Consider the following 114,798-nt stretch of genomic DNA (forward strand, 5'->3'; position numbering starts at 1 on the left):
CCTGTGGTGACTGGACTGTACTCTACTGCTTTCTTTGTCACTGGTGCTTGTTGGCAACATGAAGCCCCAGCAGAAACAAGGTGTATGGTTATAGACATGGGGCCGCTTTGGCTGCGGTTAGCTCTGAGAAAAGAGTATTGAAGCTTTAGGGGGGGAAGCAGCAGACACCTGTAAAGTAACCGTTGTTGAAATGATATTTTGTGGTAGCGGAGCTGTAGCTCACCATAAGATAAATGGTTTTGTCTTGTAGAAAAGTAATAATTTATAGAAAAAATATTGCTGCAGTTGGATACAGCTAAATAGGACTTGAATATGCTAATTGAGTTAAGCTAAATAACTAATTACACGTAAGGTTGATTTATGTTTGCCTGTGGAAAGGAAGGTAGCAATGTGAAACCAGGTTGGAGGCGATCATTTGCCTCCCTCTCTGGCGCTGTACTGTTGACTGATTGCTGAGTAGTTTGTCTAATACAGACATGACATTTCTAAAACATCCAGTTTTGTGCCATCTCCTGAAAGAATCAAACAGACTGGCAACTTGAGGGATTGTTTTCAGGACATTACATCCACTTGTACAGACCAAAACAAACAAGGATGATTAAAACCAGAGGAGCTTTGGAGACAAGGTATGAAAGTATCAGAGAGAAGTATCATCTAGGTGTTGTGGTCATTTGGGTACTGGGGCTTCAGTGGAAACGGTGAAAGTCAAATACATCTACTGTCTTTGTAGCATTTATGGCTAATGTTCTTTAACTCTTTGAGTGTCACAGTAGCTTAATCATTGCACCCAGCTGGTTGGTTAGTTGTCAGCAACACAGAGTTTATGAGAAAAATACCAGAAGGTAAAGAATCTGAAGTTAAAAACCCTGATAATTAAAGAAAACAGTTGGAGTAAAACAGCAGCCTTCCTGAACGTCAGAAGGCAGTAGTTACGTCCTTTTTGCAATGGTTATTGTTGGGTGTTAAAAGGGGCACGGGGGACGGCAATACTGCAGCTCCTCAAATTCTAATGGTACACGGCACTGGGAACAGTGTGACCTTTCCCACCTTCCTGCCACGGGTAGACTGCATCCTATGATATATTTAGAAAGTGTACACAAATTATGAGATGTTCTAATTTACATGATCAATCGTTATTTTTGTACTTGTTTTCAGAAATGACAGCTAACAGCTTGATTACAAATGTAAATGTGAATGCAGTAGCACAAAGAGAGTCTTAGGATATGAACTTGTGTTATTGACTGTTCTGCACAGTCCCTCTGGCTCCCTGGAAGGAGCAAAATGGTAGGGGCTGTGGATGCTGATGACTTTCCTGATTGCTTTAAGTCCTGAATAAATCAAGGTATGGCTAGAGCGTTGCTCAATAGCTCCAAGCGTATAACTACTAAAAATGTTATGGAGTAGGCTTTAAACTATGGGCCTCTTCAGGTCAAATGAGACTGAACTGAAAAATTCCCGATTTTCTTTAACATGATCTGGTGTTTGTGTTATGATGCAATGTGGTTTATGAATTCCAGCCATAGGTATGCAGCTTAAAAACAAGCTGAATGTGGGGGATCTAGCTAAAATAAGAGCCTTCATTGATCTGGAATATTTTATGAAATAAGATTTAAAAATCTCAGGAAGAAAACCATAGAAAATCTCCAAATTTGTGCCTATGGCCTCTAGCCTTGTGATGGGGATAATGAGTGATCTTATACAATCGAGTATTACTGGTGTTTGAATGTTTACACAACATCTGTTAACTATCTATGATTATATAGATAATAGGTGAATTTATACTTATCTTAAGAACACAACTATCACAAATAAAGGAATGGACACAAAAGACTATCATATTGTTGTCTTGTGATTCTGAAAATAGTTGACCCTCTTCAGCTCAAATGCTTCTAAAATCTAAATAGAAAATCTGCTTCATACATAAATATTTATCGTGAAAACTTATAGCATTTTTTTAACCAGTTTCTAACTGTTTCTTTCCCTCTTTCTTAAATGTCCTTAAATTCTGGATTATAAACTAACATGCTGGAACTCAAGAATGCTGGGAAAAATGGAGCTTACAGTCTCTTGATAAGACAACTCATCTTACTTGGTGCTCTAAGTTAGGTCTTAATTATAGAAAAATAAATTACTTATTTACTAATCCACACGGGCTACCCTAATTTGTTACTTTATCTCACTAAGAATAATTAAGTTCCATCCAAATATCCTATCAGTTAATCCTCCCTAGAAAATGAGCTCATTAAATATGTGTGAGAAGGGTATTTTGTGTCAAAAATCCTTCTCCTGGTTGAATAAACAGAGCTTTATTTGTGTTGCTGAGTAGGGACATTTTTAATTTCTTGGTGACATTTTAATTATGACTACTGATGCTACAATTAGGAGCACAGTGAAATCGGCACAGTAAGACAAAGCCATTCTCAAACCGTGTCTAGTTGTCACCTTCAGAATACTTAGCTTTTTCTTTCTCTCCACATGGGAACGCTTGTAAGAGGGGAGCTAACACAGAGGTAATTTTTAAGCAAAGAAAGTGATAGTTAGGGCCATTGCTCTCAGCCCAGAATTAGATGATCTTAACTGTAATTGTTACTTCATGACAGCTTTTCTGTTTCCTGTGGGGACTGAGCTGGTTCTTGTAGACTTGTCATTGGTGGCCAGATTCAAAGCTCAGGATTCCTAAACTGTAGCAATTTAAACATCACTCTGTGCTCTAGTGAACCGGTTGTTGCAGGCAGGGAATTAGAGAAGGTGTGAAAATGCAGTTGGTGATGCTTAAGCATATAATGGTTTTTTGTGCCAAAACAGCTGGCACTAGTTTTGAACGTTGGCTTGCAAACACAGTGAGACCACGCTCATTTCTTCAGCCTGTTTGCGTGGTACCTGGCACAATGTAGGATAGGCTCTGGTTGTGATATGAACAACAATAAAGGGAGGAAGAATGAATGATCTCAGGGGTGAATTATGAGGTGTTCAGAAAGAACAGGTGGCAGTTCCCTCTAACTTTCCTTTGTTGGAATAAACAGATAAAATCTTACATTGTCAAAAGTGTGGCAGAGCAAGGCGCTCTTAATTTTAGAAGTGTTGATTCCCAGTATTAAGTTCCCTTTCTATTGTTTGTGAAATTATGCTACATGTCTTTTACCTATTTGAGTATATATGCTGTGTTCAGTATTTGAAGCTATTTCACAGATTACTTCTGAAGTATGCAACCTCTGTTAGGTGAACTCATCCAATTTTTCATTCCTGGATGATTTCATTTATCTATAAACTTCACTAGATGTCTCTGGTATGGAAAACCCAACTACTTCTTTGCATGCCTGTCTTAGAAATCAATAAAGAAGCACATGCAGCAGACTGAAAAGTCTCAATGAACTAACAGTAGCCTGATTACTTAACAAAATTCAGTTTTCTATGGCTTTTTTCTCCATTAGTCTCTTTAAATATCTGTTATACAGAATCCTGATTATGAACTAGTCTGACAGCTGTCAATCACAAGCTAATAATAATGGATTCTGTTATATGTTGAAGAAAATGCCTTAGAACTTCTGCTTGACCTCTGGTATCTTAAAGTCAAAATTAGGAAAGAAGTTTTTAAAGTTGGGGGGTTTTTGAACTTTTTTAGAGAACATCTATTGTTTTCTTAGAAATGTCCCTGTTCTGTAAAATAAATAAGATGTGGAGGGGGGAAAAAAAGGACAAAAAAGAACTCCCCAAGTACAGATTTTGTGTCTTATAAATGAGTGTTAAAAATAGAAATAACTACTTTAAGGTGTCTTGCTTTATAACAACGCTGCAGCCATTGTGGGTTAACATAATTTTCCAGGCCATTTATGATAATCCCTTTGTGATAGCAAGCTTATCTGGTAGAGTGGTGCAACAAGTGAGCTGAGATCACTTAAATCTATTTGTAACAAGGGCTATAGCACTTTCATTATTATGGGGATTCAGGAGAGACTTATTTTGTATATCAGAGTGGCAAGGGTCTGTTGGGGGAAGGGAAAATTAATTTTATAGAGAGGTTATATGCAATCCCTTTCGAATATTTGGATGATTGTTCCAGCAAAGCTGGAGAGTGAGCCTTCAGTCTGTTGTCTAGCCACCTTCCAGTGCCTGAAAAAACAAGGAAAAAGCAACAACTGGGACAGTGAGGGAAGGGAGGAAAAAAGGGGGAGAAGAAAAATAAGAAAAAAGAGAGAACCTAAGATATAAATCTTGTATTCTGAGTACGATGGAGATACAGCATTGTATAGAGGAGACACTGGGCAAGACTCAGATCATCTACTTCTCTTTCTGGTATTGATTTGCTCTCCTCTTACCTGTGTGTCTGATTCTCTTTTTAACCTTTCTTTCTCTTGCTTTGCTCATGCTGGTTTCCTGAAGACCTCTCGTTTGTACAGTGCCCATTTAAACTGAGCCACAGTATTGTCTGGGGTTCTGGACATCTATTTTGCCAGTTGAACCTCATGTTTCACCCAAGGCAGACCAAATAAACATATATAGCTAAATAAATATTTACAAATATCTTTAACTGGAATTAACTGGTCATCAATCAAGATGACGTACAACAAGGACTCCCAGACCAGTTTGCTTCTTAGCAGTCTGTAAAATGAACAAGAATCAGCCCTTTGAGGTTTACACTTTGCATGTCAGCAGGCTTTGGTGGTGAAGTAGATAAATAGCCTTCACTTTGGATTAGGAATGTGGCTTTTCTGATAATAATTCTACCTTTTACAGAAAATATCCCAGTAGGCCAATTAATTTGAGTTTTCTGCATAATATTAATTGGTTGACTTTAGTTAATAGTTAACTTGCTTGATTACACCCTCATAATGAAACAGGTAACTTGTCATTTTATGTTTTGTTATCTGAACTGCTGCACATATTTCCTTGTTCTTGTCACATTTTAATCTTTTCTACCAGTGACACTTTCTCAATTTTTAACTTTTTTTTTTTTAAAAGTAATTTTCATTAGCTTGGAGGTGTATGTTTAGTTATGCTACTCAGCCACTGCTGAGTAACCTCTTCTTATTCCTTGTCTCAAGTTTCTCTTTGAGAGATTAACAGAATTTCTGTATTTACGTCCTAGTGCTATAGGTGACAATAAAACTAACACCACCACCAATTCTTTTTCTGATTTATATTCCAATTCTGTCTCTTTGGAGCTTTGATTCTGATTTTCATTTTTCTCCTTCATGACAGCAGTGCATTGGAGTGAACTTCGTAAATTTTCAGTAGTAGCTCCCAAATCCCTACCCTGGTCAGTATGCAGCAGCACAAGCCTAGACCTCATGTCAGTAATTTTCTTGCTTGCTTTTCTGTTTTACCTTCCCAGTTTTGGCTTGTAGGTTTTCTTTTTATTGCTGAATAAAAGGATCCTACTTGTATCTGCATTTATCTGCCACTTCCATCATCCAAGCCCAGGAAGTAAAATGATACTATAATCCACTTCAAATCATATTATAACAATCCTCATTAATTGAGGCTTTGTCTTTAATCACCTCATAAGATTATGAAGATAGATTTTTGCCTAAAAATTGCCACCCAAGTTATGAAAAGAGTCACAGAGTCTCCCTGAAATTCTCCAATTCTCTACAGCTGAAAATGTTACTTCACTTGAAAACCTCTCACTTGTATCTCAGCTTGATTCCAGCACACACTTTTTTTCACACATGACTCAGCATCATGCTTTCAATCTGCAAACTGTATCAAATTATTCAAATCTCTGCTCAATGCTGAGGTGCAAAAAGCCCACAGCTATAACCCATATAATTTCCAACTCTGAATGCAGGTCTAATGTTGGATGGTTCAAACTGATTTTCCTAATTCGGACTGCAGTTTCTTATCAGATCTTTTGGCCACGTAGGAGGTGATAGTGGCTATTGCCTTGAATAAGGTGTAGGGACTATTTTCCTTTTTCCAGTTGTCTTTCCTCCAAATAAATTGGGAACTAAATACAATTTGAATTAGTTTGGCTCAATTGCTACAGTGACAAAAGTTTTGTGATGTAGCTGGAGAGGGGCCTGACTTCTTAGAGGAAATCACTACTTAGATCTTGGTTTCTCAACATGACTCAAAAATGAAGGCATGTGAATACAGCTAAATAGTGAACTCCTGGAATGTACATGGACATCCTCAAATCTCTTTATTGGGGAAGGGGAGTTTGTACCCTCTTTCTGCTGCAGCCTCTTGGAGTCTTCCTTTTCTTGCACGTATGGCTTTTTTCACGTCTTAGTACTTTCCTTTCCAGCCAGATCCCTGAAATCCAATACTGTGCTGCTTCCTCCCCGGCCCTGGCATGCCTCACTGTTCAGCTTTTTGTCTTTTCTGCATAATATGCTTTTTATACTATTCAGTATAAAGCAAGACAGACTGCAGGTGTGAGAATTTGTTTATATATAGCAGAATATACCTAATATTTACAATAAATTTTATTAATTCATAGAAGTTGAGCAGGAACTTTTCAGTCAGCTATTTATTTCCTGTGAGTCACTTGATACCGCTTTAATAACTATTACATTAACAACCTTGCCTTTTAGTCCTCAAACTTAGACTTCCACACTTCTTTTCATAGCATCTTATATTCTGTATTCACTTTGAAATAAAATTCCTACAGTTCCTCATCATAACTCTTTTAGAGCAAGAATGTTAGTTCAAAATGAAGTACATCTGTTTCTTAAAATCTGCAGAAACCCCCTTATGAGTGCAACTAGTGAGATTTTATATTTTGGTATCTAACAGGCTGGTTTTTATAGTGATAGCTCAGAACATATATCATACGGTGCAACTGTGCTTGGTTGAGACTAGAGCAATAGTACATGGATATTCCTAATTCAAGTTTCTCAAGCTGTAAATTATTGACTCATAAAGACTTGGACTCCAAGAAGCTTGGTATTCAAAGTACCTATTCATTAAGTATGATCTAATAAAAGTAAATTCCAGTATTTGTTCAACACTCATTAGGGGCAAACTCATTTCATGCACTAGGAAAAAAGCAGTCTAAATGACCTAGACAGAAAAATCTGTTAGCTTATCCTTGTTATAATACTAAATGGCTCACCATTTCAAGACCTTAAACAGCACCAACAATTGTAAATCACGATTAAGAGAACTATACAATTACTGTTTTCTGTAGTGTGGGGTGTTAGCATTGCTAGATCTCAAATGACACATGAGTAAGCATTGTTTTTCTTAGATATTTCATTTAGTGAAACTGAAAGTACCCTTTTCTCCCTCCCTACTCATCTTTGCAAATTACTGCTTCCCTTGCTGGATGCTTGTGGAAGGAATGATACTTACAGGGTGACTATCAACTGTAAACCCTGGGGTAATTTCCTAGTATAATTAAAGCAAAAGCCATGATCTTCCCCTCCTTTCCTTCACATTTCTTGTGTCCAAGTGGAATTTACCATATGGAGAAAAAGTATATTAAAAAGAGGGTGGGGTGGGGAGGGCAGGGGTGAGCATTCATGTTACTCCTGCCAAAGATCTAGTCTGGTGATGTGTACCAACATCTTACAGAGAATAACAAACCACTTTTGCTCTAAATGCTAATTGTTTTTTTTTGTCAAATCCTAAGGCAGTGTTAGGATAAGGTGCTCAAAGTTGCTCAGAATGGGCAGGAGGGCACCAGCTACTTGGTTATTTCTTTCTATATTTTGCTGTCTCCTTTGACTAGATCAGAGATGACTAAATGGGGGTTTTTTTGGAATTTAGGCCATATACAGTTGTTACAAGTCGCAGCTCTGGGGCACTGCTGTCTAGGACTCTTGCTCTCCAATCCTGACATAGGTTGCCTGCAGCCACTAAATCTCACCACAAACTCCTTGTGTTTTTTAATCCCACAGCCCCTTGTGGCACAACACAATCTGTCAGCTCACTTTTGTCCTGAGTCTATTCCCTATGACTAACCATAGTAATTCTTGGCAAAAGTAAGAGTGAAAGAAAAACAGGTAATTGAAGGCTTAGCAAAATAGAGGGGATCTGCAAGAAATTCTAGCTGAAATGTTCTGTTAATATCACACAAACATATTTCCATGACTTATTTTTTCACTTTCAACATAGCTTGTTAAAATAATAAGTACATCTCAGCCTACATGGTCCAAGACCTGAACTCGTTTAGGCACCCACATTTCAGTGGTTAACCACAGTTAAGGAAGAGAGATCTGGCAATCACGTGCCCAGTCATCATATCTGGCCACCTTAATTTTCCCAGTTCAAGTGATGACTCTGTCTACCTAAGACACAGCTTGAAAAACAGGTTTGTCAAAAACCTCAAGACCATAAACCCAAGTATGCCCATATAGTAAGACAGTTACTTTGTGGACAAAGGAGGAAGGAAAGATAGTAAATGAGTGTAGCGAAGCAGCATGAAGAGCTCTGCACCTGTAAGAAGTTTAAATATCCATTTAGAATCAGACTTCAGGTAGGTATATAATTGCTATGCACATGTTTGAATAGCTCGCTATTTATTTCCGTGGGAAATTAGAAAGAAGTTTTGGGGGTTACTGAGATGTGCATCGCTCATAGGATGTTCAGTCTGGCTCCTTTAAAATTGTGGTTACAGTTCAGGCCGCAAATACAGAGATGGATTCCCCCCAGCTGTGATGAAACGTGCAGCTTACTTAGCCCAATGCATTGACAGCGGATCGGAGGTGTGCTCCAGGCGGGCGGGTGAAACGGGACTGCAAGATACAGCGGTGACAGTGGTTGCATGCCTGTGTCTCAGTGGCACTGAGCAGTCACACTCAAGCACGCTGGTTTTGGGTACTAAAGATATTTATAGTACTACACATGAATAAACACTGTATCAGAAAAATCACTTTTAGAGGATCTTGTACTTTGTTATCAAAATGTTAATAATTTGAATGAGGCAAAAAAGGTAAACTTTCAGATTATGTGATCTGGTTCACCACTGAAGTCTATGAGAAGAACTTAATAAAGAGACTTAAATCAAATCTCACCATCTTAGCAGATGGTGCAGCCATAGAGTAGTGTGATGTTGTACCTGAGCTTCTAATGCACTCAACTGCTTTGAGAAAAAAGGAAAGTAAGTTTGAAGTGGGTGCCAAACCCAAAACTTTCCATTGATTTCCACAAAGTTTAGGAGGAATTGTGGCACTATTCACACTTCTCAGGAAATCATGTAATATGGCATCCTCTACATGATCCCTGTTGGGTTAGTAGGTGACTAGACAACAAAGTTTAAGTGTGAATTAACACTGGAGCTACAGCAGAAAGAAGAACCACTTGAAGCTGGGGAGAGAATTCATACATATGTGTGTATATAAATATGCCCACATTAAAGAAAGTCTATTAATAGCATTCTAATAATTTGATTAGAGGTTTAGGACTGTTTCATTAGGGTTGAGAGATCCCCCTCATTATCCCAGAATTTTAACTTTAAATATATGTATTTAAGACGTAGTTATTTTCCCCAAGGACATCCTGCCCTTGGCAGAATCCCAGAGCTGATAAAAATTTGTCTAAGGGTCAGCAGCTTTTTCACTGTTTTTGTAATGTTAGCCATAGAAGTATTTTTAATGTATTTTATACAGATACACACTCTACCATTTTCCCCCCGAGCAAATAATAATTAGAAGTAATGAAAAAAAAAATCTTATTATTTCTGACTTGCTCTAAGACCTTATTTCATATTTACTGAATAGTATCCTCACAGTGTCCTCATTGAAAGAGTCAAGTGCCATAAGGCAACTGGTTGTATTTAGTAATCTTCTGCATCAGTTAATTTTGCCTTTTGGGCTCCAAATTTGATTTTCCTCATCTTGGCATATCTTTACAACTACGTCCCTTGACCTATTGCACTGCACTGGCCAGCAGTGGCACAAGTGGCGGAAGAAATGTAAGTCAGACTGGTGATTTCTGGGACATGAGAAGTGACAGCTTCATGAACAGAGTGAGCAGAGACAGTTCTTTGGAAATATATTACAGCTGTAAATTAGTCACCGCAGAGGCTACTCAAACTTAGGAAAATTTCTTCTTTATGAAGAAATCTCCTGCAAGACAAGGGATGTGTCTACCCTGTAAGCATGCAACCCAAAGTTGTTTTGAACATATTCTTATTCTACTAAGAATTTCATGAACTGTGTGAGAACCATTTATCTCAAAAGTCTTATTTTTTTTATTAGAAATGCGCTGGGATGAAAAAGTTCTCCATAAAATGTATTCTTATTTTATTTAAAATTCTCTTTTAAAATTGTTAGCCACAATATTCTTGTACAGTACTGTCTAGTGCGGCTAGACTTTTGCCTATCAATTACATATTCCACTGCTGAGACTTCCAGCATACACAAACATAACCATTACTGTGGTGAGATTTCCATTTTCCCCCTTTTTTTTCTAATTATCTGTCTCTTACCTCTTTGTACAACAGTTGCTGCTGAGAAGTCCCAATCAATCACTGTAAACTCTAGTTGCTTTATAGCTAATAGCAATAATACCTAGCTGATATGTGACATTTTTTCTCAGCAGAATCTAAAGGTCATACAAGAAGTCTGGGAGAGCAGAGTGCATGGATCCTTGCCTGATTTCTTAAAAACCCATGAAATGCAAGCTAATTCTTCCCCTTAAACTTTATTTGTTTAAAGAAGGAAATAGGAATTCAGAGAATTTTTAAGCAGATAATCATCATTATCGCCGTTTCACCAATGAAGCAATGCAATTATAGAAAAAGTGACATCCATGTTCACCCAGAAAAAGACTCAGTAGTTTAGGTCCTTGGAGAGTTAAACTATAGCTTAGCCATTGGGTTAGATCACCGAGTTCTGGTGGTGTGACCATGGTGAATATTTTTCTTTTGATTGTGCAGAAGCGGACGGGAAGTTATGTTTAGATGAGCAGATTCCTAAATCCCAGACATTATGAATTAGCAGTTACTGTTATCAACAGTGCCTTTTTCATTTGTGGAAGTCTGTAGAGTTTCTTGGACAGAGGAGTGATCTCAGCATACATCCAGTGTTAATGGTTTCTTGGCCTATCTGAAACACAGTAGTTTAACTGTGGAAATTATCAGATTAATACAGTGCACATTTAATAAGACTTTTTCAGTCATAAGGAATGATGGTTTCTGCGAGGACCATTGGTCCCCCTTTGGAGAAAGGAGCGGACAAGGACAATCTTCTTGCTGCCCTTTTTAGCCTTACTGTTTGATGGTGCAACAGTGTCCCTTCTGAGGGCCCACAGAGACAGCCCTACACTAAGGCTTAGGATTTTCCCCAAAAACCTGTGGCAGGCAAAATTCTACTCTGTTTCAGGTCACTCCTGAAGGCAGACCCCTCTTCGGGCCACCGTGGGGACTGGACTAGGGAAGCTGGGCAATGCAGCAGGCAGGGGAACGTTTCCCAGGCTGCTCAGGCACAGAGGCACTGGCTCCTGCCAAAGCCCTGGGCTGACCAGGAGTCGTGGAGTGGCATCTGTGGTATCACCTTCTCTTCCACCGTGCAATTGCACGTCACTGCTTTCCAACTTTCCCTAGCCTTAAGCTACTTCACCTCTGACTTTACAGCCTTCTTGCCTTCAGTTCCTTCTGGTGTAGTATAGGCAAAGTTTCAGGGTGTCCTTATTTTTCTCCCTGTATGGTGATGAGAAGTGTGCCCGGCTTACTATGCAGAGCGCTGCCACACTGCCTAATACCTCAAGTAGCAGAGCTGAAATCTTAGGCAAGTTCTTTTCTGTTGCTATACAGAAACTCCTGATAGTAGAAATGAGATACATTCTTTTTATCTGGGACTGTGGACGTGATGCATTACAATTCAGTTTCTGCTGTGTCAGTTTCTGTTCAAGATCCTTCACTGCGCTGACCTTGAAGCAAGCTTTCTTCATTTTAGTGATGCACACTATCCAGCCACAGTTATGATGTGAAGAGATACGGGTGATTATTTGCCATTTGCACCGGCCGTACCTTCCAATATCATCAGTCTTTTTATCTTTTAAACATGCATTCCCAGCTATTAAATACTAGATATAATAAAACAAAATAACAGCTAATAATCTGTATAGCCTGCTTGCAATACAGAGGTATAATAGCTTGTCTGACATTTTTTAGAGCCAATATTTACCTTTATCACTGGTAAGTGCCTCCTGAGACTCATTATTCATGTAATTCCCATTAAGAGGCAGTAGTAAAACAGCCTGTTGTCTTACAGTTCTTGTTGTTAAGTACACTATGTTTAGTAATAAATACGTCAGCTTGTGCTACACAGAGAATTATTATTATTTCTTATCTCTAGACATTTATAAATAATGAATCATGTTTATTTATAGACTTCTTTCCATTTGCTTCTTGTAGTAGTCAGATAAAACTGCTTTTCTTTAGGTATGTGGTTATATTTCTTGAAGCTTGTTTGTTCCTTTTGAACCTAAGGGTGTAAAAAAATGAGTATTCTTGGTTTTTACATCTTTTACTCTGCAATTAACTAAGGACTGTGTTTAGGGGAAAAAAAGTTGTATTGAAAAATAAATGTCAGCTCTACAATACTGTGATAGAAATACTTGACAGAAGCACGTTACTTGAACTTCCAACTGTTATTCCTACTGCCATTACTGAGGCCTGATACAGGAAGATAATTATTAACTTGTGTCTCTAATGTCTCTGATCGATGCTCCATGCAAATCTGTGGCAACCCTCAATATAGATACATCCTTCCTCCCTTGACAACACATTCAGGGAAGCAGTGCCCTTTGTTGGTTGATTTGTAGGGTTTGGAGGGGAAATGTCTCTAGTCTGGGAGTGAAATGCACGTAACAGCTGTGCTGCAAGTGCAAAATCTACTCAGAGCATCTTCAAATGCCCTAAAGCAGTTTAATCAAATAAGTTATCGGCAGCTGCGAAGCCATCCTGCCTGTTTGGATGGGCCTGTAGCCAGAGTGAGCGAGCCGATAGAAACTTATTGTTTCAAGGCTTTTACCTCTCTTGTTGTATTTGACGTAGTTTGTAATCAGATGTAACATGACAGCAACAGCTTGACAAGCTGATAATACACTTCACTGGCAAAATTCATGTGCTAAGACTGCAAACACATTTTTATTTAAGCTATGTCATGTTTATGCATAGCAGGAGGATTTATTTTTTTTTTTCCTTCGGTGGATCTGCTGTAGAAAGTCTGAGGACATCTTGAGTTTTCATCTTTTTAAGTATGACTGATATTTTTACAGCCTCTAAGAAAAAGTTTTACTTTCCCCAGTCACACTAATTTATTTGGACAGTTATTCATACACAAAGCACAGGCTGAAAGAGGTTCTGTTATGACTTGCTCCCTGAAGCATGTGTGCCACATTTTCTGGCCATTAGGGTGTTTCATAAGCTTTTGTTGTTTACCATAGTGGTGAAAAACACAAGGAGATAGAGCAAAGGAAATCCACATTCTCAAGTCTCTCATAGGCAGTCCAAGAGAAAGAATATAATTAAGAAAGTCTTTGGTGGTGTAAAAAAAGTTCTCGGTCATTAAGAAAGTCCTGCAGTAGCTTCTAGGGATGATCCAAGAAAAACTGGAGGAGTTCCCCATACTGACATAATACCAGAACAAACACAGCAATGCCATGCCAGGGTGTCATGCTGGACTGTCTGGTGACTGTGAATCTGCCATCTGACAAGGCTGTTCTGCCACTCTGAAGCTGAATAGTGCTACATATTTTTCTTTGAGTAAATCCTGTTGCATCTAGATATTTTCAGTCATTTTGCTTGAGTAAAATTCTGCCTAAAAATGTCTGAGCGGTGACAAAGGAGAAGTGAGAATCCCTCTATGTATGCTCTGCATCTGGCATGCGAACACAGGAGGGGGATGTTCGAGCAGTGTCACTCACCACTTTCTTTACCACACTCCTCCAGAAAATCCTGTGTAGGTTTCCATAGGGATTCATCTCTGTGGAGTTAGTAGTAGGAGGCAAGGAACAGGGATTCAGACTGCGTTATTCTCACTCAAAATACAGGGAAGCATAATAAGTTAATAGAATCTCAGTCTGTATTAACACAATCTTTCCTTCCATTTTGAAGACTCCTGTAGGACTCATGCGTAAGAGCACTATGAATATCGTTATGCACACAGATACACTCACATCAGCCTTTCCTTCTTTGGATCCTCTAAAACTGTGTCTGCAATTAGTTGTCTCTCCCTACATAAGAACATGAGCCTTGCTTTCCAGGAACTTTTCCAAGAAAATTTGAGGGCTGAATGCACTGGAATGACTTTTTCTGTCTGTATTTTTCTATGTGGGAAAGAATGAAGAGCTGAGAATTAAAATTTTCATGTTATACACGTGCTTGCTTGAATGCTATCCCCACAACTCATTAAATAAATAAAATAATATTATTTTACCCAGCGTGAGGCTCTTTTCTAATAGTTTATCTTAGATCTGTGCATTTATTTAAGCAGTGAAATCTGTAACAGATATACTCGCATTTTTACTCCCATTCTGTGGTTTATCTGCCTTTTTTTCTGGGAGACAAAGCATTTTACTCTGTTCCTACCCTATATCATCTTCATTGTTGTGGTCCTAAACCTTAACAATTGTTCGTCTGATTCAATTAATTGCTTTACTGGATATACATTGTACAGACTGAACTATCTTTTTTGAATGTTGAATCAGATTTTAGAAACCTTCCTGTTGTAATATTTGTCCCTGGAAAACACTGGACAGGAAATTACATCTATTAAAACTGCATTCATTACCAAATCTGCAGAAAATAAGATTTTGAATGAATAGCAGTTTATCAAGCAATGTGTCATACAAGGCAGTAACTTAAGAAAACCAAAGTAAAACATTCACTTTCATTATTGAACATTTTTAGCTTTATTATTATAATAGAATTACAGTCTGACATAAAATAAAGAGCTTTTGCTAAACTCTGTAAAGCAATACATGCTTCTGCCATAAACAACCTCTATTAGATTTAGATTTTATTGCCACATCACTGCACTGAGGTGCAATAAACATTCAATGTCATCTTTTTAAAATTATCCCAGGAGTAAACAGAAACTGTCCTCTATAAGAGTGTATCATTATTTTCAAGGAAGACTTACTATTATTACATGGTTTAGCAAAGCATTGTAAAAAAGCTACATAGAGAATACCTTGTCTTTGATAAACTGTGCAATCGAGTTTATACAGTATAATACTATTGGCATAGACTAACTAAGAGGTGATATAATGCAATCATTGCATAGCAAAAAGCAGACTAGTTAAGTAATAGTCACATCTAATGTGCAAAATGCAGACCAAAAGGTAGCTATGAATTGCTAGAAAGATAAAATGCCCTAAATGAACACACTAGTTTAACGCCAAAAATAACAAGATAAACAAGTACACAGAAGTTAAAGAGCCATAGTTTATTTTTTTCTATACATATATCTACACAGGATACCAGAAGATGAAACATCCCCTTTTAATAAGCTCCAATCAGATAACTAATCAAGTTTAGACAGGACTAAATGTTAGACAATGAAGCATTATTAAAAAAAAAAAAAATCTTCTCTAAATAAAACATTAACTATTTCCTTTTGTAGATAATGTCAAATTTTTGGATTTTTTTTTTTTTTGAGAAAGTTTAGAAAACATTGCCTATGAAATTTGATTCTCAGTAGCTGTTTCTCCAGAGGCTTATGTAGCATTGTTTTAAAATTAATTCAATATCATATATTAAGGTTTTTTAATTGATGCTTGCAAATACCCACCATTCTTCCCATCTTTGAAAAATCTTTATCTGAAATTTTATTTGTAAGAATCAGCAGCAATGATACTGACTAGATTTGTTTTTTTAAAGGGAGCATGATACCTGCAAAATGGACATCTTTTATTTAAAGCCCTTACATATTGTTCCTACAAATATATTGCTACAGTAAAAATGAAATGTAGTAAGTTTACTCAATAAAATCTATTTTCCTGTACATTCTTTTATGTATGACTTTTTTGTATTTAATGCTACATATATTACATCACTTATTGTAACGGTTATGTATCAGCAAATATAGCAGTAATATACAGATGAACTTCTGTCTTAACAAATATTTCACCATTTTTACCTACCAAATATACTCCCATACTTTAGTATTTATGCATGACCTGAGCAGACCAGTCATTAATCTAATAGTATACATTGGATGACATTGTCAAATTGCAAGCTACTGTACACTTAACCACTTTACAAATGGAATTAATTCCAAGCACTTTCTGCATATTTATTTTTTTAGGCTTTCCAGTACCACTGACTTTTTTTTTTTTTTTTATTCAGGCTCTAAATATGTTTTATTGAGCATTTAACAACATATTAAGAGCTAAGAGGTGAATCCTACACAATGTTTTAAGAACGCAACTTTAAAAAAGTAAAAAAATGTACAATCTCATGCTGCATATTTACATATATTATTTAAATACTATATTTTATCTTTCTGCTATCCATAAATCTCAATCTAAAGCTTCTTTTTAATGTATCATTTTATAAAAGAATACATTCAACATATCTAGAGCTTGCAAAAAGTTTGTTGGTTGTTTTTTTTTTTAACTCGTTAAAACATAGTGATGAGTAAAAGCTATCTGTAAAAGCATCCAGGAATTGTTTGGATTACACAGGTGATAGAAGAAACTTGGGATCTGCACTCGATCGTGCAACTGGTTTTAAATCTAGTCTAGTGATAATGCTTAGAACAAGACTGCAGTAAGACAGCAGATTAAAGCATTTGTTACCATTAGAACTTATGTGCTATACAGTGGCAAACTGTACCTACAGTGAGTAGATTTCCTTTTCATTTAAAGACCATTTAATATTGTAAGTTGGGTGGTTTGGTATATAGAAGAGAAAAGGGGTTTAGGAAAATAACGTCTCTTATGGGATTCAGCAAATGGAAAGCTTTACATCCTTGAAAAGATTATAAACAGTGGTTGAATAAATGGTATGGTATAGTATGTGCATTAGGAACATCATAAAGAATACTATCCCACTCCCCACAATTCTTTCAATAAAAATATCTTTTTCATGTACATATACAATACCTTTTTGGGGACATTCAGTATTAAGCTGTCTACAAATAGTTTCCTTTTGTTATTCTACAACTCTTTCCCATTTTCAGAACCATTTTTCCAAAGTATATAGCTTATATTGTTCTCTCCCTCACACACAGGTTTTTCAAACATACAGATATATTTTACCTTTTGTTAAATAAAGAAACCTTTATTTTCTTTAAGACAGAGGCAATGAAGCAAAGGGGAATTACTATATATGAAAATGGGAAGCAATTCCCAGAGCAAAAGACAAAACAGAACTACATGAATAAATGAGGTTATTGATGTGGAGTTGGAGCTTTTAACTGGGGTTCGCGGTTTAAATAGGTAGCCCAATAGACTAAGTTAAAGATTCCAAAAAGCAGTGGGAAGGCTATTCTTGATAGTCGATCAATTTTACTGACGCTGTTAAAAGTTTTCTTGGGCTCTGCAGGTTTTGTTTCTGGCTTAACTTCTTTGGGCTCAATCGTTGCGCTTTTAGCAATGGTTGCCAGCCCAGGGTCCCTTGCAATATTAGGGGTGTAGCTCGTAGCTGCAGCTGTGTATGTGTTATTTTTCTTAATGAGAGGATCCTTCACTTTCTTTGGCTGGAGAAAGAAAAAAATGTTTTATTCTCACTGTCTTCTCAACAGATAAGATTATGAAAAAGCACTGTAAAAATTTGCAGTTATTTGAATTTATACAATGAATTGTAACAAACTGTAAGAAAGAAGTTAGTGTCTGGATATATGACTCATGCGAAATATTTAGGTAAAGACAAAATCATCAGTCTGTGATATTTGTATTAGTAAAACCAAATTAGATCATGGATAAACTATAATGATGACTTTTACCAATAGCTAGGCTCACTGATCAATAAAATTACCTTTAATGGTAATAATCAGTGACGAACCACTCATAATTCAATATTCCCTTAATCCGCTGTGCTTCCTGACCAGGACAAAAACTTTGAAAGACAGTGAATTTCTTAATGTAGCTTTCCATTATCAAGACAAACGATGTTATATGAGGCATTCTAACACAGTCCACACATAAAAATATCATGTGACCATGTACTCGAAGAGTGGATTATTTAATAAAATGCAAAGCTGCCAGTATTCTGTTCACTAACAGTTTACACTAAAAGAACATGCATTATGGAACAGAAACTTAATGTTCTTCTTTGAAGGTTACAATTGGATCATAATGGCTGAAACGTCATTCCAGATACAAGGATTTAACTGTATGATTTTTGTATCCATCTACCTATATTGCCAAAGCAAGAATGTATTGAAAATCTTTTAGTGGAGAAGAACTTACTGATTAGAAAGAATATCTAGATTTCCCCCTGAGTCCTTGTGTTTTCTAGTATTCTACTTCTGGGAAGTACTTGTAGGAAAAAAATTAAATTGTCACATCTGGGGATACCAAATGGAATTCAACTGTCCCTGTTGCAGACAGTCCAAACCCTTCCTCCAGCCACTGTGCAAGGATGCACTGTGCATCACTTTGCTCCAGTTTCCTCTGGTTATGAGAAAAAAAACCAGATAACAACACCAAAAATCCTAAGAGCTTAGAAAATCTTTAGGCAGTATTTGCCACAAAAAGAATAAGCAAATGTTACCCATGTTACCCATCTTATTCTCTTAGAAGGAAAAAAATTAAAGATATGGCTAAAGAGAAAACATGAGCAGAATGTGATCTATTATATCATTTCACGAGATAGCAAATATAATTCTCTGTGTTCAAGAAGTAGCTGTCCCACAGAGGCAATACTCTTTAAAGCAATTGCAGTACTTTGTATGACAGATTAACTATAGATTAACAGCTATACAGACCACCCAGTCGGGGAGCTTTGATAAAAAGTTCTTGTTCAAGTGAACAGCGAATATGCTCCTGCAGGATATTTAGGAACGTGGAGGGAAGCTGTAAAACATTCAGGCAAGGGGGGAGAAGCTTGTTGAAACATGGCTTGGAGCCCTACACAGGAAGGAAATAAAAGCCAAAATGTTAAATTTCTACTACTTAGTAAGAGAAGGGATTCACATAACGATGCTGATGTAGATGCTCTTTATTTCATGACAATAACATTCAGCTTAGCTTGAGGCTAAGAAAAAGCTTCAAATTGTCTTAGAATATTTCTGCTGAATAGGAGAAACAAACAGGTTGAAAAAATACTCAGAAAAGAAAAAAGGTAATGTCAGAAAGATTTTTTGTTTTAGTTGTCTGTCCATTCTTTTCCTTCTGAGCAGGAAGGCTGCTAACACAACGCTTGCTGAATATGAAGCCACTCCTGTTTCACTCCCAGCCAGATACCCCAGTGAGCAGCAATAAATCCAGCAGGCAAAGAACTGCTTCACAGAAGTCTCAGGGGAGACTCTTTCTATAGTTTTAAATGTCATAGGGCATCTGAACCATAGAAAGCCCCAAAACCAGTCAGGGTTTTGATATTTCATGTCAAATTCAACTTTATGAAAAACTAATGACAGCTAATTAGAGCTCTAAATTTTAGTAAGCTGTGATGCTCTGTTCACTGTTAGTTTGCCTCGCTTGCCTTTCCTTGTGTCTGCAGATAATGTCCTCTAACAGGTACCGGTGTGTCTTTGCTCATTTGGATCAAATGACATGAACACCCATACCTGCTGAGGAATGCAAAGACATAAAACTTCCAGTCTTTTAAATAGTGTTTCATATTGTGTATATATCCGTGTGTTTTTTCTGAAAATTTAGGTTTTTTTGAAATGAAATGTCTGATTATGCTAACTGTATTACAAGGTAAGGTTATATTAACAAGGCACTGTTTAACATTTAAGGATTTTGTTCTATTAGTACAGCCCATTTTCTACAGTAGACATGATGAAGACAGGAGCACAACAAGGAATAAAAAAAAATATTTTCAATGAAAGTTATTATCAGTAACTGAAAACTCAATATTCACCAGCAGTCATGCAGCTCATTCCTGTAAGTTTGGTTTTTTACTTCGCTCATTTGTTCTACACTACTTTTGTATTAGTTGTCATTGTGTACATGTCCTAATTTTATTTCTGTTTTCTCGTTGACTTATGTAACTAAGATAAAAAAAATAGTATATAGGCATACACTTCTGAATTAAACACATGTATTTCTGTAACAATGAGTAACATCTGCTCCTCCAAATATTTATTCTGCTGAATCTCTAGTCCATGCACGTTCATAAAACCAATTAGGCTAGTTAAAAGTCTCTTTCAAGATCTCTCTCTCAAAAAACTCCAAAAACCAGCAACAGAACCACAACCAAATGTGCTTCCTCACAGAAGCAGCTGACATGATAACTCACAGGAATGGGAAACTTTCATCCTCTGAATGTCCTCAAGAATTTCTTGATGCACCTGTGATTTACAGACCAGGTCTGATCCCAGACCAAAGGGTGTCAGTGTGACGTCTCTCTGTTGCGTTCAGGGAGGTACGGATCAGGATTGAATACTCCCAGCACAACTGTCAATGCTTCCTCCCCCCAAAAAAATCAATTTCTCCTGTAGACTAAGAATTAAAAGTAATATTTCTATTCTTGAAAAATAGGAGGGGGAAAAAAAGGAATGAAGAAGTCCTGCAGTGATTTATTTGGTCATGATCACAGAGCAGTCTTCCTGAAGTTCATGTTGGGGAGCAATGTACTTTGGAAACCATCAAATATATTAGCCACAAGATTTTTTCCTACTTTTATACTGGGGCATCCACATTTTCTCTTGCTTGAACACTAGAAAATTAATTGCCAACCCTCAAAAGAAATACATATTTATTTTCTTTCTGCTCAGTCACACAAGTAAAAAATCTCAGTAAAAATTTAAAATCTTAATAGCTTAAATATCATCCAGTATGTCAGAAGCATATTTAGGTACTCAATGTCTAATTCAATATTGTTTATGTGTAGAAATGCTGTGTGTGAACAGATAAGGGAAGTCTTTTGGAATAATTACTTGCTATTCTAAATAATAAGAACTTCTAATGGGCTAAAAAAGCCCCAAATAGTGACCAAGCATGACACACTATGACCTGTTGGGATAGATGTTAAGTGGTGTTACCTTTTCAGGAACGACACTTTTGCCATCCCATGCGTAGCCTCTCTTTGTGAAGTAATTCACTGTTGCAAATTCGATGAGTGCAGAGAACACAAAGGCATAACACACTGCTATAAACCAATCCATAGCAGTGGCATAGGCCACCTTGGGGAGTGAATTCCTTGCGCTGATGCTCAGAGTAGTCATTGTCAGGACAGTCGTCACTCCTGCAAAACAAACAGTTTTAGTGTCTTTAGATCAGTGGCTATATGTTGTGCTTCATTTCTCAACCGTTAAGATAGATGGGAAGCCTCGAGTTCACCCCTAATTCTTATAAACCTCCCCACTTCAATTCAGTTCCTAACTGAGGATATCAGATTTCAAGATCTGTGGAAGTTGCAGGATCTTCAAAACATCTTTTATACCTTTACTCTTTCAACACTGTCATAGTGGAATCATATTTTTTAATTTGGAATGGAAATAACGTTTTGACCTGTGGACTGGGTACTTCTTTATGCTTCCTGGTATTTGAATAATCATGGTTGTTGTTCTGTACCCTGTGAATTGTCCTGCAGATGTAACCATTTAACATTTTTAGTTCTTTCCTGCAACAGTTCTGAGATACTTAAGTAGAAAATTAAAGCCTTATTGTTCTCATTCAGCTTATTTGGTATATGCTCCTTCAAATGTATACTCAAGTGCACTAAGCTTTATGTGATACCGCATCTATTGGAATTGATGGGCTTACGGATTCCTGCCTTCTCTTTATTCACTGATGCCCTAAAATAGCAAAGAATTTATGTAAGAGCAATGACAGTGTAATTTTCACTTCTGACATCAGAGCTTCTCACTGCTGATGAACCTTTTCCCTTAACTGGCCATCAAGAGCCATCAGGACTGTATTGAACTCGCTCTGCTTGCAGCTGCTTGAAAAAAAAAATCTACAAGGGCAGGCTAGACATTCACATCAAATCACATGTCCACGAGTTACCCTGACAACTGCACTGTCATCTATTGAATGTGTCTCACAAGTTCATCTGCGCTGCACTGAGCATTAGTGAAAACGTACACAGGTCTAAAATAGGCCAAATAACGAACAATGCATTTACGTGCTGGTGTAAAGAGCTTGAATTATTAGTGCCTAATGAGGAAGCAATTTCTCTTCCCTGAGAGACAACCTAATCTTGACTTTGACTCCTTGCTAGTGAGCTTATGTTTCCCCTATGTAGTAGCAAAACAGGATTTAGAATTTTTTTTTTTTTTTCCTGTGGTACTAACTAGACTGAAAGATGTAAATTGTGCTTCTGTATGTATAAACATTCATGCGACTTTTTCTGAAACATTGCTTCACTGCCATTAAGAAATGAAAAAGCTATCTTGATACATAATGATGGAGTAAACACAAGATCATTTACTAAATAACTGTCTTTTAAAAGGAAAACTTTCAGAAATTTGTAGGTTCTTGAGCTCTGAAGACAGCAGCTTGAACATTGCTCAGTATTATATATTGCTCACTGTGAGACTAGGAAATTTTGTTCTCCATGTAGGGACAGTGAAGTACAGCATTTCAAGCTTAGGATCTAGCATTTCTTTTTAAATGGTATGTGTAAAAAGAGGTAAAATAGTTACAACTTCAATAGCTTTGAGTACAGAGGCCCATAAAAGTCCCAGGTTAATTCTTAGTGAAGTTGATGATAAAAATCCGAAATTTTAGATGTTAATCTAAACAATAACGTGTAAATCAAATTTAATTATGCTGTGATCTAAATCATTCTTCTCTAAACACACATCTGCATATCAACAGAAAGCCTCCGCTTGGTTCATGAGGTCTAAGGCTATACAATTTGTGATTGACTTCAAGAGGCACTGGGAAACTACAGCACAGCTGTGAAGGGTGCCAGAAAAGGTCAATAAAAATAGCCCATGTTCAAGAAGAGTTTCAGAGTCTGCATTTCGCCATATCAAGCCTTGGGACTCTCCAGCTTTGCTATGTCCAGTGTAAATGGGTAAATCTTCTTCAGCAAAGCAGGAGGGCCCATGGCATCCTGCCCCAGCAGCACCCTGAGGTAGGGAAACAAGTGTAAAAGTCAACTTGGCTGTGTGTTCTTCCACCTCCTCCTGCCAAAGGTGTTCAGGTGTCCTACCTGAACATCACGAAAAACACTAAGTCATGTAGAAATCTCAGGTTTTATTTTCTTTAACTGAAGATCTGTTGCAACTTCTCTCTCTCTCTTTTTTTTTTTTTTATTATATACTATTAATATCTCCAAAGAACATGTTAGTTGTTTGTTTCTACTTGTAAAGTATTTGCAAGCAGTGGTTAAAACACTAGGGACCAACTGTATAAACTTAGAGTCCTTTATATTGCCTCCTTACAGCATTTGTCGAGTGTATCTATTCACCGCTGTAAGCACAACGGGAAACCTTTAGCAGCAGCCTGCAAAAAGGATTGATGACAAAGATTTTTAGGTTAAGAATTTTCAAAGGGCCCAAGGATGTTAAATGACCAACACCCATTGATTAAAGTCTTTTTGACAATCCCCAACATGAGTGTTATTGCCATTGTCAGGAATGTTTTATTCATATACTTACTGTTTTGGAAAAGTTGAACTGTAATAGATTGCTTAAGGTATCTTCAGGACTCTTTTTACAACCAGCTTAAAAGCTTTAGACCTTAAATCAGTTTCTACTACATCTTTGCAATGAAACGTGTTAATTATTGTGCACTGCGCTATGTCGGGGCTCATATTGCTCTCCAATATTGTGTTACACCTAACTAGTTTTACCATAAAATTTCTTAAACCTCCTTGGCTTACGATTGCCAAGTGGTTTATCAGTCTTGCTTACCAAATACAGTTCTTGCTGGAACAGATTCTCTATTAAGCCAGAAGGACACCTGTGACAGTATCACTGTCATGATGCATGGCAAATAAGTCTGGATGACAAAGTAACCGATCTTTCTCTTCAAATGAAAATGTGTAGTCATAACAACATATTCCCCTAAAAACAAGAAAAACAGGAGTATTAAAGCGTTTCTAAATATACAAATTAGAGGGTTTTATAGAAAATATTTTTTCATTACACTCACCCCTATTATGAAAAAAAGTCTTCAGATCAAATTGGGTCAGCTCTGAAGACAATATTTAATAAAGCAGGTTCTGAAGTTCCACTAATAATACAAAACCAGACAGTTCTGGGAAATGCTAATTAAATTTACATATTTTCATCTCTGCTGAGTATTGAACAAAAGTCTACGTTAACTGGTGCCCGTTAGGGCCTCTTGTGAAAGGTCTTATTCCATTAGAAGATGGTATACACATGTAAACATATCAAGGCTAAATCAAGACTGGCACTCAGAAGTGTTTCACTTGGGCCAGGCTTAAGATATAATTGTTAATGTGACCGTGCCTGCATTACCACTGGCCGTGCTTTACGTACACTGAAGATTAAGTGTTCCTGTTCTGCTAATTCAGTACTTTACTACATGGTTATTCTCTCCTCAAGTAAATGGACAATGCAAGAATAACACAGAATATTTTCATTAGCGCTAACTTTTTGGGTGCTACAAAAACATATGAGCTGGATATTCCAATTGCAATTGAAAGGAATCTGAAGTATTTATGTAACTGTATAAAACTTTCTCGCCAGAGCACAGTGCATAATGGCTCATTTTCAGATCACTGTTTGCATCACTGAAAATGGATTTTGAGAAACGGTATGTTCTCAAAGGATTGGAAAACCTATTTTTGTGACTTTTGGGGGGAGTAGATTGATTCTTTTTATCATGCAGTAAACATTAAGAAAGAAACAAGTGGACATGTAACTGAACGGAAACCTCTGTCTAGATTAGAGATGATGTGAAATTACTGTTATTCTATTTTAAAATGCAGGTAGCTGGAAAGAGAAAGTTTCTTTTGTACAGGAAAAGCTTAAACTGGATTGAAAAACTATGTCTAGACATTGACTGCTTATGCATCGAGCATGTCAAATGCCCTTTTCTTTAATTCAGAGTCTAGAAGAACATTCATCTGAACAATCTTGCTCAATGTATAACCCTGAGGAAAACTTACAAATAAGATGTGACAACACTCCTGGTATGTTTCAATATAAAATACAGTAGCAAAGGGGGGAAAGAGAATTAATTATAAATTGAGAGGTAAAGCAAAGGATATACAAGAAAAATTTTCTCTCAAAAATAGGACTGGCAGAAGTAGTATAGTAGGAATTATCACTCGAATTTTGCCCACCTTTCTTTAACTTTCACTGAAACAATCTCTTTTCTTCTGTACCAGAGATTACAATCTTATGAACAGTGCCAGCCTTAGCTAGAAGAGCCAATAATTTAATTTTATCTACTAAAATATGACGTGGGAAGCTATTTTAATGCCATCAGATATAGAATGCTCACAACGGTATGTCAGAATTAATTCAGTGATTGTAGATGGCAAGCTATGAATACAGAGTGCACACACCACTGTGCTCTGAAGCTTTATTTAGCTGCTTAAATTATCAAAGTATTTTTAACCTCTGGAAAATGAGAACAAGATTCAAAGCATAAAGGCAATTAAAAAGACAGAGATTACTCTCATCTGTTAAGAATTGCAGCAGGTCTGAGATAGAAGTCAGCTAAAGGTAACGCCATGAGGAGTGAATCAGGCTGAGCATAGGCCTAGAATAGCACCTACAGTTCAGTTACAAGGCAAATACATGCTTTTAAATCTCCACAGTACCCACAGACTGCAGTCATTTATTAGAAGATAGTAGATCTTTGACGAGATTTGTTTAAATAACTGCAGGACGTGAAAGTACTCCAGTAATTTACTGAATCTTCAGCTTCCCACGTTTTATGGCTTTATTGAAAAGCATAGTCACATTCATGACGGCTGCTGACCACTGACTACTAGCAATTCCTCTGTAATTCTGTTTTCAAAGGTTTGTAATTCAGCCATAAAATTCCCTACAAGCTAAAATTTCAAATAGCTCTTGAGAAAAATATTTTCTTTCAAAAGTTGTAGCACAAGTTGTAGCTTATGCATCTCACATTCTCTTATCTAAAGAGCTTAGAAAGAAAGTTTTTTCTTTTTAGCTTCCTTGGAATTCTTAAAGTCTTCTACAAATAACTGTGTTGAGCAGATAAAGTTGTTTTTCATTTTATTTATTCCATGAAGTTTGAATTAGTTTATATGTATTACACATATGAAGCATTTAAAAGTGGTCCAACAACTCCTTAATCTATATTAACTTGATGTCTCAAATGATTGTCCACATTTGAGTATTTCCAGTGCTCTGGAAGAGCTTGTGCCTGTGCTCATCTCTTCTGTAGCTGCAGGTTTTAACCAGCCCTTAATTCTACAGTATATTACAATAATTGCGTCAAATGCCCAGGTGGTATAAGCTAACCTGTGTCCTTAGAAGACAATAGTTGATAATTTAGTAAAGTTACATCAAATCTATTACTCTGTGTTCTGTAAACTATTTGTAATAAACCCAGTTTTTCAGGTTAGCACCTAAAATTAAGGTGCATCACATCAGACGTAAGATTTGAGGTGGGGAATGAGTTTTAGCTATAATACTTTCTGTCACTATAGTAGTAAGTAAGGCTTTATTTGTCGTTAATTTAAAACAAAGTATTTCTCATTTTCTACTTATGCCATGTAACCCATCAGAAAACTTAAGAACAGCATCCTCTCCACAGATCTGCAGAACATCAGGAAAAAAATATACCATTGTGAGTATAAATCCTGAGGAGTCTCACTGCAAAGCAATGTTTTCAAGGTGGCAAAATAATTCTATGTAAATAGAAACTTGCACAAGTCCTTTAAGCATCTGTTAAGGTGCTTGCAAAACTGATCATTTAAAACTCTTTCTGAGTCAATATGGCCCATTAGTTGGACTGACAGGAATTTAACATACAAGTAAAAAATGGATGATAAGCAAAACAGCAGCAACAATAGTTGTTATTTCATTTATTTAATACTATTTTTAAGCCTATAGTGCCTGCATATTTCATTGCCATCATAGATGAATAACTATACTATAAAAAAGTTTTAGTCTTTCAAGATTCTCTTGTCATAAAAAAACAGTACTTGTAGTTATCTTGTTCTAGATCTAGAAATAGGGATAGCAGATGGCCTACTAGCAGAAGAAGAAATTAAAAAATAAACAAACAAACCAACTTTATGGATTCACCATATCATTTAATATTTTTGAGGATGTTTAGAGTAACCCAGTTACACCCAAATTCTTGGAAAACACATGTCTGGATTTCCAGACAACTATAAAAATCATCTTAAAATTGCCCAAGATGTTATAAATTCCTCTAATGATCCACAGAATCAGCTGCACAAGAGCTTCATTTTCTTGCCTAATAAAGGTGCTGAGATCTCTTAAGTGAAGACTGTCTGCAGCTCCTTTTGTCTTTTTGTCAGATGAGTCATCATTCACAACTCTTAAAGCAGGGAGGGATTTCATAATTTTCATTACATATGTTGTACCTTAAAAGAGAGGTGACTGGGGACAAAAAAAAAATTGGGGGATTCTGCTGAGACTAGCTGCCCACCTACCTAAATGTAGAGAAAAGTGATTATTAACCACTTCTGACTGATCCATTATTTCTGACCACCATTATTTTGGGGGAAGAAAAGCATTTTCCTTTCCAAAGCAAATTGAGAATTTTTCCATGAGACATTGAACTTGCAAGCAATAAATGTGTTTCTTCCACCACTGTATATTTTTATCAGGTAGTAACTAAAGAGGATTGCAAGTCTAGTACTAAAAAAGATTCTGTAATAGGCATTTGTTGAGTTTAGATAACCATTGCATTTAGTTCTTTGTAATTTTTTTCTGTATGTAGACAATAGCATCTTTATTTCAGCAAATACTAACTATACTGTATTTAGCTTTCTAGTTAGGCATGGTAAAGAGTCTCTTCAGGTAGAAAAAGGAGGCAGAATTCAAACCTATGAAGTATCATGAGCAAAACATTTTTTTGTTGTTGTTTCTTCATGTAAATGCATGAAGAGTTTTTACACTACTTATATTTGTCTTCAGTTCTGTTTAAAAATATCTGCCTTTCTTAACAATTTGTAGGGTGTTTCTCATGTTACTATCTAATTACCCTCAACTGTACCTGGTATTATCTACTTGGTTTCCAAGCTTATGAGTCTCTTCTGCTTATCCTGGTACCCTTATAATGCATCCAACAAGCCAAGAACTGGCAATGAGTGCAAAAGGGCAGGCACAGAGGTCGCCAAGGTCTCTCCAAGTGAGTAGCTTCAGAACAAAAAGAGTGAAGAGCTCAAGATCCTTGCAGTTCCTCCCAAACCCTATTGGCTTTTCAGCAAAGGGCAGCTGCGGTGAATTATTGGCTCCACAGAAGTCAATGGCAACATTTCTAGCTGTGGCCAGGCCAAGAGTTCTTCCCTTTTTACTTCAATGCATGCCTCTGCGCTCGATAATAGAAGCAGTGACTCTATGGGAGCGGTTGTGTTGGTATAATTCTTATGCAAAGTCCTTATTATTGCCATCCCACTTCTTTTATGATTACATTAACTAAACAGAAGCTTCCAAGCAGTAAACTGACGAATGGTTCACTAGAAACTTTTGTCTGTGAGAAATTTTGTTGGCTTAATAGAGTGTGTGAACATATTTTGGCAAGCTAAATAAAAAAATTCAGACACAAGTTAGGATTCAGCTTAAAGTGACTCACTTTTCCTTAAATGTTCATTGACTTTATGAATGACACATTAGAAAGTTTGGTTTATGCAGGTGTAAGTGTACTTCTCTAGTTCAGTCAAACCATTGGGTGTATTCAAAGCAATACAACCACTTCGTGTAGTGCTTCTTTTGGTCCAACCAACAGTCACTCTAGTCAACCCTTTGAGTTCTTGTTCATGCCCAGTGCTCAGTTTCTTACTGTATTTTGATCTTCATGCTCCTTCCAAATTATTTTTTAAAAAAGTAAATTACATCTTCAGACAAACACTGCAAAGTGAAAAATGTTTTAAGCCAGCTTCAAGTTTACAGGTATATTATACTATTAATGTTGGTTATATTTCTGTTTCTTATAAATAGTTTTGGAGTTAAAGCTGATGCTAGCATTAAGACACCTAAACCCTGTTTGGATGTTCCAGATGGTTTTTAATTTGATGATTTTTTTTTTTTTTTTCACTCTCTAAATACCTCACTGAGGAACTATACAATCGCTTTTAGCAACTTACTTCACTGCCTCCAGGAATATGATCCCTGAGGATTCATATTCATATACTATTTTTTTTGAGCTTATATAGTAGGCAGATGATATGATAAGGATATGAGGGCTGCTTCTTTATAATGTAAATTACTGTTTTTTCTAGCTAGAGCTGTCACTACAGGAAGCTTTCAAATTGTTCAAATACTATAAGCACCAGCTTCATGAAGCAGGAAAATAATCCCAGGATATGTTATCTTTTCATAGTCATGTTTTGCTCATATATTGCAATTTACTTCTCTCACTCTTTGGTCTTGGTATTCTTTCTCCTTCTCTAAACTATGTTCTGGCAGTTAAACATGACCCTTCCCAAAAAAACTTTTTCACAGACCTGTGCTGGACTGAACAATTCCAGAGTCCACAGTTTGTCCGAGCAGATCATATTGGTTCAATCGAGAGCCGTCTTCAGCCACAACCACTGACCTTGCTGGTTCCCGTGTCCATTCATACACAACCTCTGCTCTGGTATAAGCATCTAATTTAAAAGAAATACATTGCATTTCAGCTTTGCACTTTCTATTGCCATAGGGCTTTATCCAAAAAACCGTTTTGAGCAGTAGTTTGATTATTAAATTATCTTCAATTATCTGTAGAAACCCACACCTAGCTTCTTTTTTTTCTATGGGAAATACAACTGATTTTATAGGTCTATCCATACACTGATTAGCTAAATATCTGTTGTAGGGTGGGATTAAGGTTGGTCCTCAATGGCATGACAATATTCCTCTCCCTTACATCATTCCTACCTATGTAAATTCTGAGTAACTAGAAGCAAGAGTGAGATGTGGAATTTTATGGGCATTTGTGAGAACTTAAAACTCTTTTTCTAACTTTTAACTCCTATCAAGCAAGATGGGTGCCGGTCCTTTCCGTTTGTCGTAGTGTGGTGTTGTCTGGGCCATTGTAAGGAAGTAAGTTCTTCTCAGAGTGGCTTCAGTGACCTTCTCATCATCAGCCTTGCGAGAGCTCTCCATTTGGTTACCCCCAACCTCACACTGTCCTTGCTGGCTAACAGACATAGCAGACATTTCTGAAGCTGTCTAGACTCAAGTGAGTTTAAATCACAATTAACTTTTTTTTTTCTCCTTTAGTTATTTCTGGGAAATGCTCACACTCAAGTTCACATTTATTTGAGTCTTGAGCAAAGAAAAACAAAAACACTGTGGGCTCTCCAAATCTGAGTACACTATTACGTTACATAGATAATTCAGTAGCATACTACATATGCCATCTGGGTGTTTTGTGCTGTTACTAGTATGTTATTTAAGTTATTTCAGGAATTAAACTATATATAAATATTTTTAATCTTAGTCCCATTGTAAAATTCTTCTGTCATTTTGTGTCATCTAGAGTCTGACAGCTCTAGCTCTGAGCAGTTTGGGTGGGAGTCAGCTGTCTACATAGAGGCATCTAGTGTCATTCTTCACACCTAAGAGTATTCAGACACGTATGGGACCGAATGTGTGATCAGAACCTACATAAAGCTTGCACCCACCAAAGGCAGTTGGAAGCCAGATGGGACATCTTAGGGCACTTAAAATGACACTAGACTCCTACCTACAGGATAAGATTTTCCCATTTTTCAGGACTGGCAAGCAGGAAAGGAAGGAATCTGATTTGCTTCACTTGTGAGATAGTAATTTTATCTTATCAGTGTAAGAGATAACAGTTAATAATTGAAGAGATGCTGGTGGATGGAGTGTGCTGGCAAAATTAATTGCATGGCATTTGGTCCTGCGTGATTGAAGCAGAAGGGTGCTTTTACCCTCAGACTTCATATTCCCTGAGCACTGTAACTTACACAGCTTTTTGGAATCAATGGTAAATGCAAATTACATCTTAAAAATTCTAACCTTAAAAATAATGGCCACGGTAAGTACAAGAATTGGCTTGCTAACCTAGTCACATAAAGAAAGACTGGCAATAATAATATCAATTTTCAAGCATTTCACTTGTTCTGGAGCAGGAGGGTAGTTTGGGAGAGGACTGATTTCCTGAGCTGCTGAGGACCCCTGGACAGGGTTAGAGGGAAAGGGAGCACACTCATCAGGGCTGGAAACAGCTTGCCCTGCCCTGGAACTGCCGGATTCGGTTCCCTGTTCTGCTTTCAGCTCCAGCTTCCCATTCAGGTACTGCACAAGTAGCAACACAGCCTTTTGCTCCTATCACTGCCACTTTCCAGAGTGGCCTTAGTTTTAAACTGACAATTAGATTTTTGTGGTAAGCGTCGAGGAGAACATCTGCCTTTCTGATTTTGTTTTGCCAGATTTTTTTGTTCCAGAATCTCTTTAGCATTTGTCACATTCAATTTACATTGGAATAACCTCTAGCTTAAGCTGCTATTTTGGCAAATCCCTTTAGCCTTGGAGCTGGGTCAAACATTTATTGGCCTCCACAGTACCGGCAGAGTCCACGGGAGACATGCAACTCCTTCAATATGAGGCTTTCCTGAATCCAGCTCCAACAAGTGATGAGTAAGAGGGGAGGACATGGAAAAACTTTTATCCAATTTAATCCAAAACAGAGCTGGACGAACACTAATTTGGGGAGCTATGGAGTGCAATATTGTAGTCTGTACTTAAAGCTTGGCTTTCATGACAACTAAATGTCTTTTTCAGTAGATTTTTCAGTCCATTAAGAGGACTATAATGAATTGGCTTAGGTATTTGACAGAAATGTCCTACACGTATTTAAATATGATTTCCACTGAAAAAATGGCAAGTAAATATAAGAACTGTTCTTTTTCTGTGTACAATGGTGAGTCTCATTTTTGCGTCTTGCTTGGGTCCAACCATTTATCCCATGGGAGAGATTTCTATTTATATCAATAACTAAATATTGAGACAAATGTTCTATAACCTGATAACGATGACAGATAATCTGATGAGGAGGGGAGAGGTCCAGCGTTAACGTCCTCTTCTGGACAGTGAATTCCCCATGCAGTGTCTGCAGTAAAGCCGTGTTACAGACGGAACTGCCCCCCATGAGGACCCAAGATTAGCTAATTGCTTGAATTTAGTAAGGGAATGCACTTTCCCTGAAAACTCCTTGATTTTGTTTCCTGGCCCTTCCCAGCATTTGGAGTTACTTGTTTTGCTAGGTCCTGTTTAGGACAGCTGGCATGATAGCCAGTTAGTGTTCAAAACAAAAAAATAATCAAACTAGCCTGCAAAACATGACAGACACATCTGCACTGAGCTTAGAATGTCAGTTACTGCCTCTGACTTTAGTGTAAGAAATGGTCTTTCAGTCAGAAATATCACTGATTTTTTTTTTTTTCATTTAAGAAAATTATTTGTATTATAGCAATATTTTATTTTCAGGATAAAAGGAAAACAATGTAGATACAAATGATATGCAGCTATATTTGTGAATCTTTTTGCTATCTTGTTTTTACCTTGTGTTATAGTTCTGGAGTTGTATTTAAATCCATATTATCTATCCCTTTTCATTCGTAACTTCTGCATCTCTTAACCATTTAATCAAGGCAAGATCCTTAGTAATCTGGAAAGCCATGCACTTTGTGAACCAAGAGTACACTAATCTGGGGCACAGAGGGCTAGGAAAAACTTAACATCAGAAGAAAATGAGAACTATTGCTCAGACTAGGGAGTGCTGAGTGTTTAGGCTGTGGCTCAGTGATGCACAGATGGGGCTGGTGATAAGTGTCTTATCAAGTCTATGGTAGCTCACATTTGTTCAAAAACTTGATGGTTTAACTTTGCATTAGCAGCTTTCATGCACAAGTAGCCATCTTCCCACCTCCCAGATCCAGCATGCAGTCCACACAAACACTTTAAGGTGCATTTCAAAAGAAATTCAGTGCTGGGACCACTCCTGACCTAACTGGGATCTCAGGTGCACAGGTCTCCAGAACTCGCTGCAGCTACTGGCCCTGCTGTAGCTGGAGCCAGGCTTCCCCCACCCTCCTGCTTCACAGGAGATTGGGAAGATTTATTGGAAGTACTGTAGGAAAATTTAACATTCCAGGAGTAAACTATTCTTGTCAGTTATACTCCAAGTTTGTGTCAGCTTTTTGTTCTCTAAATCTTATCTAGGAGGCTAGTAGCTCTTTAAAGACAAAACATCAGTCCTTTCTCATGTTAAACATAGAGCTGTTCAGCCCAAAGTAAATTATCACCCTGTCTGGTATCACGTGAAGAATGAATTGGGTGTTCAGTGTGTTGACTTCTAAAATTGATCAAGCCACTAAGTACCCATTATCAGTGAAACGACCCATCCCTACTAGAAAAAAATAGCCATTGAGGAAACAATTTATACACTATTACATCTACACATTTTGTCTTCCTGGTTTGTGTTGAGCCAATGGAAGTAAAACAGCTCTTCACTATGTTTTGTTTTGTTTGTTGTTTTTTTTTTACTTAAAGAGTTGAAGGGGGGCTATATTTAATTTTTTTTTTAAATATTATGTTTAGCTAAGTTTGGAGGTATCAGTGTCAGGTGGGTTTTTATTTAAATTAAAGTTTTAGCGGAAATTCTCAATTTACAGAAAGCTTTGTCAGTTACTACGCTGATTTCAATTACATTACGTTTTGTCCAGTATGTTCTCTAACCTAAGGTTACAAATGTTGCAAGCTTAGGACTCTTTTTTGGAGATTTCTGAGATTTTTCACTTCCAGAAATGTTGTATGATTGTAGTATGAATATTTTATAATCTTAGGCAAAATTTTATTCTAAATTGTTTTAACCTAAACCAATTCAGTTTTATTTTTCTCTAACATTGATTTTGGGTCTTAACAAAATAAAGCAACTGTAAGATTAACAACATTTTCTATATGACAAACTACTTTTCTAGTTGTTTAGAGCACCGTCATTCTTCTCCTTCATAAATGTCCAGGCATGACATTGGAGAATATTTAAGACACATAGAAGAGGTTCATTATACTAAATATAAATATATATAAGAATAAAAATACAACCCTGCCAAAAAAAAGTGGAAAATACACAAGATTTAAACCTTGAGGTTTTCTCAGTTGCAAAATACTTTTTTAAAGTGGCCTAAAAAGGGAGAATCCTCAATTTAAAATAAACTTACAGCTTCCAAATTTCAAGGGGCAAGCATGTGCATCCATAGGAAAGTCTTCTAAATGCATTGGACATTCTGCTCTCACAGTCAATCTATAATGGATTAATGAGCAAAAGGACACATTTATTCTAGTTTCATAGAAATAGCAAATAGACTTCTATTAAGACACATAGAATAAGTATAGCATAATATCTGTTATGTGATTAATTAGCAGCTAGAACGGGACCTGAATTCTCTGGCTGAGGGTGCTGACAGGCATATGTAGGCACACCAGTGCCACTGGCTCTGCCCCTCTACCTTGTTTCACTGTGCAGCAGAGTCATGCTCAGACTTCTAACTTGGCGTGAGGGTTAAAATCTATTAGCAACTGAAATTGCTTCCTTGCTGCCACCATTAAATTGGCCCACTCTGGATGCTCAGGCATTTGCTGAAATCATTTCATTGCTATCAGCTTGGGTGCAAACATGTTTCTCAATAAAAGAGATTAAATAAACTTGAAACAGTCACATACCACACATCTGCAAGGAATGAACAACAATACTTGAATACTAGGCAGAAGATTGCATTAAGGCACTTGCAAAGGTGAGCAAATAGAAATGGTTATGGTCAAAAGAGAGACATATGTGAACAATGTGCTGCCAAGATAATGTTCCTGTGGATTAAATCCCTAACAGCCAAGCATTTAGGAAGACAAGAAAAATTGACCTGGACATGTATAACTACCAGCCAAGCAGATTCTACCCTAGTCTAGGCAATCTTGAAAGATGTTGCAGAATAAATTGAACACATTTGACAGGCTCCCAAAAGCCTGGAGACTTTTTCTCCAAATACTTGTACTGTTTTTAAAAACATCTTTAAAATTGTTAAAAGAAAACTCAGCATTCACCTACATACGAAGCTATCCATCTTGCCTTTAAGTCAACAGAATTACTTCATACCTTGTATGATTCTATGGAAGACATACACAGAGGATGTGTAGCTCTTTAGAGACAACATACCATTTTTTTCATTGTTTAATTTGCAGTCCTTTAAGCCAGAATGTTTCTATGACTGTATATCATTTTTATTTCAAAAGGATTTATTTAACTCCTCGTTTGACAACTGGATAGCTAAAGTTCAGTCATTCATTAAGAGAATAATGTATTTTTAGTATGAGTGGTGCCAGCACAAAAATAATTTTTGCTCCTAATTCTCCAAATGCTTCAATGACTTGTTTTTCTGGTTATGAATGGAATAAGAAATGTCTATTTTTAGACTGTCATGTATTCCCAAGAACAAGAAATATGAAGAATGGGTAATGAATTCTGTGTGCACCTGCTAGTTCTTAGACTCTGCATTCTATATGATCCAAAGATTAAAATCCTTTCTACTCGATCTAGTAGTCTAGATTATATTAAACTTCCAGACTTGTTTATACTTTGCTGATGGAATCCTTGAAAGTAATTCCAAACTAAAGTCCTCTGCAAACTGATGGATTCCTCATACAATAGGTACCTTTTAAAAATCAACCATTAAGAAACATCCAGTGACTGCAAAAATAGCACAGCAGGAGGGGAAAAAATAAACACTGCAAATGCCTCACTTTGTCCATCATTCCATGACCTATTGTGAGAATAATTGCTAAGCAGGAATCAAATTATGCTCAAAAAGGAACCTGTTTCCTGTTGGGAAAATATGATGCTTCAACAAGTTAAATTGTCAAACTAAATTAAGGATATAATATTTAGGGCTCACCTCATTGTGTATAGCAATGTCCCATCCTCTGTAATTCGTAATAGTTTATTTGGCATCGTCATGTTATGAGCCACTGACTTCTTTCCATTGTGGAAAAAGGTATCAGGTGTCCAAATTTTGCTGGCCATTAAATTATTTAACCGGAGAACAGTCATAGGTCCTTTGAATTTTAATCTCTCATCTTTCCAGCTTTGGCGGAAAAATACATCTATAGTATATTCCTACATCAATTCAGAAAAAAGGGAAATGCTTATGATACCATATGTTGCAATATAAGAACTCGAAAAATATATTCTTACCATTCCCTAGAAGCAAGATGACTATTAATGAAATTAGCAATTATCAGAACTTTTATTCTCTATATTACTTACAATGTACCTGAAGCTGGTTATTAAACAGTTACAATATCATTACTGTGTTCAACAGAATAAGCGCTAGAGAGAATGGTATATCAAAAGTTAGATAAGAATTTGAGATATAATGTAGTGGAAACAAAATAATTCACCCTCTTCTTAGTTTTCTTCACCTTCCATAAAACTATAATTTGAAGCTGTGGATCTGTAGCCAGTATGCATAGCACAGGAGGATATATCTCTTAAAATGAAATAAGCCTGGTGAGACAGGGTCTTGCTAGAGCCTTTTGTTCCCAGTGTCTCATTAGCATAAGCATGTAGTCAACCTGCAAAAAGTTCACAATTCACTAAAATTATGTGGTCTAATTTATGAGATGGGGAATGGCTCATTGGGCCAAATCATTGGACTACAGAGAGCACAAGCTGAGGACAGCTTGGGATGAAGAAACGTAGGTCGGTTATGCAAGGACTGGGCCAATGGAGAAGAGATGCAGTGGCTGACTTGGTGTACACAAGAAGAATCAAAATACCCAACGCTCCATATGAAATGAATAAATTATTTATTACAAAGTAACAGGAACAAGGTTAAGAGGGAGAGGGCGAAATTAGGAAAAATATGTTGGAGTATTAAATATAAAATATAGATGTATGTGGGGTGAAAATGTGAAACACTTCTGTGAATGCTGTAGAGTACAATATTTTCCCAGGGAAAAATTCCACTCCGGAATGAAAGTTCAGTATGGCATTATCCTGCCCCTTCCGTCATTCATGGCTATGATATTGTGATAAATGTCAAAAGCAGCTATTGAAACACTCTACAAAGTCACCATGAATAATAATATTTTGGCTGAGAAACTGAGCCTTTGCTGAGACCTCCTGCTAATGGAGATGGCAAATCCTGAAATAAAGGAAATTGCTATGTGGGAAGGCACACGTAGGTATAGGGAAATTAGCTGCTCCAAGGAATATGTTAGTAAAGACAAACATTCTGGAATGGGTATGCAAAACCTCTCTGTGGCAGACTCCCTTAGACTCGTGATTTTTCTTTTAACAAACAGCAACGCTCCATACAATGTAAGCAATTGTGAGTTGTTGGTTCCTTGTTGCAACTAGCAGTAATTAGGAATGGTGATTCTTACAGGTGGTGTATTTTTCCTGGGTTTAGGGCATGAAATGCCTAAAGAATTTTCTTGTGGACATGGAAATGTTGTAGTTCTGTGGAGTGTTCTTACTTTGGGTTTGTTTGGATTTTATTTTGTTTTGTTTACATCCCAGACCTGGGAATCATTTTGGTGCACACTTAATTGTATTTCCATTTTTTTAAATTGTATGTTCTGAATGTACAATAATGCAGGTTGACTACAATCTTCAGCAGCTGCTGAAGCCTGGATTTGTTCAGCTCCAGTGACAGCAGTTGTGTACTTATAGCCAACTACTTGCTTCAGAATTTTGCTGAGTTGGGGCCTTAGGTCGACCTGTGTGCAAAATCTTGCCCCAGGTGTGCAGCAGGGTAGGAGAGAAGGCGATTTAAAAGGCAATAGATGGCATTAAAATATTGGATTTCCTCCATGTTTTACTAGCACCAAAGAAAATTTCCTACTACATACATGGGAAAGGCAAAAGACATGCCCAGAAGGTGACATCATTTCAGCGTGCCTGTAAGCCATTCCCTTTTTATCTCTTTCAACTGCGAAGGAGGAGGTGAGTGGGAGGTGGTACAGGTTGAGAGAAGGGAGTCTGGTTCTTCACTTTATATGAACATAAGGTTCTTATGCTGGAAAAGAACAAGGAGTCTGAGAGATTTGATAAGGGACCTGACAGCATAAGATAAAACCCAATTAAAAAGTAGCTGACAGGTCATACCTGGCACAGACTGAACCCTTCTCTATCCCAGTCCATTGCACCATATAGGATGAATTCATTTTGGCTGAGATTCTCAACTCTTTAGCTTTCACTGCCCAGTGTAATAAGTACAGTAAGTCTCCTCAAATGAATCCTGACAGACAGCTGATCTTTAAGGTCAAGTCATCATATATTCTGATTAGGGCTTTCTTCTACAGGAGGGTGCCATACAGAACAAGGGAATGAAAGGATTTTCTCCAAACCATGTACTATAGCAGTGGTCTATGTGCAAACACATGACTGAGATGACATTTGGAATAAATTCTCTGCAGCAGAGACTCTTCATTCCTTAGTGTGCAAGTAAAGAAAGAAGATTCCTATCTGCATTTTGGCAATAAGTTGTATGGTATTGAATATTTATAACACTTTGACTTAAACATTCTCTGATTTACTCATCTAATAGCTCTTCATGGAGACTGTTTATTCATAGGATAGACCACCCTGTGGTCTGCATCAGACAAGGTGCTGTCCAGGTAGCAAGATAAGACATTCATTCCTCAAGAACTTCAAATACAGAAGGAGTGGGAACGAAGGTCTACTAGAAAAACAACGTTCTGTCTTTATGAAAAAAGTGAATTTTAAAACGTTTCTTATTCGGGATAGTATACATCAGAAATTTCACAAAAATGACAGTCACATGAGAACAGCCAGTTATCTGTTGATTAGTTCAATCCACCATCTGAGAAAGCATGCCTGAAAACCTGCAAAGTTCTTCCAAAAAGAGATGGTTTTCTTTTAAGAAGTGGTTTTCTCCTATTTAACTTTATTAAGTTTTAGAACAAGCCAAGACATTCTCTTTATAGAATAACAGGTTATGTATATGCTGCTCTTAAAAGAGTGTATTGAGAGTGGGTAGGAACACCATGTACTCCCTGATATATCAGCCTACTATCTATATAACTGCCTCATTGGATTTCTGCAAACAGATGGTCTAGGTATGCTGATGCCTCACTGTGGCTGTAGTTTCATAACATATGGCATCAGCTGGAACAGCTCATTGCCAGTTCCCGGCCATCAGGCGCGGGTGCAGACAGCAGCGCATCCTTCCCAATACAGCTGCTCGGGAGGCCTCCCTGTGACGAAATCCCACAATTCGCTTGACACTTACTGTAAATCTGCTCACCAGAGCAAATGTGGGGTAGCCCTCAAACGATGGAACCAACCTGTGGTATGCACAGAGGACTTTGCACTAGACATACATTGAAATTACCATAAAATTTGTTTTCTGGTAAGCTCTTCATTTTATCTTTCTGTCTCTGATTTCACACTTATTTCCTTCAGCAAAAGATTTAGCATGAGTAGGCTGCACACACATTACTTTTTAGGGGAGGCAAGTAGGAGGTTTACAGTCTCTGCTTTTCTGTGGTTCTTTAGTTTTCAAAACACACCTGCCTGTGTGTTTCTTGGTCACACACTTCATTAAGAGACTGATTAATTCTCTCTCCTGTTCAACTAAGTAAAAATCAGCAGCCAATGAATATGGTATGTTTTTTTAACTGGTTTTGAGATTATTTTTTTTAATGTAGTGATTGCTTATGCTATAGTAATTCAGCTGTACTGAATTGTTGCTGAAATCAGTATTTTTCTTCCAAATATACTTAATTCTGAAAGGAGATTATTTTTGGCTTCGCTATATTATTCCTCCTTAAAACCCAAACCCCATACAAACATCACTTTGTCCTAGGAAAGCCAAATTAGCTTTACCTTTTACTTAATAATTAAATCACCTGAAACCACAAGGCATAAGTAGATGCTAAAGTCCAGACATTACATAGTCTCAAGTAATTCAGCAGGCCTACCAGTTACTCTAAATTTATGTCTACATGTAGGAAAGCATCCATGTCCATTAGTTTATTAGATTGCCATTCATTATTGGAATTTTCTAGTAGATCTGATTCAACAGCGCAAACAGTAGCTTAGCTAGCTGACTTATAGAAAACAATTCTAATAAATATTAATACAAAGCATACATTCACCTGCATATATCTGTCACTCTTTTTTGTTCATCTCCCACAAGCACCTACGTCCAGCTCAATACATAATTTATGTTAATTTTCAGGAAATTAACAAGAGATCTGTCCCAGGAAGTCAGGTCTCTTAGGAAAGGGAGCAATCTCAGATCACTTACAAGCTGCAGTTCTACAGTTTTAATTCAAAGACTATTAAATTAAAAAAATACATATTTCAGTCACATGACTGTGTTCAAAATTTTCAGTTTGTCCAGTGGTGACGTGATTGGTTTTACCTGATTTGAGACAGAAACGGGAAAGCAAGATGAAGTGTTTTACTGAATCGATTACCAGAATACAAATCGTGGCTGTCAGTGGTTTCTACCAATCTTTAATCTAAGGAATTTCTCCTCGTTCAGTGTGTAATTGAGGGTAATAAGTAGGCATCATAATTCCACAAAATTATCACAGAATAAAAGAGCAGAAGTCATTGAATGACTTTGGTTTTTAATTCTTCTTCATGGTATATATAGCACTTAGACAGTACTGTATGCACGTGCTGAGGAGGCAAGTCCCCAGTCTAGCTGTTTCCCTAGATTACCTTTCCATTGCAGGTCTTCTCAGCAGCACGACTGATCACAAAGTCTGTGCTGCCCAGATCATTCTTATTTAAATACCATGGCATCAGTTGATAAATCTGACTGTAGTTTTATAAATGCTATTTTCCAAGCAATCAGGAAAACCATGTCTTTTATAAAGTTAATTTGGGAAAATAAGCTATCTCCTAAAAGTTACTTTCTCTGTTATTCCATCCCTTGACATTGTTTTGACTAGTCAGGAATTTGTAATAACCTGTTGTTTAAGTCCTGTCTACAGTTTCAGTTCAAATTAAACTGCTAATTTTGTGGTAAGAAATGGAACTTAATTTCTTTCCTGTGATAATTTTTTCATCTTTCTTTTGGTGAGTGTATTTAGCTAAATGTAGCCAGCTACAAGGTTGAACTGTTTTCTTTTTTTTTGTGTAAATCAATGAGGATGTTTCCAGCATTCATCCTAAAATAGGACCCAGCAGACAGTAGTAGCTGCAGACCAAGCTTTCCCTGTCAATACCAACCTACTTGTTAAAACCCCATTTATATGCAGAATCTAAAGTACCTTATCTGTATTTTTTACACAATTTTTAATATCTCTTAAGACCACAGCTCACAACATCTTCATTCAGTTTTTTGAACTTCTCCACCCCCTGCTGCTATCTAGAAATTTGATTTCAATATTCATTCCATAAAGAAGTGACACTAATTCAGTCATTAAGCTTCTCTTCTCTTTCAGCAGTCAAGATATAGGAAAGTCACTTCCCATTGATCAGTAGCTTTTAGTGTAAAAATACAGGTTAGACTGTATGGATGTCACACTGTAGGCATAAGTGTTAATTGCATTTTAAGATGATGACCTTTCTTGGCAAATTGGATCAGTGATGTGCCAGCAAGGACCTGAGCGACCACTCTCAGAAGCATATGGATCCAAACCCTAATGCATTTCATAATATATTATGTAGCAAATATAAGGTCTGTTAAAACACATTATTAAAGTCACTGAGGCTGCTAATTTCAGGGCATTTAAATGGAGTCACAGCTAGCAGGAATGGTAGCACATCAAAGCCGACAGTGTTTTGGAATCAACGTTTAAAAAAAACCCTTGCCTTAAAAGGAGTAAATAAGTCACTGCATCGATCTTTCATCCTCTAAATTAAAAAGACAAGAGAAAATAAATGTTGTAGAAATATAGGCCATCACTTACCATATCATGGTCTGAAACAGGCCCAAAACTGGTGACGAAGATGTCAGTCTTCACTTCAGTTACACGCTCTGATGAAGCAGGAAATTAGGACAGTGAGTGTCTATCAACAGCCTTCATTAGATCTAACTGCTACCAATTCTCACAATAAATAGAAAAATTATTGGCTTTGATTAGCCATTCTAAAATTGGTCTACAATACGGTCCTGATAATTTACTGCTTCTAGACATAATTTCACAGTCAATATTGTCAGCAAGAGTCTTTTTATTACAGTGTTTCCAAAGAGCTTTTTGAGACGTGGCTTGTGACGCCCCAGTACAGCAGCCATAGTTCCACTGTTGTGTACAGCTTTTCACTCTGTGACTAATAAATCTTCTTGTTTGACAATATAAACAGTGCTGAAAGTTTTCCACCGTACTCAGGTCTCATTGAGTACTCAATGTTTCTGGGCAAGCTGAATGAAGGTCTCTAATAATTAACCCTGGGCTTATGAATTATGTATTTTGCATTGAGACATGGGAACATAGAAGAAAAAGAGACGGAGAGAGAGAGTACATTATGGTGTATAAAAGCATCAAGAGATTTTATTGGTGTGAGTTAGAAATGGCTGTGTTACCCTTAACTGCAATAAACAAAAAGGACTTCAAACTTTTCCAAATAAGCATCAGCTGAACTTTGCCTCCTAAAATTTTTGAATTTTGCGTAAAAGCTATAGTTTGCAAATGATGTAGGTTTCTTTTTAAATTGATATGGCCACTAACATTAGATTTCCCTTAAACTACCGTATCTGTTTTATAGGCCTCAATGATAGATTAGTATAAATAATAATCCAGAAATCTATAACATGTACATAACCCAGATTATATCTATATGCTATACCGTAAAGCTATACATCTTTGTGATTTCAAAGACATAAATTTGCTCCATGGCACAATGTCCTTGGACACTTCAGAAGAATGTAATGATTTTAGTGGTCAGAAATGCTGAGCCTGAGACACCTAAAATGGTGCTGATCTCCAGAAAGAGCCAGACATCTGGCTTCTGCGGATCCACTGTTAAAAGTCATTTTGAGAAACATGTAAACTTAACCTCCCACTTCCTCTCCTTCCCCCCTACACACACGCACACGGTACCAGTCACTTCTGAACATATCAGTATTTTCTGGGCCACACATCACAAAATATTCACCCAAGATGGCATATAGCAAAACTACTCTGTTGATTTAAATATAGCTGCAGGGAGTAACACCACCTGGAGGCATAAATCCAAACAGTGCTGAGTGGAGCTAACCCCATCAGCTTTCAGAATTTACAGTGATGTAAGTGAATACATTTAGTATAGTGCTATACGAGCCAGCATGGGGGTTTTAGTAGAAATTTCAAATGTGGAAGGAGTGATAAGTTTCTTAAATAACTTTCAAAAAAGAAATAAATTGATAAATTTGAAATATTGAACGTAGTCCTAAAGAAAAGCGGCTAAAATATAAGCACATGTTTAGTAAGCAAAAGTCATGCAGTAGGCAAAAATTTTCATTAGACTAAGAAACATACATGTAGCTATCTATATAATGTTATTTAAATATCATAAAATACTGAAATTAAAAGACTAATTGAATACAACCCTCTGATTTCAAAAGACTTTGGGCTGTTTAAATATGATTTGCTCTATCTGACAAGCGAATTCTGACAGAAGTGAAATAAGGAATCAATCTTAAGTAACATACATTTCTGTATCTGATGCAAAACTTCTAATAAGAATCAGTGCTCTACAACACACATACAGGTTTTTCACTTTCACTCAAAAAAGTCTACAACTTCTAAATATATATAAATGTTTAATAGATATACAATAAAATGTCTCCTTTTGTGAGACAGCAATAATCAGGATGTAATATTAGATCTGCCTCTACTGTCATTCTAGTAATGCACTGAATGACACGTACTCTGTCAGCAAGTTAATGCAAAAATTAGGTGGTAGAAAAAGTAATCTCCAGGACTCATTAAGAAAGTTGAAGGATGAAATTTCCAATGTATTATTCATAATCACAGGAAGTAAAATACTGTGCTATGGCTGAATTGTCTAATAATATTCTTTTCATTCTTTGTATCTGCAACTGAGACGTGTGGGAACTGCAGTGACTATTGACAAAAGCACTGGATAGGTGAAATTTCCTCCTTGGCTGTCCAGTGAAATTAATGTTTGACCTTATCATAGTTTACAAGCTTTTCAACTGACTTAAAGAAATGTAATATTCTCTTGACATCTAATTGGCTCTGGACTTAAAAATGTTCAGAGTGAAAATTTTATCTTCTATTACTGGAAGAAGCATATGGTTGTCCAGAAATTACTTGGCTTGGAAGTATTCTCTCCTTCTGCCCGTCACTTTCACAAAAGTCCAGGAGGCTGTGGTCTTGTATGAAACAGCTGGCAGAAAAAGCAGATGGAGATTTCACAAGGTCTGGTAAAACTTTGCTGAATAGATTCTTTAAGTCCCAGCTGCTGAATCACCTTTTCTCAAGTCTGAGAAACTAATATCATCATGAAACCTATTAGCCTTTTACATATTGAAAAGTGAAACTTAAATGACTCTTAAAGATCTTTCATCCTGACTTCCCATCTCTCCATCTCCTTTCAACTGAGGCAATTCCACTGGTGTGGTTAGGAGATAGAAGATGCTAGAAGCTCTTCAGGCACAAGGTGTTCATACCTTAATGGTATCAACTCAGAGCCCCAGCTCTGAGTGAGCCTGTCTTTCGTAAAATACAGCTGATTTACCTTGCACAGGCACAGAATATGCTCTTTGAAGCAGCAGCGCATCACGTGGTGGTATCCTGAATTCTAGTTTTGGGAGACAGGGTCATAGTAGAGAGGTTTGAGGCTTAAGGAAATCTCTTTGAGGACATAAAATGGAAACTAAAGGCTTTGGCAGTAAGATGGAAGATTTCCAAGGGAGTGGAAAAATGAGTGATGCCTTTCATTTCTATATAACATTGAACATAATTTAAGTGGCATGTAAATCGTAAGTAACAATAGAAAATTCAGATTGTGCACTCACAAAAGATTGTGTTATCTTTATACTGATTACACTTTTGCAGAGCATCTAATCCCAGGTTTCTTCAAATCCACATAAACCCACCGTGTACACCTTCAAATGATTTCTTTTTTCTTTGATATGTACTGAATTTTCAAGAGCAATGAAAAAGTGTGCATGAACACAGAAAAAGATTAGCCCCTCCAAAGCCATATGGAAGTTTTGAAATTTTTATTTACTGTTTTACTAATTAGATGATTCAGCTGTGCTTTGTTAAGAGCTTCAGAAGTTGTGAGTCACTCCTGCACAGGACATGTGTTTACTCATACAGTTGGGATATATATTTAGAATCAAGGTTAACCACGTTCAGTCTGCAGCTTGATTACCATGGGAAGGCTTAAACTGTGCTTCAAACGCTCAGAATGCATTTTCCAGTAACCTCAGATCCTAGGCTATATTCAAAACCTTCACAATATCCTTAAGAACTAGAGAAAATTCTAAGTCGTCGAACAAAACAAGCTCAGGTCTGGAGCTGACTGGCCTGCTGAGGATAAATTCAGCAGTTGTAGAGATGTTGACCATGTCTCTTGACTACAACATCTATCTCATGAACCAGGACTAAAGAATATAGGGATACCTGTAGAACGTGTAACAATTCCAGTTACCCAAGGAAATTATTAATGATTTACTAGTTTCACTATAAGGCAACCACAGGGTTTGAGTAGTTACTGATCAGCTAAATAGCAACTGAGTAACACACCTAGGTGCTCTGAAACAGCCTCAGGCAGCTGCTCCACATACAGCTATGAAAGCACCAGTCAACGTCAACTACTGTAATTTTACTGTTTACAACCACTGCGTTTTGCTAATGATGCTAGACTAACATAAACTCTCAAAATTAATAACAATAAATATTTTGATTTAAACTCCCAGGGAGCTCATTATTGCTAGAATTGTGATTGGATTACAAATTGAGAACAAAATAAGAAATACAGATTTATTTAAACAGCAGGAAATAAGCCTATTTATCATAGGGAACTACACATTAACTATTTCCCTTTCTGACCTGCTGGTATTTGAGCACAAGGCTTATTTGAATTGCATATTTTGGTAGTTCAAGTTCTCTCTCTTTTTTTTTTTTTTTTTTTTTTTTTTTTGTTAGTAATGCACTTGTTCCTCCTCCATCTCTCGTGTGTGCTGTAATTATTAAAGTGGAGAAGACTTTTCCTATGGTTATGAATGAAAGGAATTTAGATGCATGTATAAGGTACACTATTATTACTGAAAAAAGTAATGTAGACTAATCACCCTGGTTGCATCCTATGAAGTATTTTGATTGAATAACCACAACAAATAACACTCAGAAGAACTTTGCACTGCTGCTTTTGTAGAAGTGCTAACCAAAAGGGAGAACAGCGAGCTGTCCTGTGATTACCCAGCTGTGGGCTGTGCTGCTATGAAGGGTTTACCGAGAGCTGTGCAGTGTCACGGCGGTGCTCCACCCGCCAATTAACAGCTCAAAGCTGCTCATATCCTCCCTACCTCCCTACTGTTCTATGAAATCAAATTTCCTAGGGTCTGCTATGGCTTTTTACAGTTGTCTTTACATCAGTGTGGTGCCTACAGAGTGGAAAAAAGACCAAAATCAGCCCTTTCAGTTTTTATAAAGTATAGTATAGTGTATAGTTAAGAATAAGTATATAAGTTAAAAATAGTATATATGCTTTATTTACAGAATTATGTGTAGGACTCTCTTCATTTATAGTAGAAACACTTAACTAATTCTTTATTATACATACAGACCAAGCCCATGTTTTCCCTAAACTTTGTTAGCTCAGATATGAGTTCACATCCAACAATTTCCATTGGGACGTCAATCACCAAGAGGTTAGTTTATCATATATTTATAGATAATGTTCTCATAAACCTGAATTTTAAAAGCTAATTAACATAATACTGTCAGGTTTATTTTCCGTCACTTTTAAGATAAGCACTCTGTGGAAGTAATGAATCGCCTGAGATGGACCGACATTCCACTTAAGGACAGTCATACTCAATTTTCATAAACATCACACAGAGGAGATCAACAAATAGCTTTTACTGATAGCATAAAACAAGTATAATTCTGTTCAATACTGAAAATGTTGATAATCTGCTTGGGATGATCTAATGGGCATTCAACCCAACTATAAAAGCAAATGTCATTTAGGAAGATAATCAATAATCTAACCTACTCTTATTCTTCTTAGTTCTGTATAAACAACCTTTCTACTACAAAATCACTTTTAAAGGGATAAACCACATGTACAATTATTCTGAGTTAAAAAGCCACAGACCACATGGTATCATTTAGTTATAAAGAGGGGATGTGTGCACTGCAAAGGTGACAGTCTTAAAAAATTGGTAGCTGTACCTGATTTCATGTTAATGAATCTCAGCATCAAGTACAACCAACCTGCCCTGTGCACACCCACCCTCCCTCCACTGTGGTATTCCACATCTGCATTGCTGGCATCCCAGGGTTCATCTCTATTCCCTCCATGAAGCCAACCCAGAACAAAAGGCAATGGCATATCCATTTATCTGAGGAACTTATTTTTTCCATCATTTCATCATTTTTTGTTGTTTTTCAATTCTTTTAAACTCCCGCTCTATATATAGTTGCTTATGAGGAGAGGTCACCAAACACTGAGGTGAATTTTCCTCCTTATTTGACTCCTTCCTAGCTCTGTCCGAGTCTTTATTTTGTTTGGGATTGTATGTTTAAAAAGGGAAGAGCATCTTTATTATTTAGCCTGGTTTTGATCACCTCAGGTTTTAGGATCCAGATAGTTCCCATAGAAAATCATGCTATGTCCTAAATAACTTCACTGTTTATTTTTTCCCTTAATGTCTAACATGATTTCCTCTTTTTTCAGCTTCAATATGTTACTCTCTGCAATTCCTCCTCCCTGCTTTTTGTAAATTATTATCCTCTTATACAGTTAATAGGTGTCCTCTAGTGTGATTCAGAATGTTTTTACATTCATTTTGAAAGTTCTGTTTTCCAGGCATAAATAATGTAATGTAAATGTAGTTATTTGTCCATCTTTATGGATGGGTACAACAGATGCTCTTTCCTAGCAATGTCTGACTAAGTCACTATGCCCCCATATGAAGGAGGCAAACATCCAAATAACATAATTTATATCAACAATTATTGATAAGAGGTGTAAATGTGCCAATGCATAACATAGCGCTGCGTGTTTCTTTCAAAGAAAAATCAGATTCATTTTAGCCACAATGCCATTTTAAAAATAATGAACATATTCAATCACTATAATTTTTCCCTGTGGGTCACCTTCTCTCGTTTTTTATATTCCTGTTAATGAGAAATAATTCCTTCTTTGTTTAACGGCAAAATGCTTGGAGCTGCTCAGTTAATTTCAGATATGGCCTTACTGGGTTATCTGACAAATAATGGTTTTCATTCCCATACTCTTTTATGGAGCATGTGTGTTTTTTAGTTTTCCTTTTGAAGTGATACCTCAAAAGAACATCTGAAAAAAGGAAAGGGAACACTTAGTATTAATCTAGCACTGATTGCATGCATGCTGAAAGAGTAATTCAAAATTCAGCACCTTGAAATTTTTCATTATCTTAATGCTCCACCTTTTAACCTGGCTTTCCAATAAATTTATAGTATAGGACCAACAGTGTTTCTTTGTAATGAGATCTCGCCAGGAGCTAGTTCCTGGCTTCATGGTGCCTTGTCTGCCTCACGAGGGTATTTCTACACCAAACAGTGAAACTGTTCACCACACTAATAGGAAGTTTGCAAATTTGGGATAGAGAAATATCATCACTTCTACTTCGCAAAGGAGGAGAATACTCCTGTGAGTAGAGCAAGATCAAGATCAAACCCCTTTCAAAATTGATTACAAATTTTCACTAAACATACCACTTTGTCACTGAATTCTTCACGCATACAAACAAACATGAGGGAGGAGAAACAAATAAACTGACTGAAGAAAATCTACCATCTACCTTTTCTTCCATAGGTGAGAAAGAGAGAAACTAGTTCTCTTTTCTATTTCTGTTCAAGCATAGAATTCTGTTTTCTGTAGGTGTATATATTTGAAAAACTGCATTACAGAAGGAGAGGTCGTACAGGGATAAGCCGAGACTTTTCCACAACATGCCCCTTTATGTAGAGGAAAGTAACTGTACATGCAATGTTTTACTTCATCTGCAGTTTCTCAGAAGGCGTAGAAAGAACAGGATAGAAAATTGTGGATAATTGGAAGAGTGCTATAACATACTTGGTGGTACACAGATTTCTATTGTGCCTAACATCATAAAATTTTTCAACATATATATGTATGAGGGTCTGGTCTCTTAAATTCTGTGATAGCTACATAACTGCTAATATGGAATGAATCAGTTTTAGACCTAATTCTTTATTTCTAAAAATGCTGTTACATTAGTAGCTTTCTCAACTTTCTCTTTACAGTAGATGAAAATGATGTTCTGATTGAAATATTTAATAAGAAGTCATCACTGATATTGGGAAGAAAAATGAAACCATATACATTTTTAAATTTCCAGCAAAAGATTGTGCTATAATTGAAGGCTATTGACGTTCCAACTCCAAAACCCATGCTATATTTGATATATTGGTTTAGATTTCTCACTGTATCTGTTTACATGTGGAACATTTCAGAATACATTTCTCCATTATACCAAGTGTCTAAACCAAATGTGTCAGAACTGAGTCACCCTGAGTTTCTCAGCTCATATTTAGATACCTCAGCAAGAAGATTTTGTAAGGTGAATATCAAAATTCCTGAGCAAACCCTTTATTATATATTGGTATCAGAATTGAAAACATTGGCCTAGATGTTTGTCCCTAGTTTTTGAAATCTATAATTTATGTCTTCTGAATAAAGCATTATTCAACAGTCAAAGGATTAAAGCTAGTTCTTACTAGATTTGATTTTAAACATTAGTTTACTGACCACAATTTTATCAAATGGAGGATTTTTTTAAAAAGTCCTGGTACTCTTCATTCTAGTATTCAAAGCTGACAAATAGATAAATTATATTTACTCTGCTGAATTGACACTGTGAAACTGTAATGTACTAAGCAGCAGGGAAATTGTGATATTCAAGGTTCTCGGCTACAGGCAGAAACACGCAACACAGTTCAAAAAAAGGAGGGATGTAAAGATTATTTAAATTTCTCTCTAACCATTGGTTAGAGAAAATACTCCAACAGTGCTTTCCCTCCACCCCATGTTTCCTACCCTCCATTCATCCTTGCTTTTAACTGATAGTGATGTAAATGGCTATTAAGGTTTGTGAAGAGACTCCTTTCCTCCTCTAGAGGCAGTTCCATTAAACAGTCTTTCTGTCAGAAATAAATTTTAACTGGACTGGATGCTCCTTTCACGAGGTACACAGACCCGGTTTCCCAGCACACCCTTGCAGTCTGGCTTCAGAACATATATATATATACACATACGTAAGACTCTACATTGATGTGCTTAGTTCTCTAAATTGCAATCTGGAGAATGAGAGAAAGTCCTTTTGCATCTCTGTTTGCTCTTCTAGTAGCTGTTAAACAAATAATAATAGCTACAAAACTCATATAAGAAATCATAATATGCTCAGATTTTTCTTGTAGACATGTACCAGACTCTACACAGTTTACAGAGTTTCATTTATTTATTTCCCTCTCTGCTATGTTTATTTACTGTGATATAGTAGCTGACTGAACTGTACAGTTGCATTAATCAAAGAATAAGGAGCATTTATTTCTACACTAGTCCAAGGGTTTACAAGTAAGCAGGCAAAAGTACGGGTAGATAAAAGTAAAAAGTGATTCTTATTTTGTTCTGTATTATCTGAAATTGCACACAAAAATTTACAGACCAACCCATTTTTAAATGTGTTAATACTTTATAAACAGAATTTTATCTTTAACCGGTCCTTGAAGTTAGTGAAGTCAAACCATTGAAGAAGCTGGCTCAAAATTCAAGAACTGTTGTAAGATGGTAGCCTCAAACCGCAGAATAAGCTTACTTTTAATTACCTTCCATTTCATCCACAGGAGATGGCGTCAGAATTCTTAATGCAGTACCCTGTTCTTCCTATAATGCAGCTCCTCTGAGAGCTATTATATGAAAACAGGTTGAACTATACTTTGTGGGATGGGTTCCTTTGTTTCATTTTACCTGAACTGTCCAAAAGTAAAACCCAAACAAACAAAAAGTCATCTGAAAGAAGTAAACCCAACCTTCCCATGCACTGGAAAGAACAAATTTTGCTTGTAAGTTTAGAACTTTCATGTTTGGGAACAACGAGCTTTTAAGACCCAGATTTGGGATCATGTCACCGTAGAACAAATCAATGCATGGACACAGAGATGCTACTAAAGTCTAGGTTCTGTAACAATGTTTTCAGAAAGCTGTAATTGCTGTGTGATTTTGTACCCTTCTATGGATTCAGCACCAAAAACAGATGACAGACATTTTTACTAAGCTGTGAAGACAAAATGTCACAGAAACAAATCCTGACATACATAAGCAGAAAAAAAATATCTTATAAACTTCTCTAAGACTTTTATGACTAGGGTTGATTGATGCTTTTACTTTTAAAGCCAAATCCTCTTACGAAGAAAGTCATAGATAGATGTACTGCTTAGGCCTGATTCATAAACTCGTCATTTGTCAGGTCACAGGTCATATTTTATTGTCTTTTGTTCTTCATATATTCAAAGTTTTAATATTTATCCAGATATCTTCTTGAATTGTGAACTATTTTCTTCTTCTTTTGGATATAAGCGTGAGAAAACTGAGTATGTGAATGACAGAGAACACATGGCATTTTTTGAAAAAATGGTATTACATATCAGCATTATTTTACGTGTATATATAAATAGAATTAAAACAAGTATATAATGAAAAAAATAACTTTGTTTTAACTGCGTGCAACCTTGAAAATTATAATACAACACACCTCCCAGTCCTGGTCTCAAGCGGTTATCATAACCATCCAGCAGACGATCCAATATTCTGGTAAATACTGTGGTGTTGTCTTTAAGTTCATCTTGTGACGAGGTTTGTCCGTAGCTGAAATACAGAACAGTTAAACTGAAAAAACAGTAATTCACCAATAACCTTACAAAATAGTAATTCCCAAGCCTGTTTAATCTTGCTTATACTGGTTTATGGTCACAAAATTTCCTCCATAAAACAAAACTGTAGTGCTTTATAGAGTTCTTTCACTTAAATATTTTCTTCTTAATTTGTATATTTTTTTGTAAAACTGTAGAAAATCAGTGCCTTTCTATAAATGGTGAGCAAATAGAAAATCAGTTCCTTAATGTTTATCTCATTATTCATTAATGGTTATAATGCTCTAACACATGTGTTCCTCAGGAAAAGGCTCATTTGTCAGCAAAAGATAATGTCTTTAATTCATAATAGTTATAAAGGGGTTGCATACAAAGAAAGATACAACAATTTAGAACACTGACACTTAAGTACTGAAAAGAAACGCTAAAATAAAGATAAAACAAAAAACGCAGAGTTGTCATCTTTATGAATATAGAAGTAAATCAAGTGAGTGAGAATTTTGTTTTATTTCCTCTTTTCCTTTAGCGATTAGATTTGGAGGAATACCTCCAACTTTTCCTTACAAATGTGTAACAAAACCATCTGTTGATGTAGAAATCTCTCATGTCTATAAAGCTTCACTTACAAATCCCTAATGTTTATCTCTAACTCAGCCAAAGGTTCTGAAATTTTGCTTGAACAAGGATAAAATTAAGCTCTTTGAACTCACCTACCAAAATCTTACTTCCATCAACACAAATCATAATGAAATCCTTAGGCTGTGCTTTCCGTCTGCTGTAGATGACATCAGAATCAATCTTTCTCTTAAATCTGAAACCTTTACCAAATACGCTGTCATAGATGATTCCCTTAATCACAGATTACAGTTGTCTTAAAGCCAAACCCAGTATCACTTTTTCCCTCTTTGCTGGGAAGACTTCCATTATAAACATGTGTAGTCATCATGACTAAAAGCAAAACCACTGCTTTCCAAAACATAATTTTGTCACCCAAATTGCTACTGAACTGGGTAAACAGTGAAGTGCCAAAAGCCTTTGTTAGGATCAAGTCTAGCCCCAAATGTGATTCTTCCATTGGGCAGCTCGTTCTCCACGCTGCTCCAGCGACACGTGGGTCTCTGCTCCGCCAGTTGCTCCTGCTCTAACCAGCAAAGAGCGTCTTGGGAGGAATATACTGTTACATGAAATGAGCTGGTTCTATTAAAATACCTACAAGATGATTTTCTGGAAGCTGCATCAGTCAAACATCCTTTGTGTATCCCACACATACATCCCACTTGTCTCAAACACAGAGAGGAGGAGGAAAGGTACCCTGAATATAGGTGCTCTGCAAATGCTGCCCGGTGAATTTGCAGTACAGGTTTGAATACGGAACACTACAAATTTCAGTGAGTTTCAGAACTGAGGCGCACAGTTTTACTCACTTTTGTTTTATTTCAATAGGATGTGACTTTGCAGAGAATGATTTTCAGGGGTTTCAGGGCATATAGATCACTGATTCTAATAAAGAAGACAAAATCTCTAACAGTTTTAAAAAATACTATGAATTTCCTGTAGCCATATCATATAACTTCACTGAATAAAAAAAATAGGTTGATTTATATTTATTTTTCATACCTAATGTTGAATTTTAAGTCACAGACGTTAGTATTTTTTTTCTTTTATGTTTCCTATATGTTACCAGCTAACAAGTTCTCCTGCTGTCTCCAGCAAGCATTATCTTTCAAAGGATCATTCCACTTACGCTTTGCGTGGAATTGCAACACAAGACTTTTCACTGGATTAAATGTTACGTTAACACTCATTGTCAGTAAACAAGTTGCTGTACATACATATCTCAAGGATAGCAGAAGGTCATCAGGATTAAGGTGGCAAAAGGATATAAAAACACTTCAGAAATTTTTGTGCTCAATAAACGAGTATGTTTGCAGAAGAGGCGTCAGAAAGATGGACTAGTGGCAGTGCAGTCAGAAAGGATGCAATATAACACACCGCTTCCATTCTGGGTGTCGCATTTGTCAGCACCCTTACCTGTTCTTCCCACCATTTTATGGGAGGTAAAAAGCACCGTTAGGGCTGGGTTTAACCGACATGGTCACAACAGGAAGAATCTGCATGTTTGTGTATGTATGAAGCATACTGTAAGTCCAGAGGGATTGTGATTTTTCACTCAAAACACACCTATTAAAATAGTCCGAAAGCTGTTTTTTTATGACAAGAATAATGATATGGAAAGACTATGTCTTCCTGTACCACAGACATTTTCTCTAATTCATCAATTGTTTTTCATTATAAAGGATTAACAGCACTCCAGAAGAAAAGGCAAGGGAAATTACTATGACAAAATGGCTTTAGAAACAGATCTATTTCATGTAAGGTGTGTACATTTTGAGGAAAAAGGGACTATGCGATTGTGTTTTCATATTAAACCACAGTATAATAAAAAACTGTGCACTAACTCCATCTACAGGTCATTATAATAGTGACACACCATATAATTTTTAAACACTAGTCCAATGCATTTTAATTGTCACTTTAAGAATGCACATGCATACGTTATAGATATAATGAAGATATATGTGTGTATATATATACACACATATATCTCTATAATAAACACATTTTCATAAAATTCTCTAGCTAGGCCAGATGAAGTATTTCATGAATACTTCAAATCTCACTTTTCTTAATATATTATCAAAATAAAGGTATTTCTTCTAAAATGTCATGTTTATTCAATACAGCAATTGTTACATGAATCATCCACTTTTATTCTTTTTTGGTTTGTTTTTTTTTTGTGGAAATGCTTGTGCAGTTGAACCTTTGCACTTTGTCCACTCCACTCTATTTAAACTCTTCAGGGTAGCCAGAAAATAAGTTTATCTAGAGCTGCGAATGCATAAGGAGACACTGTGGAGATTAAGGCACAAACACATCTTTTAGGACCCGCTATTGACAATACAAAATTCCTACTGCTTTTTGGTCATTAGGTAACATTATTGACAGGACATTAGTATGTTTAAAATGCAGAAATATATCTATGAACCTTCTTAAACACCTTAACTGATTTTTGAATTGCAGTATACTGCAAACTGCTTTAGAGTCTTTAGTTAACCTACTCGTTGTTAAGTGAAGTGTTGTATGATCAGAAATTATTCTTAATACTAATGCAATTTTTAGATTGATTTTAACATGCGTTCCATAAAAATGCAGCGCAGCATGGCCTTTCAAACACAAGCTGTTATGGGGTTTGAGCTTACAAATCCTTCTTCATCCAAGCAGTCTCCCTTCACCAGGAAGATCTACTTCGGATTTGCAAAAACAGCTACTAAGTTAGGACACGTTCCTGACCAAAAGAAGTGAAAGTTTTGCTTCTGCTTGCAGGGATAATAAAGTTACTAAACAGCACTTAAATGAGACTAAAAAAACACTTCATTACACTTTTTTTTCCTCTGAAGAAACTTGTGTGTCTGAGTAGTCATTATATAAGAGCAGACAGGATTGCACAGGTGTTTAAGAGGTAGTTTAGTTTCAATTTGTTTCAGAAAGCTTTTGCTTTCTTTTTTTTCTTCACACTACTGAAAAAAAAAAAGACGTTATGCAAACAAATTGTAGATTTCTTTCAGACTTGCCTTGGTTACATTTAGCTGGGATTTGAACTGGGATTTGAACTGGGATTAACTTCCCCCAATACACTTAGTACTAGTACAGCCCATGCAGTATTTGTCTTATGCTGCTATATTAAATTAAAGGTTCTTAAAATACGTCGGTGCATTAAAAAATAACTCCCCACCTTCTTTCAGTCAAAGCATTCAGAAGGAGGCTCCAGGCCCAGAGGCAGTCACAAAGCACCAGGAGTCTCTTCATGGTGGGCTCTGAAACTAGAAGGAAAATAATCATCAACGTCCCCTCCATTAAAACAGGTACCGTGGAAGAACATATCTGATTTTGGAAACTTTTGCAGAATAATTTGATGTCAGGCAATGACCTCACAATACTGTAGCTCATGTCATTCAGAATAAGGGAGCACGGCCTTGGCTGTTCTCCTATTTACCTTCTGCTTTCAGACACAGAGGCTTAGGGCAGAAATTTTTTGGCAGTAAGGGTGTATTCTTGTTTACATTATTCTTGAATTTTAAGAAAAGCAATTAAGAGTTAAAGCTGCTGTCCCCAAACTCTTTGGCAATTCTTACTCACTTTCCTCCTGTGTTGAAAATGTGACAGAGCACCTCCATAACATTTCCAGGTAACCCAGTGTAATTGCTTTTTGCTTGACTTGAACCAGCCCGAGCCCTTCCAAACCTCCTGGCAGGTGTCGGTGTGTGGTAGTGCGACTGAGGAGAGCGGTGCTTCCCTCGCAGCCACTGCTTTGCTTTGATGTGATGGAAGCAACTTTTATCTTCTACAGATATTACTATTCCCCTCTTCCCTGAAATATTAGCATCAGAGGAGCAAAATGATCCAATTCTGACTCTGTGATCTGCTGCTACACATGCACACTAGTATTTTTGTTGAGCTAAAGGGCACGATTCATAATCAAACCATGTGCTGACAACCTACACACCATCTCCTAAATCTCTACCAGTCTCTGATTGCTGCTAGGAAATGTTTTTGCATTAGCAGCCTTCTCTTCCTCTCCAAATGACTCCTGTCCTCTGCCCAGACTTCACTGAGTTACTCTCAGTTTACCTTTGAGTAAAAAGTAACACAACTCTGAAGGTTTCTTTGGCTTTCCAATAAGCCATAAAATACAAAGTTAGCTGGTATTTGTGGAATCGGTGTTCCAGATATAACTGATTGCCCAGGAGATGCTGCAGGTCCCTTTACGAATCTATATACTGTGCTGAAATCCAGTCGATTTTTAGTAGTCATTACATGAAATAAGGGCAACAAAATAGGAAGCCCATGTTTTCCCCCGATAGTGAATGGAAGTTTCTTAAAAATGCCTGAAAAAATGAAGCCCTGTACATGGAAATGTTGTTGTACCTTTAAATAAAGCTAGCCCCATTCACTGCACACTCCCAGGGACAATTTAAATCAATACAATATCATTACAAAGCGGTATGTAAGCAATGAGATATAATTAATGCGTTTATAGCCAAATGATCGGCAGATAAGGACTGAGCAGGGCTGAGCTAATCTGGCTGGGAGGAAGGAGCTGGATGTGGCAGGCAAGCGTGGAGAAAGATCTTCAGGGACAAGACTGCATCTGAACTTGCCCTGTGATCAGCCCCCTTCCAAAGGGAAAGGCAGCATCTGTGGCTTCAAAAATCGCCTTCTCCCGGTCCTGCCAACTTCTGCCTTTGCAAAAGGCTCCTCGGGAGAAAGAGCGGAAAGTGAATTATTCTGAACTATCTTGATCTGTTGAGCTCCACGCTCGCCCACCCCCCCCACCCCCCTCCCAACACCACCCCCCCGCTTCAATAAACCCATACAGGCGCTATACATCCTGGAGAAGGAAAGTTTCTTGCAGCTGGAAAAAGCAAATGTTAGCCAAGACTTTCAAGGCGCGTTAAAGAGCAGCAGCCCCCAGCCCCCGGCCTCCCCCCGCCCGCAGCGCCCCGGACCCAGCTCTGCTCTCCCATCCAAAATGGGAGAGCGAGCCACGCTTCTGGGAGAATTTCAGCAGCGCCCACTGGAAAGGAAAGGGAAAAAAAAAAAGGCAACAAAAAAAAACCACCACCAAAAATTCACGGGGGTAAAAAGGGGCATTTTGATGCATTTTTGAGTCCCGCTGAGAGGTTTACCCACCTCTGGGGCGCAAATCGCGACTTGTTTTCCTCCCGGCATTTCAACTTTGTATTTCCCCCTCACCCTGGGAAAGCCACCCCTCCCACCGCCTCCCTCGGAATAAAGAAAAAAAAAAAAGAAAAAAAAAGAAAAAAAAAAGAAAAAAACAATAAAAAAAAAAAAGAAACCCCCCCAAATAAAATAATAAATTGGAAAAAAAACCACCAAAACCACCTTTTCCAAGCGACCGGTGAAAATCAGTCCAGGCTAAAAAATAAATAAATAAGATAAATTGCGATGCCCATCGATCGCTGCGGATTTTCAAGCTGGAGGGATAGGGAAAAAATCACACCGCCCGGCGGTACCTGCGGAGAGGGGCGAGGAGCCGCCTGCGCGCCTGGACGCGGTGCCGCCGCCGGCAGCGCCCAGGGGTGCGGGTGTCGGGGTGCGGTGTCGGGGTGCGGGTTTGCGAGCGAGCGGCCGCCCTTACCGGGAGCCCCTCGGGCACGGTCCGCGGCGCCGCTGCCCGGCTCTGCCCGCCCGCCCGCGCGGCGCGGAGGCTGCGCGGCTCCGGCTCCGCCGCTCACTCCGCCTCGGCCATCGCCGGCGCCGCCGCTGCTTCGCTCCTCTGGGCTCGGCACCCAGATTTCTCTTCCCAATATTCCGACCGCCGCTATACAACAAAAGCTTGCTCTTTACCAAGACAGTAGTAATACGTCCCAGGGTAAACCGGATGTGAAATAGGCTGTGACTTCATGCCAGAGAGATTTTATTTTAGAAAGGAAGGTGGTACCAAGCTCTCATCTAGAGACCAATCCGCCCATTTTTTATATGCAGCACAATTTAACTTCCAGTGCTCTCGCCCTAATCCCTTTCTCTCTGGCTGCAGCCTCAAATCCTTCTACAATCTGCAGCATTATTGTTGTTTGGGGGGAGGCTGCCCGCCCGGGGGGATGCTGCCCTGGGAACCTTTGGGCACCTGCGGTTTACAAACCAGTCTGGTCTAAGGGGTCCTACATTAAAAATATCACCGCCCTGCGTTAGCCTTCAACCTTTGATCAAATATTTAATCGCGGCTTAAATATGAATGAAGGCTAGCTGGAAATGTAGAGGATGCAGCACTACGCGTGTGTGTCTATAGACTGTATGCACCTATAGCGACCGGGCGGTAGCCTATAGACGTGGCCAGACGGGGCCAGGGATGCTGTGCAACCCTAATTCCAGCCAGGTAACGCGCATTTTGGGCGAGACCGGTAGAAAACCGGCTACGGGACCCGGTGGCTCTCCCACACTTTCACACGCCTTTTCTCACGGGTGGGTGCCCGGGGCGGCCCCGGGGCGCTGCCAGGGGCTGCGCTGGGGGGCTCGCAGCCCCCTGCCCGCTCTCCCAAGGCCCGCCGGTGGGGCAGCGGCGGCCCGGCCCCGCCACCGAACAGCCCCGGCCCCGGCACCGGGACAGCCCTGGCCCCGCTCGGGTCCTGCCCGCGACGGGAGCGGCGCGGCCGGCTGCCCCCCGGGACACGCGTGGTGGCCCGGCCCCGGCCCACCTGTGGTCAGCGAGGGGCACGGAGCCGCTGGGAGCCAAGGGCAGCGTCACCCTCAGCCAGCGGCCGTCCCTCCGCAGGTGGGAGCGCAGCGGGCGGGACTCTGCGGACGAGCAGGAGAAAGTTGGAGCTCCAGGTGCGAGGGGCGCCGGGCACGTCCCGCAGCCGCTCACCTGCCCCCAGCCGGTTACCGTGGCTTTAGCTCAGGGCACCTGGCATCAGCTCCAAGCCTCCCGCAGAAATGCCAGGCGCTGCCAGCTGCCACGAGCGCAGCGTGGTCAGCTGCCTTCGCTCTGTTTGGTGTAAAGATAAAATGAACCCCTCTGACCACGTATCTGTTACCTACACAGCACCACCGGCGGCCGTGGGGTGGGGAAAAGCCTTCTGTCCTGTGCACCTACTGGATTTCAAATACTGTCTACTTTTCCCTCTCCCCTTCTCAATGCCATCGCCGATCCAGTTTCTGTTCCCTCCTACGATGCTGCTCCAAGGGAGGTCAAACTCCATATATTTTGTCAGAGAGAACCTGAATCAGTATCCTATGTTACAGTCAAACTATCTGTTGCAAGCTTTATCCAGATTTTTAAATCCAATATTGCCCATTCTACACATCCTCACAAAGGGCATGATCTGTTTGTAACAACACGAGAAGGATTTGATGCGACCCAAGAAACCAATGACATTCATAGCTGAGGCTGGCAGTAACTTCCAAGGTGGCAGTCATTTTGGATAAGTGCCTGACTTACAACAGTCCAAACACTGCAATGATTTCCCTAAGTACAAGGGGAAATAGAAGTTTTGTTTATCCGAGTCCCCTAGTGCACCAAGTTCACCCGGTCATTATGATCAGCATTAAATAGCCACAGGTTATTTTAAAGACTTGCAATGAACTTTTTTCCTGACATTTCCGAGGTAGTTTGTCTCATTTTGATTCAGGGTTGTTAGCAGCGTGCAGAAAAGTAGGGAACAGAAAAACCTACTGACCTCCCAAGGAAATTACAACTAGTGACTTTTCAAATCACTAGTGCATGAATGCACTCTTTGGAGGTAGAGGTATTTCCCAAATATGCAATGTTTTCACCTTCATTTGCCTTTAGCTAACATAATTTCCTCTTTTTTTTTTATTCTTGCATGAAAGCATGAGGGAGTTTTGCTTAAGCAACAAGTAAGTTGCGGTCCTCAGCTGAGTTTACAAAAACAGCACAAGGAATTTTTATTAAAGTGTGTGGACACGGTGTGGCTGTAAACCCACGGAGGTTCCTTGCCCTGTTGCTAGGGAATTAATTATATTATGTGCTATGACCTTATCTACTCTGACCATGTTTTCTAGGTGAATAATATATGTTTGCAAAAAGAAATGTCCAGCTTAGCTCCAGTATTTCATTTCCCCCTTCATTTCTCATGTACAAAGAAACTATAAGCACATTTGCTCTATGTGCGTGTCTGTGGTAGGTAGCTAGACAGACAGATGGGCTGAGAAGTGAATGATTGAATGGCTAGAGGTTCATGTACCTCTGTGCACAAAAGTCTGAGTAAGTGGGCAGCTGTAGCAGTTTCAGAGCCCATGAGAGATAACCTTGCATTGTAGACTTTTCTTCTTGTCATATTTTAATTAATATATAAACAAAACTGTTTTTATTTTAGTGAAGTGTCAAGGGTTACACAGGATGGTCTTTGCCTCCATGGACACAACTCCCGTGTGCCAAAGCATGGTATGTTTTTCTGAGCTCTCCCTGGGTGAAAATATTGACCTAAAATTGGAAGTTGCTCATTCTCTCTCTAATTCTCATCTGCTCAGAAAGTAGGACAAAACTATTTTTCCTCCATGGCAGAGATTCCTGTCCATCAGTGCTCACACGTAACCCAGATTTTCCCTTTTCTTTTCAAAGGCTGTTATCACAGTTATCATGTCATTCCATAGTAAATGCTAAAAATATTTGGATGTAATAAAACAAATAGGCTGTCTTATGATAGATTGTGGTAGCAAAAGACCTGGGTTTTTTAAGGAAAAAAAAATATCTGTAAAAGGAAATAAAATTTGTTGTTACCAACCAAAATGCTCTTTCAAAGAACAAGTGCTGAGGGGGACATAAGTGTCTTGCAATGCTTACTCTTCCTCTTTCCCATACAAATTCCACCCACCTAATCAAAACACCACTAAGAGTAATGCATTTATCAAATAAAGTCCATCTGTAGGTTTCAGGCACCTAACTTAAGAGGATATCTTTGAAAATCTCCAGCTATATATGGGAATGTGTATATTACCAGTGAATCTTAGGGCCATAAGTTTTCATTCTTGAATGAATTGTTCAAATGAGAAAGGAAAGACACATCTGAACTTATGTCTCCAGGTTACTCAATATTAGGTGACAGATATCCCACTGTGTGATTTTACAGTCACTCACACTTGGAAAAGGAAGATGTCAAGAAGACCTGTGTTTTTTCAAGCCAGCTTTATGACTCTGTAAAGTTTTCAGAAAGAGCCTATATCATTCATGTTACAAGGTAGGTAGAGCTAAATCCTTTAAAAACAGTATTATTAAATCTAAAGAGTCAGCCAAAATGAACTTGGCACAGCTACTATGTGCAGCGCTTTAGACCTTGATGTTAGTGCAAGTGATTAGCAGCAATGAAGTTAGACCAATTGAATCCTACTTTGGTAAAATATATTTATTAACTGGTGGATTAAAATTGACATAGAGAAAGATTTTTAAATTAGATAGAACTATTTTTGCCTTTGAATTTCTAGTAAGCACTTTTTGAAATCTGGCCTGTTCCTTAAGTGCCTGCAGCCTCTCCCTGATTATATATGTATAACATATATACAGAATATTTAAATAGGTCATCAGGGAAGTTGGGGTTTTTTTCGGTGTTGGGGTTTTTCATCATGTTGTTCTTTGTGTGTACAAAATATGCATATGTTTTATCTTAGTTTAGGAGCATATATAAAACAACTGAAATTCCACAGCAGAATGCTTTGACACAATGTGTCCTGAATAGCTAAGGGATTTGTATAAAGCAAATGAAACACAGAGATTTACTGGCATACAGCAGATCAGATAAAGAATTAAAACAGAAAGACCATCTGGTCCAAAGCTTTGAACTCTGTTATTTACAACTCCTGCTTGTGTGACTAAATGGAAATATTTTGTCAAATAGATGATTCCGATTTGATTTCTAATTTAATGTCAATCAGAAATATCTTGAAGAACAGCTATTGACCCTTTGGTAGAAACAACAAAAATCAGTTGGTTAACTTTCTGTTTTTCCTTTAAGTTACAGCTACAGTCAAGAAAACAGAACATGCAATTGTCGGCTAGTGTTTTTATAAAAGGCAAGCGATGATGTAAAAAAGAAAGTTCACTCTCATGATGCCTCTTTCATTTTACAGTAAGGTCCTATTCATTGCCTCTTTACTCTTCAAAAAAATTAGTAGAATGGGAAAAACTTTCAGGGAAATACAAATGAGAATCTTCATGAAAACAAGTTGCACTGTTTTCAAAGAGTCGATCTGAGATACAATGCCCATTAAAGACAGATGAATCTTTGTAGATCTGTGTTGAGAACTGAAAGTGACACTTCTTTGAACCCATTATCTATTAAAAATGGAATAAAGATGTAAAATAGCTGATGCTCAGAAACTTAGAGATGATGATCATCTCTTGAATTTTAAAGTCTCCAAATACACTATTTCAAACAGAAAACCCAATTACTTACAAGTTTCTCAGGCTTTCTAATCCACAGAGGCAACAATTTATTATGCCTTGCCACGCTGTTGCCAAACATCACCGCAAAATTCAATCTGTAAAGTCAGAAATGGAGGATTCTCTCCTAGATAATAATAGCCTTTCTTGTCTGATGCAAGAAAGGAAGAATGGGATAATGACCTCATTTCTAAAAAAACCTGTGGAATTAATGAAAACCACCAAAAAAGAACAAAGGTCACAACTGGAAGCTTGTGGGGATTACAAAAGCCTGGTAAATCCAGTGGTGATCATTGACGAGATCCTTTTCAGAAGGCTTTTCCTGCAGCAGCTATCTACAGTGGAATACAGACAGCATATGTGTCATGTGTCTATCTCCTACGCTCTAATTCACCGCTGCTGATGAGGTCAAGTCTTTGCTAGAAATCTACAGCCTCTTGGAACTTTCATGGTACTTTTAGTATAAATTCAGCACACCTTCCACAACCAGGAAGCTTTGCCTACCAAAAGGAAGGAGTGTACTCTTGTCATCCTGGTGTGGGTGTCATTCAGTTACCCTTCGAAAATAAGAAGATACTTTTGTGGCTCACTGTCCTTCCTGCTCTGCATTTGGAAGGAAAGATTTGTTTGGCACTCAGACCTCAGGGTTGCAACTTGCGGTTTGACATACTTAATGACAGTTCGTGTTCCTATGGACCAATAAGCTAACCTGTAATTTCATATTTTCTTAAGCAGCAGTACTAATCCATAATGATGATTTTTCCTAAAATTGGATAGGATAAAAATCTATGTAAGCAGAAGTTCTAGATTACACAATCATGAAGGTTGATACTTTTTTCCTTTTAAAAATTTATATAACAATACAATGTTTAGTGTGTTAATAAGCCCTCATTACTTATTATTTGTGGAGAAAAGAATAAGTGACTATGAAAAGAAAGTCAGCAAAGTAAAATAAATATTTACAGACATAAGAAACAAATACATTTTAAAAAATTAAGAAAAAAAAATCAGTAGGAAAAAATTCATTTCACCATTGTCCCACCATGAATATTTGCCTTTGATTGAAGTAAAAGATGTAGAGTCAGAATGTCTCTGCCTGAATTCAGAGAGATACTTAAAATGTGTTTTTAAGCCAAACACTTAAGAATCCACTTAATGCCATGGGTCATAAATGTTCCTAAACTTCAATGTGTCACACGAGGCTGAATTTTGCTGCTTTGGAAGCCAAATACCCTGCTGACTTCTTTGGTGACCGTAGACACATTTAATTTCTCTCCCTGACTCGGTGCCTTTATCCAGAATGAGAACATTGCAACCTGTGAAGTTCCGTTAGCCAAAATTCCCATAGATTTCCGTGAGTGCCGTGCTAAGCTGCAGCTTTCCTGCAAACACTGTTCAGAAGTCACAGAAAAGTTTGCAAAGCAAAGGTAACGCACAGATTAGCTTGTCAGGTGCTGGTTCCCACTGTCATTTAGAAGCACAGAGTGTTTGATTCACCCATTCTTCCTACTCCACTGCCTTCCTCACTTCTCAGAGATGGTGACAAGGAGGCTCTTCAGATGATTTTATCTTCCAGTTGGACACACGGTACGCTTCCTGACTGCTGATGTTACTGCATGGAGAGGTACGTGCTCAGTTGCAATACACCATCAAAGCACTCTTGTACGCACTGTCCTGTTCTAGAGTTTGAAGTCTGCCACAGAAGCATCAGAGTAAACATTTAAGTGATATTCGGATTTTCAGATTTAATTTTTGTGTAACCTGCTTAGTGCTAAAAATCAAGTGTAATCAGGCATAGCAAATACAAATGAGGAACACATGGGCACAATCATTAACAAAGTGATGTTGTAATGGTATGATTTTACACTTAGCTTTTGCGCTCATCTCTTTTAAGGTTCTTATCCAAAAGATACTAACACAAAATTTCTGCACTTTCCTTCCATTTTAGAATTATTTATGCCTGGTTTTACACCTGCTGAAAATTACACAGACAAAACCTGTGTAATTTTCCCAGAAGTGCTGTGATGATTGAGGGTCCAGGTGCTGGTGGCACACAATAAGAGGCAGTATAAGAGCAGGGCAGGCTGCATATGAGCTTTTCTCTGGTCTGGAGCTCCTAGTTTCTCTGCATATGGCTTCTAAGGTGGGTCCTTCCTGATTTATTCTGTGGTTTGTGTTGCTGTTTTGAATTTCCTTGCAGAGCCCCCAGTGTTAGTCAGGCAGAACTGAAATTTTGATGTAGGCTAGAGAGCTTCTTGATGAACTTTTAATTTTTTCTTGCTCATTGTAACATACTGATTCAACTACGTTTCCTCTTCCATTTCATTCATAGAAACATACTTTAAAATTGTTGTATTTATATGCCAAGCTTTGCAACATGAAATCTGCATTTACAATAGTTTGCTTGTGTGGTTATATTGTATTAGGAAACTATTGCTTTCATTCAAAAGGAGCTGAAATTATCACTGGGCTATAACGGTAAAACCCCAAATAATTAAGAAACCAGTATTTTCTAGGCGTTATCAATGCTTGTAAATATTAGAATTGAAACTCTGTCGTAATTTAAATCCGTGCCTTCTTCTGAAGGAGAGCTATCACAATATTATTTCTGAAGGTCTCTGATAATCCAAGTGATATCTTAGAATGTAACTATTAGTTCTTAATGTTGAATAGCATAAACAGTTTTGTAGGTGTAAGGATTGGCTCCCCAGCACATGTAAACTGGCACAGGTGGGCTCAGTTCAGCTGCATTGTTACAGCTACCATGAATCTGGCCCCTGCTTACTACCCTGTATAAATAAATTAAGCAACTGGTATGAACAGCTAGGCTTGCACAGGTGGTATGTGAACAGGCAGTCAGCTTAACATGAAGCCATGTTTAACATTCACAGGCTTTGCTTGCTGCTTTCATAAACATGTTAATGTTACCTAATCTTTCTCGCATGGACATTGGTGTGCACTTTTTACTTTTTTTTGAGATTTTACATACCAGTATTAATTTGGTTTTGGTCTAGAGCTCAGACTGTTAATTAGGAAAATTATTAAATGTGTCTACACAGGCATAGTGCCTCTTTAGTCAGTAGTGGTTCTGTAAAAAGGAGTATTGAGTCTTTTTTACTGCTGCTAATCGAGAGCAAAGCAACTGACATCAGGACAATACTCAGGCCAGCAGTCATTGGTATGACTGGGAGGAAAAGTACTTTTTCACTTGTGTTAGTTCTGTTAGTATTTTTGAGAGTAACTCAGTGGTGTGGTTGTGGAACCACCTTCTCGATCATCACTGCCTACCCTTCCTGAAGGGAATCGGAGTACACAGTCTTTGGACAAAGAAATGGTGTTATTAGCAATGTTTTGTGAACTGAGGAGAATGTTGTCTTTCTCAATTTGTGATAAGGTAGCAAGTAGTCAGCTGTTCATTTTGAAAGTAAAACTGCTCTGCAGCTCATTAAAAGCAGGGTTCATCTAACCCATCTTCAGCTGTGACTAATTAGATCCCTAAATTCTCATGTAGACACCATTTGTAATCAACAGTGATAAGACGACTTGGTTTACTTTTTTTTTAAGGGATTGTTGATACTGAATGAGTAATTTTTTTTCAGAAGGATATATCCCTTTCTACTAGAAAACACTAATAAAATTTAGCTAAAACTTCGTTACATGAATGCCACAAAGGATTGGGAGGTCAGGTCTACAGAACAGTGCTGCTCTCTTGCACCAGTTCTAGAGGGCTGGTTTTTTTACAGTTTTTATTTGTCTTTGATCAATTGAGAGGTCAAGAAAAATGTGTAACACAGCAGTATTTTGATACTGAGCTCATGTCATGATGATACCTTCCATTTTCGGGACAAAAAGTCCAAGAATGTTGGTATATGAGATCACTTGTCAAGAGTGAAAATGCTTGCCTTATTGCAAACTAAAAGCAATGTTATTCACGAATTTATGTAATTCAAGAAACAATTTGGGAGGCCTAAACATTGAAATGGTTTAAGTTGTATTGTAAAGCAACTGGCATGTGACACTTGTATCAGTTGTCTGCAGCAAAATCTTTAATTGCTTTGTAGTGTTGTTACAAACTTTATTCTGTTAGGGTTGCCAATGGCTCTATGACTGAAAAACTGCTTGTATTTTCTTTTATTACACATAGTGATTTCCTCTAGTAGCTACAATATATCAGAGTATACTTTGCCTTGGGTGACAAAGAGTGAAGCCCCTTTTCTGAAGACAGTGATGCAAACAAAACAAGTGGGACAGCAAACCAGTGTAAACACACCTGGTTAGTCAACAAAATGTAGTTATTGAAACATCTAGTGCTGGGTTCTTGGCAGAGAGCAACTAGAAAAGGCTTAGCCTTGGACTCCCCCTGCCACTCCCCATAAAGGAGCAAAACAGAAGAAAGAAGTAAAGAAAGCCTTCTGAAGGCAAAGAGTTCACTAGCAGAAAATATCTGCTGTACAAAGTAAGGTTTGTCAGAACCGCAATTTTTGTTGTTGTTCAGGAGAATCAGTCCAAGGTGCTTATGGAAATAGTTCTGTATATAACTTATATTTTTTTTACCATTTCTTTCTTTAAAGAACAGAATATGCATTCTTAATCTTTTCCCCGCCCCATTTTCCATGACCTTTTTTTTGTTTTATCTTTTCGTAGTTCTTGAAATTGAGTAATATAGAAAAAAATTATCATTCACTAAAGCCACTCAAGCACTTTTCCCTGGTTCATCAAGCTGAATAATTTCTGCTGTCTAATGCTAAAACTTCTTTTTCATGAATATATTTTTGTAGACATGCACAGCAGCGGGTAATAGGTTGTAGTTAAGACTTTCCCATTAAAGCTCAAAGGTTTTTATTTTCTAGGTAGCATAGCAGAACTCAGTTTTAGAAATTCTTGCAATCTAAATGCTGAAAAATAATCAGAATAAGAATATGCTTCAGAAGCAAACTTAAGACTTGATTCAGTGAGAGATTTACCACCTTTAAGGTAACAAAGGGGGAGCATTCCCAGCTGGGCACAGCCCTGGGTCTTACCCACACCTGCCGACACTGTCCATGCACTGCATTACATCCTGCCAAGGGAAGATGCCAGGAGCCATCTTAATCCTGAATTCAACAGGGCATCTGGGGATATCTTAGGGATTCATAGATGGGATAATTAAAACAGCAGTTGTACTATTGATTGCTTCCTCTGACCTGACTACTACTTGCTCATACTAACAATGTCCACTGTAGAAAAGCATTTGAGTTGTAGACAGCCTTATTTAGCAACTCATTATCTAAAAGATGCATTTATGTTAGTGTTTTATTTGCGTTGTGTAGCCTTTTGAAGCAAATCTGGCTATTCCTATTTGCTTCACTTTGGCTCCCATTAGGGAGGAGTCTTAGGATGTTAAATATCAAATCATTACAAATGGAACAAAATTAGACAGCAGTCTCCAGGTGTGTATTTGATATGGTCCAGTAGCTAACAAATTTTCAGCCCATGGGGCCAGACTGGAAGTAACTCTCTCAAAATGAATAAAGGTTGTGTGCTGATTCAAAATCAGCATCGTCTGTTTTGCTCTAGATACCTCCATCTACTGGTTTATGGTACTTGGTAATGCAAAGCCTATCATAATTGGATATTAATCATAAATTTTATTTTGTATTTACTCATTTTACCTTTTGCTGTGTATTTGGGACTGATATTCTATATGTTAGGCATGCCGATATCTGTGTCCCCAAGCCTAAAAATTTTCAGGGGTGGTTCTCCATATACCTGTGTATGGTTATACCAGCCATGTGTTTCCATGATTTAGAAAGTTGCCTCCCTGCTAACAACATCCTATGGAGCTCTGTGGATTTTTGTGGGTTTTTTAACCTTTTCTTTTCCCCCTGCAAGAATAGGCCTTGGCTGTGTAGAATAGTCAGTGCTGTCAGCATAGTCAGATCTTCTAATTGTCCTAAGCATATTGACTGTATGGGATTTTTCAATAGGGTCCTAGTATCTTTCATTTTTTTCCCTTCCCTGCTGTATGCTGGCATTTTTGTTTGCATTATTATGAAAAATGAGATCAATCATGCAGATTTGTTGAGCAGTTTGGGCAAGACTTCTTTATTTTGTTGGGTTTTGATTTTTAAAATAACAAAAATTTCCTCTTGGAAACCTCTCTAGCAAGTAAAGGGATTTATGGTCATGTAGCCCATCCTGCACCTTACTCCCGCTTCCCTTCTGAAACAGACATTTCAGTTTATTCTATCGGAGTAGGACCAAAGGTCATCTTGTAGAAGTAGGAATATAAAGAATATCATGTGAAATCATGCAGCATGACTATAAAGAGTTAGAACTGATAACTCCAGTTGTTATAGTTGATTCTCAGTACCTACTGACACAAGACATATATTCAACACGAGAATAAAGAGCTTTAAATGTGGCTTGAATACTACAGATCATTATTGGAAATAAAATACAAAGCCCTTTTTTGAAGGCTAAAGGATTACCTAGCTTTTTCTCTACTAAGGTTTGCGTGATTCTGTAAAACCATTTATGTAATGAATTACTGATTTATTTGCATGACTTTGGCTCCCAGGGGGTTGGTATTCTTTCTCCCATGTTCTGATGGGGGTTGTGGGGAGAGGAAGGCTGGATTTCCTTGTCTTCAATTTGTCTCATTAGAAATATGAAGAAAATGTTTTGATTCTTTGAGCAAAACAAACTCCCGAACAGCTTCAGCACCTGCCAATAAACATCCCTTAAGCACTGGTCTACAAATACTATGCAAATATCTGTTCTTAAGCATATTAACAGCGCCGCTGAATTCATCAAGACTGTCTACTGTATGTTCCTGTGCTTTTCTAAATAGAAGTTTAGCACTTGAAAAAGGTTTCCCAAATGTTCTGTGCTGGGTATTGCTGTAAGAGCTCCTCCTCTGCCCCTGGAAATCCACTGGCAGAAATTTTTATCAATGCTGGGAGAATTTCTGGCTCTGACTGTGTAAATAATCACTAAAAAATCAACTGTCAAGAAAAAACAATAAGGCCATTCACTGGTATTTTAACTTATATATTTCAGTTTTTATATAGCAAGCACTAGCCATTTAAATACTGTGACTGAGTTTATTTCAATAATTTAAACTGGGAGAAAGAACATAGCTTACTCCTCAGCAAATTAATTGTCTACATGTACAAGCTATTGTTAGTAAGACCTACTCTTGAAAATAATCTGATAATGACACTGTTTTGAAGTAGAATATTTCATTAAATATTTCTTGACTTCAGTCAGCCTTTATAGAACTAGATGTTGCTCTATATATACAAGGTATATATATCTTCTTCCACTCTTGGATTTGAGCAGGTGAAACTTAGTCAAAGCAAAGGTTTAGTGAAAAATCACCTTGGATTCATACAGAACTCAAGTTGGCATGTCCATGTGTAATATGACAGAAAGGTTTTTCTATATAAAATTCCTTGAACTAGACCTTCTAGAGTATTTATTGTATGTATATATTTAGATATGCATTTATTTACTAGCATAAAGTCAGTGTGAAATAGCATGTGCCAAAATCTCAAGATTAGAGGCTTAGTTTTAAGGCATCTGTAGTGAAGAAAGACAGGTTATACTTTTTCTTTTTTTGTATAATATTTTGAATAACTCAAACATTACAAAAGAAATAAAACAGGCTAACTGTTGTGAAACTGTATGTACACTAATATAATTACTGTTATAATGAGCGATATTGCTTCCAACAATGAACAGGAAAAAATACTAGTTGGAAAAATGTGAATGCTGAAACTAGATTATAACTTAGAGTACCATTCACCCAAACAGATTTTACAGAGTTATAAAGAGAAAAAGTTTTCGTCATTAGGGTGAATGAATGCATTTATTTCAGTACACAAAGTTAACACCTTTAGAACAACTTCTATGACAGAAAAGCTATTTAAAGGACCACTGCAATGGAGAATGGCTGACAATATGGAGCAGTACAGAAGGGACCTTGTTAGTTTTTTACAGGCGGAAGAAATTGAAAAGCTAAAGCTTTCAGAGGACAAGAGCCAGGCAGTGTAACAAGGAAATCCTTCTAAGAACTGTGTCTGTTCATCTATTACATAGCAACCATTGCTGTTAAAATTCAAGTGAGAAGTGTCTTAAGATACTGTGGAGAAATTTGAAATATGTTTGTGAAATGTCCTATCCTCCAAGAAATTCTGTAATAGATTATTAACATAAAAATGCAAAGATGCAGAGAGACAGAGCTGCCCTGATAATGAGTGAAAAGCAAATACCTATTTACTGTAAGATGTTCTTGTTTGTCAACAATGATGCTCTCATGGTAAAAATTAAATATCAACGTCTGATGGATTTACGTCACACAGAGTAGAAATAACTTGGAGGCTTTTTTAATGCAGTAATTCGGGAGCTCTGCTTTACAGGAGGTAGTGAAGCTATTAAGCAATAGCAAGGATCCAGAACTGTACAGGTATTTCAGATAGCTGTACTTAACATCTGGTAAAAGTTAGCAAAACCAAGACCCCAACAAAACACCACCACAGAATTAGATTCGTGTTGATGGTCTTTAAATATGCTGGAAAACATGACGGATTCTTCCATTGCTGAAACAACATGAAAGAGTTTGTGCAGCAGTGACAGGGGACAGCAATTAGTAGGCATGCACAATAGGCAAAACCCCTCCAGCCTGGCTTAACACAGCTTTACTGCCATCAAGGAAGAAATATTAAGCCAATGAAAACTGTAATCTTTACAAGAATTCTGAAGGGTGAATTGTCACCCTTTCTGTACCTGACCTTGAAGTATGGTGTCCATATGTATTCTCCTTGATAATTCTATCACTACTTAGTGCAGCATAACAGTCTATTCTCAGCAGGGGACAGAAGGGGCGTTTATGCCCTGCTCTCTCTGACAGGGTGTTTGTAGTTTTTCTTGCCTTACCAAAGGGAGCACCCACAGGACTTGGTCCCGGCATGGCCTGGGCAGAGGGGTTCAGAGGAGCAGGACTCTACTCTTGAGCTTATAACAATTGTGAAAACAACTTGTGACAGCTGAGACTGTGCATACATTCACATCTATGTTTAAAGCATACAACCATGAGATGTAAACTTGTCAAGTTAAGGGAACTTTTAAAGAAACAGAAAGGCAAGGATTGTGCAGAAGAGAACATGCAGAGGTATGGCACCACAGCATGCTGAAACAGTCTTGATGTAGCTACTGTTCCTTTCAAAATATGGGCACCTGCGAACTACGTTATAGCACACTGGTCCTTACACACAGTTGTTAGACCTTCGAATAACACATGTGCTTCTGAATTGTTGTGGTTTAACCCCAGCTGGTAACTGAGTACCACACAAGATCCTCACTCACTCCTTCCTCACCTGGGGGGTGGGGGGAGAGTCAGGGAGGAGTCTGAAACTTCAGGGTTGAGATAAGAACAATTAAATAATTAAAATAAAATTGAAAGAACAATAATAATAAGTTATAATGAAAAGGAGGGAGAAGAGGAGAGGAATGGAATCCAAAAGGAAGGGAGAAAAGAAAACAGGTGGAGCACAGTGCAATGGCTCAGCACCCAGCCAGGCCCTGGGCAATGACCCGCAGGCCCTGGCCACCCCACCCCAGTTTATATACTCAGTGTGGCATTCTGTGGTATGGAACATCCCTTTGGCTAGTTGGGGTCAGCTGTCCCAGCTGTGTCCCCTCCCAATTCCTTATGTCCCTCCAGCCCTCTGGCTGGCAGGGCCCAAGAAACCAAAAAGTCCTTGACAGTACAAACACCACCCAGCAACAACAAAAAACATGTGCCATGAATGTTGGTTTTACACCAAAACCAAAACACAGCACTGCACTAGCTTCTAGGAAGAAAATTAACTCTGTCCCAGCTAAAACTAGGACAGAATTAAGCTAAGATGAAAACAGATCTAATCAGCAAAACATCTTATGTACCTTGCTGTAACAAAGCATAGGCAATTGAAAGTCAAAGCTATGAAACACTGTCATACTTGAATTAGAAAAAAATTGCAGCACTGTTAACAGGTCTGGTCTTGAACTTTGCACTGATTATTTTTGTAAGCCATAATGTTCGTTAAATTCCTGTACAGAAGTTGCTGTTTAAAGGAGCATTAAGATTATGTAATTTTAATACATGCATTATATTCTCAACTCCTAGTCTTAATCTCCCAGCACCATTCTTCCACTTTTAATATATTTAGTTCAATAGCCTCTTATACACAGCTAGAGAGGTAGTAACTGTATGCCATGGATGAATTACAGAAGCAATTGAATATTCCAAACATTTATTTATATTGTGACACTTTTCATCAACTCAGCACCTGCAATTGTTTGCTTAGAATAGAAACTACTCAAAAATCAGCAAGTAAATCAAGGTTTCTGAAATGCAGTACCATATCAAGAAAATCAATGTTTAGCTATTACAAAGGATCAACATTTTTATCCTTGCTCTGGTTTTGATGGCATAACTATAATTGCATTTATATCTTATGTCCTAGGTTATTAAGGATTTCCCTAAATCAAAGCTCAGGGAGCTCAGTAAGTTTTATCTTGGATGCTCATTAGACAGAAAATGGATATGCTCTTGCTCTTAATGAATGCAGTTATAAGTATCAATCCTATTTCTTGGCCTTTTCATGTGTATTCCCAAAGTCTTGTGTTGGAATTCAGAGGAATTAATATATAGACTTCCTTGGGATATTGGCACTTGTCTTGCTCTCGCTTCAAAGCCCCTTTCAAGAATCTTCAGAAGACTAGCACAAGGCATGAGTAGACAGATAACTAACCTTCCCAGGAAAAATGTTTGTCTTCTAGGAGCAGCTTTGCAGGTTTTATAATTATTTTTTTTGTAACACTATTAAGAAAGCTATAAAAACACATGCACTCAAAATACCCTATTTTTTCTTCAGTATCTCAAGAACTTCAAGTCATACATCCTAACCATAAACAAGACAAGAACCAGCTTTGAGTTAATCCTTACTTTTCCCACCAAAATTGTTATACTGCATCTATGCTTTACTAACATATCTTCTGACCAAATAACAGACACACTAAAAAGAAAATACATACATGAATTCATAAAGCAAATTCTTTGTAATCTATATGTGTCCTTTTTAAAACAAGAAAAAAACTTCTTTTGTTTGTTAAAGAATAAAGCCCTTTTCACCAGGAGACCAGCTGACATTCACATCCTATCTGTAAAATCCAGCCAATAAAGGCAGTAGGCAGGATTAAAGCATAGGAACTGCTAGAAAATATGAAACTTCATTTCTGTTCCTTTCCCTTGCACATTTACATCTAGCAAACCACAAAACATTTTTTTAACCGTAATTTTTCTTGCCATGGATTTTCATGTGACTACTGTATTTCTCCCAAGCCTAAGGAAAAACCCTTCATGTATACTATTTATTTATATTGCCAGTATTGACTGGCAATACCTGTAATTTGTATGTCGAGATCTAAAACTTTAACGGATTGCAAGTCTCTTCATTGAGTTGATGAAATATAACGCCCTGAACAAGAGCTACATTCCGCAGATAACATGGATGCAATTTCAATAGGAAAGGAATAATGTCAACTTTCTACCAAGGAACTGACGTGTGTTTGATCTTACTCCTTGACAAAACCGGCTTGCTGCCTCTAGAAAATCTGGAAAAACCTCTGTAAAGCTGAACAGTGTGGTCTCTGGATCTGGAATTACATGTTCAGGATCATGTGCATCCTGATAGGATGCTCAGAACCAGGTCAATCTAAGAGTGTGTGTGCTCTCAAAGGAAAACTGAGAAATTCTTGCAACAATTTTTTGTAGCTGAAGAACATTATTATGGCAAGGCAATGTCTCTTGCCTGTGGTATTCACTGTCAACATACTGTATGCTCATCTAATATACTCATATTATATATATTTTATATTATGAATATTACTGACAGCCAAATGGCCAAGAAGCTGCCACAAAAGCTGGTGGCAGCTGGCTGCCATTGTGCCATGAAACCTTGGTGGTTCAAAGGTGGCATAGCTCCCTCTTTCATGGGCTGCAAGCATGGTACCATTTTGAAGCACGTAGGACATAACCTACATCAGGCTCCACGATTCCAGCTGTTGGAAACTATTTCACAGTGGTGAAGTCCAAGTACGAGCATATCCTTCGTATTCATACTCTTGGTGGTGCAAAAGCTGTAATAGCAAAGAAGTGTGACATGGCTACAGATGAGTTCTCTGTCCAGGAGCTTCCCAATCCTGTAACCTGAGGGATGGAAAGGGAGCACAAGTTTCTTCCCAAGCAGCTCGCTGGCTTATCTCCCAGGTCAGTGGTTCTTGTTTGAAACTGGCCGTGGTGGGCAGACCTTGTGTTTCTAATTCTTATGTTTATATCTGATTTTGAGCAATGTGTGATGTTTTCTATAGGGTTCTTTTTAGCTGATGTGCTTAGAAATATTCACAGGGAAACTTTTTTCTGGGCATATGGTAAGATTTGGACAAATAAAAAAATTTCAATGATTAAAGATAAGGTCCAAATCTCATAAGTATTCTGGCAGTAGATGCCTCAGCAGTACACTGGGGCATACCAGCCTTATTTCAGAGAGATGCCACTGATGAAACTTAAAATACTGTTGGGACTCTCTAGGTCTTGAAAACTTTCCAACCAATTATGTCACCAACACAACCGAAACCAAGAGGAAAAATGTTTACTGATATTAAAGGCAGACAGATTTGGCTGATTTATTTTTAACATGCTTAAAATATGAAGTCAGTGAAGATCATGTGCGAGGGCACTGTAGTGTAATTGAATCCATTTTAGGGAGCAGGTATTGATAACAGAGGTGATGGGACAAGATGTTCCTATTCAAAGGAGCATCTACTGAAAAATGAACTTTCATTTTTAAGTCTTGTTAGACCTTCTAATGAAGAGTACTTGTATGCCCTGGCTAAATATACTGCGGAAATTGTAGCGGGTCTGGGCATGGTTCTGTAAACCAAGTACCGAAAGTTACTTATGGTCAGGCTTTAAACAGGCTATCGAGATTGTTTCTTTATGTAGACTGTCATGTTAGACATGGCAAACTCAATTAAAGTTTGAATGCATGTTTTTCGATCGAGTAAACCTGTCAATGTCTCTGAGGTTCTCCATTATTGTTAAAGTTACATTAACATAATAAAAAGGCAATCTTGCATGTATCCTTCTAGTGTGAGTCCTGGTCTTTCTTTAAAAGTATATTTGAAGGCTTTTTCTTACATAAGTATTTCTTTACAGCATAAGAACGCAACAATAATAAGTGGAAAAATACCTTCTAAGATAGGCAAACCTACACATTTGCTAACATATTCTCTTTGTAGGAAGAATTGATCAAGTTAGGGTTTGCTTTTGAGAGGTTTTAATACTTGTCACTTTGTTTAAAATATTCCCCATTAACTTTGAATTATCTTAATTAACCTTTTCTCAGAATTAGTAAAATGTCATTTAATTATATGTGAACTACCCAAGTCTATGTAATCCTCATGTTAAAAAGAAGTGGAGTTGTGACTTCAAAGTGATTTCTAGCTTTCTCTAAGTCTTTCAAGGACATGCAGGTTTCTTAGCAGGCCATTTACTCCAAGGATGGTGGCATAATAGATTCACTGGAGTCCCAGCTAAGAGTTCATGGGTTGTAGTAGAAATAATATGCTTTAAGAGTGTTAATCACAATGAGGAACAATCAAGGAAGAACTTTTTTTCTTGTATTTATACTTAAGTTTCAGTACTGAATAACATTCTTAAATCCATTCTGAAAACACTCACACTTTGTTCTAGTACCAGAGTAATATTATTAAAAGTAAAAGAAACAGTTTTGCAGATATTAGTGTCATTGGTCTAATCACACAATTAAAGATGCTGAAATGCATATGTATTTTTCAGGATGAGATGCAAATGACATAATAAACAGATTGAAATTGGGCTGTCTATAATTAAAACAAAACAGAAATCTTTAAGTGCTTCCCAATTTTAGTCAATGGCCAGGTAGAAGTGTTCAATTTGGATATGAAATGCTTATTGCTTGATTCTGTGATTATAGAGTACGATAATTAAAGACTGATGAATGATTTATTAGTTCTCTTAAAATACATACCATCACTGTCATTTTAGCTTCTACTCCTGTTCAGTCACTGAGCTAACTATAGATTTGAAGGCTTGGGGGCTTTGCCAGAGATTGTATTGTCTATATTTATAACACTTTAAAATACCAGCTGATACCTTTTTTGAAAAGTAGTTTTCATTAAGCTTCTATTCTTTTCTCTGCTAGTCTCATTCTTATTCTGTGCTCGGCATAATCAAGTCTAAGCACCTTTGAGTGGTGAAGCAGGAGACACCTACAGCACCTCGATGTTCTCCATCTGCCCCCCTGTAACTCCAGCTGTGCTGGCTGGGATGGCTGGGGAGGTCCTGGAGTGGGGCAAACCTCTGGTCTGCTCCTCTTTCTTGGTGGTTGAGTCGCATTTGTTCATGGGCAGCCAACGTGGAATCACGCATCCTCTGGGGCATATGAAGCCCACTTCTCTTCCTCAGGAGTGAGCTGGGGCCAGGAGTGGGCGTGAAAGTGAAGCTTTTCCAAACTAGTTCTTAATGCAGCGATATGAGTCTGTGGGCTTCAGCCTGAAGTATGTAATTATGGAACTGTAAATAGTTCCGGTGAACTCAGAGGAGCTGACACTTGAGCATTTTACTAAACTGAAGCATCCACCTGGATATTCTCTTTGATTGTCTTCTCTTGTTTATGTAATAAATATTTTTAATTGGTTAGATCCTCTGTGCAGCATGAATGATAAATGGCAAATATAAAATTCATAGGAATTGTGTAAAGGATTTTAAATATTTCAAATTGTAGTTAAGATCTAACAGTATATAATCCATACTGTGTGACAAAGTAAGAAATGGCTATTTCTGCTGGGATGAAATTTTAGTAGCTCTAATGCAATTGTGACCTTAAATGAAATTGTAGATTTTATTGTATCATTGTGCATAAAAGAAATGATATCAAGAATAGTCTTGGTCAGTACGTGTTCTTTGAAGTAGCTGTGGACTTCAAGGATGTGTGTGCACGTGTGTACATATATTTAGCAATATATATGCACATATGTTGGTCTCGGATTATGTCTTTAATTCAAAGCAAGCAGATATAACTATCTAATCTGTAGCGATGAATATTGAATAATATAATTATTATAATTGTGTATTATTTAATATAGTTACATGCCAGAGTGGTTTATTTGTTTTTAACCACAAGAAAAGCCTTGGTTGCAGAGCCTTTGCGACTAAATGTAAACAAAGTGCGAGGAAGGGGAGCCAGTTTAAGAACAGTGACATGTTCAAGTGAGCTGTGGTTTTGTACCCTTCCAGAAACTATAGTTCATATGGAGAAATCTGAAAGGATTTGGCAAGCTGTTCTGGCACTTTGACATTGCTAATTAGCAGGTAAAAGCTAAAGAGCCAGTAGGTTTCCTCCCACTGTTTCTTCCAAGGAAAATATAGCATGCAGTTGGAATACTGAAGCCTAATCTCATGTCATGTGTAACCATCAGATCACTATTATCTTCTGTGCTGATTTAGAAATAATACCATGTATCTGCTTTCCAGGATTTACCTTTGCCGTCACGGCACAGAGCCCACGTGAAGCGGAGGGAGCCAGCTGTGCAGTGACATGCTGCTAGCGCTCAGCGATGTGCGGGCACTGGGTGGTCACCTTAGCCTGGAGTAAGGCCTTCCCTCCGTGGGAAGGTGGAGGGGCTGGATGCTAACTCGGAGGAGTTAACAAAGGGTCTAAAAATGTTCTGGCTCTGAATACATTCCACAGGGAAAGGAATAACAGGGAATCTATTTTGCTGAGAACTGTTTTATTTTAAGCATATCTTAAGGAGAAAGCAAAGCCACTTAGCAGCCAAAGTTGCATGGACTGCCTGTGCTGGAAATGTTTATGCTTTTTCATAAAAGGATGCCGTGCATGCGAATAGGCCAGTGCAGTGCTCAGCTGTTGGAGCTGGGTAAAGCAAAAGAATAAAGACCTTGTAGGGAAGTTACTGTCCTTTGGGAACACCTCATTTGAAAATACCTGCCATTCCGGGCAGCCTGATGCATTCTGAAAGCAAAAGAGTTTTCTCTTGAAGTCTTTCCGTAAGCCCCAGGGAAAAGTTATTTCTAGCAGGGATGATTAAGCAGTATCCAGAAAGGGGTGTGCTCCATTGGAGACAGGGAAATCAATCCTACTTTCAATTTGGTGGTATTTTAACAAAGGGCTTGTCAGAGTCCCCGAGACCTCTGGCAGAGGCAGTGCTCATGTGCAGTGTCTGTAAGAGCCGGAGCAGCGGATACTTGTGTAGTTAATGCCTGCTCACGCCAGTATGGGAAATTCCTGTTTCTCTCTCTGTTCTGAAGGTATTGAGATTCGCTTGGCAGTCTAAGCACGTGAATTCTCTTTGAAAGAGGCTTGCTGCTGAAGGTTATGCTTTACTTCTCTTTAAGTCATAGAGTTTTAAGTGTTAAAGAGTTCTGGATAGTAAAACTACAAGTAATTTCTGCTGGCCGTGGTCCACTAGAAAATTTAAACTGGATTCTTCTCTTTAGACAGGAATAGTTTACAGCAAGTCTGTTAACCTGTTCTGCAGGAAGGGAAATACTGCAACTCCTTGATTTTTTTTTTTTGACTAGTTCCTAGATTTTTTCGCAAATGTTTCTAACCTCATCTATTCTTTCTTTATTTTATGTTAGAATGGGAGGAAAACCTTTAATCTCCAATCTCAAGTCTCAAATATTTTGCATGGAATGAGAAAGAACAGAGAAAACTATTAATGGTATTATGGCAAATGTTACCTATGGGTATTGTTTTAAGATGGAAGTCATTTTGACAGGCAAGAATATATGTTTGTGCAGTGTTTATAATTAATTTCATTCATTTCTGAACTGTATTCATCCCATACAGTAACAGCTTAATCTCCCTTGAAATACATAAAGCAAGGCAAACAACAAGCAATCTCCACGTTAACTTTGGGAAAGCAAGTGTTATCATTAAAATGCATTTGCGTTATTTAAAAGTTATAAGTTTTTGGGAAGAGCTTTTCTCTTTGCTCTAAAAAGATATTAAAGTAAATAAGGAAGATGGAATCTGGAATAGGAAAATTAGTCACCTCTAAGAATAAAACTTCCTTTTGAAAATGGGAATGTTAATTATTAATCACCTCCAGACACTGTCTCCTGGAGTTTCTGTGAATTTTTCTTTATTGGATTATATACATTTTTGACTGATTAACCGTTACTTTTTTTTATTCTTCTCAGTCATAAACAGAGACACCTGCTGATTAAAGTGGAATTTGTCAAGTGTAGGACAGTCTCTTTTAACAAAGCAGTTTAACAAGCAGAGAAATAACAGGAACTGTTGCATTTAAAGATGTTCAAAACATAGTTCAGAAGAATTCTTTTCTTCAGTCTCTCACGTGCATATTTATTGAAGACTGAAGATTTCCAGGCAGACTCAGATTCCCTTTTTTGTTTTCCTGGTTTTGTTTAAACAAACTGAAGATAAAGGGAAGAAATTTTTGCAGTCCATCCCAAGGTGTTTGAGGGTCTCTTATTTTTCTCTTTGATAACGTTGTCCTGCCCAACAAGCAATGCCCTTCCAGCCAGCCAGAAATTACAGCACTGATTTATTATTTTTTTTCCATAGCTACAGTAAGCACCACAACGGGCTATGTACGACCATGCGAGCTGTCTCCAGGTAACTAGAGCTGGTGCTGGAGGAATGCTGACGAAAATGGACTCACTCAGTTCCCTCTTTCTTTTGTATATCAGACTTCTATGGTTTATACTGTAAGTCTGGCTCATAACTTAAGCAGAAGGGTTGTCAAATACTGAAAATATTAAGTGCACTGATCTGTGGGCTGGTGCTTGACTAGTCTTTTTGAGAATTTTTCAGTAGGAGCCAAATAGAGCTCAAATGGCAGAAGACCTACCTGGGTTTGTTTCTATTTATTTTTAAATTTTCACATATAATATGATTTATTCCTGGTATGAGAGGGGAGATTTCCTCAGGCCTGTTGTTAATTCTGTAGCTCGTGGCTGCTAAGGAGGTGTGCTTGTACAAATGGAAAAGGTACGAGATGGCTTTTGGAAGAAATCCCCCTCCATTACCCTGTGCCCTGAGTTTGTGAATTTTGGCGAGAGGGTTAGGCTTCGTGGTTTATTCCACTGCGATTTTCAGGGCTGACTGGCTGGCCCTGTTATGGCCAGGAAGGATTGCTGTTAAGAGATTTGGTGAACAATTTCATTGTTTTTTGGTTTATAACAGCTATCAGGACCATATCAATCAGTGTTGCTTCAAATACACTGTGGAAGCTGGAGTAAGGTCTGACACTGCACTGTCCCAAAGCTGCCTTATGGATTTGGAAATCATAAGGAAAGGATTCTTTCTAGAGACAGGTTCATAGAAAAGAATAGCTTTTAACTGAGAAATGTATTTGCCTTCTCAACTGGACGTAGGTTTTTGGCTTTTTAATGTGCTATGAGAATAAGATCAGATAAATTGATCTGACTTGAACAAAAAAGCTAGGAAACGAGACATTAAAACCACACAACTCTGATAGTTCTATCAGCATAACAAGCAGTAGCGGTCAGTACTAAACATATTAGAGAAACGACCCTGGTTCAGATCACTCTTGCTATAATTCTGTTATGCTGTCTGCTGTGTATTTATTACATGCAGTGGCAGAGTGGCACAGCAAGAAGTTGTCTTTTTACTGCAGCAGACCTTCATTTGCTTTGAATGCTAAATCATTTCAGAATAAACAGCGACTGAAATGACTGAAGTGAATGTAGTCTGCTGAAGAATTTTGTGCTAATGATTTCTACAAAGGGAATTTGGCCTTGTTAAAAAGTATGTAAACAGTAAGAAGCAATTCTAAAGCCCTCTGATGTCAATTGAAGCCTTTCTATCTCAGAAACTCATATATGTTTGCTTTAGAAAAGCAGCTTCTCTGCAGTGGAATGCTCACAGCAATCTCAAAAACAGCAAAGCAATTAGTTTTCTTAGTCTGGGGTTGCTGAGGCTATGTAAAAAGAAAAAATACAAGACATACCTAAGCAGTGGGTTGGGAGGAGGAAGGAATAAGCAGTCTTTCATAGCAGAAGTCAACTTTAGCTTTCAAATCTCTCAATGAATTTTAGTAACCTGTAGTCTAACTGCAAAGTCATAAAAAGAATACTTAATTTGCCATGTCATTGTAATGATCTATATAGTCTTTCATCTAACTTATGATAATAGTTCACTTTAATTTCTACAAGAAATGAAAAATTAACAGATATTTAAATAAATATAGCCTATCATAACGAACCTTTTACGTGAAGATAGGGTTATCTTTCCTCACTCTTGCAAGGGACCATCTTATAACTTTATGCATAGACTTGTAGGATTTTTATATTGTGTTTCTAGGAATGATACTGAAGACAAAATTGGGTATCCATTGCATACAATATGCAATATAAAAGACCTGAGGCCAAACTAATTTATTTTTTTCTAACTGCCCTAGATGAGCACAGTGTTGCCCAGGCAAGGAACAGGGAGTAGTTTTCTTGACTCTTCACTCAAAGAACACTATTAATTCTCAAAGTGGAAGGGGGCTATTTGGTTATAACACTCAATGCAACAGGATGTTTGTCCCTTTTTTGCTTGGTGGCCCATTAGCAGAAGGCCTTATTTCATGACAAACTCTGAAGCATGTCATACCTAAAAGGCATGGAAAGGCTCCAGCGGAATGTGCTTATTCCTGGAAGAAACAAATTATCAGAAATATATTAAAGGCTAAAGATAAAATAGAAGAGACAATTCTTGAGGCAGAAGCCTGCTTCACTAATTAAGCATAAGCAGACGAAAGAATGAAGGAAGCTGTCTGGTAATCCTCAGTGTTCAAAAATGGTGATTAAAATAGTCATTCTCGATCTGTCTGATAACTTCCTTCATAGGCTGTGGCTTCAGATACACATGAGACTAAGACTGCAGATGGAAGGGTTGTGATTTTTTAACTACCTACCAAAGAGATGCCTAAATCTGAGCTGGTAAACTAGCCTCCTTCACAGACTCATTTCTAGGATATGATTTTTTCCCCCTGCTATTTTAGACAGCTGCCCCAGAATGGGACTAGTTGTACCTAGAGCAAACCTGCTTCTCCCTAGGGTCTTTAAAAGGAGTCTAAACCACCTGTTGAGGTGGGTCTGGTTACAGCATATCTAACACAAGGCAAGACGAGCGTTGCACAAAAGAGCAGACATGCCAAGTAGGAGTGTTCAGCCCCAGTGCAGCACTGCAGCTCTTCTGCCATAGGAACAAATGTTCTTGCGAATAAAGTCAGATCAAGATTTTTTGTAATGCTCAGAGATGATGGAAATAAAAATAGAATTTCTTAAATAAAAAAAAAGGTTGTTGCCCAAGGCAAGCTTTTATTAGCATTTTGTCTATTGTTCAGTTCAGTGAGCAAATGCATCGCTAATGGTTCACAATGAAATTACTGCAATGCCTGTTACCCCCGCCCTGCTCCCCAAGCTGCCCATACAAAAGCCTTGCATGGCGCTCGTTGTTCTGTCTTTCAAAGTGCCACAGCTGACACAGAAGAAGGTTAAGTTAGTGCACAGCACATTTGCTGAGCCAGAGTGCCTTACAGCAGTTGAGGGCAGGAGGATCTAAATTGTGAATTCATTTCCATTGTATGCTACTTAACATAATAATTGAAATCATCTAGATTGTTCTCTTCACAACAACAAATGTAGGTTTTTTGCTGATACAACATTTTTAACTGGAGAGTCTAGAAGGTCCCAAATGTTTTGCTTGCCACTTTAATGTAAGATATTACATAATGTATTTGCCTGTCATGCCCTTGGAAGAGGACTTCTTGTTCATTGATTGTTTACACAAAACAGAAATGCACTATTCTCTGACAATGAGAATCTGACTAATCAGTATGACACTTGCAAAAGTAATCACTGATTACAGAAGGGCGTATAGAGTTTGAGCTCAAACTCTACAGTTATGCAATATAAACACACCCAGCAGAAGTATAGAACTATAACTTAAGGGGAAATTTTCCAAACAGTCCAGCATCCTTTCAGGTTTTGAAGATCTCTATAGACTTGTGACTCTTCACCCTATACTTAGGTTTGACAGGGTTAGCTGCTTTTCCCTGGTGTTTCCTCACCTCAGTCATTTTAGTCATACCTTTGGATGTGACTTGGACTTGCCATTGTGTCCAGCTGAAAACTAAAGGTTTCCCCTATGCTGATCAGTGCAATATGCAAAATAGGTAATCACAGACCTGCACTTCTCACATCTGCTTGTGTTGTACAAGTTCAGGAGTTGTCAGCTTGTCACTGGTGTTCATTTCTCCCCCCACACCCCATTTAAGCAAAATGAGCAAAAGCATATATTCACTGGTGTTTGTAATGCAAAACTTATCGGGGAACTGAAAGTCTGACTTCAAAAAAACTGACTTCAAAAAAAAAACTTCTCCTGGGTTAAGGGAAGGTTGGTCAGATTTGTAGCTCTAGAAACATGTTTATGGGTATGATCTCAAACAATTAGTGGCCTATTTTCTTGCTCCAGACTGCATGCAAAATCTCTTCATAGAGCAGTTAATGTTTGTGCACTTATTAACTTCGTGGGATTTTTGTAAACAAAGTTCTGTGTATCAGACTATAGCTCTGACTTACAAGAAGCTCAGATGTTGAAACCTTGCTTAAGCTATACTGAAGTATGATCGGAACTCAGCCTATGTCTAATATCTGCTTCTAAATGACAGAGATAGCACTAGGTTAGCTCCCAACTGCTGCTCTTGGCAGAAGAACATGGGTTATATAAGATGCTTTTGCATAAATGCATAGTAGCAGATAATGGAACTATAACACCTTCAAGAGGTGACCTGGGAAAGATGATCAGGACAATCTATTTCATTATTACAGACTTGTGTTGTGTGTTGGAAATCTGGGAGTTCGGGATGATTTTATTCCCAGTTCTACTGTGCAATTCAAACACAGTTGATTTAACCTAGTTATGACTTGATTTATCTGTATAATGAATGCAAAATTGACCCAAACTTCACAAAGACATTAACAGACTTAATACTAGATGGGAGTTCTGCTTTTTCCCTGTTTTTCCCTCAAGAGTCTGGCACTACCACTAGGCAGGAATAGAGTTTTTACTGTTACAAAGGACTGAGCCCTCTGCAGTAATGAAAAAGTAGAGAAAAGGACAATTTCATCTCTGTTCGGTTGCTCTCTTGTGCAATACCGGGCATATTAGAAACCCTAATTTTAATGTGTGTTATTAAGAAAGCATTAAGATTTCACTGTTGAAGAGCAGTAGGGAAGGGCAAGTGATTCTGTTAATATAGCTGTCAATTTTCAACACATTAAAAGGTTAAGATCTTGAGGTGTTTTACAGCAAAGATTTTAAAGAGTCTGATATTCCAAATCCCTATCCAGCATCAACTGCAGCAGAAACTCTCTGAATAATTTGCATAGCAACTGTTGCTAAGAAAAAAAACTGCAGCCTAAACCAAAATTCTGATAAATTCAAATCCTATCAGCATTTCCAGCAGCTGGAGAAGACTAAATATACATAGTTCAAATGGCTGGCTTCCTCCAGCAATGGTATTTTTAGATGTTTCAAAGAAAAATAACACTTCAGAACAGACAAATATTCTTGCTATATAAAAGCCTGGGGGAGGGGGAAATGGCCATATAAAGGCGACAGAGCATCTAGGTTTCAGATGTGTTATCTGACCATGGGTATCATTCATGTCTGAAGTCGCATGCACCTGCTCAAGCAAAGTCACTGATGCTCAGAGGAAGCTTCTGCCTTGCCCAGGCTCAAGCACCCTTAAAGTGGTGAAACAAGTGTTTTCACAAAGGCCTCTGAATCAAAACATAAACTATCTGAAATTTATGAAGCTTCCCTTGTTAAGAAGTGATCCCAAGTCACAACAGAAGGCAACAGAGAACCTGTTTGCTTCCCCACACACCGCTCCTTGTTGAGTTTTGTTCACAAGTCCTTGAAGTAGTAGTGTATCTCTCTAAAGATTTCCTCTGGTGGAATGCTTTTGGGAAAGTTTACCTGCATACCACCTGGAATAAAATAATGAAAGGTTTAAGAGAAATACAGGGTCTGTTTCCTTTAGGAAAAGGGGGAAAACAGCATAAATGAACATAGTGCACAATGCATTGATAAAATCATGTGTTGACTCAAAGAACTAGAGGGTGTAACCTGCCAACAGTACCACTGAATGAGTCCAAACCAAATGCAATTTAAACTACCATCTATTTTAGCGTAGACCCTGTTAAATGTCTGGCCCTTTGGTGTGACAAACCTACCATAGGCAGGGTCTGGGATTAGCCTGTGGACTTGACTGGGTAAACTGATGACAGATTTACGCAGCAGAAGGAACTAAATCTCTGCAGAGTATAAATAAGGATGTTGGTATTTCATTCTCTAAAACAAACTCCTGTCAAGTAGAGTCCTTCATCTGCTGCTAGGGGAAAGATGCGTTCTTTTTGTTTCTATCAGGCAGGGCTATGCTGTTTGCAGAAAATAGGCAAAATGGAAAGAAATGACTGATAGGTCTGTATTCTAACAGAAAATAGTATTCTTTCCATGCATGAAAAGATATTTTTGCGTAAAGCTGAATTTACAGATGTGCATGTAGGTGTGACAACGCAGAGGGCTTTGCCAGTATATGATAGACTCCTGTGGCTGAAAATTTCTGAAGTATTTTTGTAGTTCTTTGGAAGTTATGGTTTCAGTATTACTTTTTTTTATCATAATAAAAACCCCACCCTTTTTTATTTCTAAAATTCCTGGGCTCTGCCTGGAACATTACTAAAACAAGCATGCTAGTCATAGCTGTTAACCAAACACAAACTGTTTCAGGGTGTGTCTGCTCTTATAGACCATCTAGTCTGTCCTGTTTTCATGTGAAGCGGGTACAACGCTCTCAACAGAACTGAAGGAAGCAGCAGCCGTAACTCCATTTTCAGGTGACTGATAAAAGAGTATAGTATGGAACTCTGCTCAAGGTATCTTTTCAAAATGGATTCAGTCAGAGTATATTTTTCACTGAAAGTAGTTGGGTCAATAGTCTACATGGCCTCAGAGGTTTTATGAAGTATCTAAGTGTTGGAAATTTACTCAGTGAACTTTCTGTAGTTTATCTGCAGATTTTCTAGTTCCTCTTTAAACTGTCATTTGGCTAAATTTTCCCTGGTTGCTTCCTTTCAGGTTGAACTGTCTTCCTCAAAAATGACAAAAAAGGCCTCACTGACTCTTATCCTTCAGATGTTGCTGCAGAAGTCAGATGCAACGTGTGCATTGCCAGTCCCCTTCTCAGCACCACTTCAGATATTGCAGCAGTGAATGACACCTGCGCGTGAGGGTCAGGCGCGCTGTGCCTGACTTGCAGCACACGCTGCTACTTAGTGGGGCAGAGGTGTCCCCAGATCACGGCTAAAGCTGCTGTGCCAATCCCTCCCAGCCAGCCTCCGGTCCCTTGTGCTGCAGGGAAGCGGGGCATACAAGAATAGCGACGAAGGCTGAAGTTCTCCCAAGATGAGGGGGGAAGGCTGGCACTGCTAGGTGTACTGTGAATTGCACCTCCTGCTCTGCTGGGGTGCAGCCAGGAGCCTCCCACGTTCTTGACTCCCGCGATGCACCCAGCAGTGTCCGTATACTCTGTCCCCGTGTTTTTTTGGATTTACCATGCTTTTTACATAAACTCAGACTTGCTGGCACAAGCTGTCAGACAGCGCAGAAAACTTCTCCAAAGAATGTCAGAACTCATCTCTGTGCCCATAAAGGATGGATTTTTTTCCCTTTGAATGAAAGCTTAATGTCCTACATGTAAGTCATGATTCTGTGGCATTGGCAATGTCTTATGAAAATTAAGTCACTCAGGAATATTTTTGTACATTTTGCAGCCAGTTAGCACGTGACGGCCTCTCTAAGGTAAGGATCAGAGGAAGCAGCCGAGGCTGTACTTCCTCAGGGAGGAGGAGGTACCCCAGTGCCAGGGGTATGGCACTCGGCTGTTTGGACAAGGGCTAAACAGTCTAGAAAGCAGCACGTGGAGAGAACAGCATAGCAGGAGTGAAAAGGGGGAATAACTACAGCAGTAAGCGGAGGCACTGGTGCACCTCTGCACTCCCCGCAGGTCTGTCACCGGCACACGACTATGGGTAGGACCCCTGCCCTCCCACTCCGTTATCAGACGTGCGCTGCTTCTGGAGAAGAGCTTTAGGTTTCTCCTCCAGTTTCTGCCCTCTGCATTTCTGAATGAAATGCCCATCCCCTTCCCTGAAGACAACTAATTATTTTTTTTTTTACAGATAAAATAACTGCATAGCTGAAGCATCTTATGGGGTACATGTTGGATACATAACTAAGTTTGATGACAGAGGCTGTAGATGCCTTTAGTGCGCCGCATGTCTGAATGGTGCGTGAATCCCCCCGAGAAGGGGTAGGGCTAAGGCTGCTCCGGGGACTGGGCTCGGCGCCCTGGTGGCCCAGCCAGGCACTCTGTGCTCCCCTCCAATCCAAGGGCTGTGAATGACCCAGCTGACTTTTTGACTACACTTGCCTCTGCTCTCACAGATGTACTTCTGGAAATATTTTCTTTAAGAGCAGCATGGTAACATTGGAGAGAATGCAAGCAAAAGAATAAGTAGAACAATAAGAATGTTATGACCAGCTATTGAAAGATTCTATATCTCTAAGTTCTTGAAAAGATCAGACTGTGATTTAATAAGTACCATTTTCCAGAAAACAAGAGTTGATCTTAGGTGCTTTTTAAAGGAGTAGGCAGCTCAGTATGAAAATGGGAGTCTTTAGCTGTGGATTGCCATTAGATAATCTTTTTCCTGCCTTAAGGGTATTTATGTCCCTTTTTAGAGTAAAGTTTGGAATGCTTAACTGAAGTGCAAAACCATAATTTTTTTTCGTGGTGTGCTGTGGATGAATGCTTTCCAAACAGCCAGCCTAGAAGCTGGGCATTTAGGGAAACTGCGCTGCATCTTGAACCTCACGATGCATTCCCAAATGCGGATACCGGCCATTATATATTCATATGCAATGACTTGATTTATAGGGTTGAAGGATTTATGATACTTTCCCAAAATATGTCTGGAGCTTAGTTTCTGCTAGTAAAAAAGATTTCAGTACACTGAAATATCGTTTACTCTGAACACCAAATGTGAGTGTGCGTTCTGCTGTCCCCGTGCTTTCCCATTGGAGGAGGCAGGTTTGTCAGCATCTCATGCAGGATGGAGCGCAGGCTGAACCGATCCACTTGAGAATGTTGTCAGCTGCTGCCATCGCTAGGAGCTGGGAGCAGCTCAGCCTTTTCTTGGCCACAGGCTTCCCTTTCACTGCTCTCCCTTGAGCACCTCTGGTCCTGATTGCCTTAAGCCAGCAGTGAGGAAGGGGAGGGCAGCAGGACAGCACAGGCACTGGCCTTGACCCTGCAAGCCAAAACAAGTAGTAGCTAAGGACTAGAACTTTGCTTTTAGTTTATTTTTCCTTTTTAGTTGTTTTTGAGGGTAATAAACTATTATTGCTTACTTAAAGCTGTAAGCGCTGAAGATTCTGTGCTGTTAGATGAAAACAAGTGTGTTCCTGCCTTATTTCATTATATACATTCATTCATGAATATAATAACAACAATATTCAGCTTTTTATATAACTGAAAATACATTTGATAATTTTATCCTGAACAATATAAATTCTTAGAGAAAATTATAGCTTGTGTATTACTCTAAAATGTAGTGCAATATTAACAGGGAGGACTGACAGTAGCTTAGTGCTTTCTTAATGCATGTTAACATTGTTCTCCTGGATATTTAAAGAAAAAAATCTACCCTTTCTCCCATAATAAGAATTTATTTTCTTTCATATTATCCCTATCTGGAAAAACTTGGGGAAGCTGAAATATAACTAATAACCCATTAAGATCTCAACACTGCATTTCCTGAGTATTCAAAACGCCAGTGTTTTCTAAAAGGAATATTTTAATATTCTGCAATGCAAACAAGGTCATAATGTCATGCAAATTAACTTCCAGATTGGAGAGGTCTCCCATTCACACATTCGTTATGCTCCATTTTCATGGATGCTGATGACATCAAAGCATTTAGTTAAACCCAGTGTTTTATTGCAATATAAATGCAGTGAAATGATAGATGGGTAATATACCCCCATAATCGCATTGCTTACTGGCACATCAGCAAAATATGTTTCTTAATATGAATTTGACAGCTTATGCTTATTGAAATGAATGGTGGGACTGTTGTTGGCTTGGTAGTCTGCAAGAAGTTTCCAACAGTATACGTTACAGTGAAATGTCTTTCTGAAATCAATGCAGCACTGTTGATGTATTGAGCAATACAGCAGAAAATGTCTTTAATAGTGAAGTTTGTTAATCAAAGCTATCGGGGAAAAAAAAAACTGAATACCAAATAAATTGGGGGTGGGGTAGGGATGGGTGGCTTCCCCTGCGCCCCCTCCCCCCCTCCCCCGGTATATGGGAATCATTTTAAGAATAGGAGAAGAGTAGCTGTTGGTGAGGCTTCTTCAGAGGCTTTGGTAAAGAGTTTTGTGATTTCTCCAATGAAGAGTAAATGAAACTTCATAAATCTGTGAGACGCTAGTGAGTTGTGTGTATCTGTGTAGGTCTCCTATAAATTAAGCAGAAAATCACTTAATGGACAAATACAAAATGGTGATAATCCTATATAAAAATTTCTGCTTGGAAAAGTATGTTTAGAATGTGCTTCTCACTTGTTACTTGAGTGCAATGGATGTGGTGTGTAGGGAGGTACTTTAAAAGAAGAGTATGTTATTTGAATAAGTCTCATAATTGTTGTGTGCTTCTCTGTTCCCTGCTTAAACACATGAATGCAGAAGAGGTGCTGGTAACTGCTGAAAGAAATGTCAAAAGCCCTTCTCAGTCAAAGAGCTTATGATAGGTTAACTCCGGTTTGAGTGTTTAAAGGATGTCTACACAAATGAACAGTTTGAAGTTCTTCATCCAGATTAATTCTGCTCTGTCTACATACATTTCAAGAAAACAAAAGAAAAACTGCTTTGGAAAATACTTATTCTTGTGGGAAAGAATCTCATGGTGTTCCAACATTGAATTAAAAAAAATAAAATCAGATTTATGTACTACAGAGAAGCTGCTGTGTAGTTATACCTTGAAAGGATATTTTTAAACTAAGAAAATGCTTTTAATATCAGGATACAATCCTTAAATTTTAGCAACCAAATGCAAATACTGAACACCTACTTACATGTACAATTCCTGCTTGCTACATTAAGTTTGGAAAATCAAATTATTTTCACTTAGAGGTGTTGGAAGTGTTTGTGTAAAACTGGGCATCGATTCTGCTAATTCCATTAAAGAAAATGTTTCAAAATGGTGGGATTGTTCCCTGTGTTCCAAGCCTTAGCACTTGTTTTGAAATTCTGATAGGACTAGGCAATACCAGCTTTGGGAAAAACAGCAGTATGAAGTCCATACTGTACAGAACAGAGTGATTGCCTAATTTCACCAGAAAGTTTTATTAACTAATAAAATCTTCATAGAAACTGTAATCTAATGTTAAACACTTGTTTTATTCCCTCTGTGCTAGATGCAGGGTGGCGATAAAAGTCTAAAGAAGCTTCCTTTGGAAAAGTTTTAATGAATGTTTCTGACATCAAGAGAATCACTGATGGTACCACTGCTGACCCAGTGGCAGGAGAAAAAATTTTTTCAAGCTCTAATTACAAAAGTCTTGAAAATATTTGGAAGCTGGCAAAATGCCTTCCCACTTGTATAAAATGGAGCTATGCAAGTGGAAGAGTTTGTAACATCAAAATAGGGAAAACACCAAGAATGCATAGAACTTACCAAAAGTTCTAAGTTTGAAAATAAGAAATATAAATGAAAATAAGATTGGATAAGTAGAAGAAAGAAAAAAAGGAATGCCATTGAACCTTTTTGGTCTTAATATGGATTTATTGCAAAATTTCTCTTTGTCAGTCTCTTCCCTGTTGCTTTCCTGACTTTTTAAAGGGACAGTTAGGCTACAAATACATCTATTCTGACTGAAGTAGATGATGTTGGTCATGACAGCCCCAACTGAGTGGTGCAAAGCTTGGTGGAAAAGAGCTTATAAATTGTCTGTTGATGAAGCTTTGGAGTGGATAAAACTATTTTTGAATACAGATTAAATAGATTTAGAACATTGATGAAATAATTTTGAAACAGATGATGCTGTTGATGATATTTTGAACATGGAAGCGCTGCCCATGCCATGGCAGTAGGGTCCTTCCAGTTATGGGCGATGCAGCCGGGGGGGTGTGGGGGGGGTGGCACGTGAGGCCACCAGGGACACCCACAGCATCTGCAAGGCACAAAGCCTTGCAGGTGGCCTTGCGGGAGTACAGGCAAGCACAGTTACACCCCTCTTGTCAGCAGAGAGGCTGACTCCAAGGTAGCACTCTGGGACTTTCTTCAGAGGTGGCAATCTCTTCATTAACTTGCAGGAGAGTGTTTCAGCACCTTCCCTTAGGTGCTTCATCTGGTCTGTGAATTAAATGCTTGATGCTAGACTCTCAAGAGCAGAATCTTGAGAATCTTGTTTTGGTAGATGGCAGAGATGAGAAGCTGCTGAGCAATGCTCCACTCCTTCATTTCAGCTGCAGCAGGTCACCAAAACCACATCAGACTTTTGCAAATTATTAATTTCTAGGCACTCGTCCCAAGGAGGTTGAGTGATGGCTTAGGCTCACCACAGCTGTCAGCCACAGGCTCCGAGAAGAGACGGAAAGTTTCTAAAACTTCTCCAGTGTGACAAATACAGCATGTTGTACTCTTCACAGCAAGTACGATGAGTCTTCGCCTCCCAAAGTTTCCCTACTAGCCTTAGTTTTCACTTTTAGTTTCTAAATCCTGTCCCCTTCTGATATTCTTGTTCTTGCCAAAACTTATTTCAAGAACTAAACAAGGCAGGTGACTCATGTCACACTTACAAGGGAGAAAATTCTTGACATTGAACCTATAACATGTGTGCTGTGAATAGATCCCCTGCACGCATGCGGTTGCATGGGAATAACGTGGAGTCAGCAGTCTTCAGGAGAGGTTTCTACAATAGTGAGCACCAAGGAAACAACCGGCAGACCCTGAAACCTGCTGACAGGGCGTGATTTCAGAACGAGCAGGGCTGGGCGTGAGATGATACAGTTAAACGAAGGTGGAGAGGTCAGGACAGTTGCACTGCAACCCGGTGCTGAAACTGGAGTATTAATGCAAGCCAGCATGGGAGGATGCGTTTAACAGAGGGTTCAGAATATTGTGAATACTGTGCTGTCTTTGGGTCTTACTTTTTGTCCTTCTGGATAATGCAACTCAATTCTCCTTTGCCCAAGTCTTTTTCATTATCTGAATTGAATCCTAAGTGTTACGCTCAGAGGCTTTTTGCCTTTACTTACAGTTCCTGAGAGGGAAGCATCTTTTGCCAGGCAGTTTTCAGCTCCTGCTAGAGTAGGTTGAGTTGTTTGTCTGGTTTTTACTTTTCAAATGGTTAATGATAATGAACTGTAATTGAGAATTGCTTTGGGCTCATTAATATGCATGTTGTCCTCCATTTATCTCCCTATTTCCTCTGAAATCACCTTCTCAAGACTTTGGAATGATGCTTGGTATTAATTTTTTTTTTCTTCCTGCCTTCCTGTTAATATTTACAGGTTCTTATTTCTGTCCTTTTTTAGAACTCCATTCTTCTAATGTTTTTTCTGAGTAAGTTTCTGATTCTCAAAATTTTTCTGTTACTGTAGGCTTCTTGATTTCTAATCACTCTATTCTAGGTTTTTAAGTATATTTCCAGTACATGAATAGGAGTAGAAAAAGCTTCTTAACCTAAAACTTTCAGTTACAGCTTGCTTAGACTCTTGTTATTAATACATCTATTCTCGCTGTCTTAAGACACTACTGAAAAAAAGACATCATATTTCTAACTTTTGTTTTGTCTTGACCAAAAACCTATTATGGGATAATAAAGTATCTGCCTGACCGAGTCTTTCTTGGCCATTGATAGTGTCCCTGCTGCTCAGCCTGTTGGACGTGCCGGGTTTGCAGCAGAATTACTTGGGTGTAGCATGGATCTGTATGGCTTATCACCTCCCCAATACTGTAAAAATTAGTGCTGTACACCTTTGAAAAACTAATCATTAGGTACCGCTGGAATGTTGTTTAGGCGCAGGTAGCTCAGACTCCTTCCTCCATCACCCAGCCCAGCCTCCTTGCTTGACGAGGCAACAGTGCATCCTGAGGACGATCCCTTGGACCTGCCCTGGATTCATTTCTAAAGCTTCTTCCTCTTCTCTGATTCCACGAATAGCAAATCTGCTTTCTGAAGCAATGCTCAAAGGAAGTGGGAAATGGGAGCTCAGCTATGAAAGCCTCATTAGTGTGTTTCAATCTGGGTGATCCCACATGAAAGGGTAAGAGGACTGTATCATTAGTAAGAGAAATTTTGTTCACGATCTTCCACAGTTAAATGGAGAGCTGAAAATAATAACAGATGAAAACTAAAATGAAATTGTGTTTATTCTAGTTCTATTCATTCTAATTTTAGTCAGCCTCGTGAGGACACTTTTCAAACATTGGTTTTGGAAGAGATATTCCCATCTTTAAGAAAGCCAACAAAATAAACATAAAGCAACAACAAAACAATCCTGAATATCTGTAACTATTTTTATCTGTTGCATTGCTTGTTTTTTCCTGAAAGAAAAGTTTAATATTATGGTCCTAATGACAGCACTTCATTGTCAGCTGTCCTCCCTTGGAAATACAGCTCCAAACATCAACAGTGAGAGCCTGAAAATCCAGTTCTGGGAGCTTTTGACAAGCTCAGCTCCAAAGAGAGATTTAGCTGTGGACACCCCCTGGTTTAAAGGGGGAGGGGCGAAGCAGGGCACTGAGAAATATTAAGACCTTTGCTAATGATTTTCACCTTACTTTTTTAAACACGGATCCTTCCATTTTCTGTACATGTGCATATTGTCCAGGCTTTTGACCTACTAGCTATGACTGGCAGATAGGCTGCAATGCTTTCCTTTTGTATTTTTCTGTCTCAAAGGTTTTCTTTTCCTTGAAAAGGATCACTTATTTAGAATGTGTTTTTCTAAACACCGATAAGATGAAAGACGTGATTTCTTACTACATGAGTGTTCTTAATAAGGCATTTCATTTCATATGAAGGCTTTTAGAAATAACCAACAGAATTTTTAGGATGCTGTTCAGTGAGTCTGAACGCAGTGTTACAATTAGGAAGGCTTTCTGAAGTTGCTTAGTCTTTGTTGTCACACCTTTCTGCTTTATATTTCGTATAGAGAAGTATTTCAGCGTCCAAAACTGCAACAGTGTTCTCCATGCCTGTATTTTGGTGAGGAATACTCATGCTGCAAGGACCAAAACTAGCTGTTACATGTTCCGCTTTGAGTACCTATTTGTGTACCTAGCTAGCACCATTACACAGAAGCCAGGGTGTCAAGTATTTAAGAGTAGAGCTGTGTGGAGCACCATGAAACTTTTGTCCAGGTATGTTTGTGGCCAATGAAGGCAGCAAATGGTGTAAATAAAGCTACCGTTGGTTCCCTAACTCATGAACTATCTCTTCTGTGAAGTGTCTCAGAGACAAATCACATCACTTCTGACAGATGCGACTTACAAAATGAAAAATCTTCGCAGATCATGAAGTCTAGCCTTTGGCTTTAAATAATTCCTCATGTCATTTCTTCTCTGTTACTACACTATTAAGTTGCTTTGCATCAAATTACTAGACATCATAACTCTTGTCATTACAGTGAGTAGAGGCTGAGAATTGTTTTGACTGTTGCTTCTGTTCTGTAACGCAGACTCCAGTTTGATCCATGTGTGCATTAGTGAAGCAAAACTTCTAGTTGTGCCAATTTGCTGTGCTCTCCCAAATAGAAAATAAGCAGGGGAGTACAATTGCATAATTAGAAAATATACATTTGTGTCTTTCCCCCACTGCTCTGAAAGCAGCTTACCACCATTACTCTTGCAGGTGGAAGAACAGATGTTTCGCAGTTGACATCCATGCTGCCCCTCAGCCAGCTGGCAGGAGAGGTCCGTCATTGCCTCCCACTCAAGTTCACAGATGTCCCTTATGAGACACGTCTTTACGCAGAGGGTGATCAAACCGTGCCAAAGTTGGCACTGCTGTTCAGTACAATGGGGGAGTTACGCGGCTGTGAGCTTGTGTTGATGTGTGGATAAAAAAGCCCCAGAACTGTCTGGGGAGTCACATTTAACGTGGCAGAGACTCAAACAAGCAGTTATATGGATTGTGATTTATGGTATAACTCCCATGGGGACAGTTTTTCTCTTGCAAAACACAGAGAAGCCAGTGCTTGCACCAACTCTCACGTTGCTGCTCTCTGAATGCTCCCCCTCAGCTTCCAACCACCCTGCCCAGGCCAATGCCCCAAAGTGATCAGCTCCCTGCTGGCACGGCCAGCTCAGTGACACCCTGTCTAGCCCTGGAGCCAGGGCGGAAAGGGAGGGCCAAAGGTTGATGAGAAATTTCAGGGTTAAAAAAGACAATTTGTAAGTACTTGTGATTCAAGGAGGCTGTGTATCCTCCCCCATTTTTCAGAAGGAGCCACCATTCAGTAGAGGATCAGGTGGAAAACAGACGTTCTCGGGCGTTTATTGCATCGCTTTGAGCTGTAGATCAGGTGTTGTAAGCGACAATGGTTTCATTTTTCCAAGCGTGAACACTTGTAATGCCACTTTTCCTAGATGCCCTATATAATGCTCAGTTTTCCACAATTACCTAGTCCATCAGCCTTCTGTGAAATGTAAAATACTTGTAAGCCAAGGAAATTTTTGATAGAAAATATTCTATATGCTTACCTTGCCTATGGACATACAGACTAGAAAATGCTAGACATTTCCCCTCTGCTGTCCTTGACTGCAAAGCAGTGTGAAATCAGGCTAATTTATCAAAAATTATCATGAAGTGTGAGGTCATTGATTGCCAGAAATACTGGAAGTATTTTAAGACTAGAACTTAAGAAAGAGAACTCCTTTTAAGAACAGAAGTTTTCTATATAACCCTGCACTATTCACTCCAACCGAACAAGCAAACAGGATGATGTTTGCCCAAGACACGTTCAGGGCTGATCACGCTGTCACCCCTCCCACGCTGTCACCCCTCCCACGCTGTCACCTCTCCCACACTGTCACCCCTCCCCTCACCCCTCCGCACCTCCCAGGACAGCCCGTACCCAGAGCCCTTGCCCTCATCCTTCTGCTCTGCCTGCCTTTTCCTTCTTGTTGCACAGAGTCCACAAGGAGGAAAACCTTTCTTGTTTACAGCAAACACGTTGATTTTAAATAGCACAAAGGGACTAGTCTAAAACAACTGCAGGTCATTTTGAAATAGCTGGGGGAAGTGTTGGGGTTTTTTATGTACAGAAAGGGGAAGGGTTCATAATACAGCCAGCTATGTTTGATGTAGGAAAAGAAATATTGCAGTGTTCTCTTTCCTTTTTCTGTAAAAAGGTTTCTAAACCAGCAGATTTTTCAATAGTTTGGGAAAATATAATAACAGAGACATTGATTTTAAAACCTTTTGAAGTATCAGGTTAATAAGCTGCTCCTCGTTAGCACTGAGATGCTTCAGGGTGTGTGTTAGTAAGCTATCAATTTATTTTTTTCAGGTTGTCGAAGGCATTGCCACGTTGGCCTCTTGCCTCCCACCTTAGGAGTGCTCCAGCGGTGCAGTGCAGCCGCCAGCCCGCTCGGGGCCAAGGGCAGGCTGGCTCGGCATGGCTCTGCTCTGCAGGGCTGGAAAGGTAACCCTTCCCAGAGCGCTGCGGGAGGAAACCAGCCACCAAATGGTTGGGGGAAATGTGAGTCGATCAAAGATTATACCATCCTATCAAGCAAATCAAGTGGTTCAATAAGCAAGCTTTCCTTTTCAAGGGGAAAGGATGTTCTAGGTTTTTTCCTTGACTTATTTTTTCATACTAAAGTAAAGGCAAAGTATCTGCTGTTCCGTAGAACGACAGTCATTTGTCCAATTGAAACAGGGCCGAGAGGAGGGAGGGCAGGCTTGGAAAGGTTTCTTCCAGTACAGGGCATAAAACTTAACACAGTAATCAAACTATGTCTCTTCTATGTAAATTGAAATCTAAAGCAGCCGGGTCATAGATGCAAAATCTTGCTTTGGATAACTAATTTCTGTTTCCAACACTATTGCTGTAGAGAGGTTCAGCTGTGCTCAGTTGAGGCAGAAAGGTATGCAAGGGTGCGAGTGAGCCTTTGCTTTGGCTGAGGCGCTGTGACATCTCCTGCAGCAGTACCAAGTACTGCACTGTTTCAGCATGGCACTGTTCTGTAGTTTCTCATGCCTCTTCTCAAATGAAATCTGTATTTATGTAGCTAGGAACAGAAAGGATTCTAAAAAAAAACCCCTTCATGAACTGCTACAGGGTGGAGGAATCCCAAAGCAACTCATTCTCTTTTCTTTTATCCACTCCTGAGCTACTAAGCACTGCAATGATGTGTATCTAATAACTCCGTTCTCCTTGAGGCATATTTTCTATTAATAGTAATTATCTATGACTTATAATTTGTCTTGAATTCTCCTTACTAGTGCAGCACTTGAACTGATTATGTACTCCCACTATTAGAATAAAAAATGATGTGACTGCATTCTTAATAACAGCTGCATATAAGTGTGTGCATAAAAATACCATATCTTCTGAAAGTGAGAGGTGTTTCTACCCACAGTGAGGTGTATGAATGTTCACCAATTGGAGCATAAGTGGGATGAAGAGGCTCCTGACATTCTCTTTAATGAGATAGAACGTCTCCTGACATTGACTTGCATGATTTGGAATGCTCACATTATTCTTAGTGTATTTATATATTGTGGAAACTCAGAACAATGATGTTTTTGGTGCTTAATTGAGGTTTTTTGCTGCAATAAGCATGTAATAAGGCAGACCCTGACTTGAAAAGTTTACCGTATATGTAGAAAAGACAGAAGTCAGTGTTGTGTGGAGCCCCCAGATGTAAATTCCAGAGAGATCATGGACTTCTCAAGGTCATATGTGAGGCTTCGGACAGCACCAGGAAACAAATTTAAATACCCTGGATACTGGTTTGGTGCATGTACTATAGTGTCCTATATCCTACTGGTTTCCTTTTGGTAACTGAAAATTGGGTCCAGCTTGTTATACCTGTATCTGGATTGTGGCTGAAAACCTGTATGATAGCTCTCTGCTACTTTGAACGTTTGAGCAAATCCTCCTATTAGGTAGGTGAGTGCTGTTCTCTGCCTCTTTAAAACAGGAATTCAGGTTTTGTTGAATAAACAAAAGTAGGTTGGAAAATTCCAGCTAAAAGAAGAGCAGGTGGACTTTATCCTTCTGCAAAATGTATTATTTTGCAATTGTATAGCACTTAGAGTTCCTTGTGTGATTATTACTATTCTATTTGGTAACTATAAAACATGCCACAGAGCAGGAAACTTATGAATTCTCATTTTTGTTCTGTCTTGACTCATCTGACATTGGAAAGTTGCACTGAAATCTTTAAAAACAGTCTGTAATTTTGAATGTCTTATGTCAGCTGAGTTGTACATATAACCTTAAATGAAATTAATGAGAGTTAGTATTTTCCAGTGCATCTGGTGCCGAATGTCATATTGAGCTGGTGACTACCATCTTAGTTTTCTCATCAGATAAAACAAAACAACAACAAACCTGAACACAACATCCCCCCCAAAAAAATCCCAAACATCTGCATTCATCTCACAGGAATGATATAAAATTAAGTAGTTTATCTAGAAAAGTCTTTTGAAAAATCTATGACTAAAAATAATTATTGCTGTTAAAAAGGACAAAAGACCTCCAGTGTTTTAAAGTGATTGGTCTAATTTTAAGCATCTTTTAAAGGTACATATTAGAAAAAGTGTCAGGCACTTTGGACCTAAATCTTTCAAGTTTTATGTTTGTAAATCCTCTTGTTTCCAAAACGGATGCTAATTTGCAATCTACGTCTGATTTATAGTCATAATCAATGCCATTTTTACAGAGGGCATTGCTTATCATCATTCATTGCAGTTACAGGGGCGGCAGTGGTTGAAGAACACTCTCAGTATTTGGATATGCTGAAAGGGGGTAGGGGTGAACAACACGTCTATTTGAATATCAAGAGGTATAGTATTCCCACGAGGAGAGAATTCAGTGATGTTGAGCCCACCCAGCAAATTAAACAAGAAACATGAATTGGCATAGAACTGTTTTGAACAGATGTTCATCAATAGAATGTAGGCAGAGATTTTTTTTTTTTTTTAATGAAGTAGTATAGTACAAATATTAGTTTATTGGCTTTGGGGGTGGGGGTTGGGCTATGTACCTCCATACCAAGACGACACCCACTAAAAAGGTAGAGACAAAAAAAATCAGAGAACGCTTCCATTTTCTTTTTAAACAAGCAACCAGTACAATCTGGACCACAAAACAAAAAATTACATTTTATTTTGTTAAAGCAAATAGATCATTCATAAGTGAAAATAAGCAAGTAATCCTACCTGTAACTGCACCATCTGGTGCTACCTGTTATTACAATATGTTCAAATTACTATTATATTTCATACATGTGCAATCTGGCATGGAACATTGTATTCGCATTGGCCGTCTCATCTTAAAAAGGGTTTAACAGAAATGCAATTTTTCAGAATTATGTAGCAAAAGCGATGTCAGGTGGAGAAAGAAACAGAAAGACTAGAGCCGACTAAAAGAGAGATTATAATTACTTAAAAGTAATTCAGTATAATGCAGAATTTAGGTTTGAAAACTCACAATTTGCTCTTGTTCCATTGGAAATGAGACGGTGAACTATACGACCAGCTTCCTCTGACTCAACGTGGAGTTCTCGTGCTCTACGGAAATGAGTGAATGAGACCGGGCACCCCTCAAGCCTTTGGAAAATGCCCTATCTTAAGGATACAGTGAAAGTGACCTATGTTATGTTAGAATTTATTGATGAATATGTGAAATAAATTTGCTGCTTCTAACCCTTGAAAAATTTGGCAGTTGAATCTCAGAACTGCTGAATGCAGCTAGCATTTCCATGTTCACCCACCCCCCAGCCTTTGTACCTCTTTACTAGCAATAGTAATACCTAACTTTGTTTTAATAAGGCCACAAAGTGAAAATTTGTCTGAAAGGTATGTTTATATATGAATTTCCATAATTATCTTCTCATGTTAACAAGCACCTCTGACAATGTTTTATATTTAGCAAATTGAATGAAGCCCCTTGAGCTCTGTGAACATTGTTTTCTGTTAATTAAAGTAGGACTTTCATACCAGCTTTTAGCTTCTAGTAGGTCACTGCAAATTTTGCACATCTTGCAAGGATGTAATGAGATGGAAATATAAGACCAACAAACCTAAAGCAGGAACGCTATTCTCTTCACAAAACTCAGTGGGGTAAAGTTTAATAACCTGAATTGCCTAAAATCCTGGGAAGCTGCTTGAGAACTACTTTCCTAAATAGTGTCTGTTTGGCTTGGAAATTTTGAGTACAGGCTGATTTGCTGAGAAATACTGGATTTTGTACCTCTTTCTTTGTTTCATTCCAAATGGGAGAAGAATACTGCACAGTTGAGTGTGTCACATAGCTCATTGCCTGCTCCATCCCCGCGATGGTGGGGAGAGTCACCCTTCGGAAGCATTATGTGAGATGGTAGAATAAGTTATTCTGCAGTGTTACTGACCCACAGATCAAGCTGTTATGAACTTGGCTTGTTTGGTGGGTTTTGTGGTTGGGATTGTTTGGGGGTTTTTTTGGTTGTTTTTTTTTTTTATTTTTTATTTTCTGTGTACAATGATACACTTATCCTGGCCCCCCCACCTGCCTCCATTATACTCAAGTAAGGTTTCAGGAATTAATGTGAAAATACTCTCTTTTCAGTGTCCTTATGTCCCCAAATTGGGAATGAAATGTCCCATGTTTAACTTCTGCCTAAGGATGTAGAAGAGAATGGCTGCAGAAAATTAATTTTCTGCCAGTTTGTTAGCGCTATGGAGACATTTTGGGTGTACCTAAACAGAAGTGGGAAAAATGGAAAAAACGTGTGTCTGGTAAGTTTTGCGATTCAAGTGAATTAACAATAAATATGCTTATGTTTACAAAATATCCCATCACCACAAAGGCTATAGCAATTTAACTTAACTTTAGAAAGGGAAAGAAACACTTGATGATTTTTTAAGTTAGACAGGTTTACTTGCAAAACCCATTTTTGGTTAGTAACGATCTGCAAGGTTAAGCTGTCACTGTATTAATAATATAACTAGGGTAGTAAGTTCAACTTAAAAAGTGCTGATAAACTGTAGATACAAAAGTACTTTCTCTAGAATGACAACTACACCTACAGCATCAAGGAGTTTGGTTAAGTGATGTGCAGAATGGATGCTAAGTAGATCAAAATCAGGTATAAAAGGCATGTTTAAGGAAATGTTTCCTCGGACCTTTCTCAAAGTGACATTTTCAGGCAGTAAGTTACCCAAGGCTCTCTCTGACGTGAGCCACTCTGCTCTTAGCAATGGAAAATTACAATTCCATTTCGAAATTTCTCTAAATATTTAAAGTGAGAAAATACTTGTCATAAAGAGGCCAAGTAAAGTTAATGGGTGTTATTTAGACCCAATTTATCTCAATCTAATTTGATGATGGCTGGGAGCTCAACAAGATTGAAAATCAGATGATATATTAGTGCTGAGCTTTCAACTCACCAGTGCTTCATGACGTACTTGAATACATTTTTATATTCCACATTACATAGCTTACACTCATAGTAGTAAAACTAGATAGCCTTGCTGTATTTAAAATTTACAAATATGTTTCTGACAATCTTGTAACCAGTCAGTTACTTTTTACAGTAAAATACTACGCATTCAATTTTTTGCTCTTTGTTGAAAAGTACCCTGTTCTCTCCCAGCTCTCTTCTCCTCAACCTGTTCACCACAGATTAGTCCACACTTTGGATGTATACAATATTTAGATAAACAGTATTGGAGAGTTTAATTACAATTGTTAATCCAGCTGTAGCACGGTGAGGTGTTTTAGAGGTTTCTCAGCATATTTTCCTGTGCAACTGTTCTGACCAGAAACATCTCCTTTAAATGCTACATTTTCTGCATAATTACTTTGTCATGAGGTTAATTAAACTGTGTATTTGCCTGGCATATACAGTACAGAAAACAACTCTATCTTCATTCTATTACTTAAATTACTGTCATATTGACCTGAAGACTGTCTGGGTTCCAGCAAACATTGGGCATTTTAGCCAGCAAACCATGCATTATGGGGGCTTAAGTGTGTACACTGGAACGACACATGAACACAAGTGTGTCTATAAGGTAAATAAAAGTTCCATTAATTGCAAGGCCATCATAAGCATTTTAAGAAAAACATTTAAAAGTGAAGAGGTAGAAGTCAGGAGAGTGGACTTTGGCCTCTTCAGGGATCTGCTTGGTAGAGTGCCATGGGATAAAGCCCCAGAGGGAAGGGGGGGCCCAGAAAGCTGGTTGATATTCAAGGATCACCTCCTCCAAGCTCACCTGCGATGCGTCACAACAAGGACTAAGTTGGGCAAAAAAGCCAGGAGGCTTGCATGGAGGAACAAGGAGCTCCTGGGCAAAGTAAAACACAAAAAGGAAGCCTACAGGAGGCGGAAGCAAGGACAGGCAGGCCTGGGAAGGATACAGAGAAACTGAGCAGCCAGGGATCAGGTTAGGAATTCTAAAGCCCTGATGGAATTAAATCTGGCCAGGAACATCAAGAACAACAAAAAAGGCTTCTATAGGTACACCAGTGATAAAAGGGAGACTAGGGGAAACATGGGCCCTCTCTGGAAGGAAACAGGAGATCTGGTTACCCAGGACATGGAGAAGGCTGAGGTACTCTGACTTTTTTTGCCTCCGTCTTCACCAGCAAATGCTCCAGTCACACGACCCAAGTCACAGAAGGCAAAGGCAGAGACTGGGACATTAAAGAACCTTCCACTGTAGGAGAAGATCAGGTTTGAGACCTTCCAAGGAACCTGAAGGTGCACAAGTCCATGGGACCTGATGAGATGCATCCATGGGTCCTGAGGGAACTGGCGGATTAATTGGTTAAGCCACTGTCTGTCACATTTGAGAAGTTATGGTAGTCTGGAGAAGTTCCCATGAACTGGAAAAGGGGAAAAATAACCCCCATTTTTTAAAAAGGAAATAAGGAAAATCTGGGAAACTACAGGCTAGTCAGTCTCACCTCAGTCCCTGACAAGATCATGGAGATGATCCTCCTGGAAACTATGCTAAGGTGCATGGAAAATAAAGAGGTGATTGCCAACAGCCAACATGGCTTCACTGAGGGCAAGTCATGCCTGACAAATTTGGTGGCCTTCTATGACAGGGTTACAGCATCGATAGATTGGGGAAGGGCAATATGATGTCATCTACCTGAACTTGTGCAAAGCTTTTGACACTATCCCACACGACATCCTTGTCTCTAAACTGAAGAGACATGGATTTGACACGTGGACCACTTGGCAGATAAGGAATTGACTAGTTAGTTTCACTCAAAGAGTTGCAGTTGATGGCTCAGTGTCCAAGTGGAGACCAGTGACGAGTGGCATTCCACAGGAGTCCGTGCTGGGACAGGTGCTCTTCAACATCTTTGTTGGCAACGTGGATGCTGGGATCGAGCACACCCTCAGCAAGTTTGCCAGTGATCCCAAGCTGTGTGGTGCAGTTGACATGCCAAAGGGAAGGGATGCCATCCAGGGGGACCTTGATAGGCTTGAGAGGTGGGCCCGAGTGAACCTCATGAAGTTCAACAAGGCGAAGTGCAAGGTCCAGCACCCGAGTCAGGGCAACTCCCAGTATCAATACAGGCTGAACGGAGAATGGTTTGAGAGCTGCCCTGAGGAGAAGGACTTGGGGGTGCTGGTGGACGAAAAGCCCAACGTGGTCCAAAAATGTGCATTTGTAGCCCAGAAAACCAACTGTATCCTGGGCTGAATTAAAAGCAGCATGGCCAGCAGGGTGAGGGAGGTGATTCTCCCCCTCTACTCGGCTCTGGTGAGACCCCATCTGCAGTGCTGCGTTCAGCTCTGGGGCCCTCAACACAAGGACATGGACCTGTTGGAGCAAGTCCAGAGGAGGCCAGGAGGATGCTCAGAGGACCGGAGCACCTCTGCTGTGCAGACAGGCTGAGAGAGTTGGGGTTGTTCAGCCTGGAGAAGAGAAGGATCCAGGGAGACCTTACAGCGGCCTGCCAGTGCCTGAAGGGGCTACAAGGAAGCTGGAGCGGGGCTTTGTACAAGGGCCTGTAGGGACAGGACAAGGTGAATGGCTTTAAACTGAAAGAGGGGAGATTTAGGTTAGGTACTAGGAAGAAATTCTTTGCTGTGAGGGCGGTGAGGCCCTGGAGCAGGCTGCCCAGAGCAGCTGTGAGTGCCCCATCCCTGGGATGCTCAAGGCCAGGCTGGATGGGGCTGGCAGCAACCTGCCCTGGTGGAAGGTGTCCCTGCCCGTGGCAGGGGGGTGGAACTGGATGGTCTTTAAGGTCCCTTCCAACCCAACCTATTCTATGGTTCTGTGATTCTATGAAATGAATTTTTGAAGAAACTGTTGTGGAAACATACCTTTGAGCTATTTTGTACTATATTGTAAGACAAAGTGACTACATCCACTAGATCTGAAACATGTACAAGGTTATGTAATAGTGAATTAATATTGATTTACTATAAATGTCTGTATTATGGATCTGATCGCTAAGTGACTTTCACAGACTTCTCCTTTTCTGTGAATAGATGTGCATTAGATTGGCTCACTTTAGAATCTTGGGATTTATTAGTGGCCACTTCCTATTTTATGAAAACTTGACATGCCTTTACTAATTATCCTCTTTCAAGTTGCCTATCTCTGATTTAGAACTTGCTATGAGAAAGCGTAAAGGTAAGGACTGAAATAGTATGAAAACTGAGGACTTATAGTGCTGATGGAGAAAAGTTCATTGGCAGTATCATAGGTACCACATGATACAGTTTCTAGTAGCAGATAAAGCATGTTTTAACAGTTCAAATAGTGATAGAGATTAAATAAACAATGCTATTTTTTTCCCATATGGTATATGCCATAAAAAAATTAAGGACTCATCTCATTCTCCCCAGATAAAATAACACTGTATTTAAATAATACCAAAGAGGTAAATTGTCTTTTCCTAAGCTGTGCGTTTGAAGGTGGACATAAAACACTGTTTATGTGACAAATATGTCCTATTAAAACCACGTTAATAGCCTTGGATGCAAATTGGTATTAAATTAGTAGTCAGATGATAAAAAGCCTGTTTTTTAGATCTCAAAGTGATTGTTAACTTAGCTTATCCCGGTATTATGTGCCATCATGTCTTTGCAAAGACTCGCGGCCATAGTGCTGACAGTAAAATAATGGTTTGTCTGAATTGTGTGCCCGGAAAGGACTGTGGGATTTAGGCACAGGGTGATCACTTGCCTGCCCTTAGCTACACGGATGCCACCCTGTTCTGCAACACTTTCTTTCTTTCTTTAGAATAGCCATCAGGAGGTATGCTAGTCTTCCAGCCTCCTCATGGGGATGCATTTATGAAAGTGCTTTCTAACAAGAGTACGCTGCCCTTAAAATGAACACAGCATACTGGATTAAAAAAGTAATATGCGCCCCATCTATTTTTTTTTTATGAAAATAAAAGGCACAATAAAACTACTTAGTGTACATTCTTTCACTGTTTCTAGAGCTGGTTCAGCAATAATAAATATGTATTCACGAATGATGTATTCAGCAGTTGACAAAAACGTCAAAAAGTAGTAATTTGTATTATGCAGCCACATGAAGAAAGACTTTTTAATGTAAAAAAAAATAGATGAAGTAATAAATAGAGCAAGTTTAGGAGTTTGGCATTATGAAATAAAACACCCTTGATATTTGGAAGGAAATTGTGAGAGTGCTGTTTGAAATAATGGGAATGAGACTGTGAGAACCGCAGTTTATAGAAATGAGAAAGAAATGCTGAGACTGACTGCCACGGGCTTGAGTGGATGATAGCAGGTGATGGCTAAGTCCTGTCATAAAAGCCACAGCAAGATATATCCCATATAAATCAATGTGTTACAAGCAGAGTTTACTGTTCTTTTTATCATTTTTATTTGTATGAACCAGAAAAAACAAACAAAAAAAAATAACCAGCTGCTTTGATCTTCAGCAACCAAAGGATCTGTGAACATGTTAGTTTCACAGGACTGGGATGTTCCTGGACACCTTCTAAGACAAGAAGAAAATTTTAGGCAGTCTCAGCAAGATAATTTGATGACTGAAATAGTCAAGGTGACTTTCTTTCACAGTTGTGTGACAGTCGCAGGTGCGTCCCCCTCTTGTCCCAGCTGGCAGCAGCTCATCACCCATAAGGGAGCATTCACTCCCTTGCAGGGAGCATTCGGAGCAGGGCAGAGCACCTTTGGCTGTGTAAGCCAGGCTATTGCTGCCCCCTGAAATTAGTTTATAATCCCTTACTGGTGTGCATGGGGATCTGCACTGCCTCCTTCTGTCTTTAGATCAACCAGGTTACATTGCTGGCACGTTCACTCAGTTTGTGCCCTTTACGAAAGTCTCTTGACAATCTGGACTGTATTTTGTATCAGTATCTGGGGCAGCGTCGGGGACAGCTGCCGTGGTCCTCTGAGCATGCACTCTGCTTCGGGGGGCCACGGGCATTTTTGCATTGCGGTTGGTGCAGTGGGTCTGGTACACGGGGACTGCAGTGAATGTTGAGTGTGCTGTTAATTTTCTTTATCTTCAAATTTACAGCAGGAACTGTTGCTTACTCACAAGTGAGAGTGAAAACTTTTCCTTTCAGAGTAAAGGAGTTCCTACCCTCTGAAGTTCTTCATAATAAAAGGCCACCCTAGGGACATGTCGTGGTTTAATCCCAGCCAGCAATTTAATACCACACAGCCGCTTGTTCAGTCCCCACCCCATGGGATGGGGAGGAGAACTGGGAAGGAATGTAAACCTCCAGTGTTGAGATAAGAACAATTTAATAATTAAAATAGAATCAACTAGGAAGAAACCCCCCATAATAATAATAATTACAACAATTATAATGAAAAGGAAGGAGAAGGGCAGAGGAATAAAAGGGAAAGGGAAAGGAGAGAAGAAAGCAGGTGATGCACAGCGCAATGGCTCAGCACCCTCTGAGCGATGCCCAGCCAGCCTCCGAGCAGTGATCCGCAAGCCTTGGCCAGCTCCCCTCAGTTTATATACTGTGTGACCTTCTATGGTATGGAATGTCCCTTTGGCTAGGTCAGGTCAGCTGTCCCGGCCGTGTCCCTTCCCAATTCCTTGTGCCCCCCAGCCCTCTTGCTGGCAGGGCCTGAGAAACTGAAAAGCCCTTGACTTAGTATAAACATCACCCAGCAGCAACCAAAAACGTGTGCCGTCAACACTGTTCTCACACCAAACTCAAAACACATCGCTGCACCAGCTACTAAGATGGAAATTAGCTCTATCCCAGCTGCAACCGGAACAGGACAGTATTCTGGATGCATGCCCTGCGTTTTACCACAACTTTAAATGCAAACTGATCTTTGTACAATCATTAGGAAAGAAATAACTTCCTTGAATGTAGTTTCTTTTACTTTCCCAACTGTCTTCCATCTGGGGTATGTTACAGGTAACAAAATTCTGATGAATTTCTTTTGAAACTGTTTTTAAATGGAAAATTGGTCTTTTCAACAAACAAATTTTTTGTCTGCTGGAGTATGTTGGTTTTTTCAGTGGAAAATCATCTACCTTCTTCAGGGAAGGTGTGGTGGAGATGGGGATAGAGTTGAGACCCAAACCTAAAATGTTTTAGCCAGGAGGATTGAAATGAAGAAAAGAAATGATTCAGAAAACTAATGTTTTAATTTTAATCAAATCACAAAATAACTTATATGAACTCTTGGTTTTAATCTATAATGATCAAAATCTCACAGGGAAGGAAGGCTGTATCATTTTCCTTTCCACTTCTACATTTAAGCTTTCTAGTGCAAGAACCACTTTTGCTATGAGTCTGATCCACAGACCTTTCTTTTGGTTTTTTCCTACTGGAGAATCCAGCCAGCAGCCTTTGTGCCATCCCTTCGTATAGATGTAAACTGAGCCTTGGCGTGGGACACGCTGCACTTCACAGAAATAAAAACCCTACTCAGAATTCCTCCTGGACAGAAGACACTGCATTAAATCTAAGAAAAGCATTTGTATCAATAACAGCTTAATTGGGGATGACACATCAGTGGTGCCACTCCTAGTGGCCATATATTAACCTAACCTATTGAGTTTTTATTTAACTCTCTAGAAATGTATGCAGAATAATATGAGAACTGACAGAGGAAAACCATTCCCTGACCATTTCAGAGGAAATCTTTTACTGTCTCTAGAATTATTTTTTTTCCCCTGAAAACAATGTCAAGCATAGTTGTGCTGACTTGAATGCTGTCTGCTTACTGATTTCGTCGATGCTAATTTTCATGTGACATTTTGGCTTTCATGAACTATGACATCACCTAAAGTACATGTAGCAGCAAGTGTTCAGGTTGCACACACAAGTCCAAGTATTATTCAGTTTTGGCTGTTCCAGTAATATGAAGGAACTAGAAGGCCTACTGTCCTTCAACACCATAAAAAAAAAAAAAATTGCTCTTTGATCTGCACATTCTCTGTAATCACATCAACACCTTTACCAGCTTTTTAGCCTTTAAGGCAATGGGAGTAGTGTGGCCGGTACAGAATATGGCTCAGCTGGCAAACGTGGGTCTTAGTTTGTCTGTTACTGTCAGCATGCCTGCTTGGGAACCATTGCAAATGACATTTATTTGAATAATCTTAATGGCCAAACTCTCCCTTGCAGAAATAAATAAGTAATAAAGTCCAGTTTTACCTTCTCCTTTTAGTACTAAAATCAGAACAGTTTCCAATTACTTTTTCCAATTCAGTGTCTCCAGGAATTTATTTTTTTTCCTTGTGAGGGTGTCATGAGACATGTTTTGAGATTGCTGCACCTTCAAATGGAACTTGGAGGGAGAAGTGTTAGTTTGCACATCACTGACCTGAATATTTTCCTGGTAATTTCAGAACATTAAGGTGTTCACTTATAAAAGTCATGACTACTTGATCAGCCCCCAATGAAACGATACCTTGTGAGTGAATAAATTACTTTCCGATCTTAAAACAAAGGTAGGGTGTTGGACTCATGTGGATCTTAACTTCTAATACGGCTATAATTAGAGTTTTAAACTCATTTAGCTTTGTTTGCTGCTTATCGGTCCCGAATAGAGCACATTTACCCAGTGGTTTTCATTTATATCAGGTGCACAATAACACTCCTGTGACTGCTCTGTCAGGAGCTGTTAATGAACAGATCTCAAACACAGAAAGTGGTTTTCTGCTACAGGATCCTTGTATGCCTGCAGAATAGAAGTACCAATAGGTGCACTGTATATACAGCTTCTTATAAAGACATTTGTCGTCCTTCTGGCTTCTTAGCTCCTGCAGCCCTGAGAGTTTCGTCCTTTATTGTTATAATCTCCTCATGTTGCCTTCATGGGGCTCACAAAGGATGGTTTGGGTTTTGTTTTCATTCTTTAAAATTAGTACTATAATAGGCACTCCTAAGTATAGTAGTTGAGGATACATTTGTCTTAATTCATGTAATTACTGAAAGCTGCAGAGACTTTTCTTTAGTCTTTTTAAGGCATCTCAATCTATGGTAAATGGATGTATGTAATTTTTTGTGATAGGTTGGTCTCTATTAAATTTAAAGTAATATAGTACTGTCACAACTGAACTTTCACATAGGCTTGAGATCCAGTATTTAAAACAGCTTCTTAAACATGGCACCAGTTATTTCCTTTCACTTTGGTCTTATTCAGTCTGCCTCAGTAGAATTACTCCACTTTTATGGTGTTGGAGGTAACATCAGAATAACACCCTCAAGGCAGAATGGGCATACCTTACTGCTTTGTCATATCGATTTAAAAATCTACCTGAAAAAAAAATAGTTGCCATTAAAAGCACAAAGTCTGACTCCAGTTGTCAGACACATACACTGACTTCTGTCAGCAAAGGCTCTGTCCACCTTACCAGAAAAAAACTTTTTGGAGGGAGACAGATACAATATAATCCATAGGTTGATTATACTCGAAGTATAAATGTCTGAATGATTTTAAATCCGAGACTATACAGGTGATGTTATTTCTTAAATTGGGAAGTGATACTCTGAGAACAGGAATTCTACGGTTGCTGCCCCGTGAAACGTTTTGAACTGCTTTATAGAGACTGTATTTAGTGTTATGAAGGTCTTACCCCGCCTGTGAATGATTCAGCAGTTTACTCCTTAAAACAAAACCTACCTAAAAATGTAATTAAATTAAGTAACATTCAGAAGAATCCAAAGGTAACATTAAACGTACTGATTCTCCATGATAGATCTGCATTTTGCAGATTGAAAGAGAAGGGAATTTCTTGCCCCCGGTCCACGTTTTAAGCCCTGGCTGCCGTTAGCGGGACCTCTTTCATCCATGGATGACACCATGTACCAACCACCTCACAAGCTTTTGCTCACACTGAGAGATTTAATGTGTTTTTTAGGCTGGTTGGGGTTTTTTTTTCTTCACTGTTGTAATGATGTTTTCTTTTTTCTGTTTTGAATTAAATTCCTTAACAAAAGAGGAACCCTGCTCTCGGCAGCACGCAGCACGGGAATCAATTTGGTAGATCAGTAGGTAATTCAGAGGCTGCGCTCTGGGTTTCTCATGTATGTATTCATAACACTAAACCTATTTAAGAATACTTACTCAGCTGACCCTTCAGGGCTGTGTAGCTGATCTGGTGTAATTCAGTAACACCTTATAAACTTCAGTTATTCAGATCATTGTTTACTGCTTACTTCTAGGAGGCTCCTGCAAATAGACTCACTCAGTTCACAAAAATCTAGAAGCCTAATGAGTATTTCCAAAAAAAGTGTGCTTGGGTAAAATTTAAAACTAATGAAGCTTTAAAAGAAAACTTATTTTTATTTTTAGTAGATTTGAGTTGCAAGCAGACATCTCATACCAAGCAATTAATGCTTTTTATCTGAAGACTGGATCAGAAACAGCTTTTACTCATCTAAAATGGGGGGGGGGTGGTGCGCGAAGTATACCAAGTTTTAGCTTGTAAGGAATGTATAATTTACTAAAACCTGAGAATGCACATTGATTACATTTATTGGCCAAACCCCTTCTTTTTGTTCATACAAAGATATCTCTGCCTTTTAAAATAAGTTCAATCCCATGAAATTCAAATCTTTGGATAAAGAACTAGCCTATTTCTGATAATTTCTAGTCTGTCTCACATCACAATCCAATCTTTCCCCCAGCTTCACCTATGGAACTAACAATTAACTAACAGGAACTAATATAATTTCCTGATGAGATTGCAAATGTTAGGCATTGTCGTAAATAATGGTTGAATCCAATTGCTTGGTAGACATGAAAAGGGTGAAAGCAGACAGTAAAGGGCATGGTTTGAGCTTTAGTAATTGTTTTTTAGTATGATTTGTTTCTCAAGTAGATGGAACCTGTGACTTCTTTGCTGAGAACCCACTTTTAAATCTCATAACTATTCCCCACAGCTCTATAGGGAACACCACACCTCCATGTAGTTTAAATCAGCACACTGAGTTTATAGCCCTTAGAGAAGTCAACTTCTAACAGTTGGAATTTCCTAATTTTAACGAAAGCAAAGCTGGCACTCAGTTTTCATAATGAAGCTTTTTTAATGTACAGGAATAGCAGATGTAAGTATTCCAGTAAAGACTTTTAGATTGTTAGTTTTATCTAATTTCAAGTTACAAAATATTTCTATCTGCTTTATGAAATCATTATTATAAACAAAGCAGGTGTGAGATGGGGAGAAAAACCTTTGCAGTAGTGCTTAAACATGTAACTATATATGGCCTAGAGAAGGCTTATTTGCTCCTTAAGGCATGTAAAGAATTTGGTACCTTAAAGCTATTAGAGATTACTCTTTTTTTACGGAGTAAAAACCAGTCTAGTTATAACTGAGGTCAGATCATTTTTTCACGAACTAAAATGACCTCTTTTGATAACAACCCAAATACGTTGCAAACTGATTTAGCAAAATAGCCTGTTACATGGTTTATGAAGTTCTGCGATGACTTGTGTTGCCTTACTTTTATATAACTACATTAAATACACAAGTTAGGTGTTTTTCCCTCATCTGCGTTTGAAAGATTGCATATATTTTGGTTTCAGGCAGGATTAAGATAGTTTGGATTTTGGGTGTGGGGGGGTGTGTGTGTGTGTGTGTGTTTTTTAAAAGTACTCTCAAGACGTATGGAATTCTATTTCTGTAAAGACAATTTTGTGGATGTTTTTGGTTTCTTTGGATTCCTTCATTTCTCTTGGTCAAGCTTTCTGTTTCAAGACTTCCATCTCAGAAAGCACGGCTGAGTCTCATTTGTGCTTTGTCACTAACTTCTGCTTCCAATGCACTTTGCTGACAGCCCGTTGCATCAAACTGCTGTCTGGAAATGAACTGCAGGATCTTTATTCTTTGTACATAAGCACGGCTCCAGCCACGACTGAGCAATGGTTTTGTTGAAGCAGTGATGCATAACACAACATAACAGTTTCCTTCCCAAGTCTCTACCCATTCTGCCAGCAGGTAAGGACTTTTCCTTCAGTTTTCTCCATAAAGCCAGGAGTCAGGCAACATTTATGAGGAGAGTTGAAAGGCTTTGATCGCTTACTGATGAGAGGAAAATCCTGAAAGAATGACCTCTGTTAGGAAGGTAGATGAGGAACGCTCTTCTTTTCATAAACTGGAAGAGAAACAAGTACATAATGAACCAAGCAATGACGCTCACCTCTGAATTGTGTTTGTGTATGTGGAAGTAAAAGGCCGTGAGTTAGTAACATGACAGGATGCATCAAAATATCGTAACACTGGCTGTACCAAGAGAGTGCTGAGGATTTTAATCTTCACGTTTCCAGGGTTTATCCAACTCTTGCTTTAGCTGGTGGTGAGGACTACCCTTTGAACACAGTGGTGGATGATCTCAGGGCTGATGTAGTGTGCCATTGCATCGTTTCTGTATCTTAAAACTGCTGGATTTTTATTTGGTTTAGAAATTATGAAAAAATAAGGGGGAGGTGGGACAGAGAAAAACCAGATCAATAATAATAAAGACTACTATGTAATTGAGGTTTCTACAGTACTATGACAGTTCTGTAATTGTGTTCTTAGCTCTATTTCTTGCGCTTCTGATCAAGCAGAACACGCTAAAGATGAATTTAAGCTGTCCCGTTGAGGGGTTTGTGGGCTGAATCCAGAGCATCCCTTCTACCGGGATACATAGAAAGATAGGTCAGTGTTGAATAATGTATCACCAGAGCGCGACAGCTCAAGGTAACTGC

The 114,798-nt window shown here is 38.4% G+C and overlaps 1 protein-coding gene across 4 annotated transcripts; it reads right to left on the reverse strand.

Annotated features, from left to right (window-relative positions):
* Positions 1 to 14,781: 14,781 nt before the first annotated feature.
* GABRA1 (gamma-aminobutyric acid type A receptor subunit alpha1) lies at positions 14,782 to 58,794 on the reverse strand. 4 transcript variants are annotated; one of them, XM_056349865.1, is made up of 10 exons: positions 58,632 to 58,794; positions 55,996 to 56,083; positions 52,085 to 52,197; positions 42,057 to 42,124; positions 36,056 to 36,276; positions 34,331 to 34,413; positions 29,606 to 29,749; positions 23,874 to 24,026; positions 21,051 to 21,253; positions 14,782 to 17,597 (listed from the first exon to the last, which is right to left on the reverse strand). In XM_056349865.1, exons 1-10 carry the CDS (start codon positions 58,687 to 58,689, stop codon positions 17,289 to 17,291), a joined length of 1,440 nt encoding a protein of 479 aa, XP_056205840.1. In that variant the 5' UTR covers positions 58,690 to 58,794; the 3' UTR covers positions 14,782 to 17,288. The 4 variants fall into 4 exon arrangements, with proteins under 4 accessions (XP_056205840.1, XP_056205841.1, XP_056205842.1 ...); XM_056349866.1 differs by having other exon boundaries at positions 58,423 to 58,736; XM_056349867.1 differs by lacking the exon at positions 58,632 to 58,794 and adding an exon at positions 58,298 to 58,413.
* Positions 58,795 to 114,798: the final 56,004 nt, after the last annotated feature.

Source organism: Falco biarmicus, chromosome 8 (genome assembly GCF_023638135.1).
Source record: "Falco biarmicus isolate bFalBia1 chromosome 8, bFalBia1.pri, whole genome shotgun sequence".
NCBI lineage: Eukaryota > Metazoa > Chordata > Aves > Falconiformes > Falconidae > Falco > Falco biarmicus.

Coding starts and splice junctions, on each gene's coding strand:
- GABRA1 (XM_056349865.1), bottom strand. CDS start 58,689: ATGAAGTCACAGCCTATTTCACATCCGGTTTACCCTGGGACGTATTAC. Junction 52,198..55,995: donor AATGCTTTGACTGAAAGAAG/GTGGGGAGTTAT, acceptor TCTGTATTTCAG/CTACGGACAAACCTCGTCAC. Junction 36,277..42,056: donor CTGTTTCAGACCATGATATG/GTAAGTGATGGC, acceptor GAATTGATGTAG/GAATATACTATAGATGTATT.